The sequence below is a fragment of the Ahaetulla prasina genome, chromosome 11 (assembly GCF_028640845.1).
Source record: "Ahaetulla prasina isolate Xishuangbanna chromosome 11, ASM2864084v1, whole genome shotgun sequence".
In the NCBI taxonomy this organism is placed as follows: Eukaryota; Metazoa; Chordata; class Lepidosauria; order Squamata; family Colubridae; genus Ahaetulla; species Ahaetulla prasina.
The window spans coordinates 3,382,957-3,527,135 of record NC_080549.1 but is presented as its reverse complement, the minus strand read 5'-3'; positions in this window follow the sequence as shown (position 1 = coordinate 3,527,135).

The window sequence follows — 144,179 nt, the reverse complement described above, 5'->3', positions numbered from 1 at the left end:
CAACAGATGTCTTGAAAGGATCAGACTCTTCAAACCTGCTTTAGGTTGTCGAAATGTTTCAGTTCTGAATTATTTTGGGCATCCTACCCTGAGGAATTTCATTCCTTTTAATGTACTGCTTACTCTCTTCAAAATTCTTCAGGGGCCTTGCCTGATTCAGAATTAAGATGCAGAGTTTGAAAGCAGAAATGTTTTTTTTTCTTCTTCTTCTGTTCAGTGATGTCTGATTCTTAGAGACTGTCTGGACAAGGCTGCCTGGACAGATCTTTGAAGGTTTTTTTTTTTTTTTGTTTTTTTTTGGCAAGGTTGTTCAGAAGTTTGCTATTGCCTCTTTCTTAGAGCAGAATAACAATACCAGAGTTGGAAAGGATTTTGGAGGTCTTTCTAGTCCAAACCTTTGTTTCAGTGGGAAACTCTTTACCTTTTTAAGAAACTTAAGAAACTCTTTAAGAAAAAGTTCTTAAAAATTTCCAATGCTGGAGCACCCACAACTTCTGGAGGCAAGTCATTCCACTGGTTAATTGTTCTGTCAGGAAATTTCTCATTAGTTCTAGGTTGCTTCTCTCCTTGATTAGTTTCCTTCCATTGCTTCTCTGACTCCCTTCAGGCAAAGAGCTAAGGGAAAGGGACTGGTCCAAAGTCATCCAACAGGCTTTGTGCCCAAGGCATGACTAGCATTCCTGTTGTGGCCCGCTAGCAGCTAGCAGAGCTGGCAGCAGATTCAGACAGTGAGGAGGTTGGGGAAGAACTTCGGCCAGTCCTAGAGTCTGGGGAAGGCTCTGATGAGGGCTCTGCATCAGAGGCAGAGAGACAGGCCAGGGTATGGCCCTGTGTAAGTATGCCAGTTATCAGCTGCCTTTGGAGTCAGACATCAGTGAGGCAGAAGAACAGCTGGAGCCTGTTCTCCGTGTTGCCAGATGAAGGGTTGCCAGACGAAGGGAACAGCTAAAGAACAAGGGTCAACTTGGGAGTAAGACCACAGGTGGAAGATGAATGGCCCTTCCCAGAGGGAATAAAAGAGGAGCGGAAGGGGAGTGGAGTTTGCAGGAGACCATTAGTTTGCCTAATTGGTTCGTGACTCTCCGTGACTCCTTGCCAAGTTTTGAAGGTATCAGCCTGGCAGCTCTCCAAGCCAGTTAAGGTCTGTGACTGTAAATTAATCCTTGAAAGACTTTGCTGGATGTGAATGAGAGGAATTCACAGTTACTTAATAAAAAGGAGTTTTTGTTGGGACAAGGAGTCTGCTACATGCTCTTGGGAAGCCTAGGTGAGAAAAACTCCCAGATTCCTGGCTTCTGGTATGATATTTTAACTACTATGCTACTCTGGCTTCTATGAAGAGTCCTTGGCTCAATCCTTATCTACATTGTCTGCAAGCCATTTGAAGGCCACCTGGAAAGGCTCACCTTCTGCAGAACACCAAAATACAGCAGGATCTTCAGGACAGCTCAAAATGGCCATGATAGTGGTTATGGCAACGTAGTCCATGTTCCACCTCTTTTGTGCAAGCATCAGTGTTGAACACACACTCAAAGAAGTTGATCATTGATCCTGCCTCCTGTCTATTTTGGCCCACACAGCTCCTCGGACACTACTGTGGAACTTCCTTTCTGAAATCAACCCAACATTACTTAGATAATGAAGCAACTTAGAAATAAGGAGAAATTTCCTGACAGTTAGAACAATTAATAAGTGGAACGACTTGCCTGCAGAAGTTGTGAATGCTCCAACACTGGAAATTTTTAAGAAAATGTTGGATAACCATCTGACTGAGATGGTGTAGGGTTTCCTGCCTGGGCAGGGGGTTGGACTAGAAGGCCTCCAAGGTCCCTTCCAACTCTGTTGTTATATATATTATATATATTATATAGATGATGACATTAATTTTTTCTGACTTTGCATCTTGATGCGTTTCTCATTCGTTTCCATGTCAGTTTCTAAGTCTATAGGTAACTGCTCTCGTTATATAAAGCTGTCACCGCAACATTTCCCAGCATTGTGCACAAATGTTAGAAATGGAGAAAGGGATTGTCTCATGAATATTTATTTATATGTCTGCTTGGTCTTGCCTGAATGGTTCTGTTGCAGCTGGATCCTATTTCTATGGGTAAAAGTGCTGTCTGGTAGTAGCAAGAAAATGCATAATTATTTCAGCAAACGTTAACCATGTCCCTCAAATTCTGAATAGTTAACAAGAAGGAATGGAAATCAATCCAATGTAATGTGGTAAGCTTTTAAAGAAAACATCCTCAACAACAACAACAACAACAGGGAAAAAACCCGCCTCCTATCTACTTGCAAATATTATTCTAAGAATGTACTCACCTTCTTTGTTTCTGTTCATCCTATGTAATTTCTTAAACTAATCTATTCAGCCTTGGGGCTCCCAACCAATTAAAGGCCTAAGCAAGGGAATAAGACTTTCCCTGACAGTTTATGGTTCAAGGAACAGAATATGCTGAACAGTGATAAAATGAAGTAAATTAAAATTATTCCAAACAGAATGTTGTGAGATGAGAGAGAGAGAGAGAGAGAGAGAATGACACACAGAGAAAATGAGAAAGAGAGAAAATGAATGAGAGAGAGAATGAGAGGGAGAGAGAAAATGAGTGAAAGAGAAAAAGAGAGAGAAAATGTGTGAGAGAAAATGCAAGAGAAAGAGAGAGAGAGAGAGAGAGAATGAGAGACAGAAAATGACACACACAGAAAAGGAGAGAGAGAAAAGGAGTGAGAGAGAAAGAGGGGGGGGGAGACACAGAGAGAAAAAGAGAAATAACTGTAACACATTTAAAAAATTAAGAAGAGCACAGATTTTAGCAGAAGGAAAATCAGCACCTCTCCAATTTGAATACAGTTCATTTCATTTAAATCATGGGTCCCACTTGATTAATAGGTAGCATCCCATATTCATTCTGTCCACCCAAAGTTGTTGGGGTTTTTTTTATGTACAAGAAAAAAAAGCTTCATTTCAGCTGTGCCAACATTTTCAGATGGGAAGGTTGTAATTCAGTTACTAGAGGGGCTCAGGGTTGGTTTAATTACAAATTGCAATCCCCGGAGCATATTCAGTCTCAATTTCGAAGAGTTATCCCGTTGGTTGTATATTGCTTCTTAAATGCATCCGTAACTCTGAAATCCAGGTTAGTCTCCACGGAGGTCCGTTTTATGGATCCATCACCTTCACCATTGTCTCGCTAATATTTTCTCCGTGGTCTTTGGCACGGCTTGCCTTGTAGGATGTTTTTCATTGTTCTCGATGAGCAAAAGGCTCTGGGACGTTCTGGCTTTAAAAAAAAGAAAGAAAAAGAAAAGAAGTGCCATTTAAAAAATGAAAATAAAAATGCCATAAAACGTAATCCTGTGATCGTGGGACTCTGCAAACAACTGTAAACTCAGGCCGGTTGCTGAGCAACTCATATGGGAATATGAAGTAAGGCTGTCGTATGTTCGGAACCAGCTCATGAGTATCTTGGAGGGGTAGTTGGTCGTAATTTTGAATGATTGCTAGGTAATCTGTCAGAAGTCAAGGATTCCCTTGACTTCTTGTGGTTTCGGACTCAGTTGTGGTTGTAAGTTGAGGACTACCTGTACAAATGCATCCAGGTCCTTCAGTTAAATATTTCTTTCAAGACTGCACTTTTCTCACTCAGCTCCTTGCAGGTTGGACTAGAAGATCTCCAAGGTTCTGTTCTGTTCTGTTCTGTTCTAGTCTAGTCTAGTCTAGTCTAGTCTAGTCTAGTCTAGTCTAGTCTAATCTAGTCTATCCTATCCTATCCTATCCTTCATTATTCTATTCTATTCTATTCTATTCTATTCTATTCTATTCTATTCTAGTCTAGTCTAGTCTAGTCTAGTCTAGTCTAGTCTACTCTACTCTACTCTAGTCTAGTCTAGTCTAGTCTAGTCTAATCTATATTTATCCTATCCACCCTACCCTACCATACCCTACCCTACCCTACCCTACCCTATCCTATCCTATCCTATCCTATCCTTCATTATTCTATTCTATTCTATTCTATTCTATTCTAGTCTAGTCTATTCTAGTCTATTCTAGTCTAGTCTAGTCTAGTCTAGTCTAGTCTAGTCTAGTCTAGTCTAGTCTAGTCTAATCTATATTTATCCTATCCACCCTACCCTGCCCTACTCTACTCTACCCTACCCTACCCTACCCTACCCTACCCTACCCTACCCTACCCTACCCTACCCTACCCTACCCTATCCTATCCTATCCTATCCTATCCTATCCTATCCTATCCTATCCTATCCTATCCTATCCTATCCTATCCTATCCTATCCTTCATTATTCTATTCTATTCTATTCTATTCTATTCTATTCTATTCTATATTTATCCTATCCTATCCTATCCTATCCTATCCTATTCTTGTTACCCTGTTTTGTAAATCTCTTTAGCTCAAATATGGCGGCGGCATTTGCATAACGAGGCTGAAATGCTTCTCTTCCTGGGACCTATTTTTATGTGCTGCTTTCCTCCAGGTTTGTATACAGCATCCCAATGATAGGTTCGGTGTGTGCAATGTTTTACAATGGATAGCACCCGACTGCCTCAATCAGATTCCTCCACTGAGATGAAAGCAACCTCTACATTATTCAAGGCCATAATCTACACAAGACAACCTTACTGTCCCTTCGAACTCCGATTTTTTTTTTTTTTTAATGGCTGGGCTTAGAAAGATAAATATTCCTTCCGCTTTTGATAGAAGATCACTAATCCTGAAGAGATAAGGCTGCCATTTCAAACGTGAAATAAATCAGGCTAAAATGTAAAGAAAACTGTAGGCGTCTTTGCTTTTTAAAAGATTTATTCCTTCGCCTTTACGGCCAGGAAAAAATAAAAAAAAAAAGGACAGGAAACTATCGGGTTCTTGATATGGAGAAGAGGACAAAATTGTAATTGCAGGTTTACAATTCTCTGGAGGCCAACACCGAGAAAAGAAATTGGGTTGCGTTGATGTCATCAGGCAATGGACCACAAATTGGGGGATTTATTATGGAATATACCACCTGTGTGGTTCTTGTGCAGGTTACAAGAATTGGGTATGACTAGTCTAGAAAAATGAAGGAGTAGGAGCGACAGTATTTAAGGGGCTGTCCCAAAGAAGAGGAAGTCAAGCTATTCTCCAAAGCCCCCAAGGTCAGGACAAGAAGCAACGGATAAAAACTCATCAAGGAGAGAAGCAACCTAGAACTAAGGAGAAATTTCTTGACAGTGAGAGCTATTAACCAGTGGAACAACTTGCCTCCAGAAGCTGTGAATGCTCCAACACTGGAAGTTTTTAAGGAGATTGGACAGCCATTTGTCTGAAATTGTATAGGATCTGCTGCTTGAGTAGGGGGCTGGACTAGAAGACCTCTAAGGTCCCTTCCAGCTCTATTCTGATTTTGATTCTGATTCATCTGTCCTCATTTTGCTGCAGCATTTATTTATTTTTTTGCACGACAAGGCAAAAGAATTTATGTGATCCAATGTGAAACCAGAGGAGAAGATATTTAGAAGTCTGGTTTTTCATGCAGAGGGTCCCTTCCTCTGCTATAATTAGTTTCCAGATCATGGGAAATTAGCAGAAGTCATTATGCTTTACGTTTCAGAGAACTTGAGTATTGACTGCTGCGTCCAGTTCTGCATGCTGCATTTTAAGAAGGATTCAGATAAACGGGAACAATTTATGAGAAGGGCGATAAGGATGATCAATGGAGTAGAAACAGACTCACAGAAAGAGACAGATGGAGGGAACTGAATCTCTTTAACCTGGGGTGGGGGGAGGGATAGCTGATGTGTTATTTTGAACTATTGTATTCAATGGCGATCACAGAGAAAAAGGCCATGATATGATTTTGTACTGATTCAGACAGCAAGATATGAGATGATAGGTCTCCACCCCACCCCCCTCACACACACTAGTTGCACTGGGAAGGGAGGGAGGGAGGGAAGAGGGAAGGAAGGAAGGAGGGAAGGAAGGAAGGAAGGAAGGAAGGAAGGAAGGAAGGAAGGAAGGAAGGAAAAATATGAAAGGAAAAAGGGGAGGGAGAATGTGACAGAGAAAGAAAGGGAGGGAGAATGTGACAGAGAAAGAAAGGGAGGGAAGGAGGGAGGGAGGGAGGTAGAAAGAAAGGAGAGAGGGAGGGAGGGAGGAAGAAAAAGAGAGAGGGAAGGAGGGAAAAATATGAAAGAGAAAAAGGGAGGGAGGGAGGATGTAAGAGAGAGAGAAGGGGAGAGATAGAGAGAGGAAGGGAGGGAGGGAGGAAAAATGGAAGGAAGGAAAAAAGAAAGGTGGAGGAAAGAAAGAAGGAAAAGAGAGAGGGAGAAGGAAGGAAGGAAGGAAGGAAGGAAGGAAGGAAGGAAGGAAGGAAGGAAGGAAGGAAGGAAGGAAGGAAGGAAGGAAGGAAGGGTTTATTTTATCATCTCCCCGATCTTGGGAATCCTGTAAAACAATCTTGGCCTCTCCACTGCCCAGAGCTGTAAACTATGGCTTTCGAACCTCAGTGGCTGAATGTACACGGATTGTGACTTAGCATGGTGAATGAATTGCTGAAAGGGTTGCATAGCACTGGGCCTTATTAATTAACACTCAGGGCAGCCTTGCAGTTTTCTGGCAAGCTTTTTATAAGGATCCTCTGTACCTGTCATAAGATGGGAGAGAAGAGGGGAAGAGATGTGCACAGGCAGATTTTAAGGGAAAAGCTTGACATGATAATACCTATAAAGGCTTAACTCTCATTCCCTTTAAATAGTCTCTGCATCTTGGAAACATTAAAGTAGGTAGGAATCTACTTTAACCTACCAATAGATAAATTAATTAGCTTGGAGCTTAGAGAGTGAAAAAAATAGCTGAGACTAATGAAGTTTCTATTTGGAACTGGGTCAAAGACACTTGTGGGTCCTTTAAACTACTATGGTCCAGTTAAGAGACGTGAAGATAGCAGACAGACAGAGGGGAAAATATTGACAAAGACTTTAACAAGGGATCCCTTAAATTTTGTTTCAGACCTGATTGATTGACAAGGAATAACGGAAGACTTTCCTGGGGTTATTTAGAGGATATTGGATATGGCATGCAAAAGAAGGAAGGAAGGAAGGAAGGAAGGAAGGAAGGAAAGAGAGAGTGAGAGAAAAGAGAGAGAGAGAGAAAGAAAGCTAGAAATAAAGAAAGAAAAAGAGGAAGAAAGAAAGAAAGAAAGAAAGAAAGAGAGGAAGAAAGGAAGGAAAGAAGAAAAGGAAGGAAGGAAGGAAAGGAAGAAAGAAGAGAAGGAAGGAAGGAAGGAAGGAAAGAAAGAAAGAAAGAAAGAAAGAAAGAAAGAAAGAAAGAAAGAAAGAAAGAAAGTTACATTTTGAACAATGAAACTCAAAAGCACCATTAGGAGAATTTCTGAAGTCGAGCTACCATATCTGGACTACATCAATCCACAATTAAATCTTGGTTTCCACCTAGCAATCATCTCAGATTTTTGAAGATCCAATAGGAGAGCTCTCTTCAAAAAAGTTTCTTAGGTTTCCTGGACTATAGTAAAACAAGAAAAGAAAAGAAAAGAAAAAAGTAGAAGTTTTGCCCACAGGTGAAGAAAACTTTTAAGAAGCGTGCTCGGTTTCGTTATTAGAAATGGCAGTTAAATAAGTTGTTGAGGAACAAAGCAATAGTTCTCGACCTCTGGAATTAAACTGATTTGTCCTAAGAGTCTCATAGGGTCGAAAAAGCTCCCAAAGCCCAAACCATCACGAAAATGGGATCCAACCAAGCATGGATGCCATTTCTTACCCACCGCAATAAAATATTAGGGCAAATCCAGTTATGATTGGAAATTATTAGCCGGGCAAGAATTTTTCTGAGGTACGGTATTGTTTTAAAATGGATACATCACCAAATCTTGAGCTTTCTAGACATTCCCTTCATTAAATCATTTGGGCTGAGCAGCCTGGAAAAAGAGATCATAAAATTCAACCGGTCGGTAAGCTCTCTTTGTTAAATGTGAAAACTCAACCCCCTTCTTGTCCTGGTATTGATTTAATCCTCAGTTCTCTTACCTGGGAGATTTCCAGTGGTACACCAATTAGGTCAGGACCCCCCAAAAAAAGAAGTCACGCTGAAATGATGACGATGTACGTTTATATAAACATTAATCCTACCCAGAAAGGTTCCTTCCTTTCGAAGACTACTTCAGCTTCAATCGCAACAATACACGAGGACACAATAGATTTAAACTTAATGTGAACCGCTCCAATCTTGATTGCAGAAAATATGACTTCAGCAACAGAGTTGTTAATGCCTGGAATGCACTACCTGATTCAATGGTCTCTTCCCAAAATCTCCAAAGCTTTAACCAAAAACTGTCTACTATTGACCTCACCCCATTCCTAAGAGGTCTGTAGGGGGAGTGCATAAGAGCACCAGAGTGCCTACCGTTCCTGTCCTAGTTCCCTTTAATTGTATCCAATTTGTATGGTTATTTCATGCTTATACTTATATATACTGTTGTGTTTGACAAATAAATAAATAAAAAATAAAATAATATAAAAAATTCCAGGTTATGGAAGGGAACCTCCCGGTAGATGTGAGTACCGAAATGAGAAAATTGGGTGGGCAAAGCTTTGCTGGCTGGGGTATTCTGGGAGTTGAATTCCTCCAAGCTTAAAGTTGCCGAGATTGGGGACCCCTGATCCAGATGATCATGTTAAGTCTTTTCTAGCAGCTAAATTTGTGCAGTGCGGCATATTACATTTCATCAATAAAACTAAATAAACATAATTAATTATGGTCCGGAGGGAGGGAGGGTTGTTTGTTTGTCTGTTTGGGGCGGGGCGGCGGGGCATAATGCAATAGGATTCACCAGTTCGGTGCCTCTATAAGGATGCAGGTGTTGGAAAAATGAGTTTGATCAGTAATCAAAGTTGAGGTGTGAATGCAACATCTAGAGTTGAATCGAAATATCTTGCAATGTCATTCATTCATTCATTCATTCATTCATTCATTCATTCATAAAATTTATAGGCCACTCATCTTAGGTAGCCACCAGGAAAAATTCCGGTGATTGGTCTGTGTAAAGATTCCTTCCTCCTTCCCTCCTTCCTTTGCTTCTTCCTTCCATCTTCGCTACACCCCTGCTTCCTTCCAGCCTTCCCTTCCTCTCCTTCCTTCCTTCCTTCTTCCCTCCCTTCCTCCCTCCTTCCCTTCTCTCCTCTCCTCTCCTCTCCTCCCCTTCCTCCTCCTCTCCATCTCCTTTCATCTTCCTTTTTTCTTCATTTTCTCCTCTCCTCTCCCTTCTCATCCCATCCTGTCTCCTCTCCCTTTCCATCTCTTCTCCTTCTCCTTCTCCTCTCCTCTCCTCTCCTCTCCTCTCTCCTCTCTCTTCTCTTCTCCTCCTCCTCTCCTCTCTTCTCCTCCCTCCCTCCCTCCTCCTCCTCTCTCCTCCTCTCCTCTCCTCTCCTCCCTCCCTCCTCCTCTCCTCTCCTCTCCTCTCCTCTCCTCCCTCCTCCCTCCCCTCCTCTCCTCTCCTCTCCTCTCCTCTCCTCTCCTCTCCTCGCAACCAGTGAAAATAAAAATTAAAAGCAAAGTGGACTGTTTTGATATGCAATCACAGCTAGAACAGTCTTCCTGCATTAATCTTTGGTGTCTCCAAAGCGCTTTTGTGCTGCATGACAAATAGGTGCACACAAAGACAGGGAGAAGAAGAGCCACGGAGAGAAACAGGCAACTGAAATAAATAAACTGCAAAATAAATTGGTTGCCACTTTTTGCAGTCTGATTTGAAATTTGGGAGTGAGATTCCTTTCTTCTTAACATCTCCCTAACATGAAGGCGATGGTTTCTTTTCAATATTTAACAAAGAAGGAGAATTATCTGCAGGCTTCCAAAGGGTTCCCCCCCACCCATTCTTTCTCCATTTTAGACACATTTTCACAATTATAAAAACAGGTCATCCTTAGACAATTATACAATAGTGCACGTTAAACAACAAAAGTTCCAAACTGTTTGACTCTAAACTACTGGATGGACCAATCTTGCCATGTTGGTTTTACTAGCATTTTTTTAAAATGTTCCCTGAAGACCCAAAGGTGCTTTTTCCAAAAGACGATAGGCTTTCTTGTTTTTTTCCTTTGAAAACATTTCACTTCCCATCCTAGACGCTTCTTCAGTTTTAGAAGCTTCTTCTTTAGAAGGTTCTTCTTCGGCAAACTGAAGAAGCGTCATAGATGAGAAGTGAAAAGTTTTCAAATAAAAAAAAAAGACCAAGGACGTCCAGAGAATTGCCATAGACTTGTTCCCTAAAGATTAAGCAAGGAGGTTATATGCATATCTTTCTGGATATAGATGAGGAGATTACCTGGACACATCAAAGATGAAGAGATGACCTAGACGCATCGAACAGATTCATCAAATCATCCCTTTCAATCCGATTTTTAAATCAAATGGATTGATGTGTTTGAGGTGTTGAATCAAATTACGTTGATTAAGGCAGGCAACTGGGATAGGGAGGAAAATTCAAGAGAAGAGAAGAGAAGAGAAGAGAAGAGAAGAGAAGAGAAGAGAAGAGAAGAGAAGAGAAGAGAAGAGAATAACAGAGTTGGAAGGGACCTTTGAGGTCTTCTCGTACAACCGCCTGCTTAGGCAGGAAATTCGACACCAGTTCAGACCAGGGGTGAAATCCAGCAGGTTCCAACAGGTTCTGGAGAACCAGTAGCGGAAATTTTGAGTAGTTCGGAGAACCGGCAAATACCATCTCTGGCTGGCCCCAGAGTGGGGTGGGAATGGAGATTTTGCAATATCCTTCCCCCAGGAGTGGGGAGGGCATGGGGATTTTGCAGTATTCTTCCCCTGGAGTGGGCTGGGAATGGAGATTTTGCAATATCCTTCCCCCAGGAGTGGGGAGGGAAAGGGGATTTTGCAGTATTCTTCCCCTGGAGTGGGGTGGGAATGGAGATTTTGCAATATCCTTCACCCAGGAGTGGGGAGGGAAAGGGGATTTTGCAGTATCCTTCCCCTGGAGTGGGGTGGGAATGGAGATTTTGCAATATCCTTCCCCCAGGAGTGGGGAGGGAAAGGGGATTTTGCAGTATTCTTCTCCTGGAGTGGGCTGGGAATGGAGATTTTGCAATATCCTTCCCCCAGGAGTGGGGAGGGAAAGGGGATTTTGCAGTATTCTTCTCCTGGAGTGGGCTGGGAATGGAGATTTTGCAATATCCTTCCCCCAGGAGTGGGGAGGGAAAGGGGATTTTGCAGTATCCTTCCCCTGGAGTGGGGTGGGAATGGAGATTTTGCAATATCCTTCCCCCAGGAGTGGGGAGGGAAAGGGGATTTTGCAGTATCCTTCCCCTGGAGTGGGGTGGGAATGGAGATTTTGCAATATCCTTCCCCCAGGAGTGGGGAGGGAAAGGGGATTTTGCAGTATTCTTCCCCTGGAGTGGGCTGGGAATGGAGATTTTGCAATATCCTTCCCCCAGGAGTGGGGAGGGAAAGGGGATTTTGCAGTATCCTTCCCCTACCATGCCCGCCAAGCCACACCCATCAAGCCACGCCCATGCCCAGTGCTGGAGCATTCACAGCTTCTGGAAGCAAGTTGTTCCACTGATTAATTGTTCTCACTGTCAGGAAATTTCACTTTAGTTCTAAGTTGCTTCATTATTTGTGGTGTGGCCTATATAAAAGGGATGCATTTCTCTTCCTCCCACAAGTGTCTTCAAACAACAATAATATCCCATTAAAATGATAATCTCAAGCAGCAGTAAAAGCCAAGAAACTACAAACAGCAGAGCCAGCAAGTTGAGCATCTGTTAAACAAAGCCATAGCGACTTCGGTAGCTATTAAAAGCAGAGGATAATAGGTTGGTCTTCACCTGGGACCTCAGGGGAAACCAGCAGGTGCTATGTACACCTGCCAATGGAGACCTTTCTGTAATTTGGGCATTTGGTCGGACGCTTCTCAACACAACACTCAAGTTCTTGTGTTACATCACAAGAGAGCAGTCTTGTAATGTAGATAGTCCACTAACAGGTCACCCTTGAAAAGAGCAGAGTTTGACTTCAACCCAGAAATAACTACAAGCTAGTAAGATCTTCTACTTTTGGGAACGATACAATCATGGAAGAAGGCAATATTTATGGTTACCTGATTGAGCATCAGGAAGAGTCTCCAACATGTATTCAGAGTCATGGTCAGTTTGCCATATGAAAGTAGGTTTTTTTAGTTTAAAAAAAAGTGTGGTCCTTCCTTCCTTCCTTCCTTCCTTCCTTCCTTCCTTCCTTCCTTCCTTCCTTCCTTCCTTCCTTCTTCCTTCTTTCCCTCCCTCCCCCTCCCTCTCTCTTTCCCTTCCCTCCCTCCCTCCTTCCCTTCCTTCCCTCCCTCCCTTCTTTCCCTCCCTCCCTTCCTTGCTGCCTTCCTTCCTTCCTTCCTTCTTTCCCTCCCTCCCTCCCTTTCTTTCTTCCTTCCTTTTCCTCCCTCTCTCTTCTTCCTTCCTTCCTCCTTCCTCTTTCCTTCTTTCCATTCATCTCTTCTCCTCCCTCCTCTTCCTTCTATCCATCCACGCATCCATCCATCTGAGGAAAGATGCCACATGCCACCAGCCAAAGCTAATGAAAAGGCTTAGCTTCAATACATTTCTTTGATATACCTTTCAATATTGCTAGATTGAAACATTCAAATGTCTCACCCTGCATATGATTCAAGAACCCATCATAGTACCATGTTAGTATTTTAGATAAGTTCTAGGCAGCTTTCATCAGCAAACATCATCATCGTCATCATCATCATCTCCTTTTAATGGAGACTCCACCCCGCAAGTCGCCAACTGAACGGAGCTGAGTGTTTACTGGCCGGATGCCCTTCCTGTCGCCAATGCGGAGTTATATTCAGCAGATATATTCTCATCGTGCCGAGAGAGAAACACCTCTGCCTCTATCTAGGATCGAACTCACAGCCTCCTGATTGCGAGGCGAGAGCTCCACCTCTTGGCCACCGCGCCAGTCTTTCATTGGGCAAACATGGTTCAGTGGAATTGGGTAATCAGAAAACATAATGTGTGTCTTAACCCGAAGTTCCTGACTCATGAATTTATACGAGGATTTTGCATAGTTAACGAGAGATCTATCAAGTGCCTTTCCTGACTGTAAATAGGGATGTGGTGGCTCAGTGGCTGAGACGCTAAGCTTGTCGATTGAAAGGTCAGCAGTTCAGCAGTTCGAATCCCTAGTGCTGTGTAATGTGGAGAGCTCCCGTTCCTTGTCCCAGCTTCTGCCAACCTAGCAGTTCGAAAGCACATAAAAATATGCAAGTAGAACAAATAGGGACCACCTTTGGTGAGAAAGGAACAGTGTTTCGTGCACATTTGGCGTTTAGTCATGCCGGCTACATGACCACGGAGACATCTTCAGACAGTGCTGGCTATTCAGCTTTGAAAGGGAGATGAGCACCACCCCCTAGAGTCGGGAACGACTAGCGTACGTGTGCGTGGGAACCTTTATCTTTATATTATATTCTCCAAATGCAAATACAGGGCCCTTTCAAATTTTATAAATGCAAGGTGAATCAGCTATCTTACAATGAACCATATATCATGGGGCTACTTCTAATCACATTATTATTGATCTTAAAAGAATTTTCCAAGCGGGTCAGTGATATTGCAGTTGTCTGCGTGTGTGTGTGTGAGACGAATTGGAAAGACAATTAAGGCTCCGCCAAGTATTTCTCCCAGTAGAAATATTGTGCAGGCATCTACAGAGAGTTTTGAAGCGGCTACACAAACCTTCCAGAGAATGTGCGACCACTTTAACAAGTGGAGGATAAATGCTTTGTTCACACCAGAGATTTTTTCTGAAGAACCTGTTCCCATTTCTTCCCTCCGTTTTAGCAAACATCTGACGCTAGGTGTACAGTTGAGGAAATAAATATTGCAGGCAAGTCAGGAAGATGGGAAACAACCATAATAATAATAATAATAATAATAATAATAATAATAATAATAATAATAATAATAAGAAGAAGAAGAAGAAGAAGAAGAACAACAACAACAACAACAACAACAACAACAACAACAACAACATCTTAACCACAGATAATTCTGATATTTTGAGTAACATGGGCTCCCTCCCTCGTCTATATTTTAGCCAGCGATGACTCGTAATGATAAAAAATAGAAAGAAAAAAATTGATGTTCAGGAGGATGTAATTGGTTCCTTAGGAACAACATAAGAAATGCAAGGAGAGACGGAGGATTAAAAATTAAAGGCAGGAGCTGGACTCACCCCAGATAGGAAATGAATGAAAAAGAATCCATTAAATACCTGGAGTATTTAGAGGGCAAATGAAGAGATAATAGACTCACAAAGCTGGACAATAATGGAAGTCCACAAAGAGAACCATTTAGTGGATGCCAGAAGGGGTTAGGCATAAACAAACAACTTCAACACCAGCCTTAGAGCAGGTCACAATTTTGCTTTGCTCTCCATAAAAAAAGGGAGGAATTGAATAAACAGCTTCTCCTCGTTTCAACCAGGAAGTAGAGTGAAATTCTTCATCAGTTCCTCCTCATGAGATCTTCTCTAAGGATTTAATGGAAACTACAGAGCATTCGGAGCGGACAAATGGTAAATTAAGGGGACGTAGTGGCTCAGTGGCTAAGAGGCTGAGCTCGTTGATCAGAAAGGTTGGCAGTTTGGCGGTTCAAATCCCTAGTGTCATGTAATGGAGTGAGCTCCATTCCCATTACTTGTCTCAGCTTCTGCCAACCTAGCAGTTCGAAAGCACATAAAAAAATGCAAGTAGAAAAATAGGGACCACCATTGGTGGGAAGGTAACAGTGTTCCGTGCATCTTTGGTATTTAGTCATACCGGTCACATGACCATGGAGACGTCTTTGGACAGCGCTGGCTCTTCGCTTTGAAACAGAGATGAGCACTGCCCCCTAGAGTCGGGAACGACTAGTACACATGTGTGGGGGAACCTTTACCTTTACCAACAGAGCATTTGAGGCAGGAAACATGGGGACTTCGTACCACCCTTTCATGAATGTTTCAGCAAAACTGTCCTCTTCTTTGAAATTATATCTGAAAGCAATTTAGAATAGAATAGAATAGAATAGAATAGAATAGAATAGAATAGAATAGAATAGAATAGAATAGAATTTTTTATTGGCCAACTGTGATTGGACACACAAGGAATTTGTCTTGTGCATATGCTCTCAGTGTACATAAAAGACAAGACACATTCGTCAAGAATCATAAGGTACAACACTTAATGATAGTCGTAGGGTAAAACTAAGCAATCAAATCATACTAGGAAGCAATCAATATAAATCGTAAGGCTACCAACAACAAGGTTACAGTCATACAGTCATAAGTGGGAGGAGATGGGTGATAGGAACGATGAGAAGATTAATAGTAATTTCTTTTTCATCAAACCGAACTGGAAGAAGAGGGGGAAAAGGCAGGAACAACGATCAACTAGGACTATTTATAATTTTCAAGGGAAAAATTTCAGTCCCATCCTACCTGGCCCCTCAAACAATGCATTGCTCTGAAACTCCAGAATCCCTGTTTCGGTTTGGCTATCTCCAATTTATGGAGCCTTTCCCTTATAGCACAGTTTGGTGCACCCAAACTGTGCTATATATTTTACAGCATAAATATACCTCAACCAATCCTCCATCAATGCGTGTCATAGAATCGTTGGGCTGGAGGGGACCTCAGCGGTCTTCTAGTCCTGTCCAAGTCAACACAAGTAAAAGTAGCAAAAACAGCAAAATCCATTAGGGTTCTACCAAAAATATTTTTTGCCAAACTGTGGAGTGTAATGGCTAGGTTTCAATGTTTAGTTATGGGAACAGAAAACATGGCTACTGGATCCTCTACTGGAGCAGTGGAGGAATAATCCTGTATTAAAAGTTAACACTCTTTCTTTTTTTCAGAGCTCACCTCAATGCTGAAGCAAAACCCATAACAGAACTTAGAATAACTTTATTGTCACTTGGAATGTACACAAATTGGCATATGTTAGAATGAAATTTCATTGCATACAGCTCTCACCAGAGATGGTATTCAGCTGGTTCAGGAGAACTGGTAGCAGAGATTGTGAGTGGCTGTTTCCCACCCACCCTGGCAGTATGCCGTCCTATTTAGGCACATTTTTAAGGCCCGGTGTATGCGTGGAAGGTGTGTGGTAGGTTTCAACATTTTTTACCACCGGTTCTGTGGGTGTGGCTTGGTGGACATGGCAGGGGAAGGATATTTTTTATTTTATTTTATAAAATATTTATATATTTTATGTACACTGAGAGCCTATGCACCAAGACAAATTCCTTGTGTGTCCAATCACACTTGGCCAATAAAAATTCTATTCTATTCTATTCTATTCTATACTGTAAAATCTCCATTCCCTTCAGCTGGGACTCGGGAGGCAGAGAAAAGATGGGGGCGGGGCCAGTCAGAATTTTTACTACCGGTTATCCGAACTACTCAACATTTCCTCTACCAGTTCTCCAGAACTGGTCAGAACCTGCTGAATACCACCTCTGGCATGCGGGGTGAACCAGTGGTAACAAAATGTGAAGCCCACTGTTGATCACGACCTCCAAAAATGCAGTCTACATCCTGTCCACATTACAATTAACTGAGGGAGAAGCTCAGACTCAGCTGAGATGATCTTGTCCGTGCATATATTACTCAGACTTTCCCTGCCCATGGAAATACGTCTCCTTTCTTCTTATCATGCAGCTCCATTCTTGGCTTGATGGCTACTTATTGCAGTTTTTAGGGCTTCCTTTATCCCTTTTCTCTTCATTCTCTTAGTGCAAATTGTTTCAAGGAGAAAGGGAAGGGGGGGAAATCGTGCTAGGAATCCCAACATAGCAGAAGATGAAAATGAGTTCTTCTGAAGAGAATTGGGTCAGGATTAGGTTTCTGGCTTCTTGGTTTCTTGAACCTTCCGGAAGAACTTAGTTTGAGAGCCTTGCTAAAAAAAAAAGGGGGGGGTTATAAAAGGTGAGCTGAGGAACAATTTTGAAGCAGAAACAAATTAACCAATTATAATAACATGCTCCAGCTACATCTTGTCCTTTAAACTGTGGGAGGCCCTCAACGGAGGAGGGGACTTCATGTTTAATGTAGAGTTTTCTGTGGTAATTTGCCAGTTACATTCCAGCTCTCTGCTTGTTGTATCTTCTGAGTTTTGCGTGTGTATCAGAGCTGGTATTCAGCGAGTTCAGACCGGTTCACCCACCCTGGCTCTTTGCCATCCGATTTAGGCACAGTTTTGACACCGGGTGCACGCACGGAAGGCCGGGCACAAGGAGGGGAGGCGCACGCTCACATTTGCGAACCAGTAGGGAAGGTGGGACGCGATGGCTCAGGGGCTAGGACGTTGAGCTTGTCGATCGAAAGGTCGGCAGCTCAGTGGTTCGAATCCCTAGTGCTGCTGTGTAACAGGGTGAGCTCCCGTTACTTGTCCCAGCTTCTGCCAACCTAGCAGTTTCGAAAGCACCTAAAAATGCAAGTAGAACAAATAGGGACCACCTTTGGTGGGAAGGGAACAGCGTTCTGTGCATCTTTGGTGTTGAGTCATGCCGGCCACATGATCACGGAGACGTCTTCGGACAGCGCTGGCTCTTCGGCTTTGAAACGGAGATGAGCATCGCCCCCTAGAGTCGGCAACGACTAGCACGTATGTGCGAGGGGAACCTTTACCTTTACCTTTAGGGAAGGTGTGTAATACTGGTGTGTGTGTGTATGTTGTGTGTGTGTGTGTGTGTATGTGTGTGTGTGTGTTTTCATGGAGTTTACTAGCCACGTTTTCCCTCTCTTCTCTTTTACCAAGGAATCAGATCCCCCTTTAATTTGGTTTGCTTGTTTGGCTTGTTCACTTTTCTGTCGCCTTTAAAAAATTAATGGCCTTTCCCCCCTCAAGTTGAGGCTGATTCTCTTTGATTCTGTTTAACATTTAAAGATGTGACGGGTTCTGCCTCAAGTTGCGCCCTCCCTCCCCCCTCCATATGTAAAATATTTTATAGAGTCATTTCAGGGTAGGGGAATAAAGCCAGGAAATTTAATCACTGTCCTTTCGCTTTTTTTTTCCAGCAACGTCTGTATCTGAGGAATATTTATTTATCTAATTTTCCTCTCCTTGACGTTCTTTTACATTGATCTGTCTGCGGTCATTAGCTTCATTTCACTGCTGTTCATGATTGTACAATCACGATTCTGTTGATTTATTTTTATGGTCTCTTTTTTTGAGAGGGAGCCAATTGTTGTTTGGAGACGAGGAAGAAACCACGAGCTTCAACTCTGAAAGGGTGATGTCTCAAAAGAGGACTGGCAAATATAAGGATCCCAGTACAGGTATTGGATGGATCTGGAATAAAGAGAAACATAGAATCTGGAAAAAAATGAAAAGGTACCAACAGAGGAAGAGATAATCAAGAAAATTCTGGATTGTGCGGAGATGGATAAATTAATGAAAGAAATAAAAGAAAAGGAAGTGTTGTGGTCCGCCAGCAGCCTGAGAAGCTGGCAATGGAGTCAGACAACGATGAGGCTGAGGAAGGACATGGGCCAGTCCTGGAGGCTGGGGAAGGCCGGGATGAGGACTCTGCGTCGAAGGCAGAGGTGGGGCCAGGGCCATCGGGGAGTGAGGTGCGGACTCCAGAGCCTCCAGAGGCTGATAGTAGTGAGGCAGAGGAACAGGAGGAGCCTGTTCCTAATGCACGCATGAGAAGAGCTGCCAGAAGGCAAGAGCAGCTCAAGCAAAGAGGATGATTCAGGAGTAGGGCCAAGAGATGATTGGCCCCTCCCATAAGGCTTAAAAGACCAGCAACGGCGTTTGGACTCTTTGCTGGAAAACAACGTTGATAGCTTTGTCTTGTTGCATTTGTTTCATATCGGTGTCTTCTGAACTTTTGCCAAGAAAGGCCTTTGGCAGTTTGCCTAATTGGACCAAGGTTGGTGATAGGACTGAGGAATTGTGTTGGGAGGAATTTGATTTAATTTAGTTGAAGTATGCTGAGAATGAGTTAATTTTCAGCTGTTCGAATAAAATTTGTTTGTTTTTACATTGACTGAGTTTCCTACTACCTACTTGGGTCTGGGTCACAATAGGAAGAGACAGAATACTATCAAGTATGGACTAAGTGGTACGATTGGTTAGAGAATAGGAAAAGTAAATATGAATAAATGATGGAGAAGAGAATCCTTCCATTCCCTGCCATCCACTCAGAGCTGAAGAAGCTCCTTGGATGAGAAGCAAAACATCTTTCAAAGAAAAAAAAAATAAGGAAGTACAGTTGCCTCCTGAAAAAGCACCTTTGGGGGTATTCATCATATGATTTAGCCTCCAGGCCTTTTACCATCTTTGTTGGTCTTCTCTGCATTCTTTCTGGGGTGTCAACATCTTTTTTGTATTATGGATACAAAAACAGATTCTTTATTCTTTGATCCTTTATCCGTGGGGTTTCTGCCAGCAGCACAAATACGATTTTGTTGTTAGTTGCGAAGTCGTGTCCGACCCATCGCAACCCCATGGACAACGTTCCTCCAGGCTTTCCTGTTCTCCACCATCCTCTGGAGTCCATTGAAGCTCACGCCGACTGCTTCAGTGACTCCATCCAGCCACCTCATTCTCTGTCATCCCCTTCTTCTTTTGCCCTCCATCGTTCCCAGCATTAGGCTCTTCTCCAGGGAGTCCTTCTTCTCATTAGGTGGCCAAAGGATTTCAGTTTCCTCTTCAGGATCTGGCCTTCTAAAGAGCAGTCAGGGTTGATTTCCTTTAGGACTGACCGGTTGGATCGCCTTGCAGTCCAAATACGACTACTACTACTTATATTGGTGATGAAAAAAGAGAAGGAGAAGAAGATGAATGTCTATCATGAATGGCCCAGAGAAGAATCTCATGTGGAAACATCGAAGCCCGTTACAATGACCAAAAACAAAACTCTATCACAGCACTTTGCAAAACTCTTGGAAGGCCTACTAAAAGTCAATAATAGAAAACTGGATGGATCTATGGTATCTCTTCATACAAAGCTGCTTCTTCTGTTCTCATTAAAAATTGAAAGTACACCAGAGAAAGAACAGATGAAGATTTAACCGTACACCATAGACCAGGAAGTGACAGATAGCTACTAGATTCCCATCCTGTGGGGAACTTTACTGGTTTAAAAGTAGAGGATTGAAAGCTGTCCTTCTCACAAAATAGGGGTGTGCAATTTTAGAATTCTTTATTGGCCAAGTGTGATTGGAAACACAAGGAATTTGTCTTTATTGGCCAAGTGTGATTGGGCACACAAAAAATTTGTCTTTGGTACATATGCTCTCTGTACATAAGGAGAATAAAATACGTTCATCGAGGATAAAAAGATACAACACTTAATGATAGTCATAGGGTACAAATAAGCAATCAAATCATCCTAGGAAACAATCAATATAAATCATAAGAATAAAAGCAACAAAGTTACAGTCATACATCATTAGTGGAAGGAGATGGGTGATGGGAACGATGAGAAGATTAATAGTAATGCACACTTAGTGAATAGTTTGACAGCGTTGAGGGAATTATTTGTTTAGCAGGGTGATGGCATGCGAAAAACGGTCCTTATGTTTAGTTGTTCTGGGGTGCAGTGCTCTATAGCATCGTTTTTGAGGTTAGGTGTTGAAACAATTTATGACCAGGATGCGAAGGGTCTGTAAATATTTTCACAGCCTTCTTTTTGACTCGTGCAGTATACAGGTCCTCAATGGAAGGTAGATTGGTTTTTTCTGCAGTTCTAATGATCCTCTGAAGTCTGTGTCTGTCTTGTTGGGTTGCAGAACCAAGACAGCCAGTTATGGAGGTGCAGATGACAGACTCAATCATTCCTCTGTGGAACTGTATCTCCATTTTAATTTTTTGTTAATTTTTATTATTTGTATTTTTGGGGTGGATCACAGACTACTTTAAGATTTTGCAAAAGGATGAAGGCCACATCACATATCAGAATGAGATTATATTTGGGGGGGGGGGGAAAGGACTCATTGAAGGCTTATCCCACACTTCTGAAATTACCGATAGAAGAGAATATTTGTAGCTCAGGTTGAACTGTAAGGTCCTTAGTGCTCACTGTGCTTGGTGGTTTTCTTGTAGATGTTTCATGACCCAACTAGGTAACATTATCAGTGCTAGAAGGGACTGGGGTTGGTGGAGAAGAGGAGGAGGAGGAAGAGGAGGAGGAGGAGACTGAGGGGCCCTTGGTGCTCTCTGTGCTTGGCGATTTACTTGTAGACATTTAATGACCCAACTAGGTAACATCATTCATGCTATGGCTGATGAAGTACTGATGAAGTTACCAAGATGGAAAAATGAAACATCTGCAAGAAGACTGCCAAACTCGGAAAGCCGTAAGGAGCCCCACTTTTGTCCCGCTCAAAATGTTAGCAGAACTCACCATCCATTCTCAGCAGTGGTGATCAAAGGAGTTTTGGGGGCCCAGGAAAGGAGTTTGGCCCCACAGTTTATCCAGCCCCAGATGTAAGGGGAAAGCATATTGTACAATCTCTCTAAAAATAGAACAGCTTCTTTTCACTAAGTGGGGAGGGGAGGGAAATAGGATAGACGCCTGATGTCCTTATCTCGTTTCAAGAGGCACTGTTATTATTTTCTCTTAAAGCAAACAGTGTAATAGCAAGCTTCCTTAATGCCAGGTTCTGCTGCCAGGTTTGTTTATGTGGTTTTATTTTAAGCTTTCCTTCACCTTGCTAGATATTGTAATTAAAATGGGGCTATATATTTGAATACCTTGTTGACAGCCCTTTCCCCACCATTGCTGAAAGACCCTTATTCTAATTAAATAGGCATTGCAGCACGGCTGAATATTGACAGTTTTGAAAAATGCCAATATTTCCCCTTCAATTCCTGTAAACAGAATTACAGGTTATTAATAAATAGCAACATGTCCATCATGGTGATGGAAAATTTTGGGGGAATGGAGAGACAGACTGTCTGGATATCTAAGTGTTCCTTTAAAAAAAAAGAAAAAGAAAATCTCTACTTTGTCCAGAGAAATATATTTTACTAACCTGCAAGTTAGTAATGCAAGGTGTGTATGTGAGAGAGGGGTGGGAAACAAAAAACTTTGGGGGACAAGCCCATAATTTGCTCTTCTTTGTAAGCATCAAAAGAGGTAATTGCAAGGCAAAGAGTAAATGTGCCCCAAATAGCCTTCTCAAAATTCTCTACTTAGAGAAGTTGGGTGGATTATTTCTTTCCGTTTCCACTTGAGAAATTTCCCCTAGGACAGGGGTCTGCAACCTTAAACACTCAAAGAGCCACTTGGACCCGTTTCCCACAGAAAATACCAGGAGCCACAAAACTCTTCCCGTGCCTGACTATTTCTTGAGCGGCCACAAAACTAGCCTATGTAGTTGAATTAAGCGTTCTGTTTTCTTCTGAAACTTTACTTTTCTTGGATTTATCCATGGTTGGCCTACCGGGGGTTGAAAAGTGCAATAAATTGTGTGCCGGCAGGTGTCGCACATTGGCGGTTGTGACGTATATTTTGAATGACAGGGAACTGCATCAGAGGGGTGAAAGAGCCACATGTGGCTCCAGAGCCTCAGGTTGCTGACTCCTGCCCTAGGAAACCAGATGATCTGCAAACCGCTGGAAACAAGGTGGCACAAAAAAAAGACAGGGCATTTTTTTTCCCCTGCACCCCAAGAAGTGTCAGGTAAAATGATACCACCTTGTTGTTTTGCTAGCTGATCCATGATCATTTGTTATGCTTTTTTTCTGATCTTGATTTAGAAGTGGCTTCTTGTCCGCGATATATGCACTAAACTGTTTGATGTTGTAGTTCTTTTCTGGTATGTGATCTGCGTGAAGTACGTTGTGTTGGTCTTGTAATGGTGCAGGCAGGCCAAATTGCAGTAATGTTTTATTGATCACGGCTCCTCAAGAATAATCAAAGCCTTGTTGAAAATGTCCAGACCAAACGTAATTTCTAATGTTGGATTTTTCCCCTCACCAGAGGGAGCCCCCTTGTGGAGTACTGTGAAGCTGTTACCATAGAAACTCCACTGTTCTGTACAGTAGAAGCCATTTTAAGGCAGTCCAATAGAAGCCATTTTAAGGCACAAAAGGCTGTATCTTAACAGAACACACACCCCGAGGGATGTTAGGGGTGTCTTACCCCCACAGTATTTCTTTCTAGAGAGTAAGTCATCTATGTACCAAGCTTGGTTGAAATCACTCAAGGCGTTCTAGAGTTATGCTGGAACATACATATGCACACACACACAGCCATTTTTATATACATAGAAGATTGTTGGTTTGAAGAAAGTTTGAAGCTCCATGGAACAGAAGAGGATACATCTATTCTGGAGAAGTATGTCAGAAAGAAGGAATTGGCTTCACAGGATTGGCTTCACCCTCTTCAGATGACTTCTGGTGGAGATTGAACCACGGAATGGTAACAAGTTTTCCCAGCCAGAGAAAACCCAGCTGTCAAACTGGCTAAGAGAAGGAAATTGCTGGCCAGGATCTTGAAGCTTTTTTCTTCGTAGAAGATCAAAAGTGTTGGGGAAAATTGGCTGGCACACATATGTGAGTGAGCATGGATGGAAACATGGCTTGGATTAGGTGGGAATTATGTAAATTCATCCTGAGGACATTTCTTCTCAGGCATTTGCTGTTTCCTCCTTTGAGATCCTGTCTTGCAAATAGTTTCTTGAAGTAGGAGGGGAGCATTGGCAGCGGGTAAGCAAACATAGAAAGTTGGCTAACATACATACATACATTTATGTATTTGGCTTCAGTATCTTTGTTTTTCCCGAACTGAGCCAAGAACTATAGGAGATTAAATTTACTAAAAATAGTCATTAGAAACCAATAATAATTTTTAATGCATACTTTTAATTAGCCAATGTGTTAAAACTAATTTGGTCAAGCTTTATGGAGGGCATGGGGTTAATTCCTGGGCCAATGTGTGTTTGTTAATTCTTTACACTTTACACTGATGAAATGGATAGAAGGAACAGACCTTTAATAAAGCATCTTTCGCGCCATATGGCTGAGAAAAGCAATATACCTGCAAAACATAATCAAGATTTATCTCCAAGATGGCCGTTAATCTTACAAATGGAGAAATAGAACATTTTGTGACCACAAGCAGGTGGTTACAACATCAGGCTCTGCAGGAATTTGAAAGGCCGCAAAAAAGAAAAGAAAAGAAAAAAGTTTAAAAGAGAAAACTCTTAATTCTTTGAAAACCTCCCAGACTGTAGCAATGTATGTCTATAGGAAGAGGCGAGTGTTTTTGAAGAATAAATGGGACAATTAATTTATTACAAGTAAAGCTTTCCTAAGGGCTCAGTGGCTAAGACGATGTGCTTGTTGATCAAAAGGTCGGCAGTTCAGTGGTTCGAGTCCCTAGTGCCGCATAATGGGGTGAGCTCCCGTTCCTTGTCCCAGCTTCTGCCAACCTAGCAGTTCGAAAGCAGATAAAAAATGCAAGTAGAAAAAATAGGGACCACCTTTGGTGGGAAGAGAACAGTGTTCTGTGCGCCTTTGGCATTTAGTCGTGCCGGCCACATGACCACGGAGACATCTTCTGACAGCGCTGGCTCTTCGACTTTGAAATGGAGATGAGCACTGCCCCCCAAGAGTCAGGAACAACTAGCACGTATGTGGGAGGGGAACCTTTACCTTTACCTTTTAAAGCTTTCCATGGGCTAGTGTCTCAGTCATCAGTGTATTCGGAACTGTAAGGCTTTGTCAAGGCTGAATTGAGAGAAATTGAAATCGGAAAGGTTGGTGCTACCAAGAGTGATAATCTTTTAAGTGGTCTGTTCACACAGGTGATTTGCTGGGTGATGATAGAGAGATAGAGGTAGAGAGAGATAGAAAGATAGGGAGAGATAGAGACGCAGAGAATAATAAGGGAGAGAGAGAGAAACAGCGTGGGAAAGATAGATACAGAGAAACAGCGATAGACAGAAAGATAGAGAGACAGGGAGCGTGTGAGAGCAAGATATGATAGAGGGAGAGAGACAGAAAGAGAGGTGGAGAGATAAACAGACAGTCAGGGGAAACAGAAAGTGTTTGAACAACAATCAACTTCAAACAAACAATTGCTAATTATTGTCTGTCTCTGGTAGTTCTAGAGTTAACATCGATGCTTTGTGGCTGTAACTATGATATTTCTGCAAAGAGTCTGAGAGCGTAGAAGCTATTAATAGATTAAGCAGATACTAGTGTACAATAATATTATGGAACCAGGACATCTTCAGTTGGGTTTAAGAGGAAGGAAGGTGGGGGGAAAACCCAAGCCAACATTCATAGAGAGGTTTCAAATGTGTTCCAGAAGTTCTCCTTTTTCTTCCCTTCCCTTCCCTTCTCACCCCATCCTCTCTCCTCTCCTCCCTTCCCCTCTCTCTCCTCTCCTCTCCTTTCCTCTCCCCTCCTCTGTCCTCTCCTCTCCTCTCCTCTCTCTCCCTTCCCCTTTCCCTTCCCCTCCCCTCCCCTCTCCTGTCTCTTCTCTCCTGTCTCTCCTCTCCTTTCCTCTCCTCTCCTCTCTCCTCTCCTCCTTTATTTTAATGTCAAAAAAACAACAACACTGCCCCACCCTTTAGAACAAAGTCTCTCCTAACTTGGCATTAGCCGAACAATTATATGCCTTACACAACGCTGTTCAAAGGTTAATAGTCCTTCTGGCGAGGAGAAAAAAGTAAAAAAACAACAATACCCAACCAATATATCAAGACAAAATAGACTGTCTATCCCCAAAGTATTTGGAAGAACAGATTTATAATTCCAAGCAGCAGTTTATCAAAACATTCCATGATAAAGTTTATTCAGCTTTTTTTTTTTTTAAAAAAAGAAAACTCCAAGTTTCTCTGAATCAAGTTCATGTTTTCCTTGCATTCTCACATATATATCGATATGTCATTTGGAACTTATTGAAATATATATCACAAACGTCAGCAATGTCAACGTTCCAGAAAACCCCCTCCTGCAGAAAAGACTCCGAGGCAAACATCTTTCAAAGTTCTTTTAACTAGCATAGGTAAACTGGCACAGCTGGATAAACTCCAAATCTGGAGATCTGGGTTTTTTCCTCAGTAGTACAAAACCCCAGACCGCCCACCACCCCCTTGACTCCTCTGCCGATCATGTGCTCCAATCACCAACCGTCCCATCTCGAGGCATCACTCCGACTACTCCTTCTCCAGATGCAGTCTTGGCCTGACTTTGACCGGCAGGAAGAATGTTATTATGTCTAATGGCCCCTTGTACCAAACCTCCCCCCTTCTCCTACTTTCCCACACAGGAGAAAGTGACAGCTTCGTCCTAGTATGGCTTCCAAAGCTGACAAGCAGGCAGGTTCAAAATGCCTTTTCCATGATAAGTTTATCTTCAGAAACAGGCCGGCCATAAACTGGCAACTTCAGAAAAGAAACTTTTGGTCGCAAAGTTTGTTTGATGTTAGTAGATAATAAGATTGGAGAAACAGCAGTCACCCTCCCCAATATGATATTTTGGAAAAGAACACATCTGGCTCTCTCGTGGGCGACTGTGAATCTCACATTAATTTACTAATAGACCAGTGAGATTTTTCTAACCAAATTGCTTGCTCTATTTATACATACTGATGTTAGCACTGCGGTTTCATCCACATTATTTGTGGATTTAGTCTTCTGTTACCCCTTGCTACCTTATTCAGTTGGTGGCACTGCAGATTTCATTGACGCTACTCTTTCAGCCAAAATAATGGACTGAGTTAGGATCATCTGCTACTTCTCCTTAACTTCTCTCCAGTCTGATTAGAAGCAGTTATAAGCACTGAATGGTTGGAGCAACCTCATCTAGGCCACTTCTGGGAGTTGGTCCACCCATCTGAAAGTTGTCCAGGTGGACAAACACTGCCTTGAGGCATTGGTCAAATCAAATTGACTCAGTGACTTTTAGCAACCATAGAGCCTTTTTCTCTAGAGAATTCAGACCCTGGGGAAATATGGGAGTTTACCTCCACATCTCTTAAAACTACCCAATGCTGCCTTGAAGCATTGGTTACATCAACCTAACGAAACATTGGTTACAACCATAGAGCCTTTCTAGAGAAGCCAGACTCTGGGTAATTATGGGAGTTGAAGTCCACACCTCTTAAAGTCACCCAGGTTAAGAACCCCTGCCTTGATACATTGGTTACATCAATCCAATGAAACATTGGTTACATCAACCCAATGAAGGATTGTTTACAACCATAGAGCCTGTTCTCTAGAGAAGCCAGTCCCTGGGGTATTATGGGAGTTGAAGTCCACTCATCTGAAAGCTGCCAAAGTTGAGAAACACTGCTCTAGGTCCTGTTTTCTCAGAACATTGTTGAAAATGTCATGGGGAGGGGGCGTCTATCAGACTGCATGAATACAGTAGGCGTCAATTACCCAATGTCAGACTGCCTGACAGTCAGTAAGGATTGATGGTAGGGTGTAATATAAGCCAGTAGGATAGAAGCAAACACCTCATGGACCAGAATTAACTGCTAGTTGGATGAGCTTCAGCTAATATTAAAATAGGTTATAGATTCCGCTTCCATGGGTCTGTAGGAATGAAGGTTCCTGGGTGCTCAATTAAATTGATATCACCATGTATAATTTAATCTGGTAGATATTTGGCTGATTTTTTTTTCCCTCAGCAATTTGGGGAATTCAGCTTGGGGCCTTCAACTTTCTCCTCTCTCCTTTTAAATGAAAACTTCATTTTTATAGAGTTGGAAGGGACCTTGGAGGTCTTCTAGTCCAACCTCCTGAATAAGCAAGAGACCCTATACCATTCCAGATTCTTTAAAAACCTCCAGTTGTTTTTCCCACAAAGCTAATCTCCCTGTTTCTCTCTCTCTCTCTCTCTCTCTGTGTGTATGTGTGTGTGTCTGTCTCTCTCTCTGTGTGTCTCTCTGTCTGTCTGTTTCTCTCTGTGTGTGTCTCTCTCTCTCTCTCTGTCTCTCTCTGTCTGTCTGTCATTCTGTCTCTCTCTGTGTGTCTCTCTCTCTCTCTCTCTGTCTGTCTCTGTCTGTCTGTCTCTCTCTCTCTGTCTCTCTCTGTCTCTGTCTCTCTGTCTCTCTCTCTCTTTCTCTCTTTCTCTTTCTCTCTCTCTCTCTCTCTCTGTCTCTCTCTCTGTGTGTCTCTCTCCCTCACTCTTTCTTGTGTATGGTGATTCTGAAAACCAGCCATGAACTTTTTCCTCTCTTCTTAAAAAGGGGGAAAAGAGTAGATTAAGTTACTGCTGTCCATAAAGATGACTCTTTATGATTGCTCAGGCTAACACAGGGAAGGACAGAAATCTTTTCAGAGAAAATCTTTAAAGCTACAAATTTCCGTCTCTGCCATCTCATGCATTAAGAACAACAGGGTTGCTTGTATAATTTATTAAGGTGCAAGCATAATGGCCCAGAAAAATCATGACACAAGGAAAACAGGATCTACTTCATACTCTGTGGCTCCCGAGGACATGGACAGGTTGCTGGGGAGGTTACATGCAACTACATGTTTACTGGACCCGTGCCCTTCCTGGTTAGTGCTGGCTGCTCAGGAAGTGACACGAGGCTGGCTCCAGGGGATTATAAATGCTTCTTTGATGGAAGGGGTTTTCCCCGCCGCCTTGAAGGAGGCGGTGGTGAGACCTCTCCTCAAGAAGCCTTCCCTGGACCCAGCTATTTTGAGTAATTATCGTCCAGTCTCCAACCTTCGCTTTGTGGCGAAGGTTGTTGAGAGTGTGGTTGCATGGCAGCTCCCCCGGCACCTGGAGGAAACTGTCTATCTGGACCCGTTCCAGTCCGGCTTCCGACCCGGTTATAGCACGGAGACGGCTTTGGTCGCGTTGGTGGATGACCTCTGGAGGGCCAGGGACAGGGGTTGCTCCTCTGCCTTGGTCCTATTAGATCTCTCAGCGGCTTTCGATACCATCGACCATGGTATCCTGCTGCTACCGGTTGGAGGGATTGGGAGTGGGGGCACCGTTTATCGGTGGTTCTCCTCCTATCTCTCTGACCGGTCGCAGACGGTGTTGACAGGGGGCAGAGGTCGCCCCGAGGCGCCTCACTTGTGGGTGCCTCAGGGTCGATTCTCTCGCCCACCCTGTTCAACATCTATATGAAGCCGCTGGGTGAGGTCATCAGTGGTTTCGGGGTGAGTTATCATCTGTACGCTGATGATACTCAGCTGTACTTTTCCACCCCGGACCACCCCAACGAAGCGGTCGAAGTGCTGTCCCGGTGCCTGGAAGCTGTACGGGTCTGGATGGGGAGAAACAGACTCAAGCTCAATCCCTCCAAGACGGAGTGGCTGTGGATGCCGGCACCCCGGTACAGTCAGCTGCATCCGCAGCTGACTGTTGGGGGCGAGTTAGTGGCCCCAAAGGAGGCGGTTCGCAACTTGGGTGTCCTCCTGGACGGACGGCTGTCTTTTGATGAACACCTGGCGGCCGTCGCCAGGAGGGCCTTTTACCAGGTTCGCCTGGTTCGCCAGTTGCGCCCTTCCTTGATCGGGATGCCTTATGCACGGTCACCACGCCTGGTTACGTCTAGGCTGGATTATTGCAATGCTCTCTACATGGGGCTGCCTTGAGGTGCACCCGAGGCTGCAGTTAGTCCAGAATGCGGCTGCGCGAGTAGTAACGGGAGCCGCTCGTGGCTCCCACGTGACACCGCTGCTCCGTAGCTTGCACTGGCTTCCTGTGGTCTTCGGGTGCGCTTCAAGATTTTGGTAACTATCTTTAAAGCGCCCATGGCTTAGGACCCGGTACTTACGAGACCGCCTGCTGTTACCTTTTGCCTCCCACCGACCAGACGCTCACAGAGAGGGTCTCTCAGGGTGCCGCCCGCCAAACAGTGTCGGCTGGCGGCCCCAGGAGTAGGGCCTTCTGTGGGGGCAGTGACGCCTGGAATGAACTTCCCCGGTTCGCGCCAAGTGCCCGATCTTCGGACCTTCCGTCGTGAGCTCAAAACATATTTATTCATTAAAGCGGGACTGGCATAATTTAGTGATGTATTTTAATTGGGGTTTTAATATTTTTTAACTTTTTAATTTAAATTTTAATAATCGGCCTTTAAAATTTGCTCTTTTTAATTGTTGTTTTAAACTGTATATATCTTTGTTTTTACTTTATTGTACACCGCCCTGAGTCCTTCGGGAGAAGGGCGTATAAAATTTTAATACACAAGGAAAACAGGATCTACTTCATACTCGTGACTTTAAGAAAACCTTACAACCTGCAGATTTTCGATTACATTACATTTTTTCCCCCTGCTTCTGCAAATGTTATTCCAGATCCAGCACCACCAAATGCCACAAGCCCCATTCCAAGTGAACAGCGAAGCAATGTGGCTTGCTTGGTTTTGGTTTTACCCCAATCTTGGTCATTTCAGAGTCTTAAGTATTATTTATTTTATTTCCTTATTTCATAGGAGTATTAAATTGAAATCAGTGAGCCCAAGCTACATCTTGTGAATGATCTCATATCAGGGTTTGTTTGTTTTTTATGGTGCTTCCAAATATGGTAATACGAGACTTGAACTCCATGGTTCAAAGGAAAAAAAAATGTCTATACGTTTAAACTTTTCGGTATTTCTATGAAAATGCTGTTCAAGATCAGAATCATGCCAACAATGGCTTTCCCTATGTCGTTCTATGGAACTGAAAGTTGGACTTTGAAGAAGCTGTATGTTGTGACTCGTCCTCCCTCCTCTCCTCAGCCAGGCCCCTCCCGTCTCCAACTGGGCCTGTTATCAGACTCCGAGTCTGATAATGAAGATGAATGGCCTGTCATGCCTCCAGCCCCCGGCCCTGGCCCCATGCCCAGAGAGGATTCCAGGAGTGAACAAACAAGCCCGATAAACCTCACTCCTATGGCATGTGTTCCTTTGGCTCAGCCATCAGAGGAAGCCATCCAGGAATTGGCATTGCTCGGGCCTACTCCTTCTGACCCCTCCCTTTCCTGAACAGCAGAAGACAATTCAAAGTGGGAGGATCCTCGCTTACGGAGATCTGAGAGGCGACGCCAGCAGAAGGAAGGGAGGGGCAGGCCTGGATAAATGCTGAGTCATGGAGCCACACCCCACAGCCTATATAAAGGACCTGCTTTTGGCATTCCAATCTTGAGTCAAGCAAAGTCTCATCTAGTTTGCTGATATCGGACTCTATCGCTGAAGTCACAACTTGGACTCCTGCCTGCCCTGATAAACCTCGAAGGAATTTGGCAAGCTGCAGAGGCTTTGTTGCCACGTCTGTTACGGACTTCCTTCACCCGGTCATCGGAGGGGGAGGGGGACACAACACTGTACAGGAAGATTGTTGACGCTTTTAATTGTCGGTGTTGGAGAAACATCTGAGAATGCCATGGAAAGCCAAGAAAACAAATAAACAAATCCTCAAATAAATCAACTCGGAATTCCTACTGAGGCACAAATAACCAGGCTTCCAATAAATGAGAAGGTGTGTAGCTCAGGCTTGAAAGGAGGGCTCCTTGGGGCTGTCTGAGCTTGGTGGTTTTCTTGCAGACGTTTCATTACTAAAGTAAGTAACATCATCAGTGCTTGAAGTGAGAGGGGTTTGTGGAGAGGAAGAGGAAGGGGGAAAGAAGGAGGAGGAGAAGGAGGAGGAGGAGGAGGAGGAGGAGGAGGAGGAGGAGGAGGAGGAGGACTGTGGGGTCCCTGAGACTCTCTGAGCTTGGTGGTTTTCTTGCAGACATTTCATTACCAAAGTAGGTAACATCATCAGTGCACTAACTAGGCTTCCTATTATGCATTGTCTAAACCTCTTTAGAGAAGCTTGTAGCTTGAGAAAAGTTGGATGCAAAAGGAAGAGTTCAACCAGTAGCTACTGTAGATGGACGGTCTCTTTTTTATACGCAGTAATTCTTTTAAACATTACAAAGAAAAACAAAAAAGATATAGCAGATGCTTTTGTCATTGTTTGTTGCGATGTCATGGCTGACCCATTGTGACCCCATGGACAATGTTCCTCCAGGCCTTCCTGTCCTCTACTATCCCCTGGAGTCCATTTAAGCTCATGCCGACTGCTTCAATAACTCCATCCAGCCACCTCGTTCTCTGCTGTCCCTTTCTTCTTTTGCCCTCCATCGTTCCCAAGCATTAGACTCTTCTCCAGTGAGTCCTTCCTTCTCATTAGGTGGTCAAAGTATTTGAGTTTCCTCTTCAGGATCTGGCCTTCTAAAGAGCAGTCAGGGTTGATCTCCTCTAGGACTGACCAGTTTGATCGCCTTGCAGTCAATCTATCTATCTATCTATCTATCTATCTATCTATCTATCTATCTATCTATCTATCTATCTATCTATCTATCTATCTATCTATCTATCTATCATCTATTGTTGTTAGTTGCAAAGTTGTGTCCGACTCATCACGACCCTATGGACAACATTCCTCCAGGCCTTCCTGTCCTCTACCATCCTCTGGAGCCCATTTAAGCTCACACTAATTGCTTCAGTGACTCCATCCAGCCACCTCATTCTCTGTCGTCCCCTTCTTCTTTTGCCCTCCATTACAACAAAAACAATAAAACATGAAAATAAAGTCTAAAAAGATTGGCAGGGTATCTTATACAGATTGAATGACGCAGAATACATATTTTAATAATTGATTCCTTGTGCCCAAAGTTGAGTCAAATGGCAACAACCCTGGCATGGATGTCTCAGAATCCTAAGGTCAACAGAAGACAACCAGGATGGGAAGGGATTTGCTCAGTCTCCGCCTGGTGTCCTAATGCCACACGCAGAATGGATTGATTTCCTCATTTCACTAGGAGCTGCATCATTTTAATAATTAAAATCTGACTGGCTGAGCATCTTCGGACTGTAGCTGCAGTACCCTTAAGACATTTTCAGACAGGCCATTAAATAGTGATTTATGAAGCAAGCTTTTGTTCAGCCGAGAGATTAGAATGTAATAACCTCGCCTACTTTAGTTTTGAACTCATCAGGACCATCCCATGCAGCCACCAACCAATCTGGTTTCCTTAACCAGGAGCAACTTTGGAAGAACGCTGGTAGACACCCTCAGTTATAAATCCTCAAGTGGGTGACTTAACGTTGATGAAAACTTGCCAGCATGATGTCTTCCTTGGGTGGGTGTATATACAGTATGTCCTCTGATACTCTGGAAGCATCTTCTGATGTTTCAATTTCGCCCGGTAATTTCATGGCAAGCAAAATTCAGAAGAAACCATTATGTGCTAAAAATGTCAAAACCCAAAGCTGTTTGATTCTTTTACTGAAGGAGAGAGCAAAAACATATCCCCGGGCTCACATTTTTTTTATTATTATTTTATTTTGTGTATCTATTCTGATTATGCAGTTGTGGAAAATTGACTATGCAGCTGCTTGACAATTTCAGATAAGAAAAGCATGAAATTGATCATAGGGGCACTAAAATGGGTTGGGTAAGTGGATAGATAGATAGATAAATTGATTGATAGACGCACAGACAGACTCGCAGATGACAGGAAAATAAACTTTCTTTCTAAACCAACAACAAAGAAACTCATCTCAATCTCCTTCTTTCAACCAAGTTACCAGCTCAATAATTTACCGCAATGGCAATGAGCATTTGGTATCTTGAACTCAGCAAGCCAAAACAAGAGTTATCTTGATATCCCAATTAATAAAATGGGGAAATATACAGCCAGTTGTGTTATATCTCAAGAGCTATAAATCCTTGAAGAAACTTTATCTTGACTTTCAAGGACTTTCTTCCTTCTCTGTCTCTCCGTATATGTTGAACAAAACATTGGAGGTTAGAGATATCCGAGCAACAAGAAAGCATAAGGATCTCTCGTAGGGTAAGTACTGCAAAATACAGCCAACCCTGGACCACTTACGCATTCATTTGAAGCAGGCATTTTCCCTAACATTGAATAAACAGGAGAGTGTTGATTTGTTTCATTCTTATTCTAAACAATATATTCATAAAGGGGGTCTTTCAGTGATCTCGAAACCAGTTTTTTAGATCATATGGATATCTTTACAGAAGTTGGTAGGTTTGACTTCAAGGGTAGGGTTCATTGACGTGACATCATTCCATATTCATGAATTCATTCTACTTATGGACAATTCAGATTCAAGGAAAGTGGTACTTCGGAGCTCTCCAAGGTCCTGTTTCTCCCAGCACATTAATTACCTTTTCAATCTGTGGATCAAGCGAATTGTTGAGTTTTGCACAGTTGAAACTGGCCCGGCTCACCTTTAATCACCTAGAGAAGGATCTTAGCTACTTGAGGTCACCTCTGTCCAATTGTAACGGACTGTGAGATTGACCTCGTAACACAGAAGGAATGGTGGTAGCCTAGGCTACTGCCTTGCAAAAGGTATTTCAGCTACTAGAAACAGAAATAGTGTGGAAAGGATTTCACAAGGGATCCTCCCTAGTTTTCTGAACAGGAGAAGAGGGTGGAAGTACTTTCAGATTGGAAAGATTAAGTGACTGAAACCTCACAACAATGGCACAGTGATAGTACAATCTTCAATCTTCAATCTTCAAGTAGAGTTTGTGCTTCAATCTTCAAGTAGAGTTTGCCAGTTAACAGAATAACCGAACAGAATAATTGAATAACAAGAGTTGGGAGAGATCTTGGAAGTCTTCCAGTACAATCCCCCACCCTCTACCCCGACTCAGGCAGAAAACCCTATACCTGTGTTGGCAAACCTATGGAACCTGTGCCGGAAGCGGCACACAGAACCATCCCCAAGGGATGCACAGCCTCGCTGGCTCCTCTTCCACATTCCTGTGCACACACGCGCACCAGTCAGCTGGCCTTCACATGTGGGATTGCCAAAACCTGGCAGAGCGGCGGTTTATCACGCATGCGCGAACCAGCACCCAAACTTCTGGGTTTTATATCACGCGCATGCACGATGGACAGCTGTTTGTTGGGTGTGCATCGGTGCTGGAAACCAGAAGTTCGAGTGCTGGCACGATGTTCAGTCATGCACGATGGAATTTTGCTCTTCTGAGTTTTGGCACACCCGCCTGTGCGACGGCCAGTGAGGCCGCGTGGTCCAGGTGGGATGCAGTGGTGGGTTTCAATTTTTTTTTACTATTGGTTCTGTGGGTGTAGCTTGGTGGGTGTGGCTTGATAAGCGTGGCAGGGGAAGGATACTGTAAAATCTCCATTCCCACCCCACTCCAGGGGAAGGATACTGCAAAATCCCCATTTCCTCCCGATCAGCTGGGACTCGGGAGGCAGAGAATAGATGGGGGGGCAGGGCCAATCAGAATTTTTACTACAGGTTCTCCGAACGACTCAAAATTTCCACTACCAGTTCTTCAGAACTGGTCAGAACCTGCTGAAATCCACCTCTGGTGGGATTGTTTTGTGTGCCATTTCTGACATGCAGGCTGGCACGCAGCCGGCACACAGTGATGTAAAACAGGGGTCTCCAACCTTGGCAACTTTAAGACTTGTGGACTTCAACTCCCAGAGTTCCTCAGCCAGCTTTGAAGTCCACAAGTCTTAAAGTTGAAGTTGAAGTCCATAAGTCTTAAAGTTGCCAAGGTTAAAGACCCCTGATGTAAAAGGTTAGCCATCCCTGCCCTGTACCATTTCAGACAAATGGTTGTCTAATCTCTTCTTAAAAATTTCCACTGTTGGAGCGTCCACAACCTCTGGAGGCAAGTTGTTCCACCGATTAATTGGAACTGTCAGGAAATTTCTCCTCAGTTCTAAGTTGCTTCTCTCCTTGATGAGTTTCCATCTGTTAACTTCTTGTCCTGCCTTCAGGTGCTTTGGAAAATAGGCTGACCTCCTCTTCTTTGGGGCAGCCCCTGCAATATGGAACACTGCTATTCTGTCACCCCCCTAGTCTTTCTTTTCACCAGACTAGGTAAAGGTAAAGGTTCCCCTTGCACATACATGCTAGGCGTTCCCGACTATAGGGGGCGGTGCTCATCTCTGTTTCAAAGCTGAAGAGCCAGCGCTGTCCGAAGACGTCATGTGGCCGGCATGACTCAATGCCAAAGGTGCACAGAACGCTGTTACCTTCCCACCAAAGGTGGTCCCTATTTTTTCTACTTGCATTTTTAGGTGCTTTCGAAACTGCTAGGTTGGCAGAAGCTGGGACAAGTAACGGGAGCTCACCCCATCACGCGGCAGTACTAGGGATTCAAACCGCTGAACTGCCGACCTCTCGATAGACAAGCTCAACGTCCTAGCCCCTGAGCCGCCATGTCCCCTTTTCACCAGACTAGACATACCCAATTCCTGCAACCATTCTTCATGTGTTTTAGTTTCCAATCCCCATGACAAATCATTTTTGTTATGAGACCCCAAGTTAATTGTCTTGCTGTAGTCAGAATTCCCCAGCAGGACTTCTCCGTGCATTGTTGTGCTTGTCCCCTACCAAGCTTGCTGATGACTCTAACAAAAAATGCTCTCCTGTTTTATAAAAATGGAAGAATGCACTAATAGGAAGCAGTATCGACTCTGGGGTGGCCTCTGCAGAAGGGGCGGGAAGGGTATAATACTTCCCATAATGTTTATGAGTGTAAATAGCATGAGACTTGTAGATAAAGAAGAATTTTAGAAGATAATAACTTGCTAGTAACCTTTATGAGCTCAACATCTCTTTCTACAGTGAAACCTCATCCTGACGCTCAACAAAGCAAAGAAGCAAAATATAATGAAGCCAATACTATTGATTTTACGATGAATTTTTGCCAGGTGTAATCACATTTCCACTGGTATTCTGTAAAGTTCTGCAGACAGATGGGGTTGGGATTTTCTTAGTTTGTTTTATTTCGCTCCTCCAAAAAGATAGAGCATTCACATAAAAGGCCAAAAACTTCACACGTCCAGACATTTCACATTGAAGAAGACACATCAGAGGGATAATTCAAAGAAATAGAATCTTTTTGCACAAACCCATTGGAAACCGTGTGATTGATTACATATATTTTTAAGTGGTGAAAACCCAGCGGAAACTGGAGGCAAGTTTAGGGATATACAATATATTATTGGGTAGGCCTTTACCTTATCCGAGGTTGGCAATTATATTGGGAAGGGCGTCCCTTTGTGTTTAAGGATGGGTGAGCCATCTGAAATATTCACAAATTAGGAAAAATGCGTATCTTTGATTGGTTTAAAACATTGATTTAAGGCATTCATTGAAAGCAGTATATAAGTCTCAGTCAAAAGTGAGGAATTCTGGCCCTTTTATGACTTTAATTCCCAGTATTGTTGGCTCAGGAATTCTGGGACTAGAAGGCCACAAGTCATAAAAGGGCCAGAGAGTTCACCACCCCCTGGTCTAAGTGCTATTGCTATTCTAGTTTTTTCAACAACAAAGGGAACATTAGGACAGGAACGGTAGGCACACTGGTGCTCTTATGCACGCCCCTTACAGACCTCTTAGGAATGGGGTGAGGTCAACAGTAGATAGTCTTTGGTTAAAGGTTTGGGGATTGGTTAAAGATTTGGGGAACAAAAAGAAAGAAAGAAACTTGTGGGAGGAAAGAAATAACTGTTACAACTGGCTCCTGTTAATGATGAGACCCCATCACTAGAAATTCATTTCAGACATCAATACAATTGAACGCGTCCAGAAATATTTTACAAGAAGAGTTCTCCATTCCTCTGAAAACAACAAAATACCTTATCCCACCAGACTTGAAATCCTAGGCTTAGAAAACTTGGAACTCCGTCGCCTTCGACAAGACCTAAGTTTAACTCACAGAATCATCTATTGTAATGTCCTTCCTGTCAAAGACTACTTCAGCTTTAATTGCAATAATACAAGGGCAACCAATAGATTTAAACTTAATGTAAACCGCTTTAATCTAGATTGCAGAAAATATGACTTCTGCAACAGAATCATCAGTGCTTGGAATACTTTACCTGACTCTGTGGTCTCTTCCCATAATCCTAATAGCTTTAACCAAAAACTTTCTACTATTGACCTCACCCCATTCCTAAGAGGACCATAAGGGGCGTGCATAAGCGCACAAACGTGCCTACCGTTCCTGTCCTATTGTTTTTCTTTTCTTCTTCCTATATATGTTTATATGTGTATATACTACATAATCTTTTTGTATGATGTTGTGACAAATAAAATAAATAAAAAATAAAATAAGAGTTCTCCACTCCTCTGAATACAACAAAATACCTTATGCCATCACACTTGAAATCCTGGGTTTAGAAAACTTAGAACTCCGCTGCCTTCGACAGGACCTGTGTTTAACTCATAGAATCATCTATTGCAATGTCCTTCCTGTTGAAGACTACTTCAGCTTCAATCTCAATAATACAAGAGCAAACAATAGATTCAAACTTAATGTTAACCGCTTCAGTCTTGATTACAGAAAATATGACTTCTGTAACAGAGTTGTTAATGCTTGGAACACACTACCTGACTCTGTGGTCTCTTCTCAAAATCCCAAAAACTTCAACCAAAAACAGTCTACCGTTGACCTCACCCCATTCCTAAGAGGACTATAAGGGGCGTGCATAAGAGCACAAAAGTGCCTACCGTTCCTGTCCTATTGTTCATTATATCAAATTAATATAGTTGTTGCATACTTTTGCTTATATATATGTTTTTATGATGTTTTGTTGTTTTATATCAATGTTTGCGTATACCGTTGTGACAAAATAAAATAAAAATAAAAATAAAAACTATTGCAACTGGCTCTTGTTAATGATGAGACCCCATCACTAGAAATTGGGACGGCTCCTTTAACCTTGGAGAAGTTGCCCCCTAAATTTCTTTGCCCACAAACAAGAGAGATCATTTACCCGACGACTGTTCAGGAGAACAACAGTAAGACAGGACACGGTCTACAGTCACTGCTTCCAGCACGGGGAGGGAAGCGATTGTCTCGTTTAAAAACCGATTGCTAGTCAGCATCCCCAACGATTCAGCTTTATGGCTCCTGCTGCTTGACTTCAAATTGCTATATCGGTTCTTTGGCATTGTGACATGTGAAGCGCCGCTCCAGACATTCCCCAGTTCATCTCCTGCACAAGCAGTCAAAGGGGATGTGGGTAGAGGTGGGATGCGCCAGGCGGTTAACTTTTGCGTAGGCCAACACGCTCAAGGAAAGAAGAAACCCCGTTTGGCACAAAATAGACTTTGTCCAGGCTGACAAAAGAAGCTGTGGCAGTTGGCAACCTCCAGGATTGCGGAGTGGGGGGGAACATGTATCAGCGTGCTTTATTTGGGTAGTCATGTTCAGGCACATTCTACTGTTTCTATGGTGATGGGATTATTGTACGCCAGGTGGCCAGATCAAAAGCTACCTGGGGTTGTTTTCTTTTTTCTTTTCTTTTCTTTTTTCTTTTCTTTTTTCTTTTCTTTTCCTCTCCTCTCCTTCCCTTCCCTTCCCCCTTCCCTTTTTCTCCTTCCCTTCCCTTTCTTCCTTTCTTCTTTTCTTTCTTTTTTCTTCCTTCCTCCCTCCCTTCCCTCTTTCTCTTGCCTTCCTTCCTTCTTTCCTTCCTCCTTCCTTCCCTCTCTTGCCTTCCTTCCTTCTCTATATTTCCTTCCTTTGTTCTTCCTGTCTTTCCCTAATCTTCCTTCTTTCCTTCCAAATTCTCTTTCTCTTGCCTTCCTTCCTTCTCTAGTTCCTCCCTCCCTCCCTCCTTCCTCTCTCTTCCCTTCTCCTCTTCTCTTGACATATTTATAGTAAAGCAAAACTCTGAATTAAAAATAAGGCCATAATTGGAAGCTTAACTGGTACAATACAAGACAAACCTTCAATTTGAAACATTTGAGTCATACACTTAAGATGAGTGCTCTTTCCTTTGGGTTGGATGTCAACACAGAATATAGATTAGGGAATGTACAGCATAAATATTTGGCCTTTCTGTCCCTAGACTTTAAAAACAGAGATGTCAATTTCATTTCTACTTAATAATTTTATCTGGACTGAGAATCTTTTGTCTATCCCCCATCAGCCTCACTCCTTACATACTTTTTTTTTTTTGATCCGGCTATCCTCTTGTTCACTTAATCTTCTTTCCACTTGTCTTTGTTTGTTTGTTTGTTTACCTCTTTTATCTATTTTTAGCTATTTGGCATGACTGGCTAAATTAATTATGATGTAGTGCTTGCCTCACTCATTAATAGAAACCAGTTTATATACAGATGCTACAAATCAGAAATGCCAGCTAAGACTTATTGCTAGCTATTAAATGGAGGAAGGAGACTAGAAGATAGATAGATGATAGATAGATAGATGGTAGATAGATAGATGGTAGATAGATAGATAGATAGATAGATAGATAGATAGATAGATAGATAGATAGATAGATAGATAGATAATAGACAGATAGACAGACAGATGATAAATCTGTATACTTTTATCCTGCTTGATGGAAACATTATAACTATTAACCTACATAAGCATGTTGAGAGAGAGAGAGGGAGAGAGAGAGGGAGGGAGACAGACAGACAGACAGATGAATGGACAGAAGGACGGAGGGACAAATGGATGGATGGATGATGGGAGGGAGAGAGGGAGCAAGAGAGAGACAAAGTATCACAGATAGTATAGATATCATAGTCCAATCTGAGTTACTAGGATAAAACTATGTAACTATCTGTGATGCCCAAGTTTTAGAAGAAAGAAGGCAGGATATATTTCTTTTCTTTTCTTTTCTTTTCTTTTCTTTTCTTTTCTTTTCTTTCTTTCTTTCTTCTTCTTCTTTTTTTCTTTTTGCAGATACAGGGATATGTGTCAATGTAGTCTATGTTCATATATAATTCCATCTAAGTGAAATGTTTACATTTCCCCCCAAATATAACTCCTGGTTTTTTTCCATCGTCTCCATTCATTGTTACATAACCTATAGTTTTTATCAGTTTATGGCTTCCTAGTTTTATACATACCTAAAATGACTTAGGAGAGACGAAAGTTCATCCTTTTATTTTTATTTATTTATTTTGTCAAACACAACCATATATATAAGTATAAGCATGAAATAACCACACAAAATGAATACAACCAAAGGGAACCTTAGGACAGGAATGGTAGGCGTGCTGGTGCTCTTATGCATGCCATCCTTTTGAGACACACTTTTAGCCCGTTCCTTTATAAAGGTCCTTTATAAGGGACACGGTGGCTCAGGGGCTAGGATGTTGACCTTGTCGATTGAAAGGTTGGCAGCTCAGCGGTTCGAATCCCTGGTGCTGCCGTGTAACGGGGTGAGCTCCTGTTACTTGTCCCAGCTTCTGCCAACCTAGCAGTTTCGAAAGCACATAAAAATGCAAGTAGAAAAAATAGGGACCACCTATGGTGGGAAGGTAACAGCGTTCCGTGCGCCTTTGGCATTGAGTCATGCCGGCCACATGACCACGGAGACGTCTTCGGACAGCGCTGGCTCTTTGGCTTTGAAACGGAGATGAGTACCGCCCCTCAGAGTCGGCAACGACTAGCACATATGTGCGAGGGGAACCTTTACCTTTACCTTTATAAAGGTTATTTGCAATTTCCCCCTATTCTTCCATTCCACTCCGCATGTTTATATCTCCTGTACTGAAATCTACTACGTCTTTCCTTCTTCTTCTTCTTCCATGTCTTGTAGAAGGAGATAAAAGAAGCAAAGAGGGATATTTTGTTTCTTCGTAGCCCTTCCTAGATTCTTGCAAGCTTAAGACACAGATGCTAATTAATTAAAAGAAAATGCTTATTGGTGCTGCCCCACCATTGCTATCCTATTTAACAAGAGATTTATTGACTCGTATTTTGCTCTATTCCAAGAATGCTACCAGTAATAAAAGTATAATCTCTTGGCATAACGATGATAGCTTGCAGTTATTTCATCAGATTTGGTCTGCAGCTATGAGCGGCATCGATTTAATTTCCAGTGCTTTATTTGACAGAGCAAAAGTTGTTCATAGAACTGTGGATATTACCTTGTTTAAGAGGTTAACGGTGTCACCAAAAGAGAGAAAATGAGATTTGTACTTAATGTTGCATGTGAAGGAAACCACTTTAGAGAGAGAGGCAACCGTGCCAGGGTACCGCTACTCCGAAATGTTTCATTTATTTAGAGTAATATCATTAAGTCACCTTCAGCCTTTTAACCTTCAGGGGTCCCTTTTCACTAAAGGAGGGGCGCCAAAGCAACAAATGTGTAGTGAGCCAAGAGCCAAGTGATTGTTTGCGTCAAAGAGCGAATTTGGGTAAACGGTCCAATCACCGAGATGTGGCTCGCAAGAACAATCAGGCATCTAAGTGCACACAAAGATTAAACAGATGTTTAAAACAGATGCTGACTTGCAAAGATGGCGCAGTACCGTCAGATAGGAAACCAGGGAGTAACTCCATAGCATACTCCCTCACACTGATGAATTTATTCGTAATAACAGAGTTGGAAGGGACCTTGCAGGTCTTCTAGTCCAACCGCTTGTCCAGGCAGGAAACCCTACACCACTTCAGACAAATGGTTATCCAACATTTTCTTAAAAATTTCCAGTGTTGGAACATTCACAACTTCTGCAGGCAAGTTGTTCCATTTATTAATTGTTCTGTCAGGAAATTTCTCCTTAGTTTTAAGTTGCTTCTCTCCTTGATTAGTTACCACCCGTTGCTTCTTGATCTACCCTCAGGTGCTTTGGAGAATAGCTTGACTCCCTCTTCTTTGTGGCAGCCCCTGAGATATTGGAAGACTGCTATCATGTCTCCCCTACTCCTTCTTTTCAACAGACTAGACATACCCAGTTCCTGCAACTGTTCTTCGTATGTTTTAGCCTCCAGTCCCCTAAGCATCTTGTTTTGGCTACCAAGTCCCAACTATCTCAATTCCCCTCTCCCTATCTCTTCAGCTCTAGTGTGACAACACTGAAGGTCCAAGATGGCTTCAGTCAGGTCAGCTTCAGGGTTTACGGACGGACGGATGGAAGGAAGGGAGGGAGGGAGGGAGAGAGGAAGGAAATTGAGGGAGGAAGGGAGAAAATGGAGGGAGGGAGAGAGAGGGAGGGAGGGAGGGAGGAAGAAAATGGAGGGAGGGAGGAAGGGAGGAGAGGAGGAAGAAAATGGAGGGAGGGAGGGAAGAAGGGTAGGGGAGGAGGGGAGGGGAGGGAGGGGGAGGGAGGGAGGGAGGTGGGACATGCAAAATGCCCCCTCAAAGCTATTTCACAAAACAAAAGCCACACTCTACATCTCCCACACAATTTCTAACAGTGAAGTGAAGTAGATGCTCTTGTTTCATTTTGAGGCATCCCAGAAGCCTTTTCTGGCTACTGGAGGCACCTTAACAAGGAAAATTAGGTTTCATTTGTAATGCAAATCAACTGGACAAAGTGAAGCCAAATTGCCAGGCGCAGGATCTGTTCCCAGTTTTTTTTTAAAAAATAAAATAAAAATGCAATAATTTCTTGGCATCATAATGATCGGCTGGAGTTCTGTCATCAGATTTGCTACGCCGACATTGTCTTAAAAGTTTACCTTTTTTTCCCTGTGCATGAGATAAAATATTATGTAGTGAGAGAAATTCTTATCAAATATAGACACATACTCCTAAAAACAACCTCTTGAATTTATGTGTAGGTTTTCTCTTCCGTCTCCATCTTTCCAAAACTTCACTTAATGTATTTGTTTTATAGACTGGAAAACAATTGGACATGTTATTTCTCTCTGCCTATCTTTAACAAACTAATTTATCCGCATTGGTTGAGGATCGTGATTTTTATCGGTGTTGCTGCCGGATGCTGGCAGAGATGGGTCTTCTTTGCAAGCTGTTGTTTTCTACTGCAACTTGCAAAAAAAAAAAAATCCATCAAGTTTAGTTTAGTTTACTACAATTGTAAACCTGAACAAAAGTCAGTATTCAAATGTCAATGTCAAAGCAGCAAAATGTTAATTTGTAGACCTATATCTCTTCTTTGAAGCTTGACTATATTCAAATATCAGCTCTATCTATCTATCTATCTATCTATCTATCTATCTATCTATCTATCTATCTATCTATCTATCTATCTATCTATGTATGTATCATCATCTTTCTCATATCTCTATCTATCACCATCATCTTTTCTATTATATCTATCTATCTATCTATCTATCTATCTATCTATCTATCTATCTACATCATTATCTATCATCATCTTTCTCATATCTATCTATCATCATCATCATCTTTCTATTATATCTATCTATCATCATTATCTATCTATCTATCCGTCCATCCATCTATCATCCATCTATCTTCATCTTCATCTTTTTATCATATATCTATATCTATCTATCTATCTATCTATCCATCCATCCTCTATCTTCATCATCTTTTTATCATATCTCTATATCTATCTATCCATCCATCAATCCATCATCTATGTATCTTCATCTTCATCTTTTTATCATATAGCTATATCTATATCTATCTATCTAGCTATCTAGCTATCTATCTATCTATCTATCTATCTATCTATCCATCCATCCTCTATTTATCTTCATCTTCATCATCTTTTTATCTTATCTCTATATCTATCTCTATATCTATCCATCCATCCATCCATCATCTATGTATCTTCATCTTCATCTTTTTATCATTATCTATATCTATATCTATATCTATATCTATATCTATATCTATATCTATATCTATATCTATATCTATCTATCTATCTATCTATCTATCCATCCATCCATCCATCTATCCATCCATCCATCTATCAATCCATCCATCTATCCATCTTTCTTCTGTCTATCTCTCTTGCAAATTCTCCACACCAGAAAACATACAATAGTGCAAGAATCAGTTACTGAATTCAGCCTAGAGCAGTGATGGCGAACCTCTTAGACACCGTGCCCAAACTGTGGGCGCACGCATGCCCAAACTGAAAAGTGTGCGCGTGCATGCATGGACATCCGCAGCAGAGACCCGAAGACCAGCTGACCTTGGTGGGAGGTGGGGCATCCCAACACCACAAGCACAGCAAGAGGTCAGATCTTTTTCTTTCCTCAGCTTCTGTTTCGTCGTTTGAAGCGAAACAGAAGTTCACGAAAGAAACGCCATGGAGAATGCAGCTGCGCGGGTGATAGTGTAACACCGCTCCTGCGCATTCTGCACTGGCTACCTGTGGTCTTTCAGGTGCGCTTCAAGGTGTTGGTTACCACCTTTAAAGCGCTCCATGGCTTAGGGACCAGGTACTTACGGGACCGCCTGCTGTTACCTCATGCCTCCCACCGACCCGTACGCTCGCACAGAGAAGGTCTTCTCAGGGTGCCGTCCGCCAAGCAATGCCGGCTGGCAGCCCCCAGGGGAAGGGCCTTCTCTGTCAGAGCACCTACCTTCTGGAACGAACTTCCCCCTGGTTTGCGTCAACTACCTGACCTTCGGACCTTTCGCCGTGAATTGAAAACGCACTTGTTTATCCAAGCGGGACTGGATTATTTTTTTAAATTTTTTGAATTTTAATAATTTTAATTGGGGTATTTTAATTATGGGTCAAATTTGACGGTTTTAAATTTTTCGGCCATTAATATAATATGTTATTTTAATTGTTGTTTTAATCTGTATATTGTATTGTTTTAAATCTGGCTGTACCCCGCCCTGAGTCCTTCGGGAGAAGGGCGGTATAAAAATCTAAATAATAAATAAAATAATAAATAAATAATAAATAAATCTGACATGGGGCGACATCGCCTGTGCCAGCAGAAAGGGTTCTGTGTGCCGTAGGTTCGCCATCATGGGCCTAGAGCATCTGGTGTAGAAAGAGCTTTTGAAATTGAAAATAGAACCAGTTCTTTTCTCCTTTGATTTTCATTGACCGGCCTCCTGTTGCGAAACAAATCATTACTGTTTCATAATCAAACTCCTAATGAAGAACTAACTGCTTTCTTCATGAATTATTTGCCTTCCCTTGGTTTTGTTACATCTATGAAAAGGTCACTAATTTATCTTTACTCTTCCATAAATGCAGGCTGCGCGGGGTCTGTGAATCATGGAGAACAATAGCCACATGTGGTCGCTTTCTCAAGGGGAAGGAAGCTAAGGAAGTAAAATATAGGGTTGAGTCTTTAAACTTCTCCACTTTGAAGAGGTCGGCATCAGTAAAAGGAAACAGGTAACATTCTGAAGAGCCGAAGAAGCTTCTCGGATGAGAAGCGAGAAATGTCTTCAAAGAAAAACAAGAAAGTCTAGTCCCCTGTTGGAAAAGCACCTTTGGGACAAACAGGTAATACACCTGTTTCCATAAATAATAGACGAACAGATTATGGTCTAGTCTACACAAATAGTCTACGTCAGGAGTGAAATGCTTCCGGTTCTGACTGGATCTCGCGATCCAGTAGCGATTGTGGCCTGTGGTTCGGTGATCCGGGAGCGATTGCCGAACCACCGGCGACACCCACTGCCAGGGTGTCATTACTTAACCATTTTCCAGTTACAAATGCCAAAAATATACGGAACAATTTTTCACTTTGAGCCAGACTCCCCAAACTGTAGCATAAAGCTTAAATACCAGCAATAAAAGGGATGCGGTGACTCAGTGGCTTAGATGCTGAGCTTGTCGATCGAAAGGTCGGCAGTTCAGCGGTTCGAATCCCTAGTGCTGCCATGTAACGGGGTGAGCTCCCGTTCCTTGTCCCAGCTTCTGCCAACCTAGCAGTTCGAAAGCTGGTTAAAAAAAAAAATGCAGGTAGGAAAATAGCGACCACCTTTGGTGGGGAGGTAACAGCGTTCCGTGAGTCTTTGACGTTGAGTCATGCCGGCCACATGACCATGGAGATGTCTTCAGACAGCGCTGGCTCTTCGGCTTTGAAACAGAGATGAGCCCCGCCCCCTAGAGTAGGGAACGACTAGCACGTATGTGCGAACATTTACACACACACACACACACACACACACACACACACACACCTTAATTGGTAGTTTGGGGTCTCACACAATTTCAGATGCGGAGTTTATCCTTTTTTCTTAATTATTATTTGTGAATATGATTATTTGTATTCATTACATTTTAACCCAATCTCCAGCAGTTGTTCCCATTTAGCGTATAATTATTATAATTGTAGAAATTGGGCATTCTTCTAGATGGGTATTTATTCGTTTTTAAATAGTGACATTCATATGACAAGCACAGGAAAGGTAAGCATATGCCACCCGCCGTATAGCATTAATAGAAAATAATATTACATAAAGGCTTAAAAATAGCTTGGGTGATGTTGGAGGTAAAATGGAATTTAAACGCATGAAATTCATCCATAGAAGAAATAATTGCTTACCCTACTCCACCCTCTGGGTCTAAAATTAGCTATTTAACGGGGACTGCTAAAAATAAAAGTAAACAAATACTTTTAAGAATTGGTTGTAATAGATGATTGCTCAAAAATAGGGGCAGAACTAAGTCATGACCCACTAATATATATCTTTACACCAGGAAAAAAAATGTTGATTCTATGTCCATTGTTCCATATAAATACAGAATACTGACCGTATTTCCTTGGGAAAACCCTGCAAAGAGAGAAATCTGTCTCATAAGCATTAAAAAAATTGTTTAGCTTTGTCATTTTGCTTTACAGAGGGAAAATCAAGTGCAAAAGCACGAAAAGAAAGAAATGAAATACATTTTAACTGACCTTAGTCACTTAAAGGAAAAAAAATATGGAAATATAACAATAAAGAGCCCAAATTTTGGGCACGAAAATAAGCCAATTAAGTAGATTTTATTTTTCCCATCTCCATCCGAAGGCACCCAATTTTTGGTATGTCTCTTGTACAGAACAAATCCTGTTCGTTTTGTGAGATTCAAATTAGAACTTTGGCCTTGGGCCCAGCTCCTTCGCTAATCCCTACGATAAAGACCGCTATTGATTAGCACATTTTAATTAGCTGGGATTTTGAACAGAACAGGGCATTTTATTATCAACTGTCAATCATAGAGAGGCCTTCTGCTTGAAGGTTTTCTAAAGCTTGAGAGGTTTTGCTGAACGTGGCGGAGTAACATTTAACTATGCACTATACCGAAACTCAATTCATTGTTGTTGTTGTTGTTGTTAGTCCAGAGATACTTAACACGATGAAGACAAATCAAAGTGCCACCTTGTGTTGTGACCCAGGCCCAAGTAGGTAGTAATAAACTTAGTCCATGGAAAAACAAACTTTATTCGAACAGCTGGGAATTACTTCATTCCCAGCGTTGTTCAACTCAAAATAAAACAAATACCTCCCAACACAAATTCCTCAGTTATCTCACAAGTCTTAGTCCAGTTAGGCAAACTGCCAAAGGCCCTTCCTGGCAAATGTCCAGAAGCCACAAAAACAAAGATGTACATGAAGCAGAAGACGGAGCAGAAGACACAGCTACAACATTGTTTTCCGGCAAAGCTGAAATGCCAGCGCTGGTCTGTTTTAAGTCTTATGGAAGAGGCCAATCATCTCTTGGCCCTACTCCTGAGTTGTCCTCTCTGCTTGAGCTGCTCTTGCCTTCTGGCAGCTCTTCTCATGCATGCATTAGGAACAGGCTCCTCCTGTTCCTCTGCCTCACTACTATCAGGCTCTGGAGGCTCTGGAATCAGCACCTCACTTCCCGATGGCCCTGGCCTCACCTCAGCCTCATCGCTGTCCAACTCCGTTGCCAGCTCCACAGGCTGCTGACGGACCACAACACCTTGATTGGAGGCCATTGTCTTTCAAAGTGCTATCCTTGAATAAACTCTGCTTGAAGTTCACCCTCTGTGTCAATCTTTCACGGCTGCCATGTTGACCTCACATTTAGTACAGTTCATTAAACCTACAAAAGTATTTTGGCTGCTTACCAAGAAGTTCCTTTGCACCCAGCTCAACCTTGGAGATTCAAAGTATTTTGGAAGGGTGACTTGGAGAAGACCATTTCTGTCTGCTCCCGTAAATTCAGTTAAAGCCATCCAGATGACAAACGCAGATGAAAATTTCATTAGCCCAGCGTTCTTGGGGGTCAAACGTCCTCTTAACAAGTACAGTCCATATTAATATTTTAGTTCCCCAGAAAGCTTGTCTCCAGTCTTCCCTGTTAAATCCAAACCTTTTGAGATATTGTCCGCTTTCTCCAGGAACAGCTTAAAGTAAAGGGTAAAGGTTTCCCTCGCACATGTGTGCTAGTCGTTCCTGACTCTAGGGGGTGGTGCTCATTTCCATTTCAAACAGGGGTGAAATCCAGCAGGTTCTGACAGGTTCTGGAGAACCAGTAGCAGACATTTTGAGCAGTTCAGAAAACTGGTAGCAGAAATTTTGAGTCATTCATAGAACCGGCAAATACCACCTCTGGCTGGCCCCAAAGTGGGGTGGGAAAGGAGATTTTGCAATATCCTTTCCCCAGGAGCAGGGAGGGAATGGAGATTTTGCAGTATCCTTCCCCTGCCACATCTACCAACCCATACCCACCAAGCCACACCACGCCCACCAAGCCATGCCCCCAGAACTGGTAATAAAAAAAAATGGATTTCACCCCTGGTTTCAAAGCTGAAGAGCCAGTGCTGTCCGAACACATCTCCGTGACCCTATGGCTGGCATGACTCAACGCCAAAGGCACATGGAACGCTGTTCCTTTCCCACCAAACGTGGTTCCTATTTTTCTACTTGCATTTTTTTTATGGGCTTTTGAACTGCTACGTTGGCAGAAGCTGGGACAAGTCACGGGAGCTCATCCCATTACGCAGCACTAGGGATTCGAACCGCTGAACGGCCGACCTTTCGATCAACAAGCTCAGCGTCTTAGGCACTGAGCCAACACATCCCTAGGAAAAGCTTAGCGTTTAATAAATTCCTGTACCAAGACATTACTGTCAATCCTTCGTTGCATCATGTGTCTTTCCTCATTGACTAGGCAAGGAACATTTGAGATAGCTTGGGCACTGCAACTCACCACCGAAGTCCATAATAGAGATGCCTGATTTCTCAACCATTGAGAAATTGAGGCTTTTGAACTCTGGTGCTGAAGAAGACTCCTGCGAGTCCCTTGGACTGCAAGGCAATCCAACCGGTCAGTCCTAGTGGAGATCAACCCTGACTGCTCTTTAGAAGGCCAGATCCTGAAGAGGAAACTCAAATCCTTTGGCCACCTAATGAGAAGGAAAGACTCACTGGAGAAGAGCCTAATACTGGGAAAGATTGAAGGCAAAAGAAGAATGGGACGGCAGAGAAGGAGGTGGCTGGATGGAGTCACTGAAGCAGTCGGCGTGAGCTTCAATGGAGTCCAGAGGATGGTAGAGGAAAGGAAGGCCTGGAGGAACGTTGTCCATGGGGTCACGATGGGTCGGACACAACTTTGCAACTAACAACAACAGATAGATAAATAGATAGACAGACAGACAGACAGATGATTGATAGATGGGTCGGACACGCCTTTACAACTAACAACAACCCAGTGCTAAGAGAAAACATGCCAGCAGTTTGGGGGAGTGGCTTCCAGATGGCCACGCCCACCCTGTTGGCCACACCCATCCAGTCGGTCACACCTGCCCAGCCCCCCGAGGTCAAACACAGCCCTGGTGTGGCCAACAGAGTGGGCGTGGCCTACGGATTGATCAAATCACTGATCCAGTGATCGGTCCATATAACAGACCTTTATTATTCTGGTTCGTCATTCAGATGTTGAATCTGGATTTGGCATTTTTGTCCCTCTTTTGAGGCCTCCCAAGGACCTGGAATAGGCAGATGTTGATGTCTGATGGTGTTGGAAGTATCAGCACAGGATGTAAGCTGTTACTACTATGAAGAAAATAAAATAAAATCTATTTAAGGATAGCTTTTATGGTGAGCTGAAGAGTAAATAGATCAGTCCTCACGGACAAGTATTTTATAAAAGAATTATTCTTCGGCTAAAATCTCCATTTGGATTCTTCTGCTTTTGAGTAAAGAGATTCCTCTCCATTCATATGTACTGACACTGAATCATTTTATTTTCTCTTACGTGGAAAATTGACAAATGGATAATGGTTTTCAGGGATTTGAAATAGCAGAAAATATCTGCAGCTCAGGGTGTAGCTCTTCGTGGGGAATTTATTGAAGCCTGGTATTCTACAAACAAGCGTGTAGATTTTGAACCAGCATATGAATCTGTAAGAAACCGGACCATCCCAATGGCCAATCAACAACAGAACAGACCACCTCTTGGAAATGGTATGAGGTTTCCTGCCTAAGCTGGGGGTTGGACTAGAAGACCTCCAAGGTCCCTTTCAACTATTCTATTCTATTCTATTCTATTCTATTCTATTCTATTCTATTCTATTCTATTCTATTCTATTCCATTCCACTCCACTCCACTCCACTCCACTCCACTCCATTCCATTCTCACTCTACTCTACTCTACTCTACTCTACTCCACTCCACTCCACTCCATTCTTTACTCTACTCTACTCCTGTTCTATTCTATTCTATTCTATTCTATTCTATTCTATTCTATTCTATTCTATTCTATTCTATTCTACTCTACTCTACTCTACTCTACTCTACTCTACTCTACTCTACTCTACTCTACTCTATTCTATTCTATTCTATTCTATTCTATTCTATTCTATTCTACTCTACTCTACTCTATTCTATTCTATTCTATTCTATTCTATACGCTAAGTCTGCGCCAAGTGCAGTGATGAAATCCATTTTTTTAAATTATCGATTTTGTGGGCGTGGCTTGTTGGCTGTGGTTTGGTGGGCATGGCAAGGGAAGGATATTGCAAAATCTCCATTCCCACCCCACTTCAGGAGAAGGATACTGCAAAATCCCCATTTCCACCCCACTCCAGGGGAAGGATATTGCATAATCTCCATTCCCACCCCACTCTGGGACCAGCCAGAGGTGGTATTTGCCGGTTCTCCAAACTACTCAAAATTTCCGCTACCGGTTTTCCAGAACCTGTCGGAACCTGCTGGATTTCACCCCTGGCCAAGTGCCTTATCCAAACTGTCTTTCCGCAGGCGTCTCACTCATCGTAACCATCTACATTTGGTTGTAAATTACCATTTCAACATCGGCTTTGCTCTCCGTGTAACAAGCCAAAGTTCTCTGCGAAGTGGCTGTGAAGCTTCATTAAGCTGATAGTGTGACCTATTTTTATCAGCTTTTATCTTATGCCTGCTAGCTATTTCTAAATATGAATTCCCTTTCCCTTCGGTCTTGTTATCAAACATGGTGCATTCTCGTGTCTCCCACACATCAACAGAAATCAGAGGGACAATAAAGACATAAATATAGGTAACCTTTAACGACTTAGAACCATCAGCCCAAGCGTAGTTTTCCAAAAAAAATAATAATTGTGTAATTAAAACAACAACACAACTCTACCTTGCAAGATGTGGAAAACCAGGGAAGCTGTAGATGATTGAAGAGAGGAACATACAATGGAAAATAGGATGTCTTCACCCCATCTTTGGGTATCAAGTGATACCCAAAGAACTTTCTAGAGTGATACCACTCTATAAAGCCTTAGTAAGATCATACCTCGAATATTGCAGGGGCACTGTCAGACAAACAGGAAACATAAATGGATTAGTTTATTCTGCATTGTTGTCTAGAGGTGGACAATCAAGAGGCTGTGAGTTCAATCCTAGGCAACAGCAGATATTTCTCTCTCTGGGTGCAATGAGTAATTCTCTGCTGTGAACTTGGCATAGGCATCAGGAAGGGCATCCGGCCAGTAAAAGCTCAGGTCCAATCAGTCACAGTACCGCACCCCAAAGCAAGGGATTGCAGGATTGTTAAAAGAAAATTTTAAAAAATTGTAAATCTACATTAACAGAATCTTGCAACTTTTCTCACCACTACTTTTGACTATTTGATCAATTAGGACTAAGTTTCTTCTGCTAACCATTAAGCGACTGAGAGTTCCTGCCTCTCTTCTCTGATAGTTTCCACCATCTCTTCCCGTCATCCCCCAAGGTTGTCCGCACAACCCATTGCAACAATAGAGATCTTTTTATTATTATTACAACAATAGAGGCCAAAGGGCACAATGAATAGAATAGAATAGAATTTTTATTGGCCAAGTGTGACTGGACACACAAGGAATTTGTCTTGGTGCATATGCTCTCAGTGTACATAAAAGAAAAGATACGTTCATCAAGGGACAACATTTACAACACAATTGATACAACACAAATGCAATCCTAAATTGCATTAACAGAGGGATACAATCAAGATTAAGGGAGGTACTAATACCACTCCATAAAGCCCTAGTAAGGACACAGGGTGGTTTACAGCCAACATAAAAAACAATTTTATAAATAAAATTAAAAACATTTTAAAAATCTAATTCAATTTCGCTAACCCCATTTAAAACTATTAATAGAAAAATGATAAAAAAAAAACCAATTAAAAACCGTAATGCATTAGGCCAGCCCTGCGCGGTAAAACAGAAAGGTCTTGAGTTCACGTCGGAAGGTCCGGAGGTCGGGGAGTAATCGTAACCCCAGAGGAAGCTCATTCCACAGGGCAGGTGCTCCCACAGAGAAGGCTCTCCCCCTGGGGGTCGCCAGCTGACATTGTTTGGCTGATGGCACCCTGAGGAGACCCTCCCTGTGTGAGCGCACAAGTCAGTGGGAGGCTATCGGTGGCAGTAGGCAGTCCCGTAAATAGCCCGGTCCTATGCCATGGAGCGCTTTAAAGGTGGTAACCAACACCTTGAATTGCACCCGGAAGACCACTGGCAACCAGTGCAGCTTGTGCAGAAGTGGTGTTATATGGGAGCCACGAGTAGCTCCTTCTATTACCCGCGCAGCCGCATTCTGGACCAGTTGGAGCCTCCGGGTGCTCTTCAAGGGGAGCCCCATGTAGAGAGCGTTACAGTAGAATTTGCCTTCACAAGTTGTGGGAGCTTCATCACTGGAGGCTTTCAAGAACAGATTGGACTGCCATCTATCAGAAATGGTGTAGGCTCTCCTGCTTGGGCAGTGGAGTTGGACTAGATGACCTCCAAGGTCCCTTCCAACTCTGTTAATCCAATGATCATTAAGTGCAAGAGACCCTCACCTTGTCTTTCAGCTTTTCCTTTTACCGCCCTTCCGCTTTTGAACACAGAATAGAATAGAATAGAATAGAATTTTATTGGCCAAGTGTGATTGGACACACAAGGAATTTGTCTTGGTGCATATGCTCTCAGTGTACATAAAAGAAAAGATACGTTCATCAAGGTACAACATTTACAACACAATTGATGATCAATATATCAATATAAATCATAAGGATTGCCAGCAACAAGTTATAGTCATACAGTCATAAGTGGAAAGAGATTGGTGATGGGAACTATGAAACGATTAATAGTAGTGCAGATTCAGTAAATAGTCTGACAGTGTTGAGGGAATTATTTGTTTAGCAGAGTGATGGCCTTCGGGAAAAAACTGTTCTTGTATCTAGTTGTTCTGGTGTGCAGTGCTCTATAGCGTCGTTTTGAGGGTAGGAGTTGAAACAGTTTATGTCCAGGATGCGAGGGATCTGCAAATATTTTCACAGCCCTCTTCTTGATTCGTGCAGTATACAGGTCCTCAATGGAAGGCAGGTTGGTAGCAATTATTTTTTCTGCAGTTCTAATGATCCTCTGAAGTCTGTGTTTTTCTTGTTGGGTTGCAGAACACAGTGTCAAAAGCCCATCTCAAATTCAGTGACAACCATAAAGGGGGATAAATGCTGATTTTTTTTTTAATGCCATGCACTAAAATTCATATTTGCCCCTTATAAACCTGCTTAATCCCTCTGTAAAACATCTAAGCTAATGGACAAGAGTAGACCTTGTGGCAGTGAACCCCATAAATTCTGTAAATGGATAAAGGCAGAGAAAACTATTCTAAATTTACTGCCAATCAGTTTCATTAAATGACCCTGACTTTTATGGACATCATATAATGTCTTGCTAATCACCCTTTATGCATCGTTTTATAAACATTCATTGTGCTACCTCAGACTACAGCTGGATAAGGCTGGTGCTACTTATTTTACCTTTCTGAAATCTCTTTTCTCTTTTTCTTTCCTGACACATTTTCCTTCAGTCTTTCTCTCCTTCTCCTTCCCATCCCAGGACAGCCTTACTTTATCCACAGGCTGCTGGGCCTGTTGATTTGCTAAAAGATCCTAAATGATTTGCATGAACCGGAAGGATAGCGAAGGCTTTGGATTACCACAATTTATCACGCGTTTTCCTCTTGATGGAAGTTGAATAAACGCAGCAGGTTCTGGAGAACCGGTAGCGGAAATTTTGAGTAGTTCAGAGAACTGGCAAATACCACCTCTGGCTGGCCCCAGAGTAGGGTGGGAATGGAGCTTTTGCAATATCCTTCCCTTCGGGTGGGGAGGGAATAGGGATTTTGCAGTATCCTTCCCCTAGGAGTGGGGAGGGAATTGAGATTTTGCAGCATCCTTCCCATGCCACGCCCACCAAGCCACACCCACCAAGAGATGGGTTTCAGCAGGTTCAGACCAGTTCTGAAGAACCGGTAGTGGAAATTTTGAGTAGTTCGGAGAACCGGTAGAAAAATTTCTGACTGACTCCGCTCCCATCTATTCTCTGCCTCCCAAGTCCCAGCTGATCTGGAGGAAATGGAGATTTTGCAGTAACCTTCCCCTGGAGTGGGGTGGGAATGGAGATTTTACAGTATCCTTCCCCTGCCACACCCGCCAAGCCATGTCCACCAAGCCACATCACGCCCACCAAGTAAAAAAAATTGGATTTCACCACTGAGTAAATCTCTTACTACTGCCTGATACAACGGCATTCTTTCCCTAATGGAAGATTCCAACGTCTTCCATCTTAACAATCACACCTACTTAGAGTGGCTGCCTGCAAGAGATAAACCACCACATCTCCGTTTTTTGACATTGTGGGTAAGAAATTTGTGGTAATGAATGGACCTTGCGAACATCGGGAATCAATATGACATTGTGCAGAAATAGCTCAGGCATAATTGGACTGCTCCTTTTCAATTAGATAAAATTTGGAAAATAACAGAAAAAGTGGGGAGGACATGCAATGAAGCCCCAGGGGCAGGGGTGGGGGTGGGGCGGAGACCTTGGTTAAAAGTGTGACGCATTGAAAATAAATAAAAAAAATTCTTCGGAAAATGTGTCGCGTCCTGAAGCCCGTTGAAATTTCATTTTCCCTTGGGACTAATAATAGGCCAATTTAGAGGCAAGGTAATCTGTTTATAGACATAGGAGAGTTTAAGCTTGCCAGTAAAATGTCTTGCAAGCAGTCTGGGATCCGAACTGAGTTGGTTTATAGCCACTTCACGCATGGATTTGGCACCCTAAAACATGTGCATTTATGTGCATGTAATTATGTGGCTCTTGACGCAATTATGCACATGTGTTCTGTCCTCCTTCGCCTCCGTCCGAGTGATGGCTTAATTAGCCGGCACTATTAGCTCTGGCAGCAGAATAGCGAGCGTCTGCTGAATGTCTGTTATCTCCCTCGACGCCGATGAATCACCCAGGAACAAACTTCAGCTCTTAGTTAATCAGTTGATTTGCTTGCTATGAAGAGGCACAGCAGCTCTTGCTGCCTTTATATCCTGTGGCATGTGGCTCCATGACTCAGCACTTCCTAGGCCTGCCCCACCCCTGCTTCTGTTGTTCCCGCCTCTCCTGCCTATGAAACCTAGGGTCCAGCCAGGCCTGATTGCCATCAGCTGGGTCTGGAGGCGTGGCCTGGGGGGAAGAGTCAGGGGATGGAGACCTCGTTATCTCTTTCTCCTGGTCTACCTCTGGCTCCTGGAGCTGAGCCAGGGAAGCCGTTGCTCCTGAGGTAAGTCCTGACGGCCCTTCCCCCTCACTTTCCAAGTCACTTTCTGGCAGGAGGCCCAGCTCGGGGGGCGCAGACACAACAATATGACTATATACACCAAGATTCTGTTTCTTTCATCCCTGGAACGGTGGTGAAATTCATTTTTTTTTACTATTGGTTCTGTGGGCGTGGCTTGGATGGTGTGGCAGGGGAAGGATACTGCAAAATCTCCATTCCCACCCCACTCCTGGGGCCAGCCAGAAATGGTATTTGCCAGTTTTCGGAATTACTCAAAATTTCCGCTACCGGTTCTCCAGAACCTGTCAGAACCTGCTGGATTTCACCCCATCCCTGGAATAAATCATGCCCTAAATCGACATGCTTTCCTTCTATTTCTTACCAGCTTTATAGGGAAGCATTAAAAAAAGACAATTTCTCTAACCTTTTGGCAATGCTCTATTCAAGGTGGCCTACTATGTAGGTCTTCCAATGGCATCTAAAAATAGATAATTTTTATAGGTAATTTTTTTTTAATAGTACAGCAGGTTTAAGCTATGTCACACAATACGTCTTAATCCAGCTGTTCCATGATTCTCTACAACATTCTGATCTGTTGAATTGAGTCCAAGCCAATGACTTGCAATGGAACCTTAGTTGACTCAATGTGAACAACACCTTGATTTCAGCACCTGGATGATATTATCTGGGTTTGCAAGCCAAAGCAGGATCGGACCAGTTTAGTGGGCGGCCTTCTAGGATTAAACTTGAAGATGCTAAACTGAAGAAGAAGAAAAAAAAATTCCAAAGAAGTTAGTTGTATGAAGTCCTCAGTTTCTAAAGTGAGCTAAAGGAAGTTTAGAGGTGAGATTCACTAAGTTTCCCTAAAGGTAAAGGTAAAGGTTCCCCTCGCACATCTCCGTTTCAAAGCCGAAGAGCCAGCGCTGTCCGAAGACGTCTCCGTGGTCATGTGGCCGGCATGACACAACGCCAAAGGCGCACGGAACGCTGTTACCTTCCCACCAAAGGTGGTCCCTATTTTTTCTACTTGCATTTTTACATGCTTTTGAAACTGCTAGGTTGACAGAAGCTGGGACAAGTAGCAGGAGCTCACCCCGTTACACGGCAGCACTAGGGATTCAAACCGCTGAGCTGCCGACCTTTCGATCGACAAGCTCAACGGCACGCAGAACTCGCGCATGTGCAGAACTTGCGCATTACATCCAGGCAGGTGGGCAGAGCCTCCTGCAGTTGTAACTACGAGTTCGCCCGAACTGGACAGAACCAACTCGGTCCCACCTCTGGAGACATTATCTTCACATCTCCTTCGGTGTCTACACACTCTGAAACAAATGATTTAGATGAAGAAGAGAAAGCCGTGGCAGAAAATTATAGTTTATAACAGTGCGTATCTTGAAAGAAGATTCTTCTCCTTGATTTGGAATTGAAGGATTTGTTCAAAGAAGCAAAGAGGACATTCCTGGGTTATTTAGCTGGTTTACTTTCATTCCTGTGTTGGCTAATTTTTCCATCATCCTGGATTGGGCAAATGATAACCCATGTACTCCAAGTTTACCTCACTGCTTACTCCCTCCTCTTCATATGGGAGTTCACATCCAGCCTGACCATCCATGGTATTTCTGCTCTCCTGGTTGCAGGAACTGGACATGGCTCATCTAGTGAGGTGGCAAGATGGCGCAGTAGTTAGAATGCAGTACTGCAGGCGACTTCAGCTGACTGCCAGCTGCAGTTTGGCAGTTTAAATCTCACCAGGCTCAAGGTTGACTCAGCCTTCCATCCTTCTGAGGTGGGTAAAATGAGGACCCAGATTGTTTGGGGCAAGAGGCTGACTTTGTAAACCACTTACAGAGGGCTGTAAAAGCACTATGAAGCGGTATATAAGTCTAAGTGCTATTGCTATTGCTAGTGAAGAGAAGGACCAGGGCAGACAGGATAGCAATCTTCCAATACTTGAGTGCTGCCACAGAAAGGAGAGGTCAAGTTATTTTCCAAAGCATCTGAAGGCCAGACAAGGAATAATGGATGGAAACTGATCAAGGAGAGATTCAACCTGGAAATAAGGGGAATTTTCTGACAGTGAGAACCATCAACCAATGGAACAGACGTTGCCTTCAGAAGTTGTGGGAGCTTTATCACTGGAGGCTTTCAAGAAGAGACTGGACTACCATCTGTCAGAAATGGTGTAGGGTCTCCTGCTTGGGCAGGGGGTTGGACTAGATGACCTACAGGGTCCCTTCCAACTCTTTACCTGGCTGTATTTTGAAATATCGCAGACAAAACAGACCCTTCAATTTTCTCTTTCCAAGGCAAAACAGCATAATAACTTGAATAGAATAGAATAGATTTTTTTTAATTGGCCAAGTGTGATTGGACACACAAGGAATTTGTCTTGGTGCATATGCTCTCAGTGTACATAAAAGAGAAGATACGTTCATCAAGGTACAACACTTACAACACTTAATGATAGTCATAGGGTACAAATAAGCAATCAAGAAACAATCAATATCAATATAAATTGTAAGGATACAAGCAACAAAGTTAGTCATGTAGTCATAAGTGGGAGGAGATGGATGATAGAAATGATGAAAAGATTAATAGTAATAGCAATGCAGACTTAGTGAATAGTTGACAGTGTTGTGGGAATTATTTGTTTAGCAGAGTGATGACATTTGGGGAAAAAACTGTTCGTGTGTCTAGTTGTTCTGGTGTGCAATGCTCTGTAGCGTCATTTTGAGGGTAGGAGTTGAAACAGTTTATGTCCAGGATGTGAGGGATCTGTAAATATTTTCACAGCCCTCTTTTTGACTCGTGCAGTATACAGGTCCTCAGTGGAAGGCAGGTTGGTAGCCATTGTTTTTCTGCAGTTCTAATGATCCTCTGAAGTCTGTGTCTGTCTTGTTGGGTTGCAAAACCGAACCAGACAGTTATAGAGGTGCAGATGACAGGCTCAATAATTCCTCTGTAGAAGTGTTTTTTTTCTCCCCCAAACAGGAGCAGCATGTTGAAGTGGCCAGTTTTATTAACCCAAGGGAGATGTTTGAAGAGCACCCCATTTGATTAAAAAAAAAAAGTAGGTTTCAGTAGCTTACAAAAGTACTTCACTCTGAGATTTTTATTCGTAGGAAGTAAACACTTTGTGCAGTTGAAGAGTCCTAGAGAGCAAATTAAAAGTGGGAGAATTGCATCGCAAATTCCCTTTCATTTTCTGCTTTGTGATGAAGTGGAGAAGAGCCGAAAGGACATCATCCTTCTTGAGGTCTCCTCTTTTGAGCTCTTCTGACGCTTCCGACGTAAGCCTGAGCAGACGGCCTCCTCTCGCTTTGGCAAATGGGAGAAGAGCCACTGCTCTAGTGTGGTAGAGGTTTATGAAAGCTAAAGTGGGCTTCATCAGAGTAAATTGCACCGCCTCTTTTCACCTCATCAAAAAAGAAAAAGAAAAGAAAAGAAAGAAAGCTGATTTTAGAATTCACCTTCTAATTAAACTTGGAGACAAGGGAAACAAGGAAGAAGAACAAACCCACAGAACTATAAAGAAATAGCATGGAGGAAATTTGACTGGTTTTCTCCCGCGTAAAATTGGAAATGTCTTGGCGACATTTCGACGAAGTCTCATTCGTCATCTTCAGGCTTCAGCTTCGTGCTTCTGGGAGCAATGTGTGATTGCAGCTGTTTTTTCCTTTTTAACTGCTCGTGGGGGTTTGAACTGATTGGGTGGGAGCTTGGCTGTGCTCTGATTGGATGGGGGTTTTTTTGTGGTCTGATTGGCTGGGGGTGTGTCCTGTTTGGGTGGGGGCTTAGTTGTGCTCAGATTAGTCTGAGTTGCAGGGGGATTTGAGCTGGTGAGCTGCACTACTGCTGTTTGACTTCGTGGTCGTGGTCGTGCTACATCTTCGTAGTGGGTGTCAGTCTGCTGCATGTATGGATTGGAGGGGTTTGAAATGGCTAATGTTGCAGCTGCGGTCTGGCTTCTGGTCCTTGGTCGTGCTTCCTGATCAGTGTGGGTTTGGGTCTGCTTTCTGGGTGGTTGTGTGGTGGTGACATCCTGTGTGGACCTCGTGAGTGTGAGTCTGGTGTCATTCCTCGTGTTAAGGACTCGTTTGTCAATAAGGGCGGGTTTCCAAATGGCTGGTAGGCAGGAGGTATCATCTCGTTTGTTCATGCTGTGTGGGCGTTTTTCTATCTCGATGGCTTCTCTGATTATTCTGTTGTTAAAGTGTTCAGTTTTGGCGATAGTTCTGGTCTTTTAAAGTCAATATCGTGTCCTGTGGCTTTAAGGTGTTGGACCAGGAAGAAGTTGGTTCCTCTTTGAGCTCTTCTGACGCTTCCGACGTAAGCCTGAGCAGACGGCCTCCTCTCGCTTTGGCAAATGGGAGAAGAGCCACTGCTCTAGTGTGGTAGAGGTTTATGAAAGCTAAAGTGGGCTTCATCAGAGTAAATTGCACCGCCTCTTTTCACCTCATCAAAAAGAAAAGAAAGAAAGAAAGAAAGCTGATTTTAGAATTCACCTTCTAATTAAACTTGGAGACAAGGGAAACAAGGAAGAAGAACAAACCCACAGAACTATAAAGAAATAGCATGGAGGAAATTTGACTGGTTTTCTCCCGCGTAAAATTGGAAATGTCTTGGCGACATTTCGACGAAGTCTCATTCGTCATCTTCAGGCTTCAGCTTCGTGCTTCTGGGAGCAATGTGTGATTGCAGCTGTTTCTTCCTTTTTAACTGCTAGTGGGGGTTTGAACTGATTGGGTGGGAGCTTGGCTGTGCTCTGATTGGATGGGGGTTTTTCTGTGCTCTGATTGGATGGGGGTGTGTCCTGTGTTGGTGGGGGCTTGGTTGTGCTCAGTCTAGTCTGTGCTGCAGGGGGATTTGAGCTGGTGAGCTGCACTGCTGCTGTTTGGCTTCGTGGTCGTGGTCGTGCTACATCTTCGTAGTGGGTGTCAGTCTGCTGCATGTATGGATTGGAGGGGTTTGAAATGGCTAATGTTGCAGCTGCGGTCTGGCTTCTGGTCCTTGGTCGTGCTTCCTGATCAGTGTGGGTTTGGGTCTGCTTTCTGGGTGGATGTGTGGTGGTGACATCCTGTGTGGACCTCGTGAGTGTGGGTCTGGTGTCATTCCTCGTGTTAAGGACTCGTTTGTCAATAAGGGCGGGTTTCCAAATGGCTGGTAGGCGGGAGGTATCATCTCGTTTGTTCATGCTGTGTGGGCGTTTTCTATCTCAATGGCTTCTCTGATTATTCTGTTGTTAAAGTGTTCAGTTTTGGCGATAGTTCTGGTCTTTTTAAAGTCAATATCGTGTCCTGTGACTTTAAAGTGTTGGACCAGGGAAGAAGTTGGTTCCTCTTTTGAATGAGTTCTTGTGTTCTTCAATGCGTACTTATTCTTCTGTTGGTTTGTCCAATGTATGTGGTGGGGCAGGCGGTGCATGGGATTTCATATACTCCTTGATTTTCTAACTCAATTTTGTCTTTGGGGTTTCTTAGGATGGTGGATATTTTTGGTTTGTGCAGAATGCTGTCTTGATGTTATGTTTGTGGAGGATCTTGCTGATTCTGTCTGTGGTGCCTTTTATATATGGGAGGAGGGCTGTGCCGCTTTTCTTGTTCTCTGTCTTGGGTTTTAGTGGGGGGTTCTTTTTGGATTAGTTTGGTAATCTTATTTCTCTGGAATCCATTGGATGTTAGTACGTTTGTGAGAGTGTGTAGTTCGGTTTTTAGGTGTTGTTCGTCAGCTAAGCATTTTGTTCTAGAGATGAGTGTCTTGGCTACGGAGTTGATCTGTGCTGGGTGGTGGTGTGAGAGTGCAGATAGCGGTTTGTGTGTGTTTTCTTCTGGTAGATGGTGTGTCCTAGGGAGCCATTGGGTTTCTTGTAGACTAAGACATCTAGGAAGGGAAGTTGGTTGTTAACTTCTGTTTCCATGGTGAACTGTATTTTGGGGTGTAGGCTATTGAGGTGTGTGAGGAAGTTTTCAAGTTTTTCTTTCCCGTGTGGCCAGATTATGAAGGTGTCGTCTATGTATCTGAGCCAGAGTTTGGGTTTGTGATCAGATTTTTCTAGTGCTTGGGTTTCAAAGTGTTCCATGTAGAGGTTGGCAATGACAGGTGAGAGGACTGATCCCATGGGTGCGCCTTCTATTTGTTTGTATTTTTGTCCGTTATAGATGAAGTATGTGTTGGATAGGCAGTGGTTGGTCAGATCTAGGATGTGCTTGGGGGGGTTATATTTGTTTTGGATAGCTGTCAAGGCTTCTTTGAATGGCACTTGGGTGAAGAGAAATATATATTTATATATATATATATTTGTTTGTTTTCTGAGGTTTTCGCGGGTGTTTGTATGTAGGTCTTTGGTTATTCGCATTTTCTCCCACTTAAAATTGGAAGTGTCTTGGCGATGTTTCGACGAAGTCTCATTCGTCATCTTCAGGCTTCAGCTTCATTGCTCCCAGAAGCACAAAGCTGAAGCCTGAAGATGACAAATGAGACTTCGTCAAAATGTCGCCAAGACACTTCCAATTTTACGCGGGAGAAAACCCGAATAACCAAAGACCTACATATATATATATATATATATATATATATATCATCTGTTTGTCTGTCTGTCTGTCTATTATCTGTCTATTATCTATCTATCGCTCATCACTCATCGCTCATCACTCGTCTGTCTGTCTGCCTTCCTGCCTGCCTGCCTCTATCATCTATCTATCTATCTATCTATCTATCTATCTATCTATCTATCTATCTATCTATCTATCTATCATGTATCTGCAGTATCATCTATCTATCTATCTATCTATCTATCTATCTATCTATCTATCTATCATCTCTCTATCTATCTATCTGCTCAAAATTAAATGGAGATGAATTTGCAGAGTGGCAATCAAAAGAATATCTGCATAATTGTACTTACAACCTAGTGTAGGCTAGGAGACCTCCGAGATCTTTTCCAAATTCCTTATTCTGTTATTCCGCTATATGTTGCCCTTCCGATTTGTGAAGTCCTGAAATAAGATTGGCCAGGCATGCAAAACACTTATGGTAAGTTTACTTTGTGTGTTATTTAGTGCAAATATGTGCGACATTCTTAGAAGGAGCTTTTAAGAAGCGGCATGCAATATATAATTATGACATATAAAATAGAGACCAAGGCCTGTCATTTGAAAGCCATAGACTGGCTTTTAAGAGTAAGTGCTGCGTGTACCAAGTGCCATCATTTTTGGGCCCCTGTTGAGTTGAAAGCTTACGGAGTGTTATTTCGGCTTTAGAAAAGGGTAAAAGCATCTCATTTGCATGTAGAGCCCAAAAGAGAATAAGGGAAGAGAGGCAAATAAGATGGGAAGGTCAACAGATTGGTTGGTAACAAGAAGATGGTTGTGAAGTTGGACTTGATTAACAAGCAGAGAGGTGTTTTTTTAACCACCTTCAACAACAACAAAATGGCATTATATGTTGAGTTGAAGACTCACAATACACTGTGTACAATTCCCCCGTTAATGCTGCTCAATGCGAAAATGTAAAAATTTCTGAGAAAGACAAGATCCAACCCTGTAAAATTCTTCAAGTAGAGATGGCAACAGGGAGAATAACAGAGTTCCACTCACTCAACTGTGCTGCAGTGGGTAGGTGTTGGAAATTTAACCCAGTTTTGGAATATGTAACTTATGAATGACGCTTTTGTAGCCAAGAAGTGTACATAACTATTGTGGCCTGGCAGCTGCCTGCCTCATATATATATATATATATATATATATATATATATATATATATATATATATATATATATATATATATATATATACATACATATACATATACATTCAACATGCCTATGTAGGTTAATAGTTATCATGTTTCCATCAGGCAGGATGAGAGTCTGCAGATCTATCATCTGTTTGTCTGTCTGTCTGTCTATTATCTGTCTATTATCTATCTATCGCTCATCAGTCCTTCGGGAGATAGGGTGGTATATAAATACGATTAATAAATAAATAAATAAATAAATCACTCATCGCTCATCACTCATCTGTCTGTCTGTCTGCCTTCCTGCCTGCCTGCCTGCCTCTATCATCTATCTATCTATCTATCTATCTATCTATCTATCTATCTATCTATCTATCTATCTATCTATCTATCTATCATATATCTGCAGTATCATCTATTTATCTATCTATCTATCATGTATCTGCAGTATCATCTATCTATCTATCTATCTATCTATCTATCTATCTATCTATCTATCTATCTATCATGTATCTGCAGTATCATCTATCTATCTATCTATCTATCTATCTATCTATCTATCTATCTATCTATCTATCTATCTATCATCTCTCTATCTGTTGTGTCTTGCCCGCCCTCAGAGCAGCCGGGGCCTTCTTACCTGCTCCCGAACACTGAGGAATGTATGCCTCCCGGCCCAAGTCCTGGCTCCATGCCCACACAAACTGCAGAAGAAGGAGCACCTCCCGGCCCCAGCCCTGACTCCATGCCCAGGCAAACGGAGCAGCTAGACCCCTCCCCCTCCTCCACAGCATGTGAGCCTGAGGAGGGTTTATTCCCAACAGCTTCTGATTGGTGTGACCCTCGCATCAGAAGGCTGGATAGGCGGAGGCAACAGAAGGAAGGGAGGGGCAGGCCTTAATGAGTGCTGAGTCATGGAGCCACACCCCATGGCCTATATAAAGGATCTGCTTTCTGGCAGTCTCTGAGTCAGGCAAAAGTCGAACTTATCTTGCTGAAGTCACTTACTGGTCTCCTGCCTGCTCTGAGGACTTTGCTAGGACTTTGGGCAGAGCTGCAGAGGCAAGCCTGATTCGGATTTCCCTGACCCGGCCGTCAGCGGAGGAGTGGGACATGACACTATCTATCTATCTGCTCAAAATTAAATGGAGATAAATTTGCAGAGTGGCAATCAAAAGAATATCTGCATAATTGTACTTACAACCTAGTGTAGGCTAGGAGACCTCCGAGATCTTTTCCAAATTCCTTATTCTGTTATTCCGCTATATGTTGCCCTTCCGATTTGTGAAGTCCTGAAATAAGATTGGCCAGGCATGCAAAACACTTATGGTAAGTTTACTTTGTGTGTTATTTCGTGCAAATATGTGCGATATTCTTAGAAGGAGCTTTTAAGAAGCGGCATGCAATATATAATTATGACATATAAAATAGAGACCAAGGCCTGTCATTTGAAAGCCATAGACTGGCTTTTAAGAGTAAGTGCTGCGTGTACCAAGTGCCATCATTTTTGGGCCCCTGTTGAGTTGAAAGCTTACGGAGTGTTATTTCGGCTTTAGAAAAGGGTAAAAGCATCTCATTTGCATGTAGAGCCCAAAAGAGAATAAGGGAAGAGAGGCAAATAAGATGGGAAGGTCAACAGATTGGGTGGTAACAAGAAGATGGTTGTGGAGTTGGACTTGATTAACAAGCAGAGAGTTGTTTTTTTAACCGCCTTCAACAACAACAAAATGGCATTATATGTTGAGTTGAAGACTCACAATACACTGTGTACAATTCCCCCGTTAATGCTGCTCAATGCGAAAATGTAAAAATTTCTGAGAAAGACAAGATCCAACCCTGTAAAATTCTTCAAGTAGAGATGGCAACAGGGAGAATAACAGAGTTCCACTCACTCAACTGTGCTGCAGTGGGTAGGTTTTGGAAATTTAACCCAGTTTTGGAATATGTAACTTATGAATGACGCTTTTGTAGCCAAGAAGTGTACATAACTATTGTGGCCTGGCAGCTGCCTGCCTCTCCAGCAGGAGTGGGGTGGGAATGGAGATTTTGCAATATCCTTCCCCCAGGAGTGGGGAGGGAATGAGGATTTTGAATCCCCAGTATCCTTCCCCTGCCATGCTCACCAAGTCACGGCCACCAAGCCAAATCACGCCCACACAGCTGGTAGTAAAAACATTTTAATTTCACCACTTCTCCGAACGGTCACTAAAGAAACTGTTGTAATTCGAAGATAATTGAATTCTAAGTTGGTAGTAGAAGGTGGAAGCATTGAAATGACACGAGAACTGTGTTTCCCTTGAAATATGGAAAGAGAAAAGAAAAGGGGAATAATTACTTACTGCTCTAACACCATAGCGCACCATTCACCAGCGGCTTCATTTTGATTAATGTTGAAACTATCTTAGCACCTTTATATAATTAAAATATGCACGCCCTACACCATACTTAAAGATGCACAACACTTACCTGAGATACAGAACATGTGACCTCTGAAAGCTTTGGATATGACCCACAGAGACCTCTAAAGATGTGTGCATAATTATTTTATTTTTTTCTAATATGGCTGAAAAGGAGGATTATTAAACACCCGGCTGGAGAATAACCCTACTGCAATCTTTAATTTTAATGAAATGCCAAGAAGGGACAACAAAGTACATTTTTTGCCCTGGCCCTTTTCTCTATCCTTTGCATTGTAGGTCTTAGCAAACTACTCAAAAAAATACAGATAGTTTCAAAAAAGAAGAAAATGGAGGGGAGGGGAGTAGAGGGGAGGGGAGGGGAGGGAAGGGAAGGGAAGGGAAGGAAAGGAGAGGAGAGGAGAGGAAACGAAAGGAAAGGAAAACTATTGGGAAGGGAAGGGAAGGGAAGGGAAGAGAAGGGAAAGAATGGAAAGGAAAGGAAAGGAAAGGAAAGGAAAGGAAAGGTAAGGAAAGGTAAGGATAGGAAAACTATTGGGAAGGGAAGGGAAGGGAAAGAAAGGAAAGGAAGGAAAGGAAGACTATTGAGAAAGGAAAGGAAGGAAGGGATGGAAGGAAGGGAAGGGAAGGGAAGGAAAGGAAAGGAAAGGAAAGGAAAGGAAAGGAAAGGAAAGGAAAGGAAAGGAAAGGAAAACTATTGGGAAGGGAAGGGAAGGGAAGGGAAGGGAAGGGAAGGAAAGGAAAGGAAAGGAAAGGAAAGGAAAGGAAAGGAAAGGAAAACTATTGGGAAGGGAAGGGAAGGGAAAGAAAGGAAAGGAAAGGAAGGAAAGGAAGACTATTGAGAAAGGAAAGGAAAGGAAGGGAAGGGAAGGAAAGGAAAGGAAAGGAAAGGAAAGGAAAGGAAAGGAAAGGAAAGGAAAGGAAAGGAAAGGAAAGGAAAGGAAAACTATTGGGAAGGGAAGGGAAGGGAAGGGAAGGAAAGGAAAGGAAAGGAAAGGAAGGAAAGAAAGGAAAGGAAAGGAAAACTATTGGGAAGGGAAGGGAAGGGAAGGGAAGGGAAGGAAAGGAAAGGAAAGGAAAGGAAGACTATTGAGAAGGGAAAGGAAAGGAAGGGAAGAAAAGGAAAGGAAAGGAAAGGAAAGGAAAGGAAAGGAAAGGAAAACTATTGGGAAGGGAAGGGAAGGAAAGGAAAGGAAAGGAAGGAAAGGAAGACTATTGGGAAGGGAAGGGAAGGAAGGGAAGGGAAGGGAAGGAAAGGAAAGGAAAGGAAAGGAAAGGAAAGGAAAGGAAGGAAAGAAAGGAAAGGAAAACTATTGGGAAGGAAAGGGAAGGAAAGGAAAGGAAAGGAAAGGAAAACTATTGGGAAGGGAAGGGAAGGGAAGGGAAGGGAAGGGAAGGGAAGGGAAGGAAAGGAAAGGAAGGAAAGGAAAGGAAAGGAAGGGAAGGAAAGGAAAGGAAAGGAAAGGTTATCCTACTGCAATGCAAATAGTCCTCGAATTACAACCACAATTGAGCCCAAAATTTCTATTGATAAATGAGTCATTTCTTAAATGAATCCTGATCCGTTTTACAATTCTCTTGCCACCATTGTTAAATGAATCACTGCAATTGTTAAGTTAGTCAACACAGTTGTTAAGTTACTCTGGCTTCCCCTTCAACTTTGCTTGTCAGAAGGTCGCAAAAGGGGGATGCATGACCCCGGGATACCTCCACTGTCATAAGTATGAGACAGTTGCCAAGAGATGGGGATGCTGCAATATGTTGTACGTGTGAAAACAGTGATAGGTCTCTTTCTTCCCGTGCCGTCGTAATTTCGAACAGTCGCGAAACAAACTGTTGCAAGTCGAGTAATTATTTGAAGAGAAAGAACATTGTGAAATTTGCGCCGAACAAGACAGATTTAGGATTTGGATTTAGAGGTGTAGGATGAGCAATCCAAACGGGAGTCATCTCGGATAAACCTGTCATCGAAAATTGGGAAGAATAATTCAATCTTTGATCCTGCAGCTGAGGAAATGTATCCCGTGATCCTGAAAATGTTCACTGCTTCCATAAATGAATTTACAATGCGTACTCCGGACCTCAATCACACGGCATTGACCCGTACAGTTAAAGCCGTTTAAGCATTGTTGTGTTTCTTGTAGATAGGCTGTTGTGCATTTCACTTGTGAGTTTGCACTGCCTCTCGCGTTGTGTGTGTTGTTGTTTTTAATTCCTGGTCAGTTCTTGGGTAAGGTTTAAACATCTGTGCATCCTGATCCAGAAGTTGACGTGTGGGGGGGGGGAATGTACATTTTGAGGAAGGCTTCAATGCAATCAATCATTTAGTCAGGCGCCATAAAGAAAGTGCTATTTAAAGGTATTATTTAAATGAGGGCCCCCAATATATGTATATATATATCTGTATCTATATCTATATACATACATACATACATACATCAATGTTCTTACACAAAAGGTTTTCCTAACAAATAAGAGATGAAGGCTGTTTTTCTAATACACACACACAGAGAGAAAAACACTTGCAAAGTGTCCAGTTTTTATCCTTGTCCAATTCTTATTTGAAATGTCCAATCACACTTGGCCAATAAACTGTTCTGTTCTGTCCTCTGTTCTATATTTATTCTCCATTCTTCATTCTTCATTCTTCATTCTCCATTCTCCATTCTCCATTCCATTCCATTCCACTCCAGTCCAGTCCAGTCCAGCCTAGTCTATTCTACTCTACTCTACTCTACTCTACTCTACTCTACTCTACTCTACTCTACTCTACTCTACTCTATTCTTCCATATTCTCTACATTCTACAGTCCACATTCCATGGTATGGTATGGTATGATATGGTATGGTATTCTATTTATTTATTTATTTATTTATTTATTTTATTTGTCATAACAATATATATATATACAAGCGTTGCATAAAGGGTTATAAATATATGAACGTATATATGAGGAGAAATGAGGTACTAAAAACGTATATATACATAGGGAAAGAAACAGTAGGACAGGAACGGTAGGCACGTTTGTGCTCTTATGCACGCCCCTTTAGAGTCCTCTTAGGAAAGTGGTGAGGTCAACCGTGGACAGTTTTTGAGTGAAACCTTTGGGGTTATGAGAAGAAACCACAGAGTCAGGTAATGCATTCCAAGTATATACAATTCTGTTACAGAAATCGTGTTTTCTGCAATCTAAACTGGAACGGTTGACATTGAGTTTGAATCTGTTTGTAGCTCTTGTGATATTGTTATTGAAACTAAAAAAGTCATTGACAGGAAGGACATTACAACGGATGATTTTATATGCTAAACCCAGATCCAGTCGAAGGCAATGAAGTTCCAAGTTTTCTAGACCCAAGATATCAAGTCTGGTGGAATAAGGTATTTTATTAGTTTCAGAGGAATGGAGAATTCTTCTCGTAAAATACCTTTGGACACGCTCAACTGTGTTGATGTCAGATATATGGTAAGGGTTCCAGACAGGAGAGCAGTAATCAAGAATTGGCCTAACAAATGTTTTATATGCTCTGGTCAGTAGCGTGGTGTTTTTTGAAAAGAAGCTACGTAAAATTAAGTTGACAACTCTTAGAGCCTTCTTAGCTATGTAGTTGCAGTGGGCTTTGGAACTTAAATCGTTAGATGTAAAACTCCAAGGTCTTTGACAGGGTGGGGTCATCTGAGGCAATGTCCATCAAGCATGTACTTTGTGATTGGGTTCTTTCTTCCAATGTGCAAGACTGAGCATTTACTGGTTGAAATTTGTAGTTGCCAAATTTTAGACCAGGCAGATAGATGATCAAGGTCCTTTTGAATTGTGGATGCATTGTCAGTGGTGTTGAAAAGTTTGACATCATCAGCAAAGAGAACACAGTTACTTGAGATATGAATACAAAGATCATTTATGTATATTATAAAGAGAGTAGGTCCAAGAACGCTGCCTTGAGGAACACCACTCTTGACAGGAACAGGATTTGAAAGAGCATTACCAATTTTAACTATTTGTTGTCTGTTTGACAAAAAAGCAGATATCCAGTGGTGTAAGGGTCCTGAAATGCCATAGGATTTTAATTTTAGGAGAAGTTTATCATGTACTACTGAGTCAAAAGCTTTGCAGAAGTCTATGTATATTGCATCTATTGATTTACCTAGATCAAGATTAGTAGTCCATAGGTTTTTACAGTAGAGAAGTTGTAGATTGCATGATAATTTTTCCTGAAGCCAAATTGTTTATTTGAGAGAAGGTTGTGCATTTCTAAGTGTAAGGTAATGGATTGGTTGATGATGGATTCCATAACCTTGCAGGCGACGCAACATAGGGAGATAGGTCTATAATTATCAACTAAGCTGGGGTCGCCTTTTTTGGAAACTGGAATGACTGTGGGTAGGGACCAGAGACTGGGGAGGGAACTGGGTCTAAAGGCTATATTAAAGATTATACTTAGGGTTCTGCTAGATTACTAGAGAGTTTTTAAAAAGTAAGCACAAAGACCATCAGGTCCAATGGATAGAGATGGCTTCAATTTACTTAGAGCTTTACCAACATTTTCTTCTGTAAAATCAACAATTGTTAAGTTGTCATGCTCATTGATTGTACAAATTTGGAATGTTGGATGAGTGCCATCACTGTTGACAAAAACTGATGCAAAGAATTTATTAAAGAGGTTTGCTCTAGATTCTTCATCATTATATTCATTGCCATCAGGATCTTTTAGAGGTGGCATGCGTCTAGAGTTTTTAAGCTTGTTGTTGACAAAATTATAGAAGGCACGACTGGAATTTGTGCGCAGAAGATCTTCTTCTTGCTTGGTGTGGTAATTTGTGCATTCAGTTTTTATTTGGTTGCATATAGTTCTGTAGCGTTTTTTAAAATTAGCTACATAGCCCTTTTTGTTTCTTTTCCAGAGGGATCTTTTTTTAGAAGAAAAAAAATCTGCTCTGCTCTGCTCTGTATTCTCTATATTCTACATTCTGTATTGTATTGTATTGTATTGTATTGTATTGTGTTGTGTTGTGTTGTGTTGTGTTGTGTTGATTGTATTGTATTCTGCTCTGCTCTGCTCTGCTGTACTCTGTATTGTATTGCATTCTGTATTGTATTGCATCGCATTGCATTGCATTTGATGCTATCCTATCCTGAATCCATGATCATAAGTTGCAGGTGGACCCTTCATTTTGCAAGCTTTGAAATTACGATAGCACTAAAAATAAATGACTTACGGCTGATTCGTTCAATTTAGTCATTTTCTAATATACATTTTCCCTGCTAAGAATTGATTCCAGAACAATGATAAAAAAAACCAAAAACGTCCGGTAAAATCAACAGTCTAATCTTTTGCTGTTTACCTCCATGAACATCAGCTACGACATACAGTACTTTTTTCCCCTTTAATTAACATTGGTATGTCTGGAGAGTTTCTCTCTCCTGCTTTTTTGTATGTGCGTTTTTTTCTACACACCAGTTTGAATTTCATCTCTTTTTTTTTTTTTTAAGGTCCTTGGAAGAGCCTTAAAACTGAAGGCGACGATTGGGTGTTTTTCTGATTTACTTTAAAATAAAAGAGGTAAGTTAGGATCTGGTACCAGCCGTCTTTTTCTTTTGCCTCACTGAACAAATACATTTTGAGATTTGATTTCACTTCTCTCCTTTTGTACTTATTTTTAAATTAATCCATGCTTCACATGCTGTGGGAAGATTTCTACGCTCCGAAAGAAACTTGCCAAAGATTTGCTGGAACTTAAATAAAGCCGACATCAGGAAGGCATCAATATTTCCTCCAAGAATTTTCACCTGACAGACTTGATGTTGTGTTCAACTTTGCTGTTTGTAACTTCAGGGAGAAATAATACAACTATTTGTACTCAAGCTCACCAGCAAATCCGTGTTTTCAACAGATATTTTCTTCTTCTAAGTCATTTCTTGCAAGAATTTTTTTCCATTTAAAAAAAGGGGTATATTTTGGCTGTTTTTTTTTTTTAAAGAGTTACTTGTGATACGATCAATTCAGATAGCTTCATTGGTTCACAGACCTTTCAAAACACACACACACATTATGTATCCATAAATTTATTTCTAACATATACATTTTTTTTCTGCAGGTTATGCCGGAAGCATAACTGATATTCACTCCAAGGCAGCCCTTCCAACTCCATTTGGACAGCTTGGTAATCTTGACTGGTTTGAACCTTGGTTAGCTTTTGGTTTTGGGTTTTGGTTCTGCATGTTTTGCCAAAATAACCTATTAGGTTAGCATATGATTCAGTTGTCTGACTTAGGACTACCTGTTTTGTACCTCACACTGCAGAATTATTGTTCTGCAACAATCAGCTTTATTGAATTGTATTTATTGTTTCAGTAGCGATGTGTTTCTCTCCTCTCCTCTCCATTTCTTCTCCCTCTCTTTTCCTCTCCTCTTTTCTTTCTCTCTTCTCCCTCTCCTCTTTTCTTCATCTCTTCTCCCTCTCCCCTTTTCTTCCTCTCTTCTCTCTCTCCCTATTCTCCCCTCTCTTTCCATCTCTTCTCCTCTCCCTTTCTTCTCCTCTCCTTCTCTTCTCCCTCCCTCTCCTCTCCTTCTTTCTTCCTCCCTCTCCCTGTCCTCCACTTTCCTCTCTCTTTCCATCTCTTCTCCCTTTCCCTTTCTTCTCCCTCTCCCTCTCGTCTCCCTCTCCGCTTTTCTTCCTCTCTTCTCCCCCCTCTCTCTCTCCCTGTCCTTTCTTCCCCTCTCCTCTTCCTTTCCATCTCTTCTCCCTCTCCCTTTCTTCTCCCCTCTCCTTGTCCTCTTCTCACCTCTCCTCCCTTCCTCTCCCTCTCTTCCTCCTTTCCTTTGGTGAATGCAAATTCCAACCTTCCTCCTTTCACATCCAAGCTCAAGTTTTTGGGCTTCAATAGCAATTATTGAATCAAACCAGAAAATCAATATAGGCAGAAACCCAGTTAAACTGATCGCAGGAACCCAATTTCAGGTTTGGAAAGGTTACTTATGAGTGCTATAACACCTATTCTTTGAAGGCATCCAAGCTGTCCTTCTGCTTGAATTCCTTCATTAGGTGGTCCTAGAAATCTTTTCACTTTTTAAAAAGTGCCAACATTCTGCACTATAATAAAATTGTGACTTCCAAATCTTTCTTTATTTCTGCAGGGCCATTCTGTCTTAGTCTTGAGTATTTATATCTTTCCAGAATTTGACCTTGGGGGGAAAAAAAAACATTAATTCCTTGTATATAAGAATCTCACCTAAGTGAAAGCCAAAATAATCATCCAAAGCACATAATGTCTGAATTGTCTTTCTTGATATTTAGAAATAAAAAGTCTTATTTTCCTTTCCCTTAAGCTAAGTGCATTGGATAATCAATACTTATATAAAGCATGTTACTTAGAACATCTATATTCTTTATAACCCTTATATTGTTTTGCTGTGTCCTCCTATGATTGCTGCAGAACAACTAACAGGTGAAGATTAGAAAATAAAATGACATATAAATCTCTCTCGCAGAACATGAAAACTAGCTATAAATACAAATGAATGTTCTTACCACCTTAACTTGGTCATCAAAGAGACATATCTTGGGGTGGAGTTGTCCGACTCTTCATAACACCTGCCCAACTTGAACAAGTCAAAGAAACCCACCAACAATAGAGGATGCAGGATTCTCATTATGGCAACACTTTCAAGGTGGTTTACAGGAACGTAAGCCACAATATCATAAATTACAAGGGACATCAGAGAAAAGACATGAGTAAACGGAACCCTGACAGCATGCCAGCTCTGACCCTACATAATTTGTACTCAAATTGTACTCAAATTTTCCAGATCTCTCTAAGCGGTTCAAGAGTCAGCCTCTTGCCCCCAACAATCTGGGTCCTCATTTTACCCACTTCGGAAGGATGGAAGACTGTGTCAACCTTGAGCCAGTCAGAATCGAACTCCTAGCAGTGGGCAGAGTTAGCAATAGCCATGGGTCTAAGACTTATATACCGCTTCACAATGCTTTACAGCCTTCTCTAAATAGTTTACACAGTTAGCACAGTTTACACAGTTAGCCTATGGCCCCCAGCAATTACTGCAGGTTCAAGTCCACCAGGCCCAAGGTTGACTCAGCCTTCCATCCTTTATAAGGTAGGTAAAATGAGGACCCAGATTGTTGGGGGCAATAAGTTGACTTTGTATATAATATACAAATGAATGAAGACTATTGCTAACACAATGTAAGCCGCCCTGAGTCTTCGGAGAAGGGTGGGATATAAATGCAAATAAAAAAAAAAATCTGGGTCCTCATTTTACCCACCTCATAAGGATGGAAGTCTGAGTCCCTGAGCCTGATGAGATTTGAACTGCTAAATTTCACGCAGCTGGCAGGCAGCAGAAGTAGCCCACAGTACTGCATTCTAACCACTGCGCCACCACGGCTCATCTTTTAAAATTAAAAGGGTCACACTCTTTTAATTATTGCAAAAAAGAAAAAGAAAAAAGAAAGAAAGACCTACGGATTACAGATGACCTGCATCCATTAAAGCACGTTGAAAGAGTGCACTTATAAGCAAGAAAATCCTGAGTAACTAGATGTTGCTGTTTGACAGTTTCAAATCCCAAGGACAGAAAAGATTGCAGGAGAATGGGAAATTATTTTCTCCAGAGCACATCACTGGCCTCATATTTCTTTTCTTTTCTTTTCTTTTCTTTTCTTTTCTTTTCTTTTCTTTCTTTCTTCTTTCTTCTTTCTTTCTTTCTTTCTTTTTTAAATGCAGGTGCAATACTGCATAGTCTCATGGAATCCATTCCTTTCTTTGTTTTTCTTATTTTTTTGTAATAAGCCGTGGCCTCATCTGAGTTTCTTCCACAACATGAAGTGGCTTGGAAATGATGAGGCGCTGCGTTTTTAGGCAGTTGAAAAGAGGATGGATGGAGTCCGATTGAAAGATGAGTGTGCCTAGGAGTGCTTCAGATTTGATTATTCTACCTTTAAGTGTTGATGACCCAGCGGCGAGAACCAAAACAGAACAATCAAGGATATGTACTCATCAACATCAGCGCAACATGCCTTCTTTTATTTTTATTTTATTTTATTTTTTGTGGGGGGCTGGTTTTGTTATTCTCTACATCGATATCTATAGGTACTTGCCATCCTCTTAGAAGCTTTTGAGAGTTATTCACTTCAAGGGAGATGTAAAAAAAAAATGTGACATTTAGTGATTTGTTTTGAAATGATACCTGTAACTCTTCCTTCCTGTTCGGATTGGATGAATGTCACACTCGCTTTCAACGCTCCAATAGAAGCCAATAAAGGAGAATTTTTGTAGCTCGGGGTTGAAGTGAGGTGTCCTTGGTGGTCTCTGAGATGGATTGTTTTCTCGCAGATGTTTTGTTACCCGAATTAGATATTCAGAACTGAGAGCAAAGGTGGGCTTCAGTACATTCTGACCAGTTCTGGAGAACCGGTAGTGGAAATTTTAAGTAGTTCGGAGAACCGGTAGTAAAAATTCTGACTGGCCCCGCCCCGCCCCCATCTATTCTCTACCTCCTGAGTCCCAGCTGATAGGGAGGAAATGGGGATTTTGCAATAACCTTCCCCTGGAGTGGGGTGGGAATGGAGATTTTTACAATATCCTTCCCTTGCCACGCCCACCAAGCCACACCCACCAAGCCATGCCACGCCCACCAAGCCACGCCCACAGAACCGGTAGTAAAAAAAAATTGAAACCCACCACTGATCAAGTCCTTTCCAAAAACTGGGATAGGCAGATGTGGATATTTGATGGTGTCACAGGATTATTATTATCATTATTATCGTTATCATTATTATTTGTTTTTTGCAAGAACACTGAGTGCCTATGTACCAGAGACAAATTCCTTGTGTGTCTAACCACACTTGGCCAAAGTGATGCGATCATCTCACAGGCATTCACAACATGAGCAGGCAAAGAGGATTTGAGCTGAGCACAGCTGGGGAAACGCGAGAAGCTACCATTACGAGAGAGTAAATGGAGGGTTTCAATGTTGCAATTGGGGGGGGGGAACATCCCTTCCAGCAATCTGTTCGACCACATCGAATGTGCTTCTTTCGAGCAGAATATCAAATTTGGGAACACATCTGAGAAAGCCTTGCTTGGGCCAGAAAATAATGTCCTTGGCTCAAGTTTGTAACTGATCTGTTAAGCAGAACTAGATTATTTTGAGAGCAGAGCTCATTTGGAGTCATTCCTAGCACAGCAAATGACTGTGGCATGTTGATTTCTTTTCTTTTCTTTTTTTTTGGGGGGGGACGGGGACCAGAAGGTCATCTTGGCAGGTTTCTACATGATTCGGATAACACATGCCCAGATGTACAGCTTAACATTTGTACTGAACGACGATCTATATCCAGCAGTTAGATTGAGAAAGAAACATCTTATTTTTTCTTGTTGGTGTTTGTCTTTTTTTTTCTCCCCCCTCCCTTCCTTCTCTCCCTGCACACCAGATGAGCAAAAATTAAATGCCAAATGATCAAACATCCTGTTAAACAGAAAACTATTTCTGTTGGGTTTTCAAATCGGCAGCTGAGCTGCGTGTCTTTAACTCTGCTCTGCTGTAAACCAATGTGTTCTTCTGCATTCACATGAAGGGTTAATACCACTTTTAGAAGGCCTTGGTAAGGCCACACTTGGAATCCTGCATTCAGTTTTGGTCACCACGATGTAAAAAAAGATGTGGAGACTCTAGAAAGGGTGCAGAGAAGAGCAACAAAGATGATTAGGGGACAGGAGGCTAAAACATATAAGGAATGGTTGCTAGAACTGGGTATGTCTACTTTAATGAAAATAAGGACTAGGGGAGACATGATAGCTGTGTTCCAATATCTCAGGGGCTGCCACAAAGATGAGGGAGTCAAGCTATTCTCCAAAGCCCCTGAAGGCAGGACAAGAAGCAATGGGTGGAAACTAATCAAGGAGAGAAGCAACCTAGAACTAAGGAGAAATTTCCTGACAGTGAGAACAATTGATCAGTGGAACAACTTGCCTCCAGAAGTTGTGAATGTTCCAACACTGGAAAGTTTTTAAGAAGAGATTGGGCAATCATTTGTCTGAAGTGGTGTAAGATTTCCTGCATGAGCAGGGGGTTGGACTAGAATACCTCCAAGGTCCCTTCCAACTCATTCTATTCTATTCTATTCTATTCTATTCTATTCTATTCTATTCTATTCTATTCTATTCTATTCTATTCTATTCTATTCTATATTCTACTCTACTCTACTCTACTCTACTCTACTCTACTCTACTCTACTCTACTCTACTCTATTCTACTCTACTCCTGTTCTGTTCCCTTCCCTTCCATTCCATTCCATTCCATTTTGTTGGGTCACATAATATAATAAACCATCAACCAACCAAGCAGGCAGAGTCTGGGTCAACAGTAGACAAACTAAATCTAGATTAACACTCACTGAGAGTGTTATGCAAATGTTTCTCCTAGATTAAACATGCGTTTTTACCTTTCCTACATTTCAAAATATATTACGTGGATGGACAAAGTTATATTTTGCCCTCGTTTATCCTCAAAGTAACCTTGCCCAGCAATAAATTCATAATGGAGCAGAGATTTGATATCTTGCTCTTTGCTTTTGTCATGCATATTGGCTTTCGCTACACAGCCGTGAAATCCTGATAAGATACAGAAATTCATTGCATATTTCAATGCATATTTCTATTTCAAACACTTCTGTTGAGATTTATCAGAATGTCATCTTGAGAACAAAATTTAAAGATAGCGACCTCCCTCTGCCCTGGGCAAAACGCCGACACTTCTTAAGCTTTTGAGAAGCTTCATGTTTTCATCCTAAGGTGGTTCCCCCATCATTCTCCTAGTTTATATTCTTTCCCAAAAACAGATTCAGAAGATGATTTGAAATGGGCATTGGGTATGGACACAAAAACTTTAAGTATAGACCATTGGCAGCAGCTGTTTCGATGAACAACATCTGGATGCCATCAAACTAGCTCACTGTAACATCATTGCAAAAAAAGGCATTAAGAGTTGTAAATCTTATTTTACAAAGTTTTCTCTCTGGTGATGCTGTACTCCAAACCAGGGCATATAAAACCTTTGCCAGACCTATACTTGAATACTGTTCACCTATCTGGAACCCTCACTGTATTTCAGACATCATTACGTTAGAGAAGGTCCAAAGGTATTTTACTAGGCGAGTTCTCAAATCTTCTGCTCGAAATAAAATTCCCTATACCACCAGGCTTGAAATCTTAGCTCTAGAAAGCCTCGAACTACGTCGTCTACGTTTCGATCTATGCTTAGTTCACAAGATTATTTACCAAAATGTTCTACCTGTAAATGAGTACTTTAATTGTTTAATTTAATTAAATGAGTACTTTAATTTCAACCATAATGACACAAGGGCTATCAATAATTTAAACTCTAATCTTAATTGTAGGAAATATGACTTCTGCAATAGAGTAGTAAATGTGTGGAACACTCTACCTGATCCTGTTGTTAGTCTCTCTAATCCCCCTGCCTTTTACCGTAAACTCTCTACCTTGGACCTTTCATGTTTCTTAAGAGTTCTCTAAGGGGGCGTGCATAAACACACCAGTGTGCCTACCGTCCCTGTCCTACTGTCCCCATTTATATGTAATCATTCTATGTGTTTATGGCTATGTTTTGCTTATTTATATCCTTTTATTTGTGCCAATTTTTTTCATGCGTCCATGTCTATCTCTATACTGTTACTTGTTTCCTTGTTCTTGTTGACAAACAAACAAACAAACAAACTTTTGAAGCAGGTCTGCAAACTAAGAAGAAAATCCAAAACCAGAGATATTTTTGTTGGGCATCCTACCAAAAAAATATAATAAAAAGACTACATATTTAATCCTGCATATACTAACTGCAACTAGAATCGTATTTGCGCAACAATGGAAAAATGATGAGATCCCGTCTGAGGGGAATGTAATTAAGAAAATATTAGAATGTGCAGAAATGGACAGATTAACATTTACTATTAAAGATAAAGAAGAAACTGAATATTTTCTGATATGGGACCTATTTTATCAATGGCTAGATAACAGAAACAGAAGTTAGAAAGGAGGCGATATAAAAAAAGGAAATGGTAAAGTGGAGAGTTCTTAAAGAAGATGATATTAAGTCTTAAGTATTAATGTTATTATATATATATATATATTTTGTTTACATTTATACCCCGCCCTTCTCCGAAGACTCAGGGCGGCTTACAATGTATAAGGCAATATTATTATGTTATTATATTATCAATATGATGGTGATGAATATCATCACAAAGATGTGTAATATGATTATCTAAACATAATTGTACCAGGGGTGGGTTCTACTTATCTTTACTATCGGTTTGCAACGGGACCGCATGCACAGAAATTTCCTGATTATTATTATTTATTTATTTATTTTATTAGATTTATAAACCGCAAACGTCTGAGTCGGTGGGCGGAGCCTCCCATCAATTTTACTACCGGTTCTTGTGAACCGGAGTGAACCGGGGACAACCCACCACTGAACTGTACCCAAAACAAACAGTGTTCTATGAAAATTGAATGTTATATCAATAAAAAATAAAACAATTTAAAAAAAAAAGAAAATCCAAAAATACAGTACCTTTGAATTTTGAAATGACTGAAGTACCACCTATCTCGACTTTAAAAGGTCCATAAGACAGAACAGAATAGTTTGAAGGGATCTCCATGTATCATTTCAGACAAATGGTTGTCCAATAAGATGACTATGGAAAGGCCAACATCTCCAGCGACCAATGTGTTCATTGATGGTTGGGACAGTTCAGCTTGCTTCTCAGGGACATCATTGTGGGCTTACCATGTAAACAGAAGCAGTCATGAAGTCATGTTTAACTTCTGCCCCAAAGTAAAAGTAAGAGTTACAAAACAGAGATGAATTCTGGATAAAAAGGTCCATGGTTGAAACTGACCATCTTTAAAAGGGGGAAAGAAGAATAAAAAATGAAATTGTCAATAATATAATTTTAATAATTCATGACATTTAGATAGATAGATGATAGATAGATAGATAGAGAGAGAGAGAGAGAGAGGGAGAGAGAGAGAGAGAGAGAGAGAGAGAGAGAGAGAGAGAGAGAGAGAGAGAGAGAGAGAGGAGAGAGGAGAGAGGAGAGGAGAGGAGAGAGAGAGAAAAGAAAGAGAGAGATGATCAAAAGAGAAGAGAGCGATACAATTAAAAGAAGAAAGAAAGAAAGAAAGAAAGAAAGAAAGAAAGAAAGAAAGAAAGAAAGAAAGAAAGAAAGAAAGAAAAAGAAAATAAATAATAGATGATAGACAGTGTTTCTGCATGTACCTTTATTCTCTTCTTACTATTGTCGTCTTTTGCCATTTGAAGAGAAGATTTTAAAATAGAGCTATTTTAAATAACTCAATATAAATTTATTATAAGCTTGTCACCTCTTTTAAAGCACTCAAGAAAGGAAGGCTACCCAATGTGCATTGGATTTAATTGCATTTCATCTGAGGTGGTATTCGAACTGTGTTTCCCCCACATACGAAATGCATGAAAGTCAAATAAAAATGTTGATATTATAGAAATTGGAAATCGATGCTTTTTCACTCCACTGATTGAAGCCCACAAAGGTTAAGCCGTTTCCAGCAAACCAGACGAGGGATCAGGGCATGATGGAGGCAGAAGCTGCAATGATTTAGAAGAACGCTTGAAGAACTCCTCTTCTTTTTCAAAGAGCTTTTTCATTTACTGGCATTTGAATTATTATTATTATTTTTTGCATTATATCTTTAAAAGAGGGAGAACAAGGTTTGCATCTTGCAAAGAAAAAGATGACATATAAAGCTTTTGCAAAAAAGATAATTGAGACATTTGCTGCCATTTCTGGTACTTCTCTCATATTTACTAAACCGCTAAGATAAAAATTGGTAGCACGACTTGCTGGGGGAGTCTGGAATTGAGAAGGAGAAGGGACAAAAGAGTAAAAAAAAACAAACCTGTAATATTAAATGAAGATTAAAACAAGTGTTTGCATAAGCGAAGAACTTATCTCAAACTCTTTGCTCGGTGACCAAGTTCACCCAATACGAGATGATTGAAGACACTGATCTTTGGAGCTTCTGATGTGAGCCTGTGTGACCTTTACTTCTTCAGTTAATGTGTTGATTGGATTTGTTATTCAATAGCTTTTGCACCAAGTCTTGGCTTAGAAAAGAATTGCTTTAAACTTTTGAATTGAATCAATGTATTATATTTCGAGAGAGAGAGAGAGAGAGAGAGAGAGAAGAGGAGAGGAAAGGAGAGGAGAGAGAAGAGAGAAGAGAGAAGAGAAGACAGGAGACAGGAGAGGAGAGAAGACAGAATAGAGGAGAGGAGACAGAAGAGAGGAGAGGAGAGAAAAGACAAGAAAGAAAACAGAAGAAAGGAGAGGGAAGAGAGGAGAGGAGAGAAGGCAGAATAGAAGAGAGGAGACAGAAGAGAGGAGAGAGAAGAGGAGAGGAGAGAGGAGAGAAGAGAAGAGAAGACAGAAGAGAGGAGAGGAGGAGGAGGAGGAGGAGGAGGAGGAGGAGGAGGAGGAGGAGGAGGAGGTGGAGGAGGAGGAGGAGGAGAGGAGGGAGAACACAAAACACAAATTCCAGGGTTCTTACATTAATCAGAAGTGGCCTTGTGCATCTATTCATGACATATTACACAATTAAATGAATGAATAATGATGTCATTTAACCATTTTTTTAAAAAAAGAGAGAGAATTGAATTTACAGATTGGAATATGTAGTCCACATTTTTAAACAGTTCCTAGGGTGGAATTCTTAGCCCCTTGGTCACATCATGTGTTGTAAGATGTGAAATGAGGTGAGCAGTAAGCAGAGTGTGTAGAACCTTCAGCCGAGCAAGACCGACGCTCAGAAGCACAGCCATAATACACCTTTTCAAGAGATGAATCCGTAAACTTTGCATGTTTCGGTTACCGATGGAAACGGCCTTCCGGGTGATGAGTTCATCAACACCACGGGAGATGAACAGGTCTATGCAGTGGTAGGATTCAATTTTTTTTTACTACCAGTTCTGTGGGCATGGTTTGGTTTGGTGGGCGTAGTTTGGTGGGCATGACAGGGGAAGGATACTGTAAAATCTCCATTCCCTCCCCACTCCAGGGGAAGGATGCTGTAAAATCTCCATTCCCACCACACTCCAGGGGAAGGATGACACAACAGTGATTGGTCTCATTCGAGACAATGACGAATCCGCATATAGACGAGAGGTCGAACGACTAGCCTTGTGGTGCAACCAAAACAATCTGGAACTGAACACACTCAAAACCGTAGAAATGGTGGTAGATTTTAGGAAAAACCCTTCCATACTTCCACCTCTCACAATACTTGACAACACAGTATCAACAGTAGAAACCTTCAAATTTCTGGGTTCTATCATATCGCAAGATCTCAAATGGACAGCTAACATCAAAAACATCATTAAAAAAGGACAACAAAGAATGTTCTTTCTGTGCCAACTCAGTAAGCTCAAACTGCCCAAGGAGCTGCTGATCCAATTCTACAGAGGAATTATTGAGTCTGTCATTTGCACCTCTATAACTGTCTGGTTCGGTTCTGCAACCCAACAAGAAAAACACAGACTTCAGAGGATAATTAGAACTGCAGAAAAAATAATTGCTACCAACTTGCCTTCCATTGAGGACCTGTATACTGCACGAATCAAGAAGAGAGCCGTGAAAATATTTGCAGATCCCTCGCATCCTGGACATAAACTGTTTCAACTCCTACCCTCAAAACGACGCTATAGAGCACTGCACACCAGAACAACTAGACACAAGAACAGTTTTTTCCCGAAGGCCATCACTCTGCTAAACAAATAATTCCCTCAACACTGTCAGACTATTTACTGAATCTGCACTACTATTAATCGTTTCATAGTTCCCATCACCAATCTCTTTCCACTTATGACTGTATGACTATAACTTGTTGCTGGCAATCCTTATGATTTATATTGATATATTGATCATCAATTGTGTTGTAAATGTTGTACCTTGATGAACGTATCTTTTCTTTTATGTACACTGAGAGCATATGCACCAAGACAAATTCCTTGTGTGTCCAATCACACTTGGCCAATAAAATTCTATTCTATTCTATTCTATTCTATAAAATCTCCATTCCCACCATACTCCAGGGGAAGGATACTGTAAAATCTCCATTCCCTCCCCACTCCAGGGGAAGGATGCTGTAAAATCTCCATTCCCACCACACTCCAGGGGAAGGATACTATAAAATCTCCATTCCCACCACACTCCAGGGGACGGATACTGTAAAATCTCCATTCCCACCACACTCCAGGTGAAGGATACTGTAAAATCTCCATTCCCTCCCCACTCCAGGGGAAGGATGCTGTAAAATCTCCATTCCCTCCCCACTCCAGGGAAAGGATACTGTAAAATCTCCATTCCCTCCCCACTCCAGGGGAAGGATACTGTAAAATCCCCATTTCCTCCCAATCAGCTGGGACCTTGGAGGCAGACAATAGATGGGGCAGGGCCAGTCAGAATTTTTACTACCAGTTCTCAGAACTACTCAAAATTTCCGCTACCGGTTCTCCAGAACTAGTCAGAACCTGCTAAAACCCACCTCTGGGTCCATGCCTAGAAATAATTGCACCAATGAGAAATTTGACCTTCTCCATCTTTGCTTACTAAGCCTTTCCACACAAAACTCATTCACACATCGGAGGCATAACGGATGGCAGAAATAGGGCTTTTCTCTCGTTAGCCTGACAACCGCTATCAGACTCAGCCAGAGTCTCCACTTCAATGCAACTTTGGAAACTCCAATTCCAGCAAAAGTCTTCAACCAAGAAGTTTCCAGTGGGGGATTTTTTATTTTTTTTTTGGTAAATAAAATAAAATAAAATAAAATGCCCCATTAAACTTCATGGACCTTTCATTCCTGCCCAAGAAAAGTAATGAAAATTTGGTTACAAATGTAGATATGCAATGCTAGAATTCTCTCCCGAGCTTGACTGTTCATTGATTCGCACTTAAAAGCATCTTTAATTAGTCTTCTATTTTATCAGCTGATGCAGCAGCCAGCCCAAGGGAGCACACTTCAGTGAAATTTGACTTCCACTGAGAATTAACTCCTCCTCAGACGACTTCCGGTATCCAGTGGCAACGGACGTCTGGAAGGTTTCTCCTGCCTCCAGCGCCCGAATCCGGCCGCCGCCGAGGCCCTCAGGGGCCAGGTGTTCCGAAAAGGACACCTGCCGTACGGACGGCTCGCCAGGGGTCTCCCAGCCGACATACAGGACTGTGGGGACCGATGCTGGCGCGTCCTAGGCTTGGCGGGGTTCGGAGGCCACAGGCCGCGGCCATTATTTTGGTCGTCGCCTGGGCCGCTGTGCCCGGTGACACCGGGGCATTGGATTTATAACTGCAGCAGCCTGGTGGTGAACAGGGCACGGAGTAGAATTGAGGAGGAGAAGGAAGGGAATATCGGTAAACGTGAGTGGAGTGCTCCGGAGTGCGGGGGTTTTCTCCCTGCGGTTGGAAGGAGCACGAGTTATTTTGGAGAGAGGAGAACTTAAAATAAGAAGATTACCGGTTTTGTGGAGCTCTGGAGAGAAGAGGTGATGGAGAAATTTAGGAGGGAAGGTTTGAGGCCCCTCCTTCTGGGGAACAGTGGTGGCGCCCAGCTTCCGCCTTCACTATGAGAATTTTGATGACATCACTTCCTTCGGTTTCCTGGTTGACTAACTGTACTCTGGACTCGTTGCTCCTGTGAGTGCCCCTGGTGGATCCGGAGGAAATTACAAGGATACTGTGCTTGCCTGAGGATTTTGATTCTTTTTTTTTTCAAATGGCAAAAGGTCAGAGACCAACTGCTGGAGAGATGGAGAGAATTCTGGAAAAGTTATCCAATATGGACAAGAAACTGGATGATTTGCAAAGAGGCCAAACGGAAATAAGAGAAGAAATTGTGACTATCCAAAAGGATTTAAAGGATACTCAACAAGTCTCAGCAGAAAACAAGCAGAAAGTGGAAGGTCTGAGGGTGAGATGCGGCGGTGCAGAAAAGAGAGGAGACGACAGGCAATGCTGTGCTTGGACTACAGATGGATAAAATGTCTTATTTCCTTAGGTTTCAAAATTTGGAAGAAGTGGACCAAGAAGACTTGAGAGATGTTGTGACTAAATTGTTGGGAGAATTTCTTGGGAGAAGTGTTGATTTCATGAATTGGGATGTGGATCGAGTTTATAGAGTTAATTCGCAATATGCACGCACGCATGCAGTTCCCAGAGAGGTTCATGTCAAATTTGTGAGAAGAGAGACGAGATGAAATTTTAGAAAACATAGGAGTGGGGCACTGATTTACAGGGGCAGGGAGATAGCCATTCTGAGGCAGATTCCCAGACAGGTACGTGAAAAAGAAAGAAATATTATTTTTGTCAAGCAAATTGTACCAGAAGGAGTGGGCTTCAGATGGCTGATGCCAGAGGGATTGATGATTTTCCGGGAGGGCATTACGAAAAAATCAGTACAATTGCGGAGGCTACGGCCTATGTGGAGGAACACAAAGCCTTCCTGGAATCAGATGACCCAGGAATTGAAGAAGGGAGGTTATAGATCATGGGGCTGAGCGGCTGCCGCTGTTGCGGCCCTGGAGTTGGGTCAGGCTGAACCCAGAGTTCTGAGATCCAAAACTAGGAAGTGATAAAGATATTTGGGATTGTGTTGGTTTTCCTTATTCTCTTTTGTACGATATTCTGTTTATTCTTGACTCTTCTTTATTACGTATTTAAAATTTGCAAACTTTGCTACTTCGTGTCACCTGCTTGCCTTATGGCTGTTGTATGTGTTAAAAAATTTGAGTAAAATTCTTATTTTAGATAAGAAAAATGAAAATTTACCATACCTGATATGTATTTGTATAAACCTTTTTTGACTAATAAAAACTTTTTGAACAAAAAAGAGAATTAACTCCTCAGTTCCTGAATTCAGAGAGAGCTTCGTCAGCTGGAAGCTCCTGTTTGCCTTTGAAGAGGCAGAATTAAGTGGAAGTAGAGAAGGCTGGACTGCAGCTAAGGATCACAGAGTCCAATTGATCTGATCATTGTTTCTCCTACTTAATTAACTACAGTATAAAACAACCCCGGGAGCCTTCACTACATCACACAGTTTATATCCGTGCAATCCAGCTAGGATCTGGTATCACAACTGAAGAATAACTTGAGATACAGGGACATCAATAAAGGAGAATATTTGTAGCTCAGTTTTGAAAATGAGGGGTCCTTGGTCCTAAGTAACATCATCAATGCTAGAAGGGAGGAGGAGGAGGAGGAGGAGGAGGAGGAGGAGGAGGAGGAGGAGGAGGAGGACAATGACCTATAGGGTCCTTGCTGCTCTCTGAGCTTGCTTGTTTTCTTGCAGGCGTTTCATTACCCAAACTAGGTAACATCATCAGTTCTAGAAGTGAGGAGGAGGAGGAGGAGGAGGAGGAGGAAGAGGAAGAGGAAGAGGAAGAGGAAGAGGAAGAGGAAGAGGAAGAGGAAGAGGAAGAGGAAGAGGAGGACAATGACCATGGGATCCTTGGTGCTCTCTGAGCTTGGTTGTTTTCTTGTAGATGTTTTCATTACCCAATCTAGATAACATCATCAGTTCTACCAAACAGCACTGACAATATTACCTAGTTTGGGTAATGAAACATCTACAAGACAACAACCAAGCTCAAAGAGCACTAAGGACCCCCTCATACAGGGACATCCCAGAAGAACCTGGGGCTCAGGCAGAGCTCCCTGGGGATAAGAAGTGTCTTTCTTAGTTAGATCCAAGGCACGCCTGGATGAGTAGAGTTTGATCTACTCAAGTTTCCAACCTGAGAGAACAAGGCTGAGAACTTACCGGTGTCAGTTTCATGACGGTGTTCCTTAAGTTTAAAAAATTGCCACTGAGTTGGGTTGAACTCCTGATGACTTAGCAGGAGATAAAGTGTTTAAAAATAAATCAATAGCCAACCCGATGTGCTCTCTTCAAGCAAGACTTCCACTCTGGACAGAAATTCATTTCTGTGTTTCTAAGAAATCCAGAAGGTCTTGGCCATGAACTCGGGATAAATCCTTAGCTATCCCTCTACCACCTTACATAACCTCCAATACCTTGGACCAATACACAACTTATTTAGCATTGTCCCCTTTGAGGATGAGTTTTCAAACTCTCAGCCTAATTCACAGCCCTGTCGTCTGCTGATAGGTTTTCCCTACCACTGATAACTAGATTCAGTCTTGCTTGGCCCTTTTCAAGATTAGTTCAATAAAGTTTCCCTCGAACCGAGGTTGCATCTAGTTAACTACAAGCAAACATCCATACTGGTTTCTTGGCAGCAGTGCACAGTAGTGGCCAAAATTGTGGAAATCTTTTGGGACAAGTGTATTTTTGAGGTTTGATGGCTAATAACACCACTTTTTTTTTCTTTTGGAGTTTCAAAATAATCCTATTCCACTGCCCAGACCTTCACCCAATTGAAAATCTATGGAGCTGACTGAAGAAACTGGTTAGTCAGAAGCGACCCAGCAATAAAACCCAGTTAATAGAAGCCTTCATTCAATCTTAGTTTCACCTTATAACAGCTACAGAGCTAAAAGGCTTGGTTCACTCCATGGGAAGATGTTGTAAGGCCATCATTCATGCTAAAGGTTCCCCAACTAAGGATTAACTGACATGGGGATCATTTTTGTATCTCTCGTTTTTTCTAGGGTGATAATTTTTGTATATCTCATTTTTTCTACATGTTTCACTTTTCTTCTTTATACTGTGACTGCTATTCTAATAGCAAATCCTTCATCAAAATTCCTGCATTACATTCTTGATTAAATTATCTTTCCATTGATATATAATTTTATGGTACTACTCCCCCCACCAAAAAAAAGTGGTATTAGCTAGTTTTAGAAAATACACTTTTCTCAAAAAGGTTTCCACAATTTTGGCCACTTCTGTAAAAGTCATTTGCCATGGCAAATTCAAAATAGATTCCCAGTGTTGTCTTGGTTAACCTAAAACCCTGAGATGCCTGGCAGTTTTTCATCCAAATTCTAACCAGGTTCAGTTCTGCTTAGTTTCTAAATCGAAGCAAGGTCATTTAAACCACACTTCTAAAATAAACACATTCCCCTCCCATCGAATCCACGATTCCCATTAGTGGGCCGCCTTTTTGCTTAATGTCATTAATTTAATCTGTTTAAAGATTCTTATTAGCCATTACTCAATTAAAGCCACGGCAGTTATATAGATTAGATAAGCCTGCGCCATTATCTGAAGGATGAGATGGATTAAATGATTCTTGGGCAAGATTCTTTAATGGTTAAAAAAAAAAAAGGGAGTGAAGTACATCACATCCCTCTGGGGGATTCAAGAGAAAAAGAAGAGTACAAAATTGGTGTAACGTAGTCTAAATTCTGAACTATATTTTTGTTTGCTGCAAAAGTAAATAAGTCACTTCTATTTCCTATAGGTTTTTAATACTTGGAGCAAAGACAATGACACTGTCTGAAGTGTCAGGTTTTTTTCCAATATTAAATAGGAAATGCAGTTTTTCTGTTTTATTAAGGAACCTCCTCTCCCTTCCATCCTCCTCCTCCTTTCCCTTCCTTCTTCCTTCTTCCTTCTTCCTCCTCCTCTTCCTCCTCTCCCTTCCATCTTCCTCCTCCTTTCCCTTCCTTCTTCCTTCTTTCTCCTCCTCTTCCTCCTCTCCCTTTCATCTTCCTCCTCCTCCTCCTCCCCTTCCATCTTCCTTCTTCCTCCTCTTCCTCCTCTTTCTTTCATCCTCCCCCTCCTTCTTTCCCTTCCTTCTTCCTTCTTCCTTCCTCCTCCTCCTCCTTTTCCTTCCTTCCTTCTTCCTTCTTCCTCTCCCTTCCATCTTCCTCCTCCTCTCCTTCCATCTTCCTTCTTCCTCCTCTTCCTCCTCTCCCTTCCATCCTCCCCTCCTTCTTTTCCTTCCTTCTTCCTTCTTCCTTCTTCCTCTTTTCCCTTCCTTCCTTCTCTCTTCTTCCTTCCTCCTCCTCCCCCTCCCTCCTCCCCTTTCTTTCCCATTCAGCAGCCCCATTTATTATCAAGGAAATGCAGGCCATTGCTAGACATTTAGCTAGAATTCAGCCTTAGCCAAGTTCTCCTCAAGACAAATGTCTACAAGAATCCCTGGGAGTGCTCGACTATTAAAGCTGACAATTCTAGTGGCATAAATGGATGAATAAAAGAGCAGCATCTCTGACTGTGTCTTATTTAGTCCTGGCTGGATGATTCATAGAGTTTACAAGTTTACAAGCATCTATTAAATCATGAATAAAGATCTGTAGTTCAAAGAAATGTCTCTGGTCATAATAACACTTTTGATTTGGCACATGGGTCAAAGAAACCAAGCTTTGACGTTGACTCACAAGATCAAGAATGATGTTGCTCAACAGATGCAGTCTCCATAAGATCATTAACCATCGCAGAGCAACAGGGCCAATGATTGACACAAGGAGGTGTCAAAATGGGTCAGATGTGAACGTTCTATCAAAAGTCAATCTCAAGGGAAATGCTCTCCCACTCATCTGAGTACACAGTTTAAAAATAAGATTTTATTTTTTTTGTTAAAAAAATGAAAAAGACTCCTACACACTGTAGATCTGAAAGGCAAAGACCTGCTGGTGTGCTACTTAGATTAAATAATGGCACTGGTTTGGAGCACTCACATTTAAGCATGTCAATACTCTGACAACATAATTGATATCTGAAGTAGCAAAAAGAAATCTGGAATATTGCATACCTACTGAATTCTTGCAAAAATGGGCTCAGGGCCACACAAAAAAAAATTCTACCGGCTATTACTATTGACCGAATTCTAATTGGAAAGTGGGTGACCAATTACAGTCATTCCCTCTGTAAACCTCCGAGGCCCATACTACGAGAAATCATCAATCTATGAAGTTAAGACATGCCATGCTTCTCTTAAATGATTCCTATAGAAGGTGTGGAGCGCTTTCATCCCATTGTATTAGAAGTAGTAGTGGCGATTGTAAGAAACTGTGATGCCAACATAAGACCTGAGCAATAAAACCCAGTTAATAGAAGCCTTCATTCAATCTTAGTTTCACCTTATAACAGCTGCAGAACTAACAGACTTGGTTCACTCCATGGGAAGATGTTGTAAGGCCATCATTCATGCTAAAGTTTACCCAACTAAGGATTAACTGACATGGTGATCATTTTTGTATCTCTCGTTTTTTCTAGGGTGATAATTTTTGTATATCTCATTTTTTCTACATGTTTCACTTTTCTTCTTTATACCATGGCTGCTATTCTAATAGCAAATCCTTCATAAAAGTTATTGCATTGCATTCTTGGAATTATCTTTCCATTGATATATAATTTTATGGTACTACTCCCCCCCCACAAAAAAGTGTTATTATTAGCTAGTTTTAGAAAATACACTTTTTCCAAAAAGGTTTCCACAATTTTGGCCACTTCTGTAAAAGTCATTTGCCATGGCAAATTCAAAATAGATTCCCAGTGTTGTCTTGGTTAACTTACAAACCTGAGATGCCTGGCAGTTTTTCATCCAAATTCTAACCAGGTTCAGTTCTGCTTAGTTTCTAAATCGAAGCAAGGTCATTTAAACCACACTTCTAAAATAAACACATTCCCCTCCCATCGAATCCACGATTCCCATTAGTGGGCCGCCTTTTTGCTTAATGTCATTAATTTAATCTGTTTAAAGATTCTTATTAGCCATTACTCAATTAAAGCCACGGCAGTTATATAGATTAGATAAGCCTGCGCCATTATCTGAAGGATGAGATGGATTAAATGATTCTTGGGCAAGATTCTTTAATGGTTAAAAAAAAAAAGGGAGTGAAGTACATCACATCCCTCTGGGGGATTCAAGAGAAAAAGAAGAGTACAAAATTGGTGTAACGTAGTCTAAATTCAGAAGTATATTTTTGTTTGCTGCAAAAGTAAATAAGTCACTTCTATTTCCTATAGGTTTTTAATACTTGGGGCAAAGGCAATCACACTGTCTGAAGTATCAGGTTTTTTTCCAATATTAAATAGGAAATGCAGTTTTTCTATTTTATTAAGGAACCTCCTCTCCCTTCCATCCTCCTCCTCCTTTCCCTTCCTTCTTCCTTCTTCCTCCTCCTCTTCCTCCTCTCCCTTCCATCTTCCTCCTCCTTTCCCTTCCTTCTTCCTTCTTTCTCCTCCTCTTCCTCCTCTCCTTCCATCTTCCTCCTCCTCCCTTCCATCTTCCTTCTTCCTTCTTCCTCCTCTTCCTCCTCTTTCTTTCATCCTCCCCCTCCTTCTTTCCCTTCCTTCTTCCTTCTTCCTTCTTCCTTCTTCCTTCTTCCTTCCTCCTCCTCCTCCTTTTCCTTCCTTCCTTCTTCCTTCTTCCTCTCCCTTCCATCTTCCTCCTCCTCTCCTTCCATCTTCCTTCTTCCTCCTCTTCCTCCTCTCCCTTCCATCCTCCCCTCCTTCTTCCTTCTTCCTTCTTCCTTCTTCCTTCTTCCTTCCTCCTCCTCCTCTTTTCCCTTCCTTCCTTCTCCCTTCTTCCTTCCTCCTCCTCCCCCTCCCTCCTCCCCTTTCTTTCCCATTCAGCAGCCCCATTTATTATCAAGGAAATGCAGGCCATTGCTAGACATTTAGCTAGAATTCAGCCTTAGCCAAGTTCTCCTCAAAACAAATGTCTACAAGAATCCCTGGGAGTGCTCGACTATTAAAGCTGACAATTCTAGTGGCATAAATGGATGAATAAAAGAGCAGCATCTCTGACTGTGTCTTATTTAGTCCTGGCTGGATGATTCATAGAGTTTACAAGTTTACAAGCATCTATTAAATCATGAATAAAGATCTGTAGTTCAAAGAAATGTCTCTGGTCATAATAACACTTTTGATTTGGCACATGGGTCAAAGAAACCAAGCTTTGACGTTGACTCACAAGATCAAGAATGATGTTGCTCAACAGATGCAGTCTCCATAAGATCATTAACCATCGCAGAGCAACAGGGCCAATGATTGACACAAGGAGGTGTCAAAATGGGTCAGATGTGAACGTTCTATCAAAAGTCAACCTCAAGGGAAATGCTCTCCCACTCATCTGAGTACACAGTTTAAAAATAAGATTTTATTTTTTTTTGTTAAAAAAATGAAAAAGACTCCTACACACTGTAGATCTGAAAGGCAAAGACCTGCTGGTGTGCTACTTAGATTAAATAATGGCACTGGCTTGGAGCACTCACATTTAAGCATGTCAATACTCTGACAACATAATTGATATCTGAAGTAGCAAAAAGAAATCTGGAATATTGCATACCTACTGAATTCTTGCAAAAAATGGGCTCAGGGCCACAAAAAAAAAATTCTACCGGCTATTACTATTGACCGAATTCTAATTGGAAAGTGGGTGACCAATTACAGTCATTCCCTCTGTAAACCTCCGAGGCCCATACTACGAGAAATCATCAATCTATGAAGTTAAGACATGCCATGCTTCTCTTAAATGATTCCTATAGAAGGTGTGGAGCGCTTTCATCCCATTGTATTAGAAGTAGTAGTGGCGATTGTAAGAAACTGTGATGCCAACATAAGACCTGAGCAATAATGCCATCATTTAAATGCCATAATTATATACCTGCATTTGCCACTGGCAAGGCTAGCAAAGATGTTTAAAAATATGTCCACTAAATGTTGGAAATGTAACCAGATTGTTATTGTTGTTGTTAGTTGAGAAGTTATGTCCGACCCATCATGACCCCATGGACAAGATTCCTCTAGGCCTTCCTGTCCTTTACCATCCTCTGGAGTCCATTGAAGCTCATGCAAACTGCTTCAGTGACTCCATCCAGCCACCTCGATCTCTGCCGTCCCGTTCTTCATTTGCCCTCCATTGTTCCCAGCATTAGGCTCTTCTCCAGGGAGTCCTTCCTTCTCATTAGGTGGCCAAAGGATTTGAGTTTCCTCTTCAGGATCTGGCCTTCTAAAGAGCATTCAGGGTTGATCTCCACTTGGAGTCTTTTCCAGCACCATTCTTATTATCACATGTGGTAGACTTGTCCAAAGGCAAAAAAAAAATTGGACGAAAATATATACATGGTCAGAAAAAAATGATAAACCAACACACAGGCTTAAAGCCAGAAATATTCTTGTTAGGTATATTACCAGATAACTGTAATAAAGGGATTACATATTTAATATTACATGTGCTGACAGCAGTGAGAATTGTACTTGCACAGCTTTGGAAAAATGAGGATATGCCTACAGATGAAAACATAATTTCAAAAAATAGTAGATTGTGTGAAGATAGATAGAGTGACATTAAAAATAAAAGATAAGGAAGAAACAATATTTTTCAACATGATTTTTTTTTATCAGTGGTTTGATAAAAGAGGTAGAAATTAGAAGACCAATGATACTGACATGTATAACTAAAGGATGCAGGGCTTTCATTACAAATAATGTAATGAATATATTATTATTATTATTATTATTATTATTATTATTATTATTATTATTATTATTATTATTATTATTATTATTATTATTATTATTATATTTTTTATTTTTATTTTATTTTATTTTGTTTGTCACAACAGTATATATAAGCATAAGCATGAAATAACTATATAATATATAAGCATATATATGACCATAAGTATATGATAACTATATTAATTGGATATAATGAAAGGAAACAATAGTACAGGAACAGTAGGCACTACTAAAGGTAAAGGTTTCCCTCGCACATACATGCTAGTCGTTGCCAACTCTAGGGGGTGGTGCTCATCTCCGTTTCAAAGCCGAAGAGCCAGCACTGTCTGAAGATGTCTCCGTGGTCATGTGGCCGGCATGACTCAATGCCAAAGGCGCACGGAACGCTGTTACCTTCCCACCAAAGGTGGTCCCTATTTTTTCTACTTGCATTTTTACGTGCTTTCAAAACTGCTAGGTTGGCAGAAGCTGGGACTAGTAACGGGAGCTCACCCCGTTACACAGCAGCACTAGGGATTCGAACCCCCGAGCTGCCGACCTTTCGATTGAAAAGCCTCAATGTCCTAGCCCCTGAGCCACCGTGTCCCTTTAGGCACTACTACTATTACTATTATGTTTTTTGTATAAGCTAATTGATTTGGACAATACACTGTTCTTTAAATACATACATACATACATACACACATACATACATACTGTCAGCCCCAACCCGATGATGCTCAGGGCTGTCATTCAGGTGGGGCCAGAAGACTCACATACAGGTCCAACTCTGATTATGGATTTGTCTGGTGCTGGTGCTGCTGTTGCCATACCAGACACGGCATGAAGCTCCCAATGCTGCTGCGGCCGCAGCCATGTTCCCGGAAGCCACTAAACAGCCAACAGAGCCAAACCGCGAAGACTTCGCTGAGTCTCGGCTAGTGTAAGGAACTAGCTGGCCAACCTGGATTAAGGGGGCAGGGGGTTGGCTGAGTTACAGTCCGTGGCTTGGGGGTGGAGTAATGGGTGGAGTACGGGAGACATCAAAAGGTGGAGGGGAGCACTGTGTGATAGCGCTGACATTTTGTTCACTGTGATTGATTGTTGGAATGTGCTGGTGCGCCGGATAAAGATTGCTACACCCAGGAATCTGGTTTGTCTTCTTTCCAAGTACCTATCCAGAACCTGATACATACATACATACATACATACATACATACATACATACATACATACATACATATGTCAGGGTTCCAAGTAACACTCCCAACATAAAAAGACTCTGAGGCTTGAGTTTCCTCAAAGTTCCATTTTATTAAAGATGTCATATTGGCACATCTGGGAAAACCCAAATCTGAAAGCTTCCAGGTTTTCCCCACCCAAAAGGAAGTCCAGGTCCCTGACCAATACCCACGTGTCCATCACATGGTCCGGTCCAAGCATTGTCCCAACTAGAGACGCCTCCCAGTTCCAGCCTTCCAGGTGCAGGGCAAAATGTCCTTGACTCTCTGAGAAAGGAATGTTATTATGATTCTATATCACCCTGGCTCCACACAATCCCCCCCTCCCAGTTTCCCACAGTAGTAGTAAAAGTGGCAAGCCTGAAGATCCAACGAAAAAGATGGCTTCCAGGCCTGACATTACTAATGTGCAGGAATCTAAATTAAAGTATTATTGATAGATGGTTGCTTGGAAACATCCAGCGAAGCGGAGCCCACAATCTCACGAACCATTGTTACTGTTAGAATTTCTTTCCCTTAACATTCAATTGAGATCTGATTGATATCCCATCACTTAAAATCCATTATTCCACATCTTGCACATCTTGCTCTCTGGAACAAAAAGAGAAGAAACATAAGCTTTCTTCTATCTGATAGGCTTTCAAGTATTTGAAGAATGCAATTATATTCCACTCCCTAAGTTATTTTTTTCTCTCAAGACTTCATGGTTGAAGAAGGCAATCTCCAGATCAATGGCTTGATTTCTAAGCACCTAAAGTTCAAAGAGAAACGGTCCACTTGTGATGTTGAAAAGCCAGACAAAAGGATGACTCATCGGAGGATTTTCTTTTAACAAGGGGGGAGGGGGGAGAGGGAATTAAAAAAGGTTACAATCTCTATATTTAACTATCCCATTTTTCTAATCCACAATGGCATTAAAATAGAACAAGCCAGCCTATGAAAGATCCAGTGATGGGGTGAGAGATGGTTCATTTGATCCATCTCCACCCACACTTTTTTGAGCGGCCTTGTATAATTTCTTCTTCTTCTTCTTCTTCTTCTTCTTCTTCTTCTTCTTCTTCTTCTTCTTCTTCTTCTTCTTCTTCTTCTTCTTCTTCTTCTTCTTCTTCTTCTTCTTCTTCTTCTTCTTCTTCTTCTTTTCCTCCTCCTCCTCTTTCCCTTCTTCTTCTTCTTCTTCTTCTTCTTCTTCTTCTTCTTCTTCTTCTTCTTCTTCTTCTTCTTCTTCTTCTTCTTCTTCTTCTTCTTCTTCTTCTTCTTCTTCTTCTTCTTCTTCTTCTTCTCCTCCTCCTCCTCCTCCTCCTCCTCCTCCTCCTCCTCCTCCTCCAAATCATGATTTCAATTGCTTAGGTCCTCCATTGATTTAAACCCATTTAGAAGAAGCAAAGAGCACTTTTTTTTTTCCTCACACTAAACAGCACTCGAGCATGTCAGAAGGATGTTTGTTCCTTCAAGGACGTGCTTACAAGTCTGAACCTTCCATTTTTTCCATGTGCGTGTACAAAAGAATTCTATTTAACAAGCCAGGTCAATAGACAGGCAAACTCTGCCAAGAGTACGATAAGGAAGGAGGGGAAGCTAGAGTGGAAAGGAAAGCTTGCAAAACAAGAGACGTAGGTTCCAACAAAATGTCAGTCTCTTTCTACTTGCAAAAAAATAAATAAAATAAAATTGGAGGCTTCCTACATTTCAATCGTATTTGCAATTCCAAATGTTTTGCCTGGACCCAAGTTCCCTTCATAGACCTATTATTATGAAGACAAATGTTAGGTTGAGTTAATTGGGGGTGAGGACACATTTCAGCAAATTTGAGGAGGGGGACTTTCCACTCATAATATTTCTCTCTCTCTCTGTTTCCTGACCGCCTCCGCAGCCGCACTCAATGATGCTTTGAAATGTTTTAAAGAGAAAAAGATAGAATGAGAACGATTGCTAATCGTTGAAAAATATCTTGGCCCATTCTTTGTCTGAGAGGGCTGATATTGCAAATCCGATGAGTGTAGTGCAGCGGTCACCAACTGGTGGTCTGTGGACCACCGATGGTCCATGAGGAAATTTTGGTGGTCCACAGAAAAATTATTTGCATTTTTTATATTGCACTAAATACTATTTATTAAAAAATCATATTAGTGGTCCATGGGATTTAAAATTATTTAATTTAGTGGTCCCTGAGGTCCAAAAGGTTGGTGACCCCTGGTCTAGAAGACACATGAGATTCAAGAACATGAGTAAACATGGGATATACTTACTTTGTTCCTTGAAAGATAAAATAGTTGCTCTTGTGAAATGCCAACGGAGGTCAAAAGAATTACTTTGGTTATGCCAGGCAGGATTTTTTAAATGTTATTCTGGGAAATCCTGTTATTAGAACTATTTGGTTATAATCATTCTTAGCCCAATAGTAAAGAATGAGGTCATCGCGGAAGGATCAAACAAATTATACATCTTGAATCTGCTTGGATGGGTGATTTTCAGTCCATGGACTTTCCAACTCATCATTGTTTGGATCACCAAACTAACTTTGGTTCCTCTTAGAGATCCTTTTAATGGAATATCAAGAACGGTCATTCAAATCTTGGAAAGCGTATTTATCAGGATTCCAAGTAACATCCCCAATGAAATCAAACTCCGAGGCTTGCGATTCCTCAAAGCTAACTTTTATTAGAGATGTCATATTGGCACATCTGGGAAAACCCGAATCTGAGATCTTCCAGGTTTTCTTCACCCAAAAGAAAGTTCAAGACCTTGCCCACTTCTCTGACATGTCCACCACTGCTCCAATTAGTTCCTACATGTACAGAAGACAACCTCCGCTTTCTTCTCAGCGCAGCTATTGGACACCATGGCCTTGAACTCCTCTGCAAAGTTATGTTGTTATGGCTAATTCTACTCTACTCATGCAATCCCCCCTCCCAACTTCCCACGGTAGGATTGTGGCAGGCCTGGATCCTGAAGGCACCAAGGTAATATGGCTTCCAGGCCTGACAATATCATTTTGAGCTGAATATCAGACACTCCTCATTGTAAAGAGGAATTTACAGGTGAGGTGGGTCTAGCTACAACAATGCTTCTTTTTAAAAGAAGGGTACCCTCAACCAAAGGCAGCAATGATGATTCATACCGAAGAATTCAGTCTATTTTTAACCTTGTAACTAATAAGGTGCCTTGACAGTAGAAATTTGATTTAATAGAGTCAAGTGGCAAGGCTGAAAAAAAATTAATTTTCCCTCTTCCCTCCCCCCCCTCTCCCCTGTGCGCACATTTTATTTCTGTTTATAAAAGTCCGTAAGAGAAGGGAAGTGTTTGAACATTGATTTTCAGTTAAAACGGATGAAGGCAAAATGCTCCAGTTTTGGTTTTCACAGAGACCTTGGCTGCAAAAATCTACTAGACCTTGGCTGCAAAAATCTACTGTCAGGGTTCCAAGTAACACCCCCTTGCTACCAAGTAACAATCTTTGCATTGGATTTTCAGGCCTGCCATCTACTATATCTTGGCTGCAAAAATCTAGGTCGTGGTCATCTGAGGTTTTCCAGCTCAGATTTGGGGTCAGATAGTGAAAAGGAGTGACACAGTGCCATGGCCTCCCCATCAGAGCCCAGTTTGGAGGAGGAGGAGGAGGAGGAGGAGGAGGAGGAGGAGGAGGAGGAGGAGGAGGAGGAGGAGGAGGAGGAGGAGGAGGAGGAGGAGGAGGAACTAGGACCATTCGACAGGGAAGGCAATGTCCCTTGGCTGAGGACGATGGCTGAGGACAATGCTGTCCCAGGCCCCTCAGGTATTGGGGAAGTGATTGACCAGATGTAGAGCTGCCTGCCTGGGAAAATACAGGCTGCTGACCAGAAGTGATGCTAATAGGTAGCTGATCTCCTCCAATGAGGAACAGCCATCTACTCCACAGATCTAAGGGCAAGGAAAGTGAAGCATAGGCAGGCCCAGAGAGGGGGTGCAAGGCTGTTCAGGAGGAGGTTTCCCCACCCCTCCTCACAGGAAACAACTGTAGCATCCTTTAGAGCAGCGGTTCTCAACCTGTGGGTCAGGACCCCGTTGGGGGTCGAATGACGATTTGCCAGGGGTCACCTAAGACCATCGGAAATATGGGAAGTATACTTGCGAGTTGAAAAATCGCACTCCAATGATTGACTCCACAAGCCAGCTGCAGGCTCTTCAAATCGCTAGCCGAATTCGGCTTCAGGCACAATGAATTAAAAAAGAGAGAAATCTTTGCTCTGATTTCTCCCTCTCAAGCCAGCTGCAATCACTCCCAATCGCTAGCTTCATCTGGCTTCAGGCGCGATAAACTTAATAGGGGAGGAGTCTCCGCTTTAATGCCTCCGTCCTCAAGGCAATCGCAAGCAGTTCAGATCGCTAGCCAAGACAGCTTCAGGTGCGATAAATTCAAAACGAAAATAATTTTACGGTTGGGGTCACCACATCGTGGGGAATTGTATTAAAGGGGTCGCAGCACTATAAAGGTTGAGAACCTCTGCTTTAGAGGGGAAAAAATCCAATAAAATAGATCAGGTAAGTCTTGAAGAAATGTTAGCTTTGGGCCACCTCGTAGGTTTATTTTTTGAAACCAGATCCTGGGTAATAAAGCTTCCGTGATATCTGATTATGTTAACATTGATCTCTGTGAGGTGACACAAATGTTATTTGATCTACTTGAGGTCACGATATTCATTCATTTACGGAGCTGGCAATGTAATTATTGAAAGAATAGACCATCCTTCTGCTCGACCGTAAATCTTACCCATCCTGGATTTTCTAAAGAGTGACAATATATTGTTCCCATCTGCCAGATGACCAGAGTAATCTCATTGCAGCTCAACACCTCCATTAAAACAATCATTTGCCAGAAAGACATGCATTTGTAACTGTCCAGCGCCTTATTTGTAACATGCAGAGGCCATAATTTTTATGACTAATGATCCATGAGTTATAATAAACATTGCCCTAGTGACAAACAATATTATTCGCTATATTCCATATGGTTGTGTGTGTGTGGGCACGTCATATTACAGCTGAGTTTGGCCGATGTTGGGCTTGAGAGTTTTCTGGAAACACACACGGTACTAAGCGGTGCACAAAATGTGGAGGTGTGAAGATGCAACCAGTGGGCTGAGTAGAAATGACAAAATCCACTGATCGGACTAAAAGCCATTTATACACAATCTGGACAAATAAACTTAGATTCGATTAACCGAGTTGGAAGGGACCTTGTAGGTCCTCAAGTTCAACCCCCTGCCCAAGCAGGAGACCCTAAGCCATTTTTGACAGAAGGCAGTCCAGACTCGTCTTGAAAGCTTCCAGTGGTGAAGCTCCCAAAACTTCTGTTCCATCGGTTGATGGTTCTCACCGTCAGAAAATGTTTCCTTATTTCCAGGTTGAATCTCTCTTTGATCAGTTTCCCTATATTATTCCTTGTCTGGCCTTCAGGTGCCTTGGAAAAAAGTTTGACTCCCTCTTCTTTGTGGAAACCCCTGAAATATTGGAACACTGCTATCATGTCCCTCTTGGTCCTTCTCTTCACCAGATTACCCATGCCCAGTTCCTGCAACCGTTCATCATATATTTTACCCTTCAGTCCCCTAATCATCCTGGTTGCTCTTCTCTGCACTTTTTCTAGAGTCTCAACATCTTTTTTTATAATTTTATTTATTTTTTATTTTTATTTTATTTTATTTTTCATCAAGCATGTACTTTATGACAGATGCAAGTGTAAACATAATTGTAAATACATGTAAAGGATACGAATTAAAGAAAACATTAGGACAGGGACGGTAGCTACCCTGATGCATTTACGCACACCCCTTACAGACCTCTTAGGAATTGGGTGAGGTCAACAATAGACAGTCTAAGGTTAAAGTTTGGGGGATTTGGGGAAGTAACCACAGAGTCAGGTAGTGTATTCAAGGCATTGACCACTCTGTTACTGAAGTTGTTTTTTCTGCAGTCTAGTTTGGATCGGTTTACCATGAGTTTGTATCTGCTGTATTGTGTGCTCTTGTATTGTTTTGGTTGAAGCTGAAGTATTCATTGGCTGGTAGGACATTGTAGCAGATGATTTTATGTCCTATGCTTAGGTCAGACCGAAGATGGTGTATTTCTAAGTTATCTAAGCCCAGAATTTCAAGTCTGGTGGCATAAGGTATTCTGTTGCGAGCAGAGAAGTGGAGGACTCTTCTTGTGAAATATCTCTGGACTCGTTCGATTGTATTAATGTCCGATATGCAGTGCAGATTCCACACTTCTTAACTTCTTAGTAGTTCAGTTATTGGGGTGATTATTTAGGCTATTATGGCACTTCAAAGGCTTTCTCTAGTCTTTGGATAAGATTTTTTTCCCCGGTTCTGAATATTGTTTTTCTCTCTTATAGAGGTTGACTTGCCATCACCTAGTTCAGGGGTCTCCAACCTTGGCAACTTTAAGCCTGGAGGACTACAACTCCCAGAATTCCCTAGCCAGCAAAGCTGGCTAGGAAATTCTGGGAGTTGTAGTCCTCCAGGCTTAAAATTACCAAGGTTGGAGACCCCTGGCCTAGTTAACAATGATTTGAAGTTACGACGGCATTGGAAAAAGTGACAGATGAACCATCCTTCCACTTAGAACCATTGCAACCTCCCCATGGTCATGTGATCCAAATTCAGACGCTTGGCAACTGATTCACATTTATGACGGTGGCAGTGTCCCGGAATCAGGTGATCCCCTTTTGTGACCGTCTTCTGACAAGCAAAGTCAAGAGGGAAACTGGATCCATGTAACAACCATGTTGCTAATTTAAGAATGGCAGGGATTCGCTTAACAAATGTGGGGAGAGAAAAATCCTAACCTGGGGCAAAGCTCAACAAACATCTCGCTTAGCAAATTTTGGGCTCAATTACGGTCCTACGTTGAGGTCTATCTGTACATTGCTAAGTCAACCTATTTCTTCGCTAACCCAATCTCAACTCAGAGAAGCTGGACCGTGTCCAAGAAAGCAGGATGAGATACAGCAGGAACCCAGTAGGGGAACTGAGTCACTGGAGTAGAAGCATTGTGAATTGACACAATTCTCCCTGGCAGGCTTCTGAAGCTCCAGAGGGTCTTTTGCTGTTTTCTGCTACTCCAGCCTCCACAGAACAGATTGGTGCTCTTCTCATTTCCTTTCCAAAGGTCTGTGTTTCCTCTCCCGCCCCCATCTGTCTGACTGTTGCTCTCGGCAGTTAGCTGCTCCTTGGTTACGTGCATCATGTTCAAATGTGGAAAATGTCAATGGCAAGGGACTTTCTGAAGGCCGACCCCTTCTCATTGGAGAACACCTACAGACCCATAGATATTTGTAGCTCGGGGTTTGAAATGAGGGACTCTCATTGCTCTCTGAGCTTGGTTGTTCTCTTGCAGATGCTTCATTTCCCAGCTGGGTAACTTCATCAGTGATAGAAGGAAGGGAGGAGGAGGGGGAGGAGGAGGAAGAACAAGAAGAAGAGGAGGGGAGGAGGAGGAGGAGGAGGAGGAACAAGAAGAAGAGGAGGGGAGGGGGAGAGGGAGGGGAAGGAGGAGAGGAGGAGGAGGAAGAAGAAGAAGAAGAAGAAGAAGAAGAAGAAGAAGAAGAAGAAGAAGAGGAGGAGGAGGAGGAGGAGGAGCACCAACGAGGTAGCCTAGTTTGAGTCATGAAACGTCCGCGAGAAAAGAACCAAGCTCCGACAGCACCTGGAGCCCCACCTACACTCCAATCTAATCTGTGCAAGCAAATCACAGCGGGGGTTCCTGTCATCCTGTACATGAATATATGCATATGTTTAACTTTGATCTCAGAAGAGCTTTGATATCTCTACATTAGTGACTTATAAAGAGTGTGTGTGAATTTGAGAAAGAAAGTCAGATCGGGAATTGAGTGACTTGGGTACATCTTACCTATAATCCTGGTTACTTTTGGGTTCATTAGGTGTCTGGTTGGCGGGGTGATATCAAATAGGAGGGGGAAAATATCACCCTGGAAATTATTGATTTTATGATCATTGCAATAAGAGATGCGAAGTTCTGGAGTGCAGTTTAATTCCTCATTTTCATAACTAGCTAAAAGGACAAATGATAAGCAGATCAGAATCTGAGTGGCCGTCAGAAAGACTGAAATTGCTGTAGAAAGATGCTTTAATAGAATAACAGAGTTGGAAGGGACCTTGGAGGTCTTCTAGTCCAACCCCCTGCTCAGCTAGGAGAACCCTATACCATTCCTGACAGTGAGAACAATTAATCAGTGGAACAACTTGCCTCCAGAAGTTGTGAATGCTCCAACACAGGAAGTTTTTAAGAAGAGATTGGATAACCATTTGTCTGAAGTATGTATGTATGTATGTATGTATGTATGTATGTGTGTGTGTATGTGTGTGTGTATGTATGTATATATATATATATATAGGTCTTTGGTTATTCGGGTTTTCTCCCGCGTAAAATTGGAAGTGTCTTGGCGACGTTTCGACGAAGTCTCATTCGTCATCTTCAGGCTTCAGCTTCGTGCTTCTATATATATATATGTTTTCTGAGGTTTTCGTGTGTGTGTGTGTGTGTGTGTGTGTGTGTGTGTGTATGTGAAATATGAGCAGACAAAAAAAGATACATTTCTTCTGATTTCTGCTCAGCCTGGCAAAACCTAGCCTGGCATTTGGCCGTATCAAAATATTCCAACATAAGATCATATTTCTCACTTACTTTTGTTGATATTCTGTGAGCAAATAGGCTGGAAAAATGCTTAAGGAAGGTCTGCAAATTTTTACAGTGAATATATGCATGGAAATGATGATTTATGCCAAGTTTTATGTAAGATAGCACCGTTGTTCAAATATTCTAACTGTAAGCTACAATCTTTATATCCAATATTTTACAAAGAATTTTTTCTCTCTGTCTCTCTCTCCCCCTCCTCTCCCCTCTCTCCTCTCTCCCCTCCCCTCTCCTCTTCTCTCTATCTTCTCTCTTCTTTCTTTCTTTCTCTCTCTCCTCTCCTCTCTCTCTCTCTCTCTCCTCCCTCTTTCCCTTTTCTCTCCCTCTCCCTCCTTCACTCCTTCCTCCTCCTCCTCCTTCTGTCTGTTTGTCTCTCTCTCTCTTCCATCCTGTTGAATTCCAACATTCAGCTTGGCATAGAGAGCCCTCACCTCACTTTACCTTCTTCCTGTCACATTTATTTTTTTATCTACAGCTTGTTTTTTTCTTGTTTTTTTCTTTTTTTCAAGAAGGAATGTTCCAGCCGATGAATTCCCCAGTGTGGACTGAAGGAATCCAGTCCAGAAGGAAACTGAACTGAATGTTTTTTTATTCATTTATTTAGTTTGTTTTTTTACAGGTATTGTCATATTGTTTCACATTTATACTGGGAACTTCTCCAGGATCTTCAGTCCAACATGAACAAAAGGAGAGTAAACAAATACATTCTTATGGTTTAAGAACTTGAAGTAGGAGTAGATCTCTTCCTTTAGAATTTGCAGAGTATAACTGGAGGTGGGAATTGACTGACCCAGGACTTGTCCTTCGGTTAGAAAGAATGCATTTCAGAAAGTATTGTTAGATAGTATATCTAGTGCATATAGTCAACACTATGGTTTTGCAATGTATGGCTGTGAAAGTTGGACCATAAGAAAGGCTGAGCATCAAAGAATTGAGGCCTTTGAACTCTGGTGCTGGAGAAGACTCCTGCGAGTCCCTTGGACTGCAAGGTGATCAAACTGGTCGGTCCTAGAGGAGATCAACCCTGACTGCTCTTTAGAAGGTCAGATCCTGAAGATGAAACTGAAATACTTTGGCCACCTGATGAGAAAGAAGGACTCACTGGAGAAGAGCCTAATACTGGGAACGATGGAGGGCAAAAGAAGAAAGGGACGAGAGAGAACGAGGTGGCTGGATGGAGTCACTGTAGCAGTCCGGCGTGAGCTTCAATGGACTCCAAAGGATGGTAGAGGACAGGAAGGCCTGGAAGAACATTGTCCATGGGGTCACGATGGGTCAGACACGACTTCCCAACTAACAACAAGTTAGAAAGTATTTGAGGCCTGAAGCCTGAAACAAGAGAAAGGAAAATTCACTGTCTCCTCTTTCTTTTTTGAAAAAGTGTTTCTACAGGTTAGAGAAGGATAGGGTTGATTTGCAACTGTATGAGTTGCTCCCTCCCTTCCCACCCTGTGTGCTATTATCTCTTTCTGGGAATCAGCTGTTATACATTTATTAATGTTTGCACATACGTGGATGACATTCATCCTTGCCTGTTTTGAATGCAATCTGCTTTCGCAGTGATGAGATGGCAAATATTTGAATTGGCCGGGGCCTCGTTATGTTTTCCTTTGTTAGGCTTGGGGCGGGGGTGGGTGGGATAGGGGTGGGGAGGGAATGGAGGCAATACGTAAGAGGCGACTGTGTGAGCAAGATGTTAGCAGCAGAAATGCAGGTCTCCCCCCCTCTTCGCCCACTTATTTATTTTTTATTTTTTGCTTTTCCAGCCCTTTCTGGCAAAAGCACGAAGCCAAACATTAGCGGTTGTCTCAGTGGCTGAGTGAAGACTACAATTAAATACGTTTAAATACACACGCTCACCTGTGTTTACGTTCGGGATGCAGTGCACGTCTTCGGCAGGATGGGCGTGTTGCTCACCCAAAGTGTCATCTGCAGAGGCTTGATTGCTGGTCTGGGCCCTTGGAGACTTTCTCTCCGTTTTCTTTTGACAGGAAGACCATCTTGAAAAGAATTCTAGCTGCCCGGGACTTACAAAACAGTGAGAAAGATGAGGGAAAGGCTTGTTAAAGCCGAGCAAGGCCAGGATTTCACCTCCAAGGAAATCCTACCTCAAACCTGAAGGTAGATTATGAAACTCGACTGGCCACGTGGGTCTTTGAATATTCTTCTTGGGGTCACAACGATACAGGAGGTGGCTTCATGCTTGGGCAACTGGAAGGAAGGAAGGAAGGAAGGAAGGAAGGAGGGAGGGAGGGAGGGAGGGAGGGAGGGAGAAAGGAAAACTTTGTGCGTGTTTGAGAGAAGAAGATTGTGACTCTCTACTCATTCCCAATGGAAAGCATGATATATTTTCCATCTTTTCCTTCCTCCCTGCCTCCCTGCCTCCCTCTTTTTTCCTTCATTCCTTTCTTCCTACCTTCTTCCCTCCGTCTTTCCATCCTGCCTTCCTCCCTCCCTCCCTCTTTTTTCCTTTCTTCTTTCCTTCTTTCCTCCCTCCCACCCTGTTTCTTTTTTCCTCCCTTCCTTCTTCCGTCCTCCTCCTTCCTTCCTCCTCCTCCCTCCTCCTTCCTTCCTTCCTTCCTTCCTTCCTTCCTTCCTTCCTTCCTTCCTTCCTTCCTTCCTTCCTTCCTTCCTTCCTTCCTTCCTTCCTTTCTCTTTCCTTCCTTCCTTTTCTTTCCTTCATTCTTTCCTTCCTTCCTTCCTCCCTCCCTCCCTCCTTCTTTCTTCCTTCCTTCCTTCTTCCCTCCCTTTTCCTTCCTTCCTTCCTTCCTTCCTTCCTTCCTTCCTTCCTTCCTTCCTGATTCTTCCGGTTGATAGATAATTGTTACACTGTCCTCATACTGAACACAATGAAGGCCTCACAAGGAAGTGTCCAAAAATCTCCCACAAATATTGCCTGGAATTACCATTTTAAGAAGGAATGGAACCACAACAGCCCAGCTTATCCTACTGCAAACCCTCATGGCTGGCCCAGAAGATAACGTGAGTTATGCTGCTGAAGAAGCCGCCAAGAACAAGGAAGGCCCATCCTTGCCCTATTGAGGTCCCACTGCTACAATTTCTGTCCCATACACAGGTCCCAATCCTGACCGAGAAGGATCCAGGTATCCCAGTTCTTACATGCCTGAGCAAGGTATATTCAACACCTATCATGAAAATCCCTCAAAGCCTCTAAACCTGTGATGGCGAACCTATGGCACGCATGCCACAGGTGGCACACGGAGCCATATCTATGGACACACATGTGTTGCCCTAGCTCAACTCCAGTGTGCATGCGTGTGCCGGCCAGCTGATTTTTGGTCCTTCTGGGCCCACTGGAAGTTGAGAAATGGGCTGTTTCCGGCCTCCGAAGGGCCTCTGGCGAGGTGGGAAGGCTGTTGTTGCCCTCCCCAGGCTCCTAGAAAGGCTCTGAAGCTTGGGGAGAGTGAAAAATGGACCTACCATGCCCACCGTGCCAAAAGCAGTGGGAGCATGGGGGGGGGTCGCAAGCGCAAGGGGCAGGTGCACTGAATTATGGGTGTGGGCACATGTGCGTCCGACCCCCACCCACACTTCACCCGCTTTTGGCATGCAACAGAAAAAAAGGTTAGTCATCACTGCTCTAAACAAAATTATTATTATTTTTAAAAGAAAAAAAAGGGGAGGGGGAATGAAACCCATACTGCTATCTTCAAAAGACCAAATAATTCTGGTTCTACAGCATTCATGCCCAAACATGAATTTTCATCGTAGCTTCATCCATTCAGAGTAGAGAATGCTAAGAGTGTCAAACCTGGAAGCCATCTTTTACATTTGGGCCTTCAGGCCTGCCACATTTTTTTACTGTGGGAAAATGGAAGTGGGGGATTGCATAGAGAATGGGTGATATGTAGTCAAAATAGCATTCCTTTCTCAGAGAGTCAAGGACGCCTTGCCTTGGCACCTGGAGTCGGATGACTGGGAAGCATCTCCAGTTGGGACTTGGATTGCTTGGATTGGACCATGTGATGGACATATGGGTGCAGGAGGAAGGGACTTAGACTTTCTTTTGGGTGGGGAAAACCTGGAAGCTTTCAGATTCGGGGTTTTCCCAGATGTGCCAATATGACATCTCTAATAAAAGGGAACTTTGAGGAATCTAAAGCCTTGGAGTTTTATTTCATTGTAGGTGTTACTTGGAACCCTGAAAGGGAGTAGAAGTCCACACATCATCGTCTCCAAGGCCAAGAAACTCTGATCACAACCGTCACCCTTCCAATACCTGTTAAGAGCAGCTTCTAAACCAAGTAAGTGTTTCCCCTTCCTGCGATTTCTGGAATCCCAGACCTGCATCTTAATGAATTAGTCCACTAAATTAGCTTGGCATTACACAGGAAGCCTCAGCAAATAATTGCTCCTGGGTTGCGCTCTGTGCAAGAACAAGGCAGACTGTAGAGATAAAGCCGAATGCCCTTAAACATCTTTTTCTCCCGTCACCTCAGTGGGCAGGAAGAGTAATTTTGTTAGCTACAGAAATTAATTACTGCAAACATCTAAGACTTGATTTTTTTATCCGGGATTAATTTTCAGTGGGAAATCTGAGGTTCTGGGTAAATGCTAAGTAAAACTTTAGAGCGGAATGCGAAAGACAAGAAAACTCTAAACATACATCGCTCTGACATATTTATTGTCTCAAACAGAGGGAATATTTCCCCGTAGCTGTTTGAAGATCTAGTTATTGTGAAATGGGTCAAGAATAGGTTACTTGTTTCCTCCCTCCTTCCCTCCCTCCCTCTCTCTCTCCTTCCTTCCTTTCTTCCTCCCTCCCTCCCTCTCCTTCCTTCCTTTGTCCTTCGTTCCTCCTTTCTCCTCCCTCTCCTTTCTTTCATCATTCCATCCTTCCTTCCTCCTTCCTTCACTCTCTCCTTCCTTCCTTTCTTCCTCCCTCCCTCCCTCTCCTTCCTTCCTTTGTCCTTCGTTCCTCCTTTCTCCTCCCTCTCCTTTCTTTCATCATTCCATCCTTCCTTCCTCCTTCCCTCCCTCCCTCCCTCCCTCCCTCTCTTTCTTTCTTTCTTTCTTTCTTTCTTTCTTTCTTTCTTTCTTTCTTTCCTCTCTCTCTCTCTCACACACACACACATCAATCTGGGAAAACCAAAGAGTTCTGCAGATCTTCAAAGGGACATTTCTCTTTGATAAAAATGCAGGGAGGGAGGCTGTCCTTTCACACCCCATGAGCACCATGGCAGCTGATGTCTAACTAGTAAAGCAAAGTGAACTTGACATTTCATTCATCAACGATGACTTTGCTGCATCCACTGGAGCGGCTTCTTTTGAAATGGACAAGCCAGATTGTCTTTCAAGATCACAAAACTGGGATCAGTGATGATAACATTCCTTTCTGAGGTGAAAAGCTGGGTTAAAGTAGAGAGACCGTAATCTGGACAGAGGTAGCTGGAAAATACTCCTGGAGATTTCTTGAAGAACTCTTCCATGTCTGGGTGCCTTTCTTCTGCCCCTTGCTGTCCAGCAAAGCTGGCTGAGGAACTCTGGGATTTGAAGTCCACAAGTCTTAAAGTGGCCAAGGTTGGAGACCCCTGGACTAGAAGACCTCCAAGGTCCCTTCCAGCTCTATTCTATTCTAGATCAAAGTCACACACAAAAGTGGAATTGCTCTCCCAAGTTTCCAGGTGGACGTTTTTCTAACATTACTGGGTGATCTTAAAAGCTGGATCTGGGATTTACTCCACGGATCAGTGAACTGCTGCCCCTTCCACCCACAATCCCTTGTCATGTATCTTGTCCAAGTCTAGTTAGGTGCCTTTGTGTTCTTGTTCTTGCTGAAGGACACTTCTATTTCTGTCCACAAAGGTCAGTGTCTTTCATTCAAAGCTTGTACAAAAAAATAAAATAAAATAAAAATAATAATTGGCACTTTGGCTATTATCGAAAAGCTCTGGAAGATTTTCAGCACGTTGAGCTGGCGTACCATGCTTGGATAGGACAGGACACTGAGTCACCGATGGATTGAGATGCCTTAGCCATCAATCTTATCAGTTCATGAAAGCAACCCCCTTTTTTGCAAGACCTCTTTGGAACAAAGTGCTTCCTTTCTTCTCCACCCAGTCAGTGAATCTAAAGTTAGGATTTGGGAATGGGGTTGAAAATGTGGGTAGAATTATTATTGTTTTAAATAAGTTTTTTATTTTTTTACAAACATATCAGAGGTGGGTTTCAGCAGGTTCTGACCAGTTCTGGAGAACCGGTAGTGGAAATTTTGAGTACTTTGGTGAACCTGTAAATAACTGCAAACCTCTTACTGGCCCCGCCCCCATCTATTCTCTGCCTCCGGAGTCCCAGCTGATCAGGAGGGAATGGAGATTTTACAGTATCCTTCCCCTGGAGTGGTGAGGAAATGGGGATTTTGCAGTAACGTTCCCCTGGAGTAGGGAGGGAATTGAGATTTTACAGTATCCTTCCCCTGGAGTGGGGAGGGAATGGGGATTTTGCAGTAACCTTCCCCTGGAGTGGGGAGGAAATGGGAATAGTCTCATTCTATTTGTATATTTTTTTTACAAAGTCAACTTATTGCCCCCCCAACAATCTGGGTCCTCATTTTACCTACCTTATAAAGGGTGGAAGGCTGAGTCAACCTTGGGCCGGGCTCAAACCTGCAGTAATTGCAGGCTCTGTGTTTTTAATAACAGGCTTCTCTATTGCCTGAGCTATCCCGGCCCAATTGTTTAATTGTTTAATTATTCAGTATAGTTAAATATAGAATTATCTTTGAAATAACGAGTGTACATCACAGGTGAATTTTAAACATTATGTTGAAGGGAAAGGCTGGATTAGCTAAAGCAAAAACAGCTATATGACGTAATTCCACGATATAATCATTCCATTTCTTCTAAGTCAATTCTATAGATTTATTTTTAGTTGGATGATAACAGATACAGACGCTTCCCCCTCAAACCTTTACAAAATCTCTCTTGAAGTTTCAATGAATTATCATTTTTAATGTGACCAAAGGGGAATATTATTAAAGAGGTAAACTTTTTCCTGCACATTTAATTAATTTAATTTAATATAAGAGCAGCAAGCAGCTATATTTAGTAATTGACTTCCAGTCTTCCAGTCAATTTAAATATCTCTTTAAGTATGATGCTGGGAAAATTAATATGTGATAATTTAGCATAATTCTCAATGACCTTGGACAGGAGGCCCCCCAAAGGGAAGGTACTGACCAGAAAGACTGTTAACTATAATGCAGTGATATTTAACATGAAAAAGGAATTTGAAAATCCAAAACCTAACAGCAGTTACTTCTATTTCCCAACACATAGGAAATATTCACCTCCCTCCTTTGACTTTTTAATGAGTTTTTCTTGTTATCTTCCTATGAAGATCAAGACCAGGGGTGAAATCCAGCAGGTTCTGACAGGTTCTGGAGAACCGATAGCAGAAATTTTGAGTAGTTCAGAAACCTGGCAAATACCACCTCTGGCTGGAACCCGAGTAGGGTGGGAATGGAGATTTTGTAGAATCCTTCTCCCAGGAGTGTGGAGGGAATGGGGATTTTGCAGTATCCTTCCCCTGCCACGCCCACCAAGCCCACCAAACCATGCAGTATCCTTCCCCTGCCACGCCCACCAAGCCCACCCTGCCACGCCCACTTGGTTTTAAACACCAAGGTAGTTTAAAAAAAATGGATTTCACCACTGATCAAGACTATCCATACAGATCAGTGAGTAAACTGTTACTGTTACCTGGAATTACTAGATTTTTAGTTTCTTTAGTTTCTATCCTTTTAATAGTATCTGTCCTTATCAGCACTACAACTCCATCCACCTCAGGATAAAAGTCTCTATAAGGAAGACTACAGCCTGTAAGGTACCGTGATGATTCAGTAAGGTTTGGGAGATGCTTGTTTTTTGATTTATCAATGTAGGGATGAAATCTTGTGGCCTGTCAGCCAGCGGCCCCTCCAGCAGCTGAATCAGAGGAGGAGGAGGAGCTGTGGGAGTCAGAGTCAGCTTCAAGGCAACATGAAAGCTCTGAGGTGGAAGAGGAAATGGAGCTGTTGGAGAAAGAGAGAGGTGGAGCCTGGGCCATCCATCAGTCCTCAAGATGGAGAGTCAACAGCCCCCCAGTCTAGAGGTGGCTGATGAGGAAGAGGAGAAACAGCTAGGTCCAGTGCCTGATGCGTAGATCCACAGAAGGCAGAGGAGAGGAGAGCAGTGGAAATCAATGGGCTGATCCTTGGGACAGAATTTATTTATTTATTTATTTTATTTATTTATTTCGATTTTTATACCGCCCTTCTCCCGGAGGACTCAGGGCGGTGTACAGCCAAGTAAAAATTCAATATATAAACATTAAAAAGAGGTTAAAAAGAAATATTATAATGTGGCCGAAATTTTAAAACCATTTAAAATCTTAAAACTTAAATACCCCAATAAAATTTCAATCCAGTCCCGCTTGAATAAATAGGTGCGTTTTCAGCTCACGCCGAAAGGTCCGAAGATCAGGCAATTGATGTAAACCGGGGGGAAGTTCATTCCAGAGCGTAGGAGCTCCAACAGAGAAGGCCCTTCCCCTGGGGGCCGCCAGCCGACATTGCTTGGCGGACGGCACCCTGAGAAGGCCCTCTCTGTGTGAGCGTACGGGTCAGTGGGAGGCACAAGGTAACAGCAGGCGGTCCCGTAAGTACCCGGGCCACTGCTGCTAGTGAAGCCCCACTCTAGTTCTGGGGATAAAAGACAGGGGACGGAGATGAATAGGTGTGGCAGATGGACTTGTTAGCCTGCGTTGAGAGAAACATTTTGCCAGGGCTGCTGGTGCACCTAATAAAGGAATCTTTGAGTTAACTTCAGAGGGTTTATCGTGTTTGGAGAGCTGGGTCAGAATGTGAAAGAAAGTGACTGGCCTGAGGTCATGCCTTTAAAGCTCTCCATGGCTCAGGGCCAGGGTACTTACGGGACCGCCTGCTGTTACCGAATGCCTCCCACCGACCTGTACGCTCGCACAGAGAGGGACTCCTTAGGGTGCCGTCCGCCAAGCAATGTCGGCTGGTGGCCCCCAGGGGGAGGGTCTTCTCTGTGGGGGCTCCCACCCTTTGGAACGAACTTCCCCCTGGACTTCGGCAACTGCCGGACCTTCGGACTTTCCGCCGAGAACTGAAGACCTATTTGTTTGTTCGCGCAGGACTGGCATAGGATTTTAATTAGTTTTTAATGTTTTAACATTTTAAAATTTGGGGTTTTAATCTAAATGTTTTAACTCGGCCATTTGTATAATAAGTTTTTTAAATTACGGTTTTATGTGTATATTATTGTTGTTTCTTATTATGGCTGTAAACCGCCCTGAGTCCTTCGGGAGAAGGGCGGTATAAAAATTTAATAAATAAATAAATAAAAATAAATGCAACCAATCTTAAGAAGGATTAGATTTTTTATTTTTTTTATTTTTTTTTATTTTTTTTACATTTATATCCTGCCCTTCTCCGAAGACTCAGGGCGGCTTACATTGTGTAAAGCAATAGTCTCATTCTATTTGTATATTTATATACAAAGTCAACTTATTGCCCCCCCAACAATCTGGGTCCTCATTTTACCTACCTTATAAAGGATGGAAGGCTGAGTCAACCTTGGGCCTGGTGGGACTAGAACCTGCAGTAATTGCAGGCAGCTGTGTTTAATAACAGGCTATCTTACAGCCTGAGCCACACCGCGGCCCCTTTTGAGAATTGAGGTTTCCTTGTTTCTAGTCTAGTCCTTCAGCCCCTGTACCCGACTGCCTCTGACATCAAAACAACAAAGAGGATTAGGGGACTGGAGGCTAAAACACATGAAGAATGATTGCAAAAATTGAGTATGTCTAATTTAACGAAAAGAAGGACCAGGGGTGACACGAGAGCAGTGTTCCAATATCTCAGGGCTGCCACAAAGAAGAGTGGGGTCAACCTATTCTTCAAAGCACCTGAAGGCCAGACAAGAAACAATGGATGGAAACTAATCAAGGAGAGAAGCAACCTAGAACTAAGAAGAAATCTCTTGACAGTTGGAACAATCAACCAGTGGAACGGCTTGCCACCAGAAGCTGTGGGTGCTCCAACACTGGAGGTGTTGGAAAAGAGATTGGACAGCTGTTTGTATGAAATGATTTAGGGCTTCCTACTTGAGAAGGAACTGGAAGGCCTCCAAGGTCCCAAAACTGTTATTCTGTTATCCTTTGTTCACATGCAAACGCTGCATTTGCTTGACCGTTCTCACATAATGGAAGGAACGACAGAGAAGAATATGGGGAAATCCTAGAAGGTCCTTGTTTTCCTCCGAAGCCGCTGATTTGAGGAGGCCTGCGAAAATTCTTCAGCTCGTAGGTAGCTCATTTTTCTCAATTTCCATCTGTAATGGACCCCATTGCCTCTGGCTGACAGCAAAGGATGAATTCCTTCAGATGATCTGCTACCAGCACATCTCTCTGGAACTCCTTCTCTCACTTAAAAGAGAGAATTGTATAGAAAGTTCTGTTCCCTATGTTGCATCTTTTTTTTTTGGTCTTTTCTTTTTTCTTTTTTAAAAAAGATATCTCTTTTAAGCTTTGGTATTCTTCACCCAAGCCTAAAGAGGCCCTCTATCCCTCTGAAGTTGATGTTGGGTGGAGAGGCCTCATTTTGGGAGAATGAAGAAGACAGAAAGCATAGAGGAGATGCCATTATGATTAATAATGATGGACATATTTGGATTGGGGTTCCTAAAAATAGCCAGCTTAAGTTCTAACAGATGCGAGCAAGTTTCCCTCAATGCTCACGGCGTTCCCATTAAGTGGTGCAACCACTGAGCCACTCTCCCGTGATTTATCTTTCAGTAAACAGAAATTATCTCCCAAAAGCATCAAGGGAAAACAAAAGGCAAATTGCAACGTTTGCCAATGTTTTCTGGCAAGAGCCGCTTCTTTGGAAGAGTTTGAGAAGTTGTTCAATGGAGGAACCGTTGAAGTGTGGTTGGTTCTGAGCCAAGACCTGGATACAAGGGCCTCCATGTCCACTTCTAATTCTAGGATTCTAAGGAGAATTGGAAGGCTGGCATTCGAGTACAGATTTCGATGGGGAAGAAATGGAGGTAGTGACAGATTTTATTTTCCTGGGCTCCAAGATCACCGCAGATGGAGACTGCAGCCAAGAAATTAAGACGCTTGCTCCTGGGGAGGAAAGCTATGTCAAATCTAGACAGCATACTAAAAAGCAGAGACACCACCCTGCCAACAAAACCGTGTAGAGTCAAGGCTATGGTTTTCTCAGTTGCAATGGATGGCTGCGAAAGTTGGACCATAAGGAAGGCTGAGCGCCAAAGAATTGAGGCCTTTGAACTCTGGTGTTGGAGAAGACTCCTGCGAGTCCCTTGGACTGCAAGGTGATCAAACTGGTTGGTCCTAGAGGAGATCAACCCTGACTGTTCTTTAGAAGGCCAGATCCTGAAGATGAAACGCAAATCCTTTGGCCACCTAATGAGAAGGAAGGACTCACTGGAGAAGAGCCAAATACTGGGAACGATGGAGGCAAAAGAAGAAGGGGACGACAGAGAAAGAGGTGGCTGGATGGAGTCACTGAAGCAGTAGGCATGAGCTTCAATGGGCTCGAGGGGATGGTAGAGGACAGGAAGGCCTGGAAGAACATTGTCCATGGGGTCGCGATGGATCAGACACGACTTTGCAACTAACAACACAGATTCAGAAGAGCTATCGAAAGCTGGAAAAAATTGGAGCAGAAATAAATAAGAACTTGTTCAACCTACTCTTTGAAGACTTGTTTATTATGATTTGGTTGTTAGCAGCTGTATTTTGTCCTTTACTCATGATTTGAGGGATCACTTGAGGAAAATGTCTGGCAAAGCTTAACAGTACTGCACAGACCAATTGCACACAGAAAGTGTAATTCCTGCTAATAACATCTGTGAATTATATGATGCCCAGGGAGATTCAATTTGTTATTTATGAGGCTACCCACAGGATCCAGAAGCTCAAGAAATTCATGCTAGCTCAGGCTGGTAGTAAACAGATCCAGATCTTTAGGAGTTAGCTCTGACTGTCACATTGCAGACTTTTTTTCTAATTCAACGACCACCCAAACCATTCTGTATAAAGAAAAGTTAGATCTCTGATTTATTTCTGATACTTTATCAACTCTCAAGGTATTTGTATCAGCAGGCTAAAGTAGAGAGGCTCTGTTTAAACCTATAGAACGTGCTGCTTACATGTCAATTGTATAGATTTACTATGATATCAAGGAAGCTGACTTGTTCTATAGAGAGATTGAGGTTGGGATGGAAGCCGTTGAGATTCTGATGGAATTCAATAAGGGATTATTAAGGTGATAAAGATGTCTTCAAATAATCTCTTCCTCAGTCTTCTGTGATGATGCCTGAACTTCATTTCTCTTTTCCCCCTCTTCTGTTGTGGTCCACCAGCAGCCTGCAGACTTGGCAACAGAGTTGGACAGTGAGGAGGCTGGGGAGGACAATGGGCCAGTCTCGGAGTCAGGGGAAGGCCCAGATGAGGGCTCTGCGTCGGAGGCAGAGATGGGGCCAGGGCCATCTGGGAGCGATGTGTGGACTCCGGAGCCTCCAGAGGCAGACAGCAGAGAGGCAGAGGAATGGGAGGAGCCTGTTCCTAGTGCATGCATGCGAAGAGCTGCCAAAAGGCAAGAGCAGCTGAAGGAAAAAGGACAACTTGGGAGTAAGGCCAGAAGATGATTGGCCACTCCCATAAGGCTTAAAAGAGCAGCAACAAGCCATTGGGTTCTTTGTAGGAAAGCAACTTTGATTTCCGTGCTTCTTGTCAGCGTCTCTTGAACTTCGTGGGGTTTTTGCCAAGAAAAGCCTTTGGCAGGTAATTTATCCCAGCATCTTCCATAGTACGTAACTGACATCATTTGTCCATACTAAAAATAGAATAGCAGAATGTCCGATGGAATTTTGATAGATAAAGGATTTTCACTTTACCCCTTGACTGGCTGAAAAAGAGACACTAAAAGGTTTCAGGTTTTTTTTTTGAAGAATGATAGGTTCCTCTTTTAGCTTTATTGACTGCCTCAATCCCAAACAACATGTGACTCATGGTAACAGAACAATTCATATGGCCTCATTTATCATAAAATAATAATGCGAATAGTAACCAATCAAACCGTCTCTACTGGCATCGGTAAGTGTCCATAATCAATTCTCTAGTCAAATCTTATCTTACTAAAGCTCCCAACCTCATTAAGAGTCACCACTGAGCATGATATCCATTGGCAATGCCCCTAACAACAACATTTTAGCTACCACGGATGTTGAGGCAGTACACAACCCCATTCCACACAAACGTGGATTTCAAACCCTAAAGAACCTCATCTCTTTGGTCAATGCCTTGCTGCCGACATCATCCTCTTGGTCGTATCCAGGGGTGGGCTTCAAAAATTTTAGCAAAAGGTTCTCTGCCTGGTTGCTGGGTGGGTGGTGGGCTATGGTGGGCATGGCCTAGTCGGCCTTCTGCACCATGGCAGGGGGGGGGCATTTTGCCCTCCCCGGGCTCTGGAATTTTTCCTTGAGCCTCTGGGAAGGTGAAAACAGCCTCCCCAGGCTCTGGAGGCCCCCTGGAGGCTGGAAACGGGCCCATTTCTGGCCTCCCTGAACTTCCAGTAGGCCTATTTTTCATCCTCTCTGAGCCTCTGTGAGCACCCTGCACTTACCTGCATCCAAAACAGGCTACCTGGGGACTCCTGGGAGGGGCTGGGTGAGATGGGCGGGGCCAGTCAGGAATGGAATTTGGGGGATTCTCCGAACTGCACAGAATCTTAGCTAGAGGTTCTCCCAAACCCCTGTGAACCAACTCCTGGTTGTATCATTGTTGTAGAATATTGTACATTGTACCAGTTACCCATAACCACTTTACCCACAGCAGCAACCTGCACATGTAAAGAGGAGAGAACACCCAGTCCTCCTGTTGTGCCTCGCTCGCCCCCCTCTCCGCAGCCGGGCCCTTCTCATCTCTTGCCAGACAGTGCTAGTACAGAAGAATGTCCTGGCATGCCTCCAGCCCCCAGTCCTGGCACCATGCCCAGACAGTCCGAGCAAGACGAATGGCCTGACATGCCTCCAGCCCCCAGTCCTGGCACTATGCCCAGACAAATGGAGCAATTAAACCCCCCCCCACAGCATGTGAGCCTGAGGAATATGAAGCCAGTCACGAGCTGGAATTACCAACAGCTGGAGGCTGGAGAGATCCACGCTTCCGGAGAATGGAGAGGCGACGTCAGCAAAAGGAAGGGAGGGGCAGGCCTGGATAAGTGCTGAGTCATGGAGCCACACCCCATGGCCTATATAAAGGATCTGCTTTCTGGCATTCTCTGAGTCAGGCAAAGTCTAATCTGGATTGCTGAAGTCACACCTTGGATTCCTGCCTGCCCTGAGGACTCTGATAGGACTTTGGCAGAGCTGCAGAGGCACGCTTGATACGGACTTCCCCGACCCGGCCGTCAGAGGAGGAGTGGGACACAACACCTCCAGAAGAAAGCACACATGTGTGGTGATGTGTTGAAGCCCTAGAGCAAAGGGAAAGGCAGGCTCAAATTAACACCAAATAGTAGCTGCTTCTGATTTCTCCAAAGCCGTCACTGGCATGCTGTCACCCAGCTAGATTTTAAATTAAAGCCCTTTAAGTGGCTCACTCTCTTTGTGTAGTGAAAGATTATTAGTTTCTGTCACCCAGTGACTTGAGTTCCTTCTCCATGTAAAGGTAGTGGGAGACGCATGATCTTTTCAATTCAACCCTTGCTGACTTACTACTTATGCAGCTATAATTTCTCAGCGTCTCAATCAAATCTGGGTGTCTAGGAATTGAGAAATAGCAGTACCGAGAAAAGGGAAGAAAGAAAGGGGACACTGAAGAAGGCTCAGAAGGAAAGCAGTAGAGTAGAGTAGAGTAGAGTAGAGTAGAGTAGAGTAGAGTAGAGTAGAGTAGAGTAGAGTAGAGTAGAGTAGAGTAGAATAGAATAGAATAGAATAGATGTTGTGACTCCAGCCCCCGAACCTGGCCCCATGCCCGGAAGTGACTTGGAGCCAGGCCTGCTGCCAGAAAGTGATTTGGACAGTAAGAGGGAAGGGCCATCAGGACTTACCTCGGGAGCACCGGCTTCCCTGGCTCAGCTCCAGGAGCCAGAAGCAGGCCAGGTGAAAGAGATAACGAGGCCTCCTTCCCCTGACTCTTTTTCCCCCCAGGCCATGCCTGCAGACCCAGTTGATGGCAATCAGGCTTGGTTTCATAGACAGGAGAGGAGGGAACAACAGAAGCAAGGGTGGGGCAGGCCTAGGAAGTGCTGAGTCATGGAGCCACACCCCACAGGATATAAAAGGCAGCCAGAGCTGCTATGTCTCTTTGTAACAGGCAAATCCACTGAGTGACTAGAGCTGAAGTTTGTGACTCACCAGCGTCGTGGAAGATAACGAGGGCTCTTAGCAGACGCTGGCTCTTTTGTCGCCGGAGCTGATAGTGCCGGCTAATTAAGCCATCATTCGGACGGAGGCGGAGGAGAACAGAACAATAGAATAGAATAGAATTCTTGGCCAAGTGTGATTGGACACCCAAGGACACCAAGTCTTTGGTGCGTATGCTCTCAGTGTACATAAAAAGACAAGATACATTCGTCAAGAATCATAAGGTACAACACTTAATGATAGTCATAGGGTACAAATAAGCAATCAAATCATACTAGGAAACAATCAATATAAATTGTAAGGATACAAGCAACAAAGTTACAGTGCAGACTTAGTAAATAGTTTGACAGTGTAGTGGGAATTATTTGTTTAGCAGAGTGATGGCGTTCTGAAAAAACTGTTCTTGTGTCTAGTTGTTCTGGTGTGCAGCGCTCTATAACATCGTTTTGAGGGTAGGAATTGAAACAGTTTATGTCCAGGATGCGAAGGGTCTGTAGATATTTTCACAGCCCTCTTTTTGACTCATGCAGGTCCTCAGTGGAAAGCAGGTTGGTAGTAATTGTTTTTTTTTCTGCAGTTCTAATGATCCTCTGACGTCTGTGTCTGTCTTGTTGGGTTGCAGAACCAAACCAGACGGTTATAGAGGTGCAGATGACAGACAATGGAAGACAATAACCCCAAGGGAGAAAAAAAAAGAAGTGCATCGAATTGTCTACATGAATAAACATCTGGCACCTTCCTCCAAATGTCCATCAATTATCCATCCCCAAAGGATGGAAGGTACCATGTCTTTGGTCTTCAGCACACATGGACATGTCTTCTGGGAACATTAGTATGAGAGACTACCTTGGAAGACAACTCAAGTCCTACAGGTAGTAGAGAAAAGACAAAGATAAGGACATCATTTAGAAACCAATTTACACTGGCTGTGAAGCCGAGGCAATCAATACATTTCTAGTTTAAATTCAAGGTGTTTGGGAGTGTGAGACTTGCAATATTAAGCAGAAATGGGGTAGGATTTTCATTTCTATGAGTCGGTCAGCTAGCTTTGCCCATCACAAAGCTTAAACAAAAATCCAGTTCTTTTTTAAAATCCAGGATTGTTGTTGTTTTTTTCTTTTTAAAGGAAGTCCCTTTCTGATCTACCTCCTCTTCTCAAAGAGACCAGATCTCAGTGAATACATTGAATGAGGGTTTTGAGGTTTACTGACAGTCATAGGCTGAAGTTTGCTGGGAAACTCACAACTCTGGGCAGAAGATAACAGAGAAGGCCTTTGGTTTGAGGATGATAGCATCCTGTTTCATGGAGCTCGCAAAGGAAAGCAAGAATCCAGTTGGAAGTGATAATGCTTCATTGGCTCAATATTGGATCAAAACCATCCAGAGATGAAGGTCTTTGAAATTGCTCTCATCCTATGTCGCATGGACCCAGCCAGAACATAATACAAAATTGCAAGATATCTGAGATTCCTGATGTAACCAGCTGTGAAAGCTATCCTTCGGTGGAAGAAAATTGATGATTTGATACTATCTTCAGAATGAATATATTAGGTGGTCAGACCAATCTTTCAAAAACATCTGGTAGCATCTAAAGACAGATCCTTCTGCCTTCTTCTTGTAAGCTTTCAAGGAGCAGAATAAAATCGGTGTACCTGAACGATGATCCACCGAAGCTCATGCGATCATACGTTTGTTCATATTTAAGGGGGCAACGATGACTCTCCTTTAGATTTACTTAGTCTTTGCCATCATCTAGGGAGCCTCTTTTCAACAGAGGACAGAAAAATAGCCCCCGGCTATTGTTATGAACATCTAGGTGTCATATTTACGATGTACAGATTTTTAGAACTGGTTTGCCTCTGGGTAGCTTAGAGTTCTGCCTTGGGCAACCACTGCATGTTCTTCTGTAATTCTCTAACTGTGGGATAACCACAATGTAGATCTAAATCAGGGAGGTTCAGTGCACATTGGTACAGTTCCCAAATTCATATTTAGTAAGAAAGGACATTTGCTTCTTCATGTCATATCAGAGCATGCACCTATTACCCACGCTTTACATGATCCTTCCATGCGTTACTTGAATGCTCCAAGCGCCTCATAATATCTCTGTCTCTTTTCAACAATCATATTTCTTCGGTTCTGTTCCTTTTTTTTCTTTCTCTCTCTTTTTGTTGCTTTCTTTCTTTCTTTCTTTCTTTCTCTGCCATCCCCATTCTTCTCTCCTCCTCGCTTTTCTTCTTTCTCCACACCTATTAGGTTAATTTAACCAAGTTATCTTTGTTGCTTTGAAATAGTCATTGGCAGAGGAATTTTAAAAAAAATGCTGGGACACCCATTTCCATAGAATGAAATATTTCCTTCAACTGGAGGAGGAGGAGGAGGAGGAGGAGGAGGAGGAGGAGGAGGAGGAGGAGGAGGAGGAGGAAAGGAGGAAGAAGAAGAAAAGGAGGAGGAAGGGGAGGAGGAGAAGGAAGAGGAAGAGAGGAAGAGGAGGAGGGGAGGGAAAAGGAGGAGAGGAGGGAAAAGGAGGAGGGGGAAAAGAGGAGAAGGAGAAGGCTGTTCAAAGTTCAAACTTTGGACTTGAATTTTAAGCTCTAATGCATTCACCTTTAACATTAGTGACGAATGGTGGCACTATTTCGGAACAAGATATTCAAGATTTGCAAAGAAAGCACCTTTGCCAGATAACTGTGCCATCCTTTAAAATGAAGAATTGTTCCACACAAGGACTCAAAACCCCCTGCATTTTAACTGAGTCTACAATACGAAAACATTCCCAGCCCCCAAGCTTTAGCAAGAAGAGAAAGAATAGCATAGGACTCTAAAAAGCTGTTAAAAGACAGAAGGGAAAAGGGGGGAACGATTTGTTATAATACATCAATCAGATTTTTCAAAAGCTGATATTTGTGGGAGATCAGAAAGAAATTGATGGGTTCAGCTAATTCTTGGAGCATTGGATCCTGAAACATGAATTTGTAGCAATTGCTTTCTTTTGAACAGAGCTTATTCCAACATATTAATGGTAGACTCATTGTTTTTATACATGCTGATCAGGGATGGGTTCTACTTACCTTTACGACCAGTTTGCAACATGGCCGGGCGGGCTTGCTTGGTTCTCTCTCTCTCTCTCTCTCACACACACACACACATACTTTTGCACATGCGGAGAAGCTTCCTGATGACGTCCGGGTCAGTGGGCAGAGCCTCCCGTCGGTTTTACTACCAGTTCTTGCGAACCGGTCTGAACCAGGGGCAACCCACCACTGACGCTAATGTTCTTTTGAAAAAGGAGATGCAGAGGCTCTGTGGCTAAGACACTGAACTTGTCAATCGAAAGGTCGGCAGTTCGGCAGTTCAAATCCATAGTGCTGGCGCGTAATGGGGTGAGCTCCCGTTACTTACCCCAGCTTCTGCTAACCTAGCAGTTCGAAAGCACATAAAAAATGCAAGTAGAAAAATAGGGACCACCTTTGGTGGGAAGGTAACAGCGTTCCGTGCGCCTTTGGCATTTAGTCATGACAGCCACATGACCACGGAGACATCTTCAGACAGCGCTGGCTCTTCGGCTTTGAAATGGAGATGAGCACTGCCCCCTGGAGTCAGGAACGACTAGCACATATGTGCGAGGGAACTTTTACCTTTATGTTCTTTTGAATTTGGAAATTTTCAGGACAACAGAAATGGATATTTTAATCATGGCTCCGTTTTGCACAAAAGCTATTTCACACCCTGATTTTTGCTTTAGCAGGATCATTGACTTTGGTTAGACTTTTGAATTACATACTAATGATATGGAAATGAACAGGAATACAACAAAAATAGATACTGCAAGCTTTTATGATCACAGAAAATGAATCTGCAAGGTTGGAAGGAATCCCCTTTCCATCAAGATCTGAAGACTTGACTTCGCTCGGCGTACTTCAAAACATATTTGGCGGCTGGGAGTCCCAATTAGAGGACTATTTAAAAATGCAAGCTTGCACAGTGATATTTATTTTGAGATGGTAGTTCTTCAAACTGGGGCAGAAGCAGAGGGAACCCACAAGGTTTGTCCTCTGAAATCAATATAACTTGAAAACGAGATGTGCCACCAGGACGACAAATGTGGAAATCGTGAGGAGGAAAACAGTTGGACTCTCATCACCTACCAATGAAACAGGAGAATAAATTATCGGTTGTTTTTTTCTCAAAAACCGATGGTTTCTTTATTACATAATTAGCAGCCAGATTTTATGGTGTTCAGGAGGAGTGTCTATGGAGATTCTCAGTCATCCAGGTCATGGTTGTCCCAAAGGTGCTTTGTCAAAAGGAAACTGAATTTCGTTTTTCCTTGAAGACTTTTCGCTTCTCATCCAAGAAGCTTCTTCAGCTCTGAAATGATGTTCAGGAGGTTTCAAGCATGTGTGTATATCCCCCCCCTCTTTGTGTGAAAGAGAGAGAGAGAGAGAGAGAGAGAGAGAGAGAGAGAGAGAGAAGGAGAGAGAGAGAGAGAGAAGAGAGAGAGAGAGAGAAGAGAGAGAGAGAGAGTGAGAGAGAGAGAGAGAAGGAGAGAGAAGGAGAAGGCTGTTCAAAGTTCAAACTTTGGACTTGAATTTTAATCTCTAATGCATTCACCTTTAGCATTAGTGACGAATGGTGGCACTATTTCGGAACAAGATATTCAAGATTTGCAAAGAAAGCACCTTTGCCAGATAACTGTGCCATCCTTTAAAATGAAGAATTGTTCCACACAAGGACTCAGAACCCCCTGCATTTTAACTGAGTCTACAATACGAAAACATTCCCAGCCCCCAAGCTTTAGCAAGAAGAGAAAGAATAGCATAGGACTCTAAAAAGCTGTTAAAAGACAGAAGGGAAAAGGGGGGAACAATTTGTTATAATACATCAATCAGATTTTTCAAAAGCTGATATTTGTGGGAGATCAGAAAGAAATTGATGGGTTCAGCTAATTCTTGGAGCATTGGATCCTGAAACATGAATTTGTAGCAATTGCTTTCTTTTGAACGGAGCTTATTCCAACATATTAATGGTAGACTCATTGTTTTTATACATGCTGATCAGGGATGGGTTCTACTTACCTTTATGACCAGTTTGCAACATGGCCGGGCGGGCTTGCTTGGTTCTCTCTCTCTCTCTCTCTCTCTCACACACACACACACATACTTCTGCACATGCGGAGAAGCTTCCTGATGACGTCCGGGTCAGTGGGCAGAGCCTCCCGTCGGTTTTACTACCAGTTCTTGCAAACCGGTCTAAACCAGGGGCAACCCACTACTGACGCTAATGTTCTTTTGAAAAAGGAGTTGCAGAGGCTCTGTGGCTAAGACACTGAACTTGTCAATCGAAAGGTCGGCAGTTCGGCAGTTCAAATCCATAGTGCTGGCGCGTAATGGGGTGAGCTCCCGTTACTTACCCCAGCTTCTGCTAACCTAGCAGTTCGAAAGCACATAAAAAATGCAAGTAGAAAAATAGGGACCACCTTTGGTGGGAAGGTAACAGCGTTCCGTGCGCCTTTGGTATTTAGTCATGACAGCCACATGACCACGGAGACATCTTCAGACAGCGCTGGCTCTTCGGCTTTGAAATGGAGATGAGCACTGCCCCCTGGAGTCAGGAACGACTAGCACATATGTGCGAGCGAACTTTTACCTTTATGTTCTTTTGAATTTGGAAATTTTCAGGACAACAGAAATGGATATTTTAATCATGGCTCCGTTTTGCACAAAAGCTATTTCACACCCTGATTTTTGCTTTAGCAGGATCATTGACTTTGGTTAGACTTTTGAATTACATACTAATGATATGGAAATGAACAGGAATACAACAAAAATAGATACTGCAAGCTTTTATGATCACAGAAAATGAATCTGCAAGGTTGGAAGGAATCCCCTTTCCATCAAGATCTGAAGACTTGACTTCGCTCGGCGTACTTCAAAACATATTTGGCGGCTGGGAGTCCCAATTAGAGGACTATTTAAAAATGCAAGCTTGCACAGTGATATTTATTTTGAGATGGTAGTTCTTCAAACTGGGGCAGAAGCAGAGGGAACCCACAAGGTTTGTCCTCTGAAATCAATATAACTTGAAAACGAGATGTGCCACCAGGACGACAAATGTGGAAATCGTGAGGAGGAAAACAGTTGGACTCTCATCACCTACCAATGAAACAGGAGAATAAATTATCGGTTGTTTTTTTCTCAAAAACCGATGGTTTCTTTATTACATAATTAGCAGCCAGATTTTATGGTGTTCGGGAGGAGTGTATATGGAGATTCTCAGTCATCCAGGTCATGGTTGTCCCAAAGGTGCTTTGTCAAAAGGAAACTGAATTTCGTTTTTCCTTGAAGACTTTTCGCTTCTCATCCAAGAAGCTTCTTCAGCTCTGAAATGATGTTCAGGAGGTTTCAAGCATGTGTGTATATCCCCCCCTCTTTGTGTGAAAGAGAGAGAGAGAGAAAGAAAGAAAGAAAGAAAGAAAGAAAGAAAGAAAGAAAGAAAGAAAGAAAGAAAGAAAGAAAGAGACAGAGAGAGACAGAGAGACAGAGAAGGAGAGAGAAGGAGAGACAGAGAGAAAAACAGAGAGAGAGTGACAGAGACAGAGAGGAAGAGAGAAACACAGAGAAAGAAACAGAGAGAGAGAGAATGAGAGAGAGAGAGAGAGAGAGAGAAACATACAAAGAGACACAGAGAGACAGAGTAAGAGAGAGAGAGAGTGAGAAAGACACAGAGAGAAACACACACACACAAAGAGAGAGACAGAGAGCGAGAGAGAGTGAGAGAGACACACAGAGAGAAAGAGAGATACACACAGAGAGAGTCAGAGAGTGAGAGAGAGAGAGAGACAGAGAGAGACAGAGACAGAGACAGAGACAGAGACAGAGAGAACGGGGAAACCACATTGCTTTAATAGCCTCAATCTACCTTTGCCACCTCTGCTGGAATTTTCCCTCACTTTGTCATTGACTCATTCCAAATTCTGCTTTTTGCTGTCTTTCCAACCTGTATCCCTGGGTCCTCCCTCTTGTGAGATCGGTAATCATCACATCCTTTAATTTCTTTCCTTTCCTACCGAGATGACAAGTCTAATGCTTCCCCCCCCTCCCCCTCTGCTTTTCTTTCTTTTTCTTTCTTTCTTTTTTTTCCCCCATCCCAGTGCCATAAATGATATTGTGACAAATTTCAACAAGTTTGGAGAACGGGAGGAAGCAAAATAATGATGTATGATCACAATTTCCTGCAAAGGAAAACGCTCCTTGCTCTGCTGAAAACTTCGGTTAGAGAACACCACTGTGTTAGCAAATGGAACGCTGAGCCAATCGGTCCCATTACGAACCCTCCAATGTCTGAGACCGGATCCTGGTTTCCTTGCAAACAATCTCTGTTTTCCTTTATTCCACCTCGCTGTTAGAACTGAGACTTTCCTTTTTTTTAAAAAACAACAACAACAAACCCATGCATTTCATGAATGTTCCATATTTTAACCCCTGAATAAAAACCCTGCTAATATCTCTGTTCAGTTCTCAGCGGGCTGTCTGATTTTCTGACCTTTTCCTTCCAAAATCATCTCAGCGCCTTAGTCCTTTTAAGGTGTCGAGCTAGAAATCTGGAGACTGTGAATTCTAGTTTCACCTCAAACCTAAAGCAGGGGTCTCCAACCTTGGTCACTTTAAGACTTGTGGACTTCAACTCCCAGAGTTCCTCAGCCAGCTTTGCTTAAGGTTTATTTTTTTAAATTTGTGTATAACTTTCTGCATCGTTCCTTTTTATTTATTTATTTTCATTCTGCTTGTCTTTCATATTCAGTTAATATTAAAAAATGGAGAAAGCATTGAGAATCCCACTCCAAGTATGCTGAAAAGAGCCACTATCCACAAATTCTTGTATAGACAAAATACTATCAAGATTTCACAACACTTTTAGATTCTGTCCAGTTGGTCAAATAAGGCAGCTGGTCCATTAGTTAGGTAGCATGTTTTTTGGTGTTAGACTTCTGCAACGAACTTTGTGACAGAAAGTCATAGGAGGTGGGTCATTCAGCCGCTCTTTACTTTCAACTCTTTTTCTTGGAGGATTAGGCAAATGACCACGTTCAAGTTGTGCCAATTCATGGAATTATTTTAGATTATGATTGTTAGTTTTGATACCCTGCATTTTGTTCTGGGAAGTCGGGGTGGGGGCGGGGGGTATGGGGGAGGGGAATTGGGGGGTTGAGGCTAGAGATGGAGTGATGGTGAATATACAGGGATTATTGAAGATGTATAAATATAATTAATGTAGGGTTGGGTCTGCCCAGTTACCATTTTAGAACGGTGGGGAGGGAGAAAAGAGAGAGTAGGAGTAGGAAAGAGGAGAAGAGGAAGGAAAAGGGGTAGAAGAGGGAGAAGGAAGGTGTAGGGTGGAGGGAGGAGAGGATGTAGATAAGAGAAGGAGAGGAAGGTTTGGATAGTAAAAGAAGGTAGAAGAGGGGAGTGTTAAAAAGGGGGGTGGTGACTGGGCAGGCCCGACTAAATGTATATAACTGTACATTGAATGAATTGTTTGACATGATTGTAAAAATAAAACTTTTTTACTAAAAAAAAGTTGTGCCAATTCAACTGACCAGTAAAATTGGTGGAGTCCCGTCTGCGACTCAGTGTGTTTGGTGCTGAATGGGTCATTTGACCCCCATTTTGTTTTTCCCATAATGCACTTGCCCTTCCATTTACCAAGTTAAGCTTGTGGTAGAAACAGGTCTGCCGGTATGAATGAACACTGATTAAAGTGAATTTGCGCTCTCCATAGTGCTGAAAATTTAACTCCACACGTATTTGATTTTACTTTCGGCTTTCATACCATTGGGCAATATAGTATTGTAGGATTTCACGATCCATTAACATCACTGCTCGGTCAGAGATTGCAATCCAGGGATGTGTTTTGCAGTCCAAAGGTTGCTCTGGTTGGCAAAACTAGTTTTCCTCTTTATTATTTTATCTTTATCCCTCCTGATTTTAGAGGTGTCGGTTGGTGAGCTGTAGTTGGGAATAAAAAAGGAGAAAAATCTTTTTGCGCGGAGGAAGCCCAGTTGCTTAAGATTAGATCTGTTTGAAGTTTGTTTACAGTCCAAGACCAATCATTTAAAATACATGAAATAGAGCGTGTGTGGGTGTAAGAACCAGGATAGAAGGAATACTGATGCCTTTGAATTTTAGTGTTGGAGAAACTCCTGAGAATATTATCGATAGACGAGAACACACAACTCAAGGGATCATCAAACAAATGAACTCAGAGTTCTCACTCGAGGCTCAAATTATGACCAGGTTCAAATTATCCGACTTTGGATACATTATGCAAAGGATCAGTTCTCTGGAATAGTTTCTAAGACTTGGAAAGATAGAAGCAAAGAGAAGATGAGGATGATCCATGCCTATGGATATTCTCAGGAACCCAGCTCATAGTTATCCCAAAGGTGCTTTTTTTCAAGAGGCAACTGGACTTTCTGGTTTTTCTTTGAAGACGTTTCGCTTCTCATCCAAGAAGCTTCTTCAGCTCTGAGCAGGAGACAACAAGTTCTAGTCCTGCCTTAGCCATGAAAGCCAGCTGGTTGACTTTGGGCCAGTTGCTCTCTTTCAGCTCAATCCATTTCACAGGGTTGTTGTGGGGAAAATAGGAGGAGGAAGGAATATTAGATATATTCACCACCTTGAGGAGATCTATAAAAATATTAAAAGTGGGATATGGTGGATAGATAGATAGACAGAGACAGAGAGAGACAGAGAGGGAGGGGAGAGAGAGAGAAGGAAGGAATAATGGATGGAAACTGACCAAGGAGAGATTCAACCTAGAACTGAGGAGGAACTTTCTGACAGTGAGAACAATCAACCAATGGAACAGAAGTTGCCTTTGGAAGTTGTGGGAGCTTCATCACTTGAGACTTTCAAGAAAAGATTGGACTGCCATTTGTCAGAAATGATATAGAGTCTCCTGCTTGAGCAGGGGGTTGGACTAGATGACCTATTAGGTCCCTTCCAACTCTGTTAATCTGTTAAAAAGATATAGATATAGATATAGATATAGATTGGACAACCAATTAAATTAGTGTTCAATTAGTGGACAAGCAATTAAATATGAGCAGCCAATGTGCGGCAGCAGCCAAAAAAGCCAATGCCATCCTAAATTGCATTAATAGAGGGATACAATCAAGATCAAGGGAGGTACTAAATCCACTCTGTAAAGCATCAGTAAGACCACGCCTCTAATACTGCCTCCGGTTTTGCTCACCACACTATGAAAAAGATGTTGAGACTCTAGAAAGAGTGCAGAGAAGAGTAACCAGGATGATTAGGGGACTGGAAGCAAAAACATACGATGAACAGTTGCAGGAACTGGGCCTGGCTAGTCTAGTGAAGAGAAGGACCAGGGGAGACAGGATAACATCTTCCAGTACTTGAGGGGCTGCCACAGAGAGGAGGGGGGGTCAAACTATTTCCAAAGCACCCGAAGGCCAGACAAGGAATAATGGATGGAAACTGACCAAGGAGAGATTCAACCTGGAAATAAGGAGAAATTTTCTGACAGTGAGAACTATCAACCCATGAAACAGAAGTTGCCTTCGGAAGTTGTGGGAGCTTCATCCCTGGAAGCTTTCAAGAAGAGACTGGACTGCCATCTGTCAGAAATGGTGTAGGGACTCCTGCTTGGCTGGCGAATGGACTAGACAGACAGACAGACAGACACACACACACACACAAACACACACATACACAAATAAACAAATAAAGCATCCCCATGAAGGGATACCGCCAGAGGTGGGTTTCCGCAGATTTTGACCAGTTCTGGAGAAACGGTAGTGGAAATTTTGATTAGTTTGGAAAACCGGTAGTAAAAATTCTGACTGGCCCCGCCCCCATCTATTCTCTGCCTCCCGAGTCCCAGCTGATCGGGAGGAAATGGGGATTTTGCAGTATCCTTCCACTGCCACACCCACCAAGCCATGCCATGCCCACCAAGCCACACCCACAGAACCGCTAGTAAAAAAATTTGAAACCCACCACTGGATACCGCCATGGGTTGCTAAAGCGGCTCGCAATTTCTTTCCCTGTAGCTTGAATTGAAAGTTAGAGGATCTTTCCCTCTTCGGAAATTAGAACAGGAAGAGCTTGTGTGTTGTGTATGTGTGAGTGTGTGTGGGTTTCAGTGTCAAGTCTCATGCTGCTGACTGGAGAATTATTCCGGAGGAGTTTGAAAAGAGTTGAAATGAATGACGGCATCTTCGTCCTCGCCAAAGGGCCGCAGTGATACAACCCAAGGAATTCTTGAATGAAAGATATAATGGGACGGTTAATGCTTTTCGTGGCCTGCTGCTGCTGTTGCTGCTGTTTTTGTATGTGTGTGTTGTTGTTGTTTTAATTTCTTCCACCAACAACAAACAAACAAGCAAGCCGAAATGAAAACCAGCTCCATGAAAGCTTTTCCATCTGGGATTCCTGCTGCTGTCACTGCTGCTGCTGCGGCGCAGATATGAAAGATCCCGTTCCCCAGGACTGCTACTGTCCTGGAGATAGGCAGGCTTATCTTCCGAATGCAGGCGAGAGCATCCCGCCAGCCGGCAGAGAATTCCGTCAAGGAATTCTCCCTCTTGCAATTTCGTCTGGAATTTTTGAATGGAGAGGCCCCTCTGGCACGCCCTTAACCTTGTGATGCTCTGTTTGTTGGAGTACAGAATCAGAATGCAGAAGGCTGGAGGGTTTTCTTCGTGGTTTTCTTCTCACTCCTCCTTCTCCCCCTGTTCTCTTCCTCATTTCCTCTTCTTCTCTTATCTTCCTCCTTCTCCTTCTCCTCCTCAACTTCTCTTCCTCCTCTCCTCTCTCCTCTCCTCTCCTCTCCTCCACTCCTTCAATCTGCTCCTCTCCTCCTCTCCATTCTTCTCTTCTTCCTCCTTACCTCCCATCTCATTATCTCTCCTCTCCCCTCCTCTCCTCCTCCACTTCTATCTCCTCCTCCTCCTCTCATTCTTCTCTTCCTCCTCCTTATCTCCTTTTCCTTCTCCTCCTCTCATTCTTCTCTTCCTCCTCCTTACCTCCCATCTCATCATCTCTCCTCTCCCTCCCTCCTCCTCTTCTATCTCCTCCTCTTCCTTCTTCTCTTCCTCCTCCTTAGCTCCTTTTCTTCTTCTTCTTCTTCCTCCTCCTCCTCCTCCTCCTCCTCCTCCTCCTCCTCCCCCCCCTCCTCCTCCTCCTCCTCCTCCTCCTCCTCCTCCTCCTCCATTTCCCTTAAAATTTGTACCTGTATTATTCAAACTGTGCGCTGACAAAATAAGGATAAAACACAGAAAGGTCATCACAGGTCTAAAAGGAAATGAACAAGTAGTTTGTTTGTTTTTTTCTCAACTGAGAATGAGAAAAATGTGGGATGCACTTTCTTCAGAATTTTTTTAAATATATGTTTTATACTCTGTTTCTTGATTCTGCTAAAGGGGTACTCTTTTTATTTCTTGATTTGTTTGGGTTTTTTTTAAAATTATGGCTGCAACTGACACTCTTCCAGTGTAAGTTGCAGCCATAATTATTGTACTTTCAACAATAAAGCATTGGATGTGTTCACTACTTTGAGTTCTTTGTAAAAATAATAAAGGCAGGGTAAGTGAATGTATGTATGAATGAATGAATACATACATACATACATACAGTAAATAATAAGTAAATGCATACATACATACATACATACATACATACATGCATGCATACATACAGTACATATATGACAGAAGCAACAGGGATAGTCACAGTGGCGATGGGTGCATGATTAGAATGATTGTTAAGGAGTAAGTCTATTGATAGTTACTAAGAGCTGACACTGATTTGATGGCACATAGCAAAAGCACTTAGACTTATACACCACTTCACAGTGCTTTTCCAGCTCTCTCTAAGCAGTTTACAGAGTCAGCCTCTTGCCCCCAACAATCTGGGTCCTCATTTTACCCACCTCGGAAAAGATGGAAGGCTGAATCAACCTTGAGTGAGATTCGAACTGCCCAATTGCAGTCAACCGGCAGTCAGCAGAAGTCGCCTGCAGTACCGCACTCCAACCACTGCGCCACCGAGGCTCATAATCTGTAAATCACACTTTTGACTCTAATAAGAAATCAATGAACCACCGTTGGCATCATGGCAGATATATGCTGTCACCCTTACAGCCAGGCCCTCGTTCGATTAGACCTTGTCAAATCCTTTCGGAAATAAATCATCCATCATTCTCACCATTGTCGCGAGTGAATAGATCTTTCCTATTTTTTTTCCCAAAACACAACGTATGGTTGCAAAGAGGAACCACTAAGGAAATGCATGTGCACATCATTGATGTTTGCGGCACGATCGGAGGTGGGATGAGTTCAGGGACTCTTCCATTGCCTTTCTCGAAGGTAACTACAGATGACAATTTTAGTGACTAGGTAACCAAGACCTGGATAGCCTATAAAAAGACCTAATCAAGTACAATATCAATAACAAGAAGTTGTGATTAAATTATGCTAGCATCTTGGGTTTCTGCACACCTTTGTTTCGTTCAACAAAGAGAATGTGGATCGTGTTGTGATGCTTCGGTGGGAACAAGGCCAGAATATGAATAAAAACAGAGAAAGGAATATTTTCCCCCTCCCTCCCTCCCTCTAAAGTTATGACATTGAAGTGCATCTCTTCCTTTTTCTGACTTTCTTCTCAGAGGAAGGAGCGTAATAACATAGAGGCTATTTAAAAAAAGAAAAGGTAATAGATTCTTCTTAACACTCAGCTCCATTCAGTTGCCCAGATTTCACCCCCCACCCCCCACAAGGGATTATGGGGTCATTAAAAGAGGAGGCAGAAGATGATATAATGCCACGATACAGTGCGAAAGAACCAGGAGTTTTGGCTTCAAAAATTTTAGCAAGGGATTCTCAGACCAGTTGCTGGGTGGGTGGGGTCATGGTGGGCGTGGCCTAGTCAGCCTCCTGCACCATGGTGGGGGGGAAACATTTTTGCCCTTCTGGGACTCCAGAGCCTCCGGGAGGGCGAAAACAGCCTCCCCAGGCTCTGGAGGCCCTCTGGAGGCTGGAAATGGGCTCATTTCTGGCCTTCCTCAACTTCCAGTAGGCCCGTTTTTCACCCTCCCTGAGCCTTTGTGCGTGCCCTGCACTTACCTGCATCCAAAACAAACCACATGGGGACTCCTGGGAGGGGAGGAACAGGGTAGGGTGGGCGGGGCCAGCCAGGAGTGGGATTTGGGGGGTTCTCCGAACTGCACAGACTCTTAGCTAGAGGTTCTCCCGAACCCCTGCGAACCCCCAGCAACCCCACCCTTGGAAAGAAACCTCTTATGCAAGAGAGGCAGAACAATTGGCTTAGAAAAGACTCCAGCTTAGGCAGCACCCAGATAAGGGCCACCTTGAATATTTTGAAAAAATGAGAAAGTTCCGGTTTTCCATCTGAACTGAAGGAATCACTCTGGTGGAAAATGCACCAGGGGGATATACAGTAAGAAATGTGCTGGGCCAGCTTTGCTAGAAGGTATTTGTCTTTTTTAAAAAAATGTATAAGAAGTCACATGGTTTTTGCCAAACAAGTTACTGAAAACACTCTTGAATCTATCATTCCAGGTGAGTGGTGTAACTCTGCTACTGTTGTGACCCAGACCCAAGTAGGTAGCAACAATCTCAGTCTGTGATAAAATAAATTTTATTCGAACAGAATAGAATAGAATAGAATAGAATAGAATAGAATAGAATAGAATAGAATAGAATAGAATAGAATAGAATAGAATAGAATTTTTATTGGCCAAGTGTGATTGGACACACAAGGAATTTGTCTTGGTGCATATGCTCTCGGTGTACATAAAAGAAAAGATACGTTCATCAAGGATCATAAGGTAAAATACTTAATGATAGTCATAGGCTACAAATAAGCAATCAGGAAACAATATCAGTATAAATCGTAAGGATACAAGCAACAAAGTTACAGTCATAAGTGGAAGGAGATGGATGATGGGAACGATGAGAAGATTAATATTAGTATGTACTGTAATATGTACAGTTTAAAGAATCAGGAGTGAAAACCTTTTATTTACAATATATACTCCAAACTAAAGCATAGAGAGATCTGCAGAGGTGACCTTGATAAGAAATGTGCAGAAACAGTTCCAGAAACATGTGTTAAAATCTGGGAAACAAAGACAATATGACAAGAAAGCTCAGGCTGGCTGCAGTTGTATTCGCTGGGGTATAAGAAAAAGGGAAGGGAAAACACAGCCAAGCTTTCAAGATTGATGACAGCCCTTCGAGGCAGTCCAGGTGAGGAAACAGACTCCACTTGACCATCTGGAACTAGGCTTTATCAAAATCGGGTATGGAAACAAAATCTCCCCGCACAGAATTGTAAAGCTGGTGACTTGTTACCCTTGTCTTCGGAATGTAGTAGGGCAGGCCAAAGTTGTACAAACTCCAGTTCTGTTTTTGCTCAGGACTGCTCAGTAAGAAGCTGGTTTTTATTTTGCTAGGAGCCTGTTTTGACGTACCCCTGTTTCGTTGGTCGCCTGCCTAATAAACTGATGTTGTAGCTTCAAAGTGATTTGGTTGCTTTAGGCAAGCTGGGTTTTGGCTCCAACAACTGGCACGAATAAGAACCGCTAGCAAACAACTCCAAGTCAGTATTTTGTTGCAGAGGCTTTGTAAGCAGTGGGGGTTGGAGTGGGGGGGGGGGAGAGGGGACTGACATCCACTAGAGTTCCCAGAGGCTTCATTGGCTTTTAATTAATCTGATTATTCTTAACAGATTTTCTAAATACAAGAAATTGGAGGTGGCATTTGGCTTGGAATTAACTCTCCCACTAATGAATACGACAAAGGCAAGATGTGACGGTAGCAAATATCGCACAGTGTGAATTAAGCAGAAAAATTGTCGAATTAGGAAAAGGGCAGAAAGATTCGTAGGCGAAACGAAAGCTGAGAATTTTTTCAATTTTTTTTTCCAATCTGCAGAAAACCTTCCTTATTTAAATAGAAAAGAATTCTCTATTGGCCAAGTGTGATTGGATACACACACGGAATTTGCCTTTGGTGTATGTGCTCTCAGTGTACATAAGGAGAAGAAAATACATTTATCAAGAATAAAAAGATACAACGCTTAGTGATCGTCAAGGTTACTAATAAGCTATCAAATCGTACTAGGAAACAAGTAAAAACAATATAAATTGAAAGATACAAGCAACATGGTTATAGAAGTGGGAAGAGATAGATACTAGTAAGGAAGAGAAGAATAGTAGTAATACAGTCTTAGTAAATTATTTGACAGTGTTGTGGGAATTAGTTGTTAAGCAGAGCATTTGGGAAAAAGCTGTCTTTGTGTCTAGTTGTTCTGGTGTGCAGTGCTCTATAGCGTCATTTTGAGGGTAGGAGTTGAAACAGTTTATGTCCAGGATGCGAGGGATCTGCAAATATTTTTACAGCCCTCTTTTTGACTCCTGCAGTATACAGGTCCTCAATGGGACCTGCAGTTCCCCACCCCCAGGCTGCAGATCAGCATCAGTCCATGGCCCAACAGGAACTGGGGCGCACAGGCAAATGAAGCCCTATCCACACACCCATGTGCAGAATCCAGGCAGCGTGCAAAACTACGCCCTTCTCAGTCCGTGGAAAAAACTGCCCTCCATAGAATGAACAAAATGAAATTCAATGTAGAGAAAAGTAAAGTCTTACACTTAGGCAAGAAAAACCAAAAGGACTCGTATAGATTGGGTGAAACCAGGCTTAATAGCAGTGGTGGGATTCAGCCAGTTCGCACCACTTCGGGAGAACCGGTTGTTAACTTTCTGAGCAGTTTGGCAAACTGGTTGTTGAAAGAAATCACTAGGGCAGAGAACCGGTTGTTAAATTACTTAAATCCCACCACTGCTTAATAGCAGTAACTCTGAGAGGGATCTTGGGACTCTTAGGGGACAACCAGCTAAATAGGAGCCAGCAGTGTGCAACGGCAGCCAAAAAAGCCAAAGCAATCCTAAACTGCATTAACAGAGGGATACAATCAAAGGAGGTACTAATACCGTTCTATAAAGACCACACCTAGAGTACTGCATCCAATTTTGGTCACCACACTTTGAAAAGAATGTTGAGACTCTAGAAAAAGTGCAGAGAAGAGCAACAAGGATGATTAAGGGGCTGGAGATTAAAACAGATGTTGAATGGTTGCAGGAACTGGGCATGGCTAGTCTAGTGAAAAAAAGGAACAGGGGAGAAAGGATATATGATTGTTTCCTGATTGCTTATTTGTAGCCTATGACTATCATTAAGTGTTGTAAGTGTTGTACCTTGATGAAGGTATCTTTTCTTTTATGTACACTGAGAGCATATGCACCAAGACAAATTCCTTGTGTGTCCAATTACACTTGGCCAATAAAAAATTCTATTCGATTCTATAGCAGTCTTCCAATATTTGAGGGGCTGCCATAGAGAGGAGGAAGGGGGTCAAGCTATTTTCCAAGGCACCTGAAGGCCAGACAAGGAATAATGGATGGAAACTGATCGAGGAGAGATTCAACCTGAAAATAAAGGAGAAATTTTCTGACAGCAAGAACAATCAACCAATGAAACAGAAGTTGCCTTCAGAAGTTGTGGGATCTTTATCACTTGAGACTTTCGAGAACAGATTGGACTGCCATCTCTCAGAAATGGTGTAGGGTCTCCTGCTTGGGTGGAGGGTTGGACTAGATGACCTACGAGATCCCTTCCAACTCCATTAATCTGTTAATCTGAACTGTCTCTGTCATGCAAAAGATTTAAAGTCTATCATAAGGTCCACGGGCTTCTGAGTCTATTCAAGGCATATCTGTTTCTAAATTTATGACAACGGTATCATCAGCATGAACAGCTGGTCAAGTGTCTTGGAGAAACAATATGGCAATTACAATCAGAGAAGTGTTTAGCAGTTTAATTCTCCTGCTTGCCCAGAATGAATATATATATATCATTATATAGCATTGGACTATGCTTATTTTACGGTGAGCACCACATTTGGAAAACAGCAGGCGTCTATGCATTATTGTGATTCTGAAAATTGTGGCTTTGTTCCCAGAATGGGCCAATGAAGTGGAGTAAAGTGGATAATGCACACTCCAAAAATGGCTCAGTTGAACCACTCAAAGAGATATATTCACAAACAACCCAGAAGTTAAATGAATCGCAAGAAGTCAGATAAATCCTTCCCTATCATGAACTACAGAGCAGAGGAAAAATTCCTTCTGCCTTCTCTGATCAAGGCAAAGTCCTAGAGAGGTCCTGAAAAATATATATATATTGGACACCTCTCTAGACACTCTGCCTCTATGTCTGTAGTTCTCAAAATTACATGTAAGGTACAGTTAGGCTAACAGTGGGTAGCTGGTGTGCTTGACCCTCAAACCAATGGTGGGATTTAGCCAGTTCGGGAGAACCGGTAGTTAAATTGCTGGCTGACCCCACCCTACCCAGCCCCTTCCAGGGGTCTCCACGCACCCCATTTTGGCTCCTGAGAGGCTGCAGGGAGGCCTCCTAGGTCCAAAATGGGAAGCGGGGGAGTGGCACATCCCCCCCACGTCCTGTTTTTGCTCCCAGGGGGTTGCAGGAGGCCAAGTGTTGCCTGTCACACCCCTGGCCACGCCCACCATGGCCACACCCACCTGCCAGTGATAAGGGCAGAGAACCAGTTGTTGAATTATTTGAATCCCACTACTGGTTAATTCCCTAATTACGAATCTTTGCTTCTCCATCAGCTGAAAGACCAAGAAAGGTCTACAAGTCTTGGTTTTTTTGTTTTTTTTAAAATTTATTTATTTACATTTATATCCCGCCCTTCTCCGAAGACTCAGGGCGGCTTACAATGTGTTAAGCAATAGTCTTCATCCATTTGTATATTATATTCAAAGTCAACTTATTGCCCCCAACAATCTGGGTCCTCATTTTACCTACCTTATAAAGGATGGAAGGCTGAGTCAACCTTGGGCCTGGTGGGATTCGAGCCTGCAGTAATTGCAGGCTGCTGTGTTTTAATAACAGGCTATCTTACAGCCTGAGCCACCACGGCCCTTTCTTTTGATAACTGCTACTTTTTTTTTTAATTATGTTGTGTTCAGCTTCCAGTTTCTGTTTGAGCAAAGTGCAATTACGGGAGGACATTCTGGGCTCAAGTCCTGTGTGTGACTCCAAGAGTCCTGGTTCTACTGATTTCTTTTGTTTTCAGGAAATGGGAAGCAAAATGGCCTTTGCCAAAAGTGGTGGGAAAATTAAAACACAATCAACATCCCTTGATATGTGCCACACCAGAATGGGTCAGATGAAATGCCATTTCTGCTGTGGGAATAAGACTTACATTAAGCCAGGGGTCTCCAACCTTGGCACCTTTAAGCCTGGAGGACTTCAACTCCCAGAATTCCTCATCAGTGAGAGGAAATGGGCGATAGAAATGATGAAAAGACTAATAGTAATAGCAATGCAAACTTAGTGAATAGTTTGACAGTGTTGAGGGAATTATTTGTTTAGCAGAGTGATGGCCTTCGGGGGGGAAAAACTGTTCTTGTGTCTAGTTGTTCTGGTGTGCAGTGCTCTATAGCGTCATTTTGAGGGTAGAAGTTGAAACAGTTTGTGTCCAGAATGTGAGGGGTCTGTAAATATTTTCACAGACCTCTTTTTGACTCGTGCAGTATATAGGTCCTCAATGGAAGGCAGATTGGTAGCCATTGTTTTTTCTGCAGTTCTAATGATCCTCTGAAGTCTGTGTCTGTCTTGTTGGGTTGCAGAACCAAACCAGACAGTTATAGAGGTGCAGATGACAGACTCAATCATTCCTCTGTAGAACTGGATCAGCAGCTCCTTGGGCAGTTCGAGCTTTCTGAGTTGGCGCAGAAAGAACATTCTTTGTTATGCTTTTTTGATGACGTTTTTGATGTTAGCTGTCCATTTTAGGTCTTGAGATATAATAGAACCTAGAAATTTGAAAGTCTCTACTGTTGATACTGTGTTGTCTAGTATTGTAAGATGTGGTACTATGAGAGGATTTATCCTAAAGTCTACCACCATTTTTACGGTTTTGAGTGTGTTGAGTTCCAGATTGTTCCAGTCGCACCATGAGGCTAGTTGTTCTATCTCCCATCTGTATGCAGATTCATCGTTGTCTCAAATGAGACCAATCACTGTTGCATCATCTGCAAACTTCAGTAGTTTAACAGATGGAGTAAGGGGATAAAATTGCATCCAAAGCAAGCAAGCAAAAAAAGAAAAATGTGTACAAGAGAAATTTGATGAACAACCAAAAAAAAAAAATGCATAGATTTGGAAGAAGCCTACCCATCTTTAGAGTCTATTCAATTTCTTTTGGCCTTTAGAAACAATCTTTTTGTTAGTTGGTGGAAGATAGAGTGGTAATTTCACTTTATTACCAAACATTTCAGGAGAAAAAAAAAATACCAATAGTGTCCAGATTGTTTTTGACATCTACAAACATACAGATTAAAGGCTGGTTAAAAAGATACCCTTGACGTGACAAAACACAATGGTTTTGAAAGAGACATTGTGTTAAGTTATGGCAGAGAAGGGTGCGTGTTTCATGTTAAATTGCCTAGAAGAGAATAAACACACTATAAGGTATTGTAACAATCCCATTGAATCTTCAACACAACCTTCATTGCTTTTGATGAAGTCTCTTTTCTCACTTGTGGCTATTTTACGTGGTTTTCTTCTTTAAAAAAGAATGGGTGGGGGGAGTTGGTTCACACAATGCCAGGCGTGGGATGGAGGTTGGAGGCTTGGGTGGGTACTATTAGCTTTTCTTCAAGGTAACTCAAAATGTAAACTCCATAAACATAACTCGATTAATTTGAGACCCCTTTCAGTCAGGGGTGGGGCTGCTGGGGGTTCGCAAGGGTTCGGGAGAACCTCTACCTAAGATTTTGTGCAGTTCGGAGAACCCCCAAATCCCACTCCTGGCTGGCCCCACCTATCCTGCTCTGCCCCTCCCAGGAGTCCCCATGTGGCCTGTTTTGGATGCTGGTAAGTGCAGGGTGTGCGCGGAGGCTTGGGGAGGGCAAAAAATGGGCCTATTGGAAGTTTAGGAAGGCTGTAAACAAGTCCATTTCCGGTCTCCAGAGGGCTTCTGGAGCCTGAGGAGGCTGTTTTTGCCATCTCAGAGGCTCGAAGAAAGCCTCCGGAACCTGGGAAGGGCAAAAACACCCACACACACATCAGTGGTGGGATTCAGCCAGTTCGCACCACTTTGGGAGAACCGGTTGTTAACTTTCTGAGCAGTTTGGCAAACTGGTTGTTGGAAGAAATCATTAGGGCAGAGAACCGGTTGTTAAATTACTTGAATCCCATCGCTGCCCCACACCATGGTGCAGGAGGCCTACTAGGCCACGCCCACCATGGCCACGCCCACTCAGAAACTGGGCAGAGAAGCCCTTGCTAAAAAATTTTGAAGCCCACTCCTGCCTTCAGTCCACAGTCCTGTGTTCTGGATTGCTACCTCATGCAAAATTGCTGTTTGCCTTTCTTAAATATTGTCCTAAATTTAAATTAAAAGGGGAAGGAAGGAAGAAATCCCAACTGGTAGGCAAGATGTTTTTTGGTTTCACCAGAGTTTTTCTCCATTGCAAAAGAGATTTCTCAGAATTAATTTTCCAGGTGCTTCAAGACCATTGATTGATTTTTTTTCCTCCTTCTAACTCAAGTCAATCTTATCAGGTAGATGAGATAAGAAGTTCAACCAGGTGAACTAGTTCTACTTTATTGTAAAGTTACATTAGTAGAGAGGCACCACGGTGGCTACTGGGTTAAATATGCTGGGCTTGTGGGCTGGAAAGCTAGCAGCCCTGGTTCGAGACCCGAGCGCTATGTGATAGGGTGAGCTCCTCTTCTCATCCCAGCTCTTGCCAACCTAGCAAGTTGAAAGTGTTCTGAGCTGTCTCCCAAACATGAGAAATCATCTGTAGTTCAATCAAAGAGTTCTTTATTAACAGCACCAGCAGCCTCGGCAAAAAGTCTCTTTCTCTCACACACAGCAGGCTAACAAGTCTGTCTGTCAGGGAGATGAATAGTTGTTTGCCACACGTAGTCATCTCCGCCCCCTACCCTTTATCCCCTGAGCTAGGGTGAGGCTTCACTAGCAGTGGTGGCTCTTCTGTCCCAAGGACCAGCCCATAGATTTCCACTGCTCTCCTCTCCTCTGCCTTCTGCACATTGGCATGTCAGGCACTGGACCCAGCTGTTCCTCCTCTTTCTCATCAGCCATCTCCAGACCTGGGGGCTGTTGACTCTCCATCTGAGGGCTGACGGATGGCCCAGGCTCCACCTCTGTCTCTCTCTCTCTCCGTCACCTCCATTCCCTCTTCTCCCTCGGAGCTCTCAGGTTGCCTTGATGCTGATCCTGCCTCCCACGCCACCTCCTCATCTGATTTGGCAGTTGGAGGGGCCGGTGGGCAGCAGGCCACAACAGAAAGCATGAAAATGCAAGTAGATAAATAGGCACTACTTCAGTGGGAAGGTCACAACATTCCATGATGTCATGCTGGTGACAGGAAATGTCTTCAGACAGCGCTGACTCAATGATCTTGAAATGAAGATGAGCACCATCCTCTAGAGTCAACGCTGATTAGCAGAGTAAAATCCGCAGGGATTCCTTTACCTTTACATTAGTAGAATCTTGCAAGTCTAAAAGTACAAATTTCATGTCGACTCCTTTACAGTCCAAAACACTAGGGAGGGTTCCTTCTGAATCTCTTCTTCTGCCCTCTATCCAATGTCAGGGTTCCAATGGATGCCCTAATTAAATCATGAGCCTCAAGTCAAGCCTCAAAACAAATCCAGTTATTTATTAGCAGCTTCATGTCGGCACTTTCCCAAGTGAAGCCAGCTCTGACCCCACATAATTTACAGCTCCAATCATGACCCAGTTTCCCCCCTCTTCCCAGGGTGTGTCGTCAATCGCATTCACCAACGGAGCAATATCACGGGTTGTAGAGATCACTCCTTTCTGGCTGCTGTAAGTAATCCTGGGAGACAGCCTTGAGAGAAATAAGTCTGGAATGTGCACCTGTCTTTGGCTGCTGTGCCGTTCCATCAGTTTCCCATCCCCCCCTTTCCTATGGCAACTTAAGAGCAGCCAGGCATGCTGTCTCTTATCTAACTGTTCCCTTGGCAGCATCTCTTCCTGAGGTCTTATCATTACACCGATTTACTTCTTGGAGATAATAAATAATTGTATTTCAGATGAAGTGAAATCGTCCTGCTTGTTTTATTCCTTCCAGCTGTGGATCAAGCAAACCAGTTTGGCTTAAACTTCCTAAAGGAAAACCTAGTTTTGAATTCTTGCCTCTAGTTATAAATGAGTGGCCTTGGATTTCAGGATTTCTTTAAGCAAATCAAATGGGATTTGTTGGCTGACATTTTTTTTTTATCCTTGACAAATTCTTTGCTGGAGTTTCACTGACGCTCAGCCTACATTTGTTAATCTTTGATAGGAAACTGAGTTTCCTCGAGGAAATTTGGTATTCGGCTGCCTAAAGTCCCTTTGAAACAAAACAACATTTTGTATGGCGTGTGTATGTGGGGAGGGGGGCAGGGGAATACCTGCATTAAATATAAGGTATTACAAGATGCAGGAGGATTGGGTCTGTCACATTTAAAATGATACTTTGCTGCCTGCTGTTTAGCTTAGATGAAAGAGTGGATTTTACTAAGAAATAGAAGGCTATTAGAACCGGAAGGGCTTGATTTGAGATTTGGGTGGCAAAGCTATGTGTGTTACGATGAAGCTAAGGTTCATGCAGATTTCAAAAATCCTTCTATCAGCTGGGAAGGGAATAAATACAACTCTAGGTTGTGTCCAAAAATACTTCTGTTACTCTCAGCACAAGAAGCATTTTATAAGGGGAGGAATGATAATATGAATGGTTAATTATTGTGATGCGCCAGAATTTTCTCAAGGGGATTGCAAAATTCTGAAGACAGATGATTAGAAAAACTTCCACCCGGTTTATATGTTGCTCTCATTTTATTAGGGTTTTTTTCGGGGGGTGGGGGGTGGTTTAGCTTTAATGTTTTAAATTTTAATGTTCTGTTTTAATGCCTTATATTGTTTATATCATTATTTTATCATGTTGGGAGCCACCCAGGCAGTCAGATGGGCAGCATATAAATTTAGTAAGTAGATACATTTAATAAATAATAAAATCAGCTAATACAGTTGGTGGAATACATAGGAGGTTGTGGTCTTTCTGAAGAGCAAATTTAAATGCTAGGCAAGAAAAATATGGGCAAGAAAAATATAAACTCAAATGACTTGTGAAACTCTGCTTAAAGCAAACCTTCAATCTGAGCTTAATGTCATGAAAAGAGACAACTGCACCCTTATCAGTTCCATTTTGCTGGACTGTTGGCTCAAAATAAGGATTCAATTGGATTGTATAATGGGCTGACAATGCCAAGTAACAAATATGAAAAGGGGGAGAAAGGAAGATCTATAGGGATTGATGAAGGGTTGGGTCT